This window comes from Arachis hypogaea, chromosome 6 (genome assembly GCF_003086295.3).
Source record: "Arachis hypogaea cultivar Tifrunner chromosome 6, arahy.Tifrunner.gnm2.J5K5, whole genome shotgun sequence".
NCBI lineage: Eukaryota > Viridiplantae > Streptophyta > Magnoliopsida > Fabales > Fabaceae > Arachis > Arachis hypogaea.
This window is the reverse complement of record NC_092041.1, coordinates 115544393-115666939: the sequence shown is the minus strand read 5'-3', so window position 1 is coordinate 115666939 and position 122547 is coordinate 115544393. Positions and strand designations below refer to the sequence as shown.

Below are 122547 nucleotides of genomic sequence, written 5' to 3'. Positions count from 1 at the left end.
AATTATCGTTTAGTGTTCAAGTTTTAAAATTCAAACTAAGATATGGTTATATATTATAATTTTTGTATTTGAACATTGATTTATTATAATTCTTATTGTTTAATTAACGTGCATGTAAAACTTAAATCTTGAGGTTGGCACAATGAAATTGTATTATATGATCTCATCTTTTTAATCCATAAATTGCATTCTTCGGTAATCTTTTATAAATATTATTTTTATACTTAACATGGTGAAAGAAAGGTATATTTTTATATAAAGTATTTGTTGCAGATATAACTGAAACAATTTATTATCTTGGTGATTATTAGATGTGATAGATATTGGTGACCCAGAATTTTTTTGTCGGCATTGCGACGCCATGATGTGGTATGAGGAGAGATCAGAGAAGTCCAAAACAGGATCCAATTTTGAGTTCTCAATATGTTGTATGCGAGGGAAGGTACAACTGCCGTTTTGAAGCACTTGATCGGACGCTCAGGGATCTTATGTCAGTTACCGATCAACATAAGACACATCAACCATTTGGTGGTAAGGTTGTTGTTCTAGGAGGTTATTTCAGACAGATACTTCCGGTGATTCCGAAAGGAAGTAGACACGATATATTGGCATCCGCTATTAACTCATCCCATCTGTGGTCATTTTGTAAGGTTCTGAAACTACATATGAATATAAGGCTTATAATGTCTTCTTCGGATCAAGATGAAGGTGAAATGAAGAGATTTGCTAATTGGATACTTGATGTTGGAAATAGAAATATTGGTTCTGTTGTTGGTGTTGAATCAGAAGTTGAAATTTCAGATGATCTATTGATTACAACTACTGATGACCCTTTCTCTCATTTGGTAGACTTTGCATATCCAAATTTGTTGCAAAACATGTCAGATTACAGGTATTTTCAGAGTTGGGCAATTCTTGCACCCACGCTTGAGAGTGTTGAGAAGGTAAATAATTTTGTCTTGACAATCTTTCCAGGGATGGAAAGGGAGTATTTGAGCTCTGACACAACATGTCAAACTGATGAGAATGAAGATGTACAACAAGAGTGGTTCACACCAGAGTTCCTAAATGACATCAAATATTCGGGACTACCCAATCACAAGTTGACTTTAAAGCCAGGAGTCGCTGTAATGCTACTATGAAACATAGACCAGACTTTAGGTTTATGCAACGGGACAAGATTAATAGTTAACGAACTTGGCAGCAACGTAATTGGAGCGACGGTAGTGACCGGTAGAAATATTAGAGATAAAGTGTACATTCCAAGAATGAACTTGATCCCTTCAGATTCAGGATTGCCATTTAAGTTCCAACGGAGACAATTTTCATTAACAGTATGCTTTGCAATGACCATTAACATGAGTCAGGGTCAATCATTATCACATGTACAACTTTATTTGCCAAAATTAGTGTTCACCCATGGACAACTTTATGTTGCTTTGTCAAGAGTTAAGAGTCGCAGTGGCCTCAGGGTTTTAATTCTAGACGAAGACGGCAATCCAAAGTCATCAACAACAAATGTTGTGTTCAAAGAGGTTTTTAATAATATTTAGGTAAGAATAATATTATTTTAATTTTAATAGCATGTTATGATTTACACTTTTGTACAAATATTTACTATAGATATAACTAAGGGTTAAGTACTGTTTTCGTCCCTAAGGTCTGGGGCAAAAATCAAATTCGTCCCCGACCTATTTTTGTTATTAAAATCATCCTCAATGTTGCAAAACGTTATAAAATCGTCCTTTAATACTTCAATTTTATTATTTTGACAAAATTACCCTTTATAATTAATAAAAATAATATTAAAAAAAAAACAAAACAACACCCTCCCCCCCGGAACCCAAATCCTGCATCTCTTCAGTTTCTTCCCTCTCAGCCCCTCATCCCCTTCTTCTTACCCTTCCTCCTACCCATTTTTTCGAATCCCCCTCCCAACCACAACCTCAATTATTCTTCTCTCTCTTTCCGCCACCGTACCATCTCCGTCCCCACCTTCTTTTCTACCTTCTTCTCGCCGATGAGGTCTACAACCTCGCCGCCCAGTCCCACATCGCCGTCTTCATCGACAGCAAAATGTACCAAACCAGCGAATCCAATCCTGTGAGCATTGCAAGAGGTCACTGCCATGGACAGTGAAGAAGTCGGTGACTCTGTCCCTGCGATTGGCTTGCAAGGCGTGAACGACGAAGAAGCGGAGAAGAGAAGTTGATGATCTTATCGACTTGGAAGTCCTTTCCAAGATCGGTTCGGAGCTCAGAGTCGTAGGATTGGAGAATGTTGGTGAAGCCTCGGAAGACGTAATGCATGTTCTCCATTAGCAGAGAGAGCGTGGGTTGGTGGTGTTTGGCTATTTTAGGGGGTTTTGGATTCATCTTCGTTCCTCATTTTCTTTGTTCTTCCTTTTTTTTTGAAGAACATAAACATTTTTTTTAATTCTTTTTAATTTTTGTGTTGCTGATTTTGGATTTGAAGTGCAATTGATGATTGTTGAATTGTTGTCAAATATAAATTTTAGTGATTTATTTTGTGGTAGTTGTTGCTGCTGAATTTGTTATTGTTGAATTTGCTGGATTTGTTGTTGTTGCTGGTGAAAAAGAGAAGAAGAATTGTTGTTGCTAGATTTAGTTGTTGCTGTTGCTAAAAGAGAGAAGAAGAATTGGAGTTTTTTGGGTGGGGGAGGGGGAGGGGGAGGAAGAGAGAGTCCGAAAAGAGCAGAAGGAAGCTGAATTTGTTATTGTTGAATTTGCTGGATTTGTTGTTGTTGCTGGTGAAGAAGATAAGAAGAATTGTTGTTGTTAGATTTAGTTGTTGCTGTTGTTGAAGAAGAGAAGAAGAATTAGAGTTTTTTAGGTGGAAGAGGAGGAGGAAGGGGGAATCCAAAAAAAAAAAAAAACAGAAGGAAGGGGATGGGAAAGGAAGAAACATCGGGGATGGGGATGGGGATGGAAATGGAGATGGGGTGGGAGTGGGGTGGGGGGAGGGTTTTTTGTTTTTGTTTTTTTAATATTATTTTTATTAATTATAAAGGGTAATTTGGTCAAGATAATAAAATTAAAGTAGTAAATGACGATTTTATAACGTTTTGTAACATTGGGGATGATTTTAATAACAAAAAAAAGGTCGGGGACGAATTTGATTTTCGCCCCAGATCTTAGGGATGAAAACAGTACTTAACCCTATAACTAATTTATCTATAACTCTTTTTTCAAATTTGAAATGAAATGTGTAACAAGGAGCACAACATCCTATGCCAATTGCTTTTCTAATGAAGTTAGTAAGATACTAGGTTGTCGATAAATTTTTATTAGCTTTTTGATATAAAATTTAGGGTAAAATTAACATGCTATTATTACAGTTATATATGTTCTTATTTTTTTATGTCTCCTTCCTTATGGTTCAAGAATATTATAAACTTCAAACTCTTCTATTTATATTTACTTTGAATAAAGATAAAACAACATATTTAACACGTTTATTATATAACGACAATGATAATGTTATACTAAATTTAAAAAATATATGGTTATAAAATATTATTTTAATTTAACTTATCAAATTTAAATATAAGTCCGTGCATCGCACGGGTTTAACACTAGTAGAAAAATTATAACAAATTGAACATATTATAAGAATAATTATAAATATAATAATATTATAACACATTGTGCGGTTTGGATTGGATTGGATCGGTTATGAAAAGTAGATCCGAAATCCGATCCGATCCAGCGGTTTGCAAAAATAGAATCCAATCAAATCCGAATTAGTGCGGTTTTAATCGGTTTTCGATTTGGATCGGATTGGATGAGCGGTTTAATTTGAATCGGTTTGGATTTGAACAACCCTAAACTATACTATGGACGGGGAAGTTCCTGATGATGATGCTAATGACAATGAAAAAGAGAGAAGTGAAGTGGCTATTTGCGAGTGTGGCTTTTGGATTTATGGTGGGATTTTGGGGATTTGTGGGTCCACTGTTCATATTCAAATCATGGAGGTATGCCATTACCGTTTCCTTCACGATGTGTGGTACAAACTTCAATCATGTATGTGACTTTATGATGTTTTTCTGGTGCTTGGTTTTTCTTTTGTGTGCATGTGATGAGTTTGTAATGTTTTCTTTTCTTTTCTTTTTTTTGTAATAGTGGAAATAAAAATAATATGCACTTGTCCTGATTAGCTTGTTTAAATGTAATCCAGTTAGTATTGTTGTCCCTATAATAATAACACTTAATGCGAGTCAGATTTGGAAAAATCCAAGTACCATCTGGAAAGATGCACTTACGATCAAGGCACTTTGAATCCCTCTTTGTCTGAATCTCTGAGTTATAGAAAATATTTTAGTTTTTTTTAACAGAAAAAAAGAGAACTCAACCATTTAAGCCAAAATCAGTACAATGGTTGCGGAGATGAATAAGTTGAGACTTCGAGGTAAGGTCGTCTCTGTAGGAGAGGCGAAATACAGAAGGACGGAAACTGTAGATAGAGATGAGCGGTGCCAAGGAGAGGATAAGCAGAACCCATTACCTCAGAAGGAACCGAGGTAAGTAGGGGACGGTCACACTCTATCAACTGCTCATGGATTAGGGACAAAGGAAATCTTACAACCCATGATTGGGAGTGCGAATGTAAAGAAGGTGGAAGCTGCAGTAGCAGAGGAAAATTTGGAATGGGTGCGGAGGAGTTTGGTAGGAGTTACGACGAAGCCTATTGACTTCACATCACTGAGGGAAATGGCAGCGAAGAATTTGCCTTATGTTGTCAAAATTCAGGAAATGGGAGCTTGTAAAGCTCTGTTAATGTTTGATAGTGCCCTCCATGCAGAAGAGACGTACATGTTCAGGTTGAATTGTCTGTTACAAACTTTTCACAGGGTATGGAAGTGTAAGGAGTCGGAGCGTAGTGGATCCCGGAGGGTTTGGCTCGAATGCTTTGGAGTTCCATTATGCGTGTGGTCTGCAGACACCTTCAAGAAGATCGGAGGCCAGTGGGGAGCAGTAGTTGACTGTGCAAAGGAGATGGAATTGGATAGCGCATTCACGGTAGGTCGAGTACAGATTGATACGTGTGTTATGGACGTCATACAAGAGAGGATTCATGTCTTTGTTGGGTCTAGGGGATACGAAGTGCTGGTGAAGGAGAGTGGACCTGCAATGTGGAACATGCAGTACGAAGGAGTTTCGAAGATTGGTTGGATAATAGAACTACCAATTCGGGGGCCGTGAGTCACGAAGTGGCAACTATGTATGATGGAAGAAATAAACCAGGTCCATCTAAGAAGACCGATCATGACGAAGGTATGCTGATGATGGTGGATAGACGGGATGAGGAAGATAAGGGCAGATTAGTAACTTCAAACGATTTTTTGAATGAATGGGTTAATTGCAGTGTCGATCACAGTTGCGGAAAAATAGTAACGTATCAAGTTGTTAATGGCGTGAATCAGGGAGTTTCGGATCTTGAGGATGATAACGGAGATAGTTATGATGATGAATCGGATAGGACTGTTACTTGTGTATGCAGTTCAAGGCATCCTGGGCTGGATAGGGTTGGAAAAAAGGAAAAACAAAAGAAAAAAAAAACAAAGCAGCTCCAACGGTTGGGCCAAGACAAAAAGCAAGGGTTTAACTCATAGATCTAACGAATTGGGCCTAGCCCATTTGGCCATTGGGCATGACCCAGCTTGGCAAGAGGAATTGGGGATGGAGAGCAAGTCTCGCCCAGACGCACAACAACACATCGAGCTCAGTGGAGGGAGCTTCGTGGGAGGAGATGGTCGAATCCGAGAAGGGGAAGGAACCATTGGAAACAGACGGCCAGGTTCTTCGGGGAGCTGCTCGATTCGCGGCGAGGATGACTGCACCAGGACAGCTCGGGTAGCTGGTGCGGTTGATGACGACGGGACTGGAACCGTCGGTGGCGCAGCGCTCCCGCCAGGTTGGGTTGTCGATGAGGACAAGAGGGGCGGGCCAAAACGAAGGGCGGGGGAATAAGCGAGGCTGAGGGTAGCACTGGTGCGATCAGGGAGGGTGGTATGAACGCGATCGAAGGTCTGGTTCGGGAGGTGGTTGAATCTGTACGGTGCAGGGAGCCAGGCATGATCCACGGTCAACAGGTACCGGACCAGGCAATCATTCGGGAACAACGAAGAGGTACTTCGAATGTTGGGCAAGCTGGTGAAGACGTTCCATGTACTGGGTCTGGGCAAGAGGACTACAAGAAGGCGGAAGGGGAGGGGACACTCGGGGACTAGAGGAACAGATATTGGAGAACAAACTGACTTTGGCACTGGCAATGGAATCAGGGGCAGTGTTGTATGATGAGGAGGAAGACATAATGGCCATTCTTCAGGCGCAGAATGAGAAAATTGCACAAAAGAAAAGGCTGGATAAACAGAAGGAAAAGATGAGACGGTGCAGGTAGGGGTGGCAAGTGGGGAAGCCCGCCCCGCCCCCCCAGAAGCCCGCCCTTTGGCGGGCTGGCCCGCCCCGCCCCACCTAGTGAGGCGGTCCCAGAATCCCAGCCCGCCCCTCCTAACGGCCCGCCGGCCAAATATCCTCTTTTTTTATACTTTTAACTATTAAATAATATACATAAAGATATAAAAAAATCTCTTTTGTTTTTTATTTTAACTATTATAATTTCTAAAAGTATAAACAAATTATAATTTTTATATTCACAAACATTAAAGTCTTTGTAATTATAAATATCTAATAAACATAATTATAAATATTGTTCCCAAAGCAAAATAAACATAATCCAAAACATAATTAATAATATTGTCTCTAAAACAAAACAAACATAATCTAAAACACTCAATTTTCATCTTCATTCTCTTGTAAGTTGGGTTGGGGCTTGGGGGAAGTTGGGTTTTGGTAAAAAAAAAAAATGTAAAAGTACCCCTTGCAAAAAAAAAAAAAAAAAACTAAGTCCGGCGGGGAAGCCCGCCCGCCCCGCCAAAACCCGCGATTTAAGCGGTGCGGGTTAAGCGGGCTTTTGCTATTTGGCGGTCCTAATTTTCCAGCCCAGCTCGCCTTTTTTGGCGGTTACACGGGCTGGCCCAGCGGGTTTAGGCCCGTTTGCCACCTCTAGGTGCAGGCCTAAAAATAAAAACTAAGTGTGTGATAATAGTTCTAAATGATTTTCAGTTCTTGGAATGTTAGGGGTTTACGAGGTGATGGGAAGATGAGAATGGTGAAGGATTTAAAGAATACAAGGTATTTCTACAGTATGGCGTCGGCAAGGAGAAAAAATAACAGGATTGATTCTTTGGTCATTAATGGTAGATTGGTAAGGAACCAAGCTAGAATTAAAATAGCTATTAGAGAGTTTTACAAAGAGCTTTATCATCAGGAAGATTCTCCGGTGTTGGGATTCAGAGATGGTCTGGTGTAGGGGTGTTCATGGATCGGATCCGATCCGCATATCCGCGGTATTTATCCGAATCCGATCCGAAAATTGCGGATATGGATCCGATCCGCAAGGCTTTTGGATCGGATCCGCACACTAATCGGATCGGATTGCGGATTTTGCGTTGGTATCCGCATATCCGCGTATCTGCAAAAATAAATAAATTAATTAATAAATATTCTTTTTATGTTTTATTTCAACTAATAATTATCATATATATTGTATTATTTTAATTTATTATTTAAAAAAAGTATGTTTAATATTATTTTAAGAGTAAACATATTTAAAAGAATAGAAAAAATGAATTTTATTGATATTTTTTTAATAAAAATAAGCTTTTAAAAATATTTTTGTGTTTTGCGGATATATCCGATATCCGATCCGATCCGATCCGCAAATGTGCGGATCGGATCGGATCGGATCCAACCTTAAAAACTGCGGATATTGGATCCGATCCGATCCGATGATTTTAGTGCGGATCGGATCGAAATTTTGGCCATATCCGATCCGATCCGATCCGCGTGCAGCCCTAGTCTGGTGGAGGGGATAGAGGAGGTCGACTCCATAACCTTGGAGACATTGCCTTCGACTGAAGAGATTAGAGAGGCGGTATGGGATTGTGAGTCTTCTAAGGTGCCAGGTTGTGATGGATACAATATGAATTTCATAAAGAGATGTTGGAAAGAGATTGGGTCTGACTTCACAACAGCGGTAATGGGATTCTTTCAGACTTCTAGGTTGCCGGCGGAGTCAAATATCTCTTTCGCGAGTTATGAAGGACCATTTTCTAAGTTGGACAGAAGAGCCGTGTAGGAAGGAGGACCAAAAGCAGCGGTTAAAGTGCTTTTCTGCGATCATTTAGAATATTTGGATGGAAAGGAATAGGAGGATATTTCAGAATAAAAATAGAGGTGTTGAGGAAATAATCAGTATGTCCATGTTTAACTGCGACGAATGGAAGAGTGCACTCTCTTCATGTTGTTGATGGCTAGATCGGAGATAACAGGGGGAGTACTTTATTTTGTGTTACTTTCTAGATTTGCTTGTCTGTTTTAGATATCTTTTATGTTTGTTCCACTCTACTGTGTTGAGCTTTTATTTTCAAAAAAAAAATCAGCACAATGGGTAGCATCTAAAGAAAGAAAAATGACATTAACCTCATAAGGATCTGTATATAAATCATATCTTTTAGCTTGAACTATTGAAATGACTGGTATTATGTAACTGTATGAACCAGCAATAACTGTTGGCAATCTGGTTCCAAACAAAGATTGAAGAATGGTGCTTAGCCCTGCAACAAAGAGAAGGGTCTGAATCACCCTCACCTTCTCAGCCTACATTAGATCAAAGAACTTAGTATCATTAAATTTCAGTGAGTTTAGAAACAAAAGAATGAATCAAAGAAAGATTGAGAAAGTGATTACATCTCCTCCACCCATTTGAGGAACAATTATGGTTGGAATCAGGACACTCATGCCAAGAGTCAAAATGTAATGCTGGAACCCCAACAAAAATACTTCAGCTGCATTGTCATCAAATTTCAGCTAAAATTTTGAATGCATGCAAACCTAAATTCATTCGATTGGGAACATAATGTTTTCTTCCAAGGACTGATGGCTATAAGCATTTTCTGCATGCACTTTTCCACAGCCTAGATTCTTTGTATTGGATTTTTTTTTTATCTTTCATTTTGGATAATATATTATATTTTGATGAATATTAGAGGATCATTAAAATTTTTATTATTATATTATTTAATTGTTCAAAAATACCCTTACTTCTCTTTCATTCATACATATTTTTTAAGCTCATTATCATTAATATTTTCAAAAAAAAAATTTGTATACCATAAAATATTTTGAAAAAAATTAAAGAATATATAAACATGTATTATGTATGAATAAATGGACATGTATTATGTATGAACAAATGAAACATGTATTATTATGAATAAAGCTTTTAGCCAAATTTCCATAGCCGTTGCTATAAAAATGCAGCAACATTAGAATGACAAGCAAATAAAAAAAAAATAGAAACACCATAAAAGCAGATCCTAGACCCCTCCTAGTTAATCATTATAGAAGTATCTGTTGTTGTTCTCAATTGACCATTTGCATCTTTATAAACACAATTGCATTTCCTTAAACATTAGTTAAAGAGTAAACTATGCTCTCTAATCAATTATCATAGCCTAATATGCATAACAATTGGCATGGTCTTGGTAACAGATATCAAATATTCTCTCTTTTTAACATTGGTTTTACAATGCTGAATGTGAATGATATTGTTGAGATTTAAAAAACATAAACAAATTTCAATGTTCAATGCCTCCTAAGATTTTACCTTTTTCTTTTGCAATTTAATCTTCTTGAAATCTTAATAAGTAATAACAAATATTATTGTGAATGACAACTTGTCAATAAAATTTTGATGGATTTTATTAATACTTTAATTGAATTCATATTAAACCGGTTCAATTGTTATACTAATACCAAATTGGTTTAATGTCAAATCTAATTTTCATCAAGTTATGATAATATAAATGTAGTTTGTTATGAATCTTACTAATAGCATTGCATTCCTTAGTATTTCAAATGATTATTAAATTTTTTTATACATTTAATGTATTAGAAATATCCTACTAATATATGTTTTAAGGTCTAAGTATATATTTTAAAAGCATTATTTGACTAAATTTTTTATATTTTCTAAAACATTGAATAAATTAACGTCTTTAATTTATAAAATTATGAATAATCCAATTCAATCTACACACTTCTATTTAAGGTTATTATTAAGTAAATTTTTTTAAAAGAAACATATAATAAATACATTAAATATTTTACAATTTGTATTTTTATACACATTTTCTCAAATAATAAATTTAACAGTGACTTTATTTATTCGAAACCATTGTGAAAATCAAGAATCCAGGCCAAGAAGGAACAAGTGTAAGTGTAATTTTAACAAATTTCAAGGGATGTGAAGAATTTTTTATTTTCTTTTTAACCCATTCCTAGAAGTTTTACTTACAAGGAAGGCATCTTTCAGTTCCTCCTTTTCAATAGTGAGGAAGAAAAAACACACACACTAATACACAAACACAAATGCAACTTCAGATTCAACTCAATTTTCAAACCTGCTGTTAAAGCACACAAAAAAAATGGAGGAAAAGAAGAGACGTCCTTCTCTTCCTGCCAACTACGTCACTCTGGCTCAGCTGCAACAATCCTGGCTCCAACAACAAAAGCAGCAACAACAACAACCACCACCACATGAACAGCAACACGAAGACAAAATTGGACTTGAACAGTTACAGGGAGAGTCTCACCAAAGGCATGCAACCGCTTCTAGGTCTTTCGCTGGGAAAGAGAATCCAAATAACCGTAATCAACAGAAAAATCGTGATGATTCAGAAGGCATAGACAGAGACAGAGACGGAGACGTCAGTCTAGAAGGAGAAGGTAGCATGCAATGGAAGGAGAAAGTGAAATCGAAGACGAAACAAGCTAGGGTTGAAGAAAGAGGAACAAAATTCGAAGAGAATGAAGAGAAGGAGAAAGAGGAAGTGAAACAGGGATCGCGCCCGGAATATTTTTACCAGCAACACCGCCATGGAGCCGCTGTTAGGGTTTTTGCCAGAAAACAAAGTCACTTCAATCGGGCGAATCATTGGAAAGTTCGTGGTGACTCGGGAACTAATGCCGAGAAACAACGCAATGAAGCTGATACAGGAATTAGAGGCGCCGATGCGAAAAGTAAAGGCAACTACGAACCGAAGAAGAACAAGGAAGCGAAGCCAAAACCTAATGTTTATGAAGGTGGAATCAAAACCGAAGAGAAGAAAGAGAAAGAGAAACAGGATGAGGATGAGGAAGTGAAACAAGAGCAACGCCGTGGAACAGCTTCTAGGTCTTTTGTCGGAAAACACGATCGCAATGGTCGCTTGAATCGCGGAAAAATTCGTGCCGATTTTGGAACCAATGCTGAGAAACAATGCCATGACGTAGGAATAGGAGACGGTGAATCGAAGATGAATGCCACAAAGCCAAAATCTCTGATTGTGAAAAAGAAAACAGAAATGGGAGGAGAGAATGGAAAGAAACAGAGGGAGGAAGTAAGTAATGCTGAAGAGGAGAAAGCCAAAATCATGGAAAGCCAATCCAACGAGGAGAGTGCTGGTGGTGGTGGTGGTGTGCCGATGGAGGAGGTTGAGCAGAGATTTAGGGGTTTAGAGTTTAGAAGAATGGGTGATGGTCTCAATTACGCTCAACCTAGTTCTTATGGTGGTAGCATTTATGGTTACATTAACAGAAAGGGTTATAGAAGCGGTCATGGTAATGACTATGGCTATGGCAACAGGGATTTTGAAAGGGGCAAAAGAGGTGAGAAGATGGTTTGGATTAGGAAAGTTGACAATATTGGTGAAACTGAAAACTAGTTTAAATGTTCTTGCTTTATTCTGTATTAAATATTAGGTTGATTTGGATTTAGGGATTATCAAATATGATAGTTTTCTGTTCATATGGTTATAGGAATGATTTTAACCATGGAAGAGTACAGTTCTGGTGAATTATTCCGCCGAATGTGATTAATTTTCAATTTGCACATTTTGATATCCTAGTTCTAATTCATAGTGTTTAGTTTGAAATCAGAATTTGAGTTAAATTATGAATTAAAACTGTTTAGCTCTCTGTACTAAATCATTGTTTCCAAAGACACCTCAGTTAGAATTGAGAAGAGATCATTTTTCCTCATTTACCTTAGTTATAAAGTAAAGAACTACTAGTAGTCTACTACTACTACTATGTTAGTATTGAATTATTTATGTGTAGTTGTCAACAAAGAGTATTAGTCTACTATTACTATGTTAGCATTGAATTATTCAGGTGTAGTTGTCAACAAAGAGTATTACTGCTAGAAGTTATGCAAGAAAGGAATACTGTGGAATTAACATGACATGAGATTAAAATGATTGGAGGTTTGGAACTTGGAAAATACATACTTGTCTAATTTGCCATGATCATCATCATTATAATAAAATAGCTTCATCATGTTGAAGTCTTTGATGGATCTAATGCACTAAAGAAACTCATGGTTGTGGCTGTTGCTTCTTTTAGTGATTCTTTGTAGACAGCTATTTGAATTTAACCTTATGTAGACTGTGGGTCAATACATTGATTTCTTATGTCCTAACTTTGGCCAATCATAATTCACACAGATAGCAACGGCTCAAATAGATTCGATAGATCATAGATGTATATTAAAATTGGGGTTTAATTTGTACGCTTATTAAATTAAAGAATGAAAAATATGATAGAATTAAAAGTACATAAGAATTACATTTAAATTAAGTGTATGTAAAAGTAAAATATTTATTCAAGTGTACAAATAATAGTTTTTGTTTTTAGGTGGAGAAGAAGGGATTAAGGGATCAATCCCCAAGGAAACAAGAAAAAAAAAAAAAAAGTTTTAGTAAGACCCTTCTGACCCCTCGTGAAGGAGGTTTTACAAGAATCCGCAAATAGATCAAGGTTGATGGAATTTTACAGTGAGGCAAGTTATGATAGTTTGCTTCTCTAAGGGTATAGTTGAAAAAGAATCAGAATCAATATTTATTAGCAAAATGAATTATTATTATGATTTTAATGGCTTTTAATTAAATATTCTTTAAGGTTTTAAAACGAAATTTAACTTTTATAATTAAATGTGAATATCATAACTTTTTCAAATATAAATATATTATATTGAAAAATAAACATTAAGTTGATGAATTTATTAGACCGTTTTAGGTGATTAATAAGAATTGTGATTTTCAATTCCAATTTTTGTAACCGATAAAACCATCAATTTTCTTAATAATTGTAATTAAACTCATTTAAACTCAATTTTTGAATAATATAGCAACTAATGTCAACTTCCTCTTGCCTACAAATAAGATTTAACAGTAATTTGCACTAATCATTTTCTTCCCTCCATAGTTGTGTTTGTGGTGAATGGCTCAAAATAATGGTGGAGAAGATTGCAGCAAAGGTTGCAAGAAATGTTGCAAAAAGATAGTAGAGGTGCAGGTTCAGCCACACCCAGTAAAAGATCAATTGCCCGGAGTTCAATATTGCATCAACAGTCCTCCTCCATGGCGTAATTACACTCTTCTTTACTTAAGTTTTTTTTTTTTTTTTTTTTCATTGATGCTTGCTGTTTGTCATGGTGGCTATGTTCAACATTTGTGTATCAAATTCTCCTACTATGTGATTTGTAGACACAAACTTTACCACTCTTGACTCTAGCATGATTGTCATACTAATGTTGCAGCATTTTTATAGCAACGGCGGTGAAATTTTGGCTAAAAGCTTTATTCATACATAATACCTGTTTCCTTTGTTCATACATAATACATGTTCATTTATTCATACATATACATGTTCATATATTCTTTAATTTTTTTTCTAAATATTTTATGGTATACAATTTTCTTTTTGAAAATATTAATGATAATGAGCTTAAAAAATATTTTAAGAGAAGCAAGGGTATTTTTGAACAATTAAATAATATGACAATAGACCGTGACAAACTGACAATAGCTTCTCCCAAGCTTTAGGAAGAAAATAAATATAATATATTATCCAAAATAAAAGAAAAAAAAATAATCCAATACAAAGAATCTGGCATAGGCTTTGGAAAAGTGCATGGAGAAAAAGCTTATAGCCAATTAGTCTTAGGAAGAAAACATTATGTTCCCAATTGAAGGAATTTATGTTTGCATGCATTCAAAATTTTGGCTATGTAATCAAATTTTGTGAGCAGTAAAATTTTAGCTGAAATTTGATGACAATGCAGCTGAAGCATTTTTGTTGGGGTTCCAGCATTACATTTTGACTCTTGGCATGATTGTCCTGATTCCAACCATAATTGTTCCTCAAATGGGTGGAGGAGATGTAATCACTTTCTCAATCTTTCTTTGATTCATTCTTTTGTTTCTAAACACTCTGAAATTTAATGATACCAAGTTCTTTGATCTAATGTAGGCTGAGAAGGTGAGGGTGATTCAGACCCTTCTCTTTGTTGCAGGGTTAAGCACCATTCTTCAATCTTTGTTTGGAACCAGATTGCCAACAGTTATTGCTGGTTCATACAGTTACATAATACCAGTCATTTCAATAGTTCAAGCTAAAAGATATGATTTATATACAGATCCTTATGAGGTTAATGTCATTTTTCTTTCTTTAGATGCTACCCATTGTGTTGATTTTGACTTAAATGGTTGACTTTTCTTTTTTTCTCTTAAAAACTAAAATATTTTCTATAACTCAGAGATTCACTCAGACAATGAGAGGGATTCAAGGTGCCTTGATCTTAAGTGCATGTTTCCAGATGGTACTCGGATTTTTCGGCTTTTGGAGGAATGCTGTCAGGTAGTGAATTCGACTTTCTCGACTCAGTGACTGGCGAAAAGTGATACAAATATCATTTCTCTTTGTTGATTGGGTTTTCATTTTAATTGTTGTCAGGTTTCTTAGTCCACTTTCTGTAGTCCCATATGTAACTTTCACTGGACTTACTCTCTATCATCTTGGATTCCCAATGGTAAAGAATTCCAAGTTTTCTCCCACTTTTTCATTCAATTAGTTTGTGATCTTTATCTTTTAAGTTCTATTCAGCAATTTCTTTCTAAATCTTGTCCAAATGAATGTCACAGCTTGCAAAATGTGTCGAATATGGGCTTCCAACACTAATTCTCTTGGTGTTCATCTCACAGGCAAGTTCTTAGTCTTCTCTGTTTATAAATATTCCTATTAACTATTTGTTATCTTATTGCAAAGTTTTGAAAAGGTGAATTTAGAAAATGTAAAATAGGAATGGATTATGGATATGGAGAAGTTTGAATCAGTTTACAACTTTTTTCTTCTGCAGTATCTACATAGATATATTGCAACAAAGAAGCCTATACATGACCGATTCGCAGTGCTGTCCACGGTTGTGATTTCATGGCTATTTGCACAGCTTCTCACTTCATGCACTGCATATAACAACAGGCCAGAAACTACACAGACTAGCTGCCGAACTGATCGAGCCGGACTTGTGAGCGCCGCCTCATGGTAAGATTGAGTAACCTCAATTATGCTTTCACTCAAAGAAGATTTATCACTGCTAAAATTCATTGTTTGGAGAACACAAACTTATGTTCTAACTTCTAAGTAAGTAAGTTGGAGATACTTATATAGATAGACATGAGATTCCATGTGTGGATTTGTTTAATCAAGTTATTATTATTACTTATTACTTAACATCAAACAGAACAAGATGTAAATTTAGCAGTGCATAAATAGTTGTAATTTAAGCTTCTTTTTTCATGCAGGGTATATTTTCCTTACCCCTTCCAATGGGGAAGTCCTACTTTCAATGCTGGAGAAGCTTTTGCTATGATGGCTGCTTCTTTTGTTTCTCTATTTGAGGTATGCACAATGCAACCATATTAGTTACTAGTTTTTGATAATATAAACCTTGAAAATTAGGCAAAATACACTTTTGATTTTCCCTTTTTTGTATTTTTCTTACTCATATGCAGTCTACCGGAACATTCTATGCTTCGGCAAGATTTGGAAGCGCAACGCCGGTGCCACCATCTATTATCAGCCGTGGAGCTGGCTGGATTGTAAGATACCATGATTCATTACAATTTGCCATTCTTTCTTGGCCCATATTATAAATGAAACATATGATAAAAGTTAAAATTTATGTGACTCTATTGTGATTTTAGGGAGTAGCTACAATGCTGAATAGCATGTTTGGTTCTGTCACTGGAAGCACAGCATCAGTGTAAGTCTTTTAATCAAATTATAAGAGTCTTGTATCTCAATAAATCAAGGAACTTATGAATTTTATTATTAAAAGAGATCTTACTCTTGTGAATGTTTTAATGGAACTTTAGACTCTTATCAAGTTTTTCCTTATTTTTATGGATTGCATCATTTTCAGGGAGAATGCTGGTTTGTTAGCATTAACAAGAGTTGGAAGCCGAAGAGTCATTCAAATATCAGCAGGCTTTATGATTTTATTCTCTGTATTTGGTAATATTGAACCAATAAAACTTGTTACATTCTAGAACTTCACCATGTTGAGATTCATGAACTAATGGTATATTATATGTTAAATAATTCCAGGGAAATTCGGCGCGCTTTTCACCTCTATACCTTTGCCAATCTTCGCAGCCTTATACTGTGTGGTCTTCGGCTATGTCTGTAAGATTCTCTTATTCAATTCTTACCTAGTCTTAAGTTTCTGTCTCATTCTCTGCATGTTAGAGCTTTAAACAATTTTGGTTTGTAATTTTGTGATAATATGTAGCTTCTTCTGGCCTTGGATTTCTCCAATTCTGTAACCTCAACAGCTTCAGAACCTTGTTTATTTTGGGATTCACATTCTTCATTGGCTTCTCAATTCCACAATATTTCTCAGAATATTATCATGTGAAGCATGAATCAGCTGGTGCAAGATGGGTGAGATAACTTGACCAAAAAGCAATCAAAATTTTATTTTGTTAGGACCTTAGTATATAACATACAAAATTGGTAACAAAAAATAAAATTTTTAACATATACATTTATTTTGGCAGTTCAATGACATTGTGACAGTCATGTTCATGTCACATACAATGGTTGCTGCCTTGGTTGCATTCATTCTGGACATCACACTGTTGCGCGAAAACGATGATGATCGAAAAGACAGTGGAATGCAATGGTGGGAGAGGTTCACCATGTATAACAAGGATGTTAGGAACAATGAATTCTATTCTTTACCATGCAGGCTTGATGAGTTATTTCCAGCACTTTAAGAATGCAATGTGTGTTCTGTTCTGTTTTTTGAGAAAGGTTTCTTGTATTAGTTTCTCTCATTACATGGTTTCATTGAACTTTTTAGGGAACTTGAAGTAATAGTGCCATTTTTCTTAATGTTAGCACATTATAATAAAACATATTTTTACATGGGCAATCTTTTTCATGCTTATACACAAAGCAATGACAAGGATGGAGATATTGGTGTTTAATTATTGTATCATATCTGTCTGTTCTTGTTTGGGATCATTAGGGTAGCAAAATTGAATGCAACATGCGATTTTAATGCTCACTACTTCTCTTCTCATTTTTTTTTTAATTTATGTAAATGCTTATATGAATAGGACAAAAAAAATGTCTTTATTGTGCAAACATTTACAAGGAAAGTTTTCAAGTATACCGGTACACCAGTATTTCAGTGATTTTTTAACCATTAATCTTAAATATATGTATTATATATTTTTTTATAATTAAGATCAACGGTTAAAAATCACTGAAACACTCTAGTACACTTGAAAATTTTTCTATACTATATGAATTGGAACAACCAACAACTCTTTAATTTTAATATGTACATCCCTTAATGTATTAAAGAGTGGTCATTCATCCCAATTATTTAATTTCTTTTATTGTTCTAAAGAAAAGAAAAGAAGGGTAACTAAGTTTTAGTTGAAGTCCAATGTATTATATAACTATTATTCAGATTGATTGATGGTAATTTTGACTGCCTTAATATTAGGCTTGAAGATTTTTAGGGTGACATGTGAAGTCTTCGGCTATGAATATTGAATGCTTAATGCATGAGTCTCTATGGGGCCATGTTTGGTCATCGATATGAAATATAAATAAAAAAATAGAGTGGGAACAAATTTGGTATAAATTTTGATACATGGTATATTTTATTAAATATATTACAAAAGTTAAATTAAAATATATTTTTTATATATTTAATTGATTGATTTGATTTAAGCAATTTAATTAGTGATGCATCAATTGAACCAATAATTTAATATTTTGTCCGATTTGATTATTAAATTGAATTTAATAAGTATGTCCAAAAACCCTAATATCTCTGCTACTACATACCCACCCTCTACCAGATACCCTGATCTCTAGCACCTTATTTTCTTCATAAGTCTAGGATGGATTCATTCCTGTCCTGGCTATGATGTTAACCTTATTGTCACTTGTATTTAAATATTACATGCCTCTAGGAGCACAACAAAAGTACATCCAAAGTACATGCCTCTAAATTATTACACAATTACAGAAATTATTAATTCTACTAGTTTATTTAAATATGTGTAGTTACAGCGAATATGAGATTAGTTAAGATGGTATATCAACCATCTTACACACTGAAAATTTTTCTAGGGTCAAATTCTAAAATAACAGAAAACATCTATGCAAAAAATAATAATTTGAAAAAAAAAATTATACCAAATTCATCCAAATTTCCATTTTTTATTGTATAGAAATATAGATGAGAACTTTTTATATTTCTAATGCTAGAGTAATAGGTTAATCTCAACTAGGGACGGATCTATTTAATATGGTGTAGGGGCACACTGAAATTGTTAAAAAGTATTAGAAAAAAAAAAAAAAAATATATATATATATATATATATATATATATATATATATATATTCTCTCATTATAAAATTATATTTAACTTCATATTAAAATAAAAATTATGCTAAATTTTTTTGTCAAAAAATTTATCTTATTAAATTTAAATCTCGTACAATAATAAAAATCTTCTTATTAAATTTTATCTAAAATACAATATATATATATATATATATATATATATATATATTAAATCAACTTAACAAAAATAGAATATTGTGATACTATTCAATTAAAAAATTTATGTAGTTAAAATTATATTCTTGAAGTTTTCTACTCAATTTTAATATTTATTAGTAAATTAATTTTTTTTTTGTATTACATCTATATTTTGATAATCAAAAATGTTATTTATACACCAAAATCAACTACTAAAATTAACCACCATGTATATATATATATATATATATATATATATATATATTGTTTAGCTTATTTTTAATATATATTTTATATTTTAACATGTATTTTATACTAGTGATTGATTTTGGTAGCTAATTTTAGGTTTTGTTTGGTAAAATTTTTATTTTTAAAAATAACTTATAAAAATTAGTTTTTAAAAGATAACTTTTTAAAAGTTATAACATCTATATTTAGTAAATTAAATAAAAAATAACTTTCAATAAGTACAAAAAATAACAAGTGTGTCTAATAAAATAGCTTTTAAAATATAACAAATATTGCAGTAGACATTAATAAAAGAATTAAATTTAAAAATAAATTAATATATGAGATCATATTAGACTTTTTAATTTCAATAAGCACAAACTATCTTTAATAAGTTTTATCTTAGATATTTTCAAAATCGCTCTTATCTTTTTAAAGTTGCAAACACAAACACATATATACATAAAACTACACCGTAATTTAAACATACATGTGTATATATAAAAATACATTCTAATATAAAATTTAAATTCATGTATAAGAGGAATACATGTTTAAATAGCAGCTGAAGAACGAAAAAATAAAATATGTATTTTAATATGTCTATATTACAATAATTATGATGTTTTAAAATATACTATTAAAATTAAAATAATATTTTTTATTATTTAATAATACATTTTAAAAAATATTATTAAAAATATAATTTTAATTTTAACATACTTAAAATAACTGCAGTAAGCAAGCATAAAGATACTAGGATTCAGCAAAATAAAATTATGTTCATATAAAATATCTCACGGGTATCAAGTATGAGTAGTAATAAGGGTAATTTACGCATCTAAATTGTTTGACCTCAATATTACGCAAACACATTGTTTCCAAATTTAATACGCAAATGCATTGTTTCACTATTTTATGTAAACCGCTACTGGCAGTAGCGGTTTACAGGTGTGCATAAACCGCTACAACCAGCCGCGGTTTATGTGTGTGAGTGTGTGAGTGTAAACCGCTGCTGCCAGCAGCGGTTTACGTGCGTGTGTGAGTGTAAACCGCTACTGGCAGTAGCGGTTTACGTGCATGTGTGTGTGAGTATAAACCGCTACTGCCAGTAGCGGTTTACGTGTATGTGTGTATACTATTTAAATAATATTATAAATAAAAAATTTAATTTATCATTTCACAATATAATTTAAAAAATATAAATATGCATGTAATAAATTTTTTATTTGTATTTATTATTAAAATGAGATTAAATAGCAAATCAAAGAGTGAGTACTCACAGAGTACTAAAATATATAAACTAAGACTAATTTTTTTTTAATCTTCATCCCTTTTAAAACTCATGAATGATAAAATAATTTATTTTTAGTAAAAAATTCACTAAAGCATACACTTTTTCTTTAAAAATTACTTCATTTTTTTATCCATATAAATCATATGATTGCAAAAAATATATACTCCGTTTTCTTTCCCTCAATTTTTTTGTAACTTAATTTAGCGGTTTCTGTGTTCCTCACGTTGATTAGAAAAAATGTTTGTTTATGCTAAATTAAGTTACAAAAAAATTGAGAGAAAGAAAATGGAGTATATATTTTTTGCAATCATATGATTTATATGGATAAAAAATGAAGTAATTTTTAAAGAAAAAGTGTATGATTTAGTGAATTTTTTACTAAAAATAAATTATTTTATCATTCATGAGTTTTAGAAGGGATGAAGATAAAAAAAAAAATTAGTCTTAGTTTATATATTTTAGTACTCTCTGAGTACTCACTCTTTGATTTGCTATTTAATCTCATTTTAATAATAAATATAAATAAAAAATTATTACATGCATATTTATATTTTTTATTTTATTCATCAAAATTATGATGCTATCACTATTATTTATCTAATTAATCAACTGTAAAATACAAATAATTTTTATTTTTTGGTATAAGACAACAAAGTTGCACAAATAAAAAAAATCATTTAGCTAGAACCTCAAATGCAAATCAGCAGCAAAGAACACAACCCATTTTCCAAACTCTCCAATCTCCTTTGTATGGTTGATATAAATAAAAGAGAATGAAGTGATTTTTAAAGAGTAAAATATATAATTTAGTAAACTTTTGGCTAAAAATAAATTATTTTATTATTTATAAATTTTAAAAGAGATGAGAATAAAAAAAATTAGTCTTGCTTTATATAATTCAATACTTTGAAGACTGTATTTTTTTATTTGTAATTTGGTCTCTCATTTTAATAATAAATACAAATAAAAAATTTATTACATGCATATTTATATTTTTTAAATTATATTGTGAAATGATAAATTAAATTTTTTATTTATAATATTATTTAAATAGTATACACACACATACACGTAAACCGCTACTGGCAGTAGCGGTTTACACTCACACACACGCACGTAAACCGCTAGTTTACACTCACATACACACGCACGTAAACCGCTGCTAGCAGCAGCAGTTTACACTCACACACTCACACATAAACTGCGGCTGGTTGTAGCGGTTTATGCACATCTGTAAACCGCTACTGCCAGTAGCGGTTTACATAAAATAGTGAAACAATGCATTTGCGTATTAAATTTGGAAACAATGTATTTGTGTAATATTGGGGGTCAAACAATTTAGATGCGTAAATTGCCCTAGTAATAATGATAGGAAATGGTTGAATTTGTATAAAAAATTAAAGTTTTAAAGATATAAATAAATGTGAGACACAAAATGAAATTGTTGGGGGCCGTACAATAGAATAGAAGTACGGAAAATAGAAAAAGGAAAAGTGGTAAGAATGGAGAATGAATCCAAAGGAGGGTGGAGTGGAATGGGAAGAATGGTGAGAGGAGGAGAAAGAAAGAAAGAAGTAGTGATGATGGGAGAGGTAGGTGTCTCATCAGCGTATCATAACTGGGGAATACCCATCAGATACGCTCACATGCTTCTTTCTCTCTCTGTGACTCTCAGGGATTATTGGGATTTTTATTTTGTTTCTGTTCAAAACAGCATCTTCCAAGAACCTAATAATAATGATAATAAGAATAAGGCATGTATGTATATATCATTCCGGAAAACATGGTCAGTGGTAGCGGGATCGCCGCTTTCTCATACGATCAGCAATTCAGCATGCATATGGATTGTTAGCTCCTATTTCTTTTTTTGCTTTTCTCTCTCTTCTCACAGCTGGCCTTTTGTCCAAACCATGATTGCATTGTTAGCATGCTTAATAGCTGCAAAAATCAATTTTCTTTCTCTCTTATCAGACTCCTTAACAATAATTTGTAAATTTTTTTAATTATTCTAAGAGTTTAATTTTAATATATATCATCAAATTATATTCATCTACGTTATTTTAGTCCTAATTTAGACTAATAATTATATTTATATGGTAACAATTTTTTTTTTGAGATTTAGTAGAGTTTTATATAATTTTCGTCCTTAAAAAGATCATTTTTTTTGTTGTTTTGATTTGGTCACTACTACAATTTTTTAGATTATTACTGATAGATTTTTAATAACGATTTGCTTTTAGTTTAGTAATGGACATTAATATTAGTAACAAAAATAGTGACGGATGAAATTTGTCACTAAAAATAGAATCAATAAAAATTACCATCAAATTTCAAAATTTATCATTAATTTGACTAAAAAAAAACAACAAATCTAATTCATCTGCAATGAATAAATATTTTTCAACTAAAAATAGATTATTTCTGTCGGTAATAATTCTTTAATAACAAAATTATTTTTGCGACGGATAAAATCCATTGGTAATGACAACCAAAGAAATTCATTTTTAATTTTTTTTTTTACAGAAATTTGATCCACCGGGTAGTAGAGAGTCAAATTTTGGCATTTAGCTTTTCACATGAATATTTAACCTATAACATCAATACTTAATAAAAAAATAATGACATGTCTAAAATAATTAAAGATATTTTAAATTTTACTAGATTAAAACAAAATATATCATGATCAATCCAAAATACGTATATTTTAAAATACCTAAGTTTTATTCAAACCAAAATTATTTAATATAACCTAAACAAATAAAAGAGAATTATGAATTTTTCTAAACTTGAAGAAAAATAAGTGTAATTGATCTTGTTTTATGTTATTGTATGCATGCATGTGGGTTACTGCTCAAGTTTTGTATCAACTTCATTGGGGACTACTTACTACCTGTCTTGTAACAAGTGGGTGTAGTTGCATCCTAATACTAAAAGGCCATGTTTAATTATATTGTCATGTCTTAGTCTAGTAGTATCTTCATTGGGACTAGCATTTTGTGTTACACATTAAAAGGGACTTGATAAGGGACATACAAGTTTTTTTCCTGTAAAACATTGTATATATCATTTTTGTTGATGTGCTTGCAATATTAAAAATTATCTAATATATATATATATATATATAGTCATACTTGAAAGTATTTGCCCCCATGCATGCCAAATTTTGAAAAACTTTTCTTTTAGAAAAGTAGATATTATACACTCGAATTATCTTATTAAATTTTACTTCATGTTAATATGATAAAATTATATGAAATTTCTTGCTGTTGATCATATGTTCGCATGCATATATTATATTATCAAAAAATATATGAAATTATACAGATCTTAAAAATATATTATAAAAAATATATAAAATTATACATGTATTATCTTATTAAATTTTACTTTATGTTAACATGATAAAATTATATTGTTAGAAATAAGAGACTAAATTGGAGAAATGATGGTATATTATTGAGTGTATTCAAGTTGTCTATGCAAGTTGTCTAGAATAATACAATATAAAAGGGTATTTATAGGTACTAAGAGAATCGTAATAATAAAAACGTAATTTTCTATAATAAATATTCAGATATACTAAATAATACTAATTGATTCTAATTATATTCTAACATCCCCTCACTTGAATTTGAAACTTATTTAAAACAACGAAATAAAGAGAAAAAAAAACTGCATAAACCGATAAAACGGGTTCAGACAGAACTGTCGGAAGGAAGTGCAGATGGAACTGCCACTTGTCTGAATGAAGCGCAGATGGAACTGCCGCTTGTCTAAAGGAAGTGCATATGGAACTACTGTTAGTCTTAAGGAAGCGCAGACGGAACTGCCGCTTGTCTGAAGGAAGCGCAGACGGAACTGCTGCTTGTCTGAAAGAAGCACAGACGGAATTGCCGCTTGTTTGAAGGAAGCGCAGATCGAACTGCCGAGGAAGTGCAGATGGAACTGCCGGAAAGAAATGCAGATGGAACTGCCACAAGGAAACACAGACGAAATGCAAACAGAACTGCCACGCGAAGATGCAGACGAAACTGCCAAGAGAGAACATAAACGGAACTGCCACGAGAGAACCACTACAACGATATAGATTATTTTTTAGGGTTATAATGTGTAAAAGAAAATTAAAATTTGTCAAAAAAATAAATTTTGACACTATTTTAACTATGAAAATATGTTAATAAAAATTTTGTCAAAAATAGTATTTTTAACATATAAGTGATTGTGAAAAAAATTTAAATCTTATTTTGATAAATATTGGCTGTCAAAAATAATTTGTTAGAAAATTTTGAGAACATATTTTCTGTGATACTTATTAATTGTCAAAAATACTATTTATTTTGACACTTATTGACTATAAAATATTTTCAACAAAAAATTTTAACAAAGAATGAAATGAGATCTTGAAACTAAAGAATAAATTGAGATTTTGAAGATAAAGAATGAGTAGTATAATCCTAAACTGAGAGCAGTGTGATGTCAAAATTAACAGAGCCCAAAGAAGAAGAAAAATAGTAGAGTAAATTGAAAACAAATGAGTATCAAAATTGAGGAGTAATTTTCTACGGTCAAATTATTCATCAAAAAAACATAAAAAATTTGACATTTGTGATATTTGTCAAAAATATATATTAGTTTTGACATTTAATTATGGTGTTAAAAAATAAAGTGTTAAAATAACTCTATTTTCTTGTAGTGTAACGCAGATGGAATTGCCACGAAAGAACGCAGACGGAACTGCCACACACGAGAGAACGCCGACGGAACTGTCAAAAGAGAGCGAAAACTATATGATTTCTTCATGAGAATAGGTAAGCAGCGGATGACAATGGTGTTTGATCATTCAACTCAAAATAGGCTAGTCGGTGAGGTGAAAAAGTATCAAAGGAGTGACAAAAGGGAAAGAAAAATGACAGAAAAAAAATACAAAAAACTACGGCGATTTCATCGCAAGGAAAACAACCTATCATCTTCAAGGAGGATATCATGACTCTGATACTATGTTAGAAAAGGGAGAGGGAGTAATAGGAAAAAGGTTTGTAAGTATTCAAGTTGTCTACTCAAGTTGTCTAGAATGATACAATATAGAACAGTATTTATAGGTACTAAGAGAATTGTAATAATTAAAAAACTACGGCGATTTCATCGCAAAAAAAACAACCTATTCTCTTCAAGGAGGATATCATGACTCTGATATCATGTTAGAAATAAGAGACTAAACTGGAGAAATGATGGTATATTATTAAGTGTATTTAAGTTGTCTATGCAAATTGTCTGGAATAATACAATATAAAAAGATACTTATAGATACTAAAAAAATCATAATAATAAAGACGTAATCTCTTATAATAAATATTCAAATATACTAAATAATACTAATTGTACCTAATTGATCCTAATTATATTCTAACATATATTAAATTTAATTTCTTGCTATTGATCATATGTTCGCATGCATATATTATAAAATTATATGAAAAATTCATATTGATTATGTTCGTCTTTTTTTTATCAAATTTATCTTCATTTACGTTAAAATTGAAATCTTTATTTATTTTTTATAAGAAATGAAATCTCTTTTAACATTTTTCGCACTACTAACATATCACACCCAGTAATCTTATTGCTTTATCCCTTGAGATGATGATAGATGAAGTAACTTGACTAAGGGTATGTTTGGATGGGTTTATAAGTAACTTTTTTTAACTTTTAACTTATGAAAAGATGTAATATTAATGTCTGGTACAATTTTCAAAATAAAATTGCAACTTTCTAAAAAGCTATTTTGGTACTTAAAAAAAGATTAAAAAAAATGACTTCTCTCAGAATAAAAAGCTTTTTATCACATTTCTCTTAAAATAAGTATTTTTAGAACTAAAAAACTAAACACAAAATAATTTATTTATAAACTACTTTTAATATAAATATTTATTGTTTAAGCTATTTTCTCAAAAGTAACTTAATTAAGTTGTTTACCGAAACTTACATTTTGCTTGAGGAATAAGTATATATTTCATGGGCAACAATTAAAAAGTTAAAACATAAACTTTTGTGAATACTCAAAGTTGTTTTAGGAAAATGATGAAAAACTAAATTAATTCGATTATAGGCAAAATTTGATAAAATTTAAGCTAGAAAATCAGTTATTATAAGCATACGCAATATTTTAAAACTTATAAGTAGAAGTTGATTATTATATTGAAACGGTAATAATAATTGTATCAAATTGACCATAAATATCAAATACTATATAAGGGTTAACTACGAATTTGATATATCGAAAGATTTAACTACTGATAAAAAATCTTTTAAAATATGTTATTGATAAAATAATTTTTGAATTATTTAAAAATATAATAAAAAAATTAATAAATATTATATTTTTTAGTAAGTAATAAAAAATTTTTATATTTAGCAAATAACTTATTTATTTAATCTAAATTTTTTTGACAATATTTGAATAAATATTTAGAAGATGCACAAAATGTTCAGAGCACAATTTGATTTCTAGATTTTTTTTATTTAAAAAAATGTGGTCATTCACAATATTTTTTTTTAAATTACTTGACAAAAAATTACTAAATTTTAAGGATAAAAATATCTTTTTTTAATAATAATTACAAAAATGTGCATCAAAATTTGATATCTAAAGTCATTGTTTATAATATATATATATTTAGCTCTTTTTGTCGCATTTTTAAATCTTTCAAAAATTTATATGTCATTAGCAATATGAACTAGGGATGTCAATGGGGCAGGGCGGGGGCGGGGGATGCCTCCCTGCTCCCCATCCCCGCCCTCAGATTTGTTCCCCATCCCCGCCCCATTCCCCGCCGTGGGGGAATATTGATCCCCATCCCCATTCCCCACGGGGCCCCATTCCCCGCGGGGACCCCATTCCCCATCTACATAATAATTCTAACTAATTATTAATTTTCATATGAATAGAGTTGCAAGTATCTATCTTATACAAAAACTGCAAGATTTTATACAAAAAGTCTAAATGATACGATGGTGACTTCTCTCGAAATAACGCAATAGGGGGACGCAACGACGAGTCAAAGGACAAAACAGTAGACGAGGTAAGAGACGTGGCAACAGAGAGGAGAATGGACACGACGGCAGAGTTATGAAAAAGAATGCCGCAAATAGAAATTACGACGCGATAAGGGTGATGGCACAGTGAGGTGTGACGATTCGGTGAGAAGGATGACGAGGGGGTGACTGCAGAGAGGTTAGATGGAGTATGGACAGCCTTAGGGATCTTTGAATTGAAGAAGGGTTATGCAAATAAAGATTATGAGTTTTGGGTTTCTATATATGTGTGTGTGAGAAATGACTAAAAAACATATATGAGAAATAAACTATTAAGGAAAATTTAAGGAATTCATAAATTTCGGGGAATAGCGGGGACGGGGTGGGGATCCCCGCTCGGGTCCCCACGCCTGCTTCGGGGGAATTTTGTCCCCCATCCCCATCCCCGTGGGGAAAATTCCCCACAATCGGATCCCCATTCGGGGCAGTCCCCGCAGGGATCCCCACGTCTCGGGGAATTTTGCCATCCCTAATATGAACTTTCGAATATCATTTTGATAATTTACTAAACTATTTAAAATAAAAAGAAAAAAACTTTATACCTTATCTTAGTAATTCATCATAGAATCTTGTTTTTCATACCATAGGCTGGATTTAGTTATGAAAATAGAATAAGATAAGACACTGAGAATAAGACACAAAGTACAGAAATATAAAAATTAGTATTTTTATATTTCGTTTGGTGATAAACTAGAATAAATTATAAAAGTTCAATTTATTCTCATTTAAAAAATTTAGAAAGAAAAATATAATTATGAAAAATTAACAAGAATAATAAAAGATAAAATAGAAAATAAATTATATCTCTTATCAGTGTCTCTGTGTCCGTCCTTTCTGTATGGATACAAAATACATTAATTCAATATCTCTGGATACAATGTCTCTATCCGTGTTTCATCTATCAAACACAATTTTATGTCTTTGTGTCCATATCTCAGTGTCATGTGCCTGTAAAAAAACACAATTATATATATAAATAAGGAGAGAAGCAATTTGGATTCGTGCAATGGTGATTTCACCCGTCTAATTAAACAAATATCAAAGATTTGAATCTCATTTTATATATGCAGCAATTCATTAATTGATAATAAATTTTTAAATAAAACTTAGTAAATTTTTAAATAAAACTCAGATCCGTGACAGATTAATCCTTAAAATGGGAATACCGTAATACAAAAATATATATACAAATAAAGAGATTATTTGGGTACCCATCTCTCTTATTAGTTTCTGTTCTACTGTCCCAAAATAATGTGTAACATGAGAAGACCTTAATATATTAATGACTGAAAGCTATATATGCTATGCATTATAGTGAAATGACAACTTAGTAAAGCAGCAATAATGCAAAAATAATTGTCAGGGAAAGTCTCCTAATCATGACAAGATTAAAAGGAATAATAATTTCACATCACTATTAAAATTGGAGTAAGTGGTGATTACTAATTATCACTCAAGGACAGGTAATTTCCTTAATTAAAAGAAAAGACAATTCAGACTTACCTTTCTAGATGTTAAATACTAAATAGTACAATAATGATAAAGTTAAAAGAAGTTAAATAACAAATTATAATTCTGCACATTTTATAAATGCTTTTAAATTATTTGTCTCAATAGGTTGGTCTCTGAAATCATGGACCAGACAAAAAAAGCACGTGCAAATTTCACTGCTCTAGGTTTTGGTGGCATTATTATCATTATTATTATTATTGTTTCACCATGGTCACTGTGAAGCTTCAGAGATATGTCATTTGTAGCTTCAGAATTTGAGATTGACTTAACACTCTTTGTTTCAGGGGAAAAAAAAAGATCCAAGAACAAAGTGTAGTGTGAGTTTTCAATTATGTCTCTCATCTCACTATTTCAATGTAATAGGTATTTAATTCTTTCTGTACACACTACTATCACTTCTGAACATTAGATTCTCATGATTCACATATAATGTATTTTTCTCATTAAATAAATAAATTAATTAATAATTGAAGATATATATATACAGAGGAAGTATAGAGAGTCAATGAAATATCTGTACAATATGTATAATGGAGTTTATGGATGTCCGATTCAGTATTAGAGATATAACCATTAGTATTACCTTTTCCTATCAACTTAAGCTTTTGGAATGAGTGGTTTCATGATATGGTATCAGAGTTTTAGATCCGAAAGGTCAAGAATTCGATCCTTGGTGAACCCTAAAATCAGCTTAAGCTTTTGGGATGAGTGGTTTCATGACATGAGATGTTTATTATCCCTGGTACTCGAATGGTTATTCTGGATAATATGAGTGATGTTCATTTTTTAACTCATAGCTCATTGTATATATTGTACAAATATTCCATTGGCTCTCAAGCAGGATTCATATATATATATATATATATATAATCCTAGTATCCTACACTTAGTTTTTGTTAAAGCCATGTTTACATTAAATGTAGTCATGTACAATTCATTTTCATCCTCCATCAGCATACCCCCTAATATGTCCCTTATCTTCTAGATAGGTAGAAAACTGAAGCATAAAGATTTGACTTTAACCAATGTGACATGGACTTGATTATTTGTCCTGGGTGTGAAAGTGAAAGAAAGTTGATGGTATAGGATAGGATATATATCCATATATATAAAGCTAAGTGCCAAAAATAAATATATATTTGTATGTTATTAAAATATAAATAAGGTATATATAATTTTAAAACTACTAATTTTTTAATTATTTTTATATAATTTAAAGATATTTTACATAAATAAAATAATTAATTATGAATATTTAGAATTTAATTTTGGAAGATTGAAGTATTTTTCGTCGGTGGTTAGGCACTGTATGGTATAAGCAATGTTTGACCTTGGTTGCCATGAAAAGGGGACCATAGTAGGAATGCTCTTGTGCCATACTTGTACAGTGCTACACTCTTAACTCTTAGCATATAATAACAAATGAAAAAGGGCCTAAGGGCTAAGGTGATAGTATCCCAATTCTTATATATATCTGTTTCATTAGTGTCTTTTTCTTTCTTTTCAATTGGTGAATAGAAGAAACTGTTGAAGTAATTAACATATGTGTCATGACCCATGATTTGAACTGCTCATCTACATGCATGGGCTTCACACATAGCTTGTGCCTTTCTTTCCTCTCATCCTATACCATTAATTATTGTATTGTTGTTTTCAAATTAAACATAAAGTGAGGCTTTTTCTTAAATAAGTAGTTTTTTTATAACCCATCTTTGAATATTCTTTATTAGGTAGTAAAGAATATTACACCTTTTTTTTTTAAATACAGGGAGACTCGAATCTGCGACCTCTAGGTGAGTATGGAGAGACTATGTCATTTAAGTTATAGCTCATTGGCAAATATTATACTTTTTTGTTAATTAAACAAATATTATATTTTATACCAATAATTTAAAGTTACAATTTAAAATTTAAGATTTATTGTGTTTTATAATTTATTTCTCCTTAAATTTTTTATTTATATTTAATAATAAGTTGATTTTCATTGAACGTTAAACTCCTTATTTTTTTTTTCGAAATACATTACCATTTTCATTATATAATAATTGACTTAAATTTGGAGGGTTGAGAAACTAATCATCTTAAACGAAATGTAATAAAAAGATATAACCTATATTCTTGAGTTAGTTATACGAATGAACATGTAATTATACATAGTAGTGTATCAATAGATACTATTATATTTATACTAATGTATTTAATAAAAATTGAACTAGTTGAGATGACAAATGATTTATAATTTAACTAAAACATTTTGGATTCAAAAATTTGGAGAAATCTTTTTTTTATGAATTATATATAACGAAAGTATTTTAGAAGAAAAATTGGACACTAATCTTCTTTGTATTCCTATTATATATACTAGTTTATTAATAGACACTAATGTTCTTGTTAATTTACTTTTGTATATTAAATATGTGCTAAAATAATAAAAAGAGAATCAAGTGAGATAGTGAGTTATTTTTAAATTAGTTAATAAGAAGTCTTAGGTTCAAGTTATGAAAATAACAAAATAATTTTTTATAAATTATATATAATAAAAAGTATTTTAAAAAAGAAAGTTGGACACCAATTCTTTTATATATATATATATATATATATATATATATATATATATATATATATATATATATATATATATATATATGAAGTAGTTGTATTTCTACTAATGATTTAAATGTACTATGACCTATTTATGATTGGAAAAAGAACATGACATGCACCAATCTAAAATCGGTGGGTTATTAGGATTATTTAGGATAAGAAGTTTTTTGTTCCCATATGATGAACCATGGAAGCCTAAGTTCCATGATAGATTGATTTCCATAATAGAATAGAATTATTGATTATTATTTAATATGATTTAAGCTTTAGAGAGTTCTACAGGTAGAAATGATTGAGATTGATAACCCAAGTGCTTAACAGAGCAGTAAGCATCAAACATATGCAAATGGACACATTCTATTAAAATGGGCGGGACCAATTGGAGTCAGACCAGAATCATATAGTGGCCCTATGATCTATACATAAAGTCACATTTCATTGTCAATTGACACTACCCAATAACCCTAAATTATTATATATTAAAAAAAAGTAAAGCATATTAAATAGTTTGATTTGTATTAATTAATTAATTAATTTACAAACAATTCAAGAATTTATTTATTGCCATTTTGGTTTGAAAATATTTAGAAGTAAACAAATGAAAACAAGTATTACTGATCGACTCTTTGAATGCCAGCTGTAAAGTCGACTCTTAAAATTTAATTTCCGACTCAAGAAAATAAAGAAAGTATTCAATTCGAAAAAAGGAATTAAAATAATAATAAGAGGAAGTAATGAATAGAGGTTGGGTTCATTATTGATTGAGTGACTTGTTGAAATGAGAGTAGGGTCAAGTGACCAGCAATTAACTCAACACTTTCTAAATAGTAAATAGGCATGAAACCAATCTAGGAATGGAAGATTTAATGGCATTACCATGTTTACCATGTCAAGTGTGATGGAATTGTTTTTACTGTTCAATAGGTTCAATGCATTGATATTGGCATAGTACAAAATAAATATATATATAATATGGCCCTAGAGATAGATACCAGATTTCAAGCCTAATGTCACTACAATTTTCACAGGTACATATTCACAGATATAGAAAGGAAGGGCAATGCTTCCAAGATTAATGGGGCCATAGTACTGTATGGATTTTGCTACCATTTGGCTTAGATAAGTTTTTTGTCACCAGGGAGAGTATTGAACTTATGTGGCATTTCTGAAAATCTTATATGTCTTCTAGTCATGTGTTCATGCTGTATCTTTTGTACTATGTTCTTTCTCTCTAAATGCTTTTCACTGCTGCATCTAACTTTCAATATATCAATTCCAAATTATGTATTCATTCTTTCTCATTCAAATCTTCTTTTAAAAAAAGTAATAATTATTTACATTATTTTCTTACTAATAAAAGATTATAATTTCCTTTGTATCCTTTGGTTCTAAGTTTTCTCTAGGCTCATTTTTTTGGATATACAAATTTTATGTGTATTGTGCATAGGTATGGAGGTGGGTGATGTTAGACATGAATGTGGGATAATTTTTTTTGAACCATAAAGTGAAGAAATCGGATTGTCCGATTTCTTTGTTAAAAAAATTATGAACACAAATCGGATGGTCCGATTTGTGTGGGAGAGAAAATTGGAGGGTCCGATTTGTACTTTTACAATTTTTTTATTTTGAAAACAAAAATCAGATGGTCCGATTTTATTATTAATTTTTTTTAATTGTTTAAAATACAAATCGGACGGTCCGATTTGTGTGATGCAATTTTTTTTAATTTTTTAGTCCGATTTTCTCTTGATACCACAACTGCGTAAAACACTCGTACACTCCATAACTATGTCCTACACCATTCCTCCTTCCATATCTAAATTAAAAAGTGTTCTCTCTAGTCTCTTCTCACCAACCATTTTGCATATGAATTTAAAGGGAAGTGAAATGAAAAATAAGAAGCAGGAAGAAACTACTGAAGGAAAATAAAGGAGCAGTCTTTTCACCGCAATACAGTTGCTTCTTATTCGCATAACATTTTGAAATCTTGGCCTCACCACTGCTTTCTTTCAATATAACGTGCCTTTGTCTACCTCAATTAGGACACTTTGCATTTATAATACAAACACTTTTTAGTACTCAAAATACATAGTAATTTTATTTGTTTCTAATCAAAATCAACTATTGTAATTAAATAAAACAATCACTTTATTAATTGGTGTAACCAACATTATTTTTGTGGATTGCTTTATGACCCCCAATTTCAACTTTAAAAAAGGAGAAGAAATTTCCAAATTAGAAAAACTTTTGACCCTTTTTTTGTTTAAAACTAAGTGGTAAATATTGATTTGTGAATTGTGATAGAGTTAGTTGTTAAGCACAATTTAAAAGAATCTATAATACTCAATTCATTCACAACTTAAAGAACCTTGTTTTGTTGGTGGTTGCAAAACAGACATAAATGTATGAAGAGAGAGGGAGGGGAAATAAAAGGAGAGATATTTGTAACATTTATCTTATTGTACTTTTTTTGGAATTTAGCATCATTTTATTATTATAAGATAAATCTGTACCACAATTTAAATTGAGTCATGTTTAATCTTCTTACAATGATAAATTTTAAATACATATACAGAAAATTGGAATTTAGTGTTAGTTTATTATTATAAGATGAATTTGAAGGATAATTTGAATAGAGTCACATTCTATATTTATCTTGAGAGAATAAATTTTAAAAAAATATATAAAAAATAAACTAGGTAACAAAAAAAAAAAAAAAAAAAGCAAAAACCATATGAGAAGGGAGCATACAGCATTTATTGTGAGGTCAACTATCAAAACCCCCTATAACCATTAATAGAAACAAAAGGGCTAATCATTAAAGCATCATTAGTTGTGAATTGGCCAAATTAAGATTAACTTTTGTCCTGAAAGGACAGCACTATCCTCCTATGAGAGGAGCATGGTAATGCAATGCTGCCATAATGGAAAAATAACTCCATATATATATTTCAAAATTCATTTATTATAGTGGGCCGGAAACACCAGTATTCCAGTTGTTTTAACTGTTGATTTGAATTATAAAAAATATATATAATATATATTAATTAAAATCAACGGTTAACATAACTGGAACACCAGTGTTTACCGCCGGTACACTTAAAATTTTTTCAATACATTATAAGTATCACTAAAATTCAAAGTCACACTTCATTGCATAGTAACAAAACAAAGTATCAGCCAAGAAGCAATAGCTCAAATGGCATAGTCTCCCCATACTCAATTAAGAGGTTGCGGATTCGAGTTTCCATATCTTCGGTAAAAAAAAAAAAAACAAAACAAAGTATCATTTTTTTTACAAAACTAAAATTTCATTCATTAAAAATATCAAACTACACTTTTAAATTACAAAAATATATTAGATCCAAATATTTAAAAAAAAATTATCTCTATCAAAATTTATTTAAGAATTTATAACTAGTAAATGGATATTCATATATACTAAGCAAAAATCAAATATTTAATACTTATTTAAATAGACGAGTGAATTAATGGGATGAATCCTTTGATACTGAGCTATTGCATCTCCCCTTATCTCTCTCACTCCCTCTTTGCTAGAAGACACTGCCGTACACATACACACACGCACATAAGGCCAACTGGCATATTGATTCATTCACATAAAGATAAAATAAGAAGGTGAAAGGATTGTGCTAAAGGACACATAATAGTTTAGAATTATAGTGCATTTTTTTATTATTATTTTTTTTTCTCTCTCTCTCCTTTTTGTTTGTTAATGAATTATTAGTCTTTCTTTTTCTTTTTCTTTTTCTCCTCTTCTTATACTTATGATGAGAGTAAGAGAGTGTGGAAAACAGCTACCCTTTAGGATCTTATACAAGTTCCTTTGATCACAGAATCTATATATATAAGAGCATCAAATTAGTTCTTTCTTATTAGAAAGAGGAAAAAAAAAAAGAGATGGATATATCAGCTTCACAATACAATAGTGCTAGTGAATCAGGTTGGACACATTATTTGGACCAATCTTCTTCACTTGTTTCTGAGAGTTATTTCCAAAGAATAGATGAATTTGAAGGGAAAGGAGCAGGAAGAATAATGGAAGAGGAGGAGTTTGAAGAAGATTTGTCAATGGTTTCTGATGCTTCATCAGGTCCTCCACATTATGATGATGCATCATCATGGTATTGTGAGAATAATTGGTATGCTAATAACAATAATAATACCAAAGAATCACAGAAGAAGAAGAAGAAGATGATGGTAAAAGAATATGGAAGAAGTCAACAACAACAACAATCTTCATATCTTGATGACACTGCTAGCTCACCAATCTTCAACTTTCCAAAGGAGAGTCACAAGGTTAATAAATTCATTAATTTCTCATGACATAATAATAATAATAATACTAATTAACATGATTTTCATATAGTTTAATTTCTTGTTAGTAATTTATTAATTAAATGAATTCTTTTGTTTATTGAACAGAAGAGTTTCTCAGGGAATGGAGCAGTGGAAGATGCATTGGATTTTTCTCAGTGTTTATCAGTAACAAGAATAAAGGTATATAATATATAGTTTGGTTTGTGGTTGATTAAATTGTTTTAGTTATGATCAATACTTTATGAATATCAATTATTTGCACATTTTGTTATACAGAGAAAGCCTAAATTCCAGAACCTATTCAGAGGAAAACAAGCTTCAGAGGAACAAGGTAATGAATCATGATCCATTCTCTTCAAATTACTCCCTCTGATTCAAAATAACTGTTAATTTAAACAAACTCATACATTGAAAAACCAATGTATCAGATGTTTAAATACATTGATTTTTTAAAAATATATTAAACCTTTTTTTTTCCTCCTCATTAGGTGGGTTTGATGAAGAAGGAAGAAAATGAAATGAAAATCATTTTGCTGTGGCTGCTGTCACTTCTGCTGCATTGCTATGGAAAGAGAGACCAAAAGGGGGATATTGTCAAAAAAGAAAGAAAGAAAAAATATTCAAATTTCAATGTCTGTTTAAAGGGGAAAAAAAATTCCTTTAATTTCCTCCTTTTATTTAATTTTTTTCTTCTTTTTCAACATGTTAAATTGTTAACAAGGAAAAAAGCAACCTTTGTTGTAGCTTTCACTCTTTTATTTGAATATGCTTCTGTACTACACTGCCAATGCAGTTGGGGAACAACCTAAGAGAATATAAGAAACTGGGTAAGGTTTCTGTCTTCCATTTTTTTTTTTAAATTTCTTTCTTCTTTTTTGTTGTTGTCATCAGTAGCAAGCATGATGCAAAAACTTTGCATATGCTAAGTTTTATTACAAGTTCACAACATAGCCAATCCTAATTCAAATAAAAGAAAAGGAAATTGTGTTGTTATGAAAATGTAAAATTAAAATCATGCAGAATCTTTATGTCATGAATCAGAGTGACAAGCATGATGCATCTCTGGGACCTCCCAAATGTGTTCAGTAAAAAAATGTGATACCAATCAGAAACTCTTCTAAGATTGGTGCTCAACCTTTTTTCATTCTCTAGTTAACTAATTTACTACTAAAAAATAAAAGATATAGTAAATTTAGAAGGGAGAATGTTAATACTAACATGGAATTGGTCCAATAGTAGACAAGTTTGTTTCATTTTCAGTGATTTCATCAAACATTAAAACTTAGGAGCATTTTCAAAATTTCTGGAGTGGAATTCTTAATAATAGAATATCTTTTCTAGTGATCTTGAATTCAGAAAATTCCTTTTGTGTGAAACAATTACAACTCAAATTAAATGAACAGGTCAAATAAAGTACCAAAAAAAGAAAAGATAAAAAGAAGTAACCACTGATAAGAGAGGAAAGAGGGGTCACAATTTCACTTGAGCCATTATTCACCACCATGAATCCATATATCAATCAAATCCAAAGGCCTTAGTTATGAGTAGTGGGGCCCACTTGATTAAGTTCAGCTACTGCCAGCCTTGCTCACAACTACTTTGGGTGGGTAAATATGGTAAGAGAAATGGGCTTGGCACCAAAAATAGACAAAGTATCCAAATGAAACCAAAAGCCAAGTTTCATTTTCAGCCTAAAGGGGCAACCCCACAACCCCTTTTGATAGCTACTCACTTTGAATTGTGATCCATTCACAACACTTAGTACAATTATTGAATATATTATGTTTTGGTAGGATATCCAACAAAATCTTCCATTCAAAAGGTGTTTATATCCTCAGACTTGAACTAACCGCATGGATACATTTCAAAGCAACTTAGATATTTAGAAAAGGACAAACACCTCACCTTTCACTAATCATTTCTAATTCCATGGGCATTTTGTGGTTCACCTTTGTCATTAGAGACCTTTTAGGTGTTAGCAAGATGGAGTTAAGGTTTAGGGCACATGCTCCATATCATGGATACACAGTTTTACTAGTATGCATTGCCTTTATTGGAGGGTACATGTTACATATCATGTTAACATGCATTGATGAGTACAGCACACTAATAATATCTTTTCACTATATTAGGTTTAAAAAGAATCCAATCTAATTAAAACATTTAAATTTTACAACTATAGGGTTAAATATTATCCAATCTAATTCAAAATTTTATATAGGCATCCTTCATTCATGAAAAAGGTACTAAACTATTTTACTCTCGTATGAGTAAATAACTAGTCGCAATATAAGTATATACTCCAATTATTCCAATTCTATTTGCCAATATTTATAATTCTCTTTCAAGGATATACTATTTTAGAGATGTTAATTAAGACAAAAAAAAAGGGAATTTTGATAAGTTGGTCTCGATTTAAAAATAAGTAAATAAAACAATAAATTTATACTAGAGTTTGATGAATCAAAAAATTGTTGAACTTAGTTTTCCCTCTGGATTGATACACTTTGAATATCAACATTCAACACAAGAATATTCCTACTTTTTCCCTCTGGATTGATACACTTTGAATATCAACATTCAACACAAGAATATTCCTACTTTCAAGGGTAGTTTCATTTACGTCTTAATCAACTCATGCATAAGCGTCATGAAAAGATTCTATATGTCACAAGCAAGAGAAACAGGCCCAAGGAGAGATGGTGTAGTAGTACAATACGAGTTATAAAGCCTAAAACTATGAAGTAAAAAAGCTATCATCACCAATGGAACAAAATTGATTATGAAAACACAATACATGACAACGGATCCCAGCCATGGAGAGACAAAATAAGAAAAAGGAGTAAAAAACAACATTGAAAGGGACCCTCTTTCTATATCCCCCCTTATAAAGATGCATCATCAACACCATTATCATCATCATCATGTCACCCCCTAAAGCTGAGAACAACCCTTTCTTCTCCCTATTTTGTTTTGAAAACTTAGGTGCCAAAAATATGTTTATGAACTGGTGGGGCTTCTAGTCTTTTAACCACTTCCAGCCATGGCTTTTCTACCATAAAGAAGGAATTTTTTGAGACATGAGCTAAAAATAAAACTGGGTTATCTAATGAAAATACGTCAAAGTTTCTCCTAAATTTTGTCCTCTTCTTAACATTAGTAAAGTTTTGTTGCAAGTTCTTGGCCAATGATTCTTGAGCATTTAGCATATCGCTTTCGTCTTGCTCCACCGGTAATCCAAAATCAATCAAGCACATTGCCCTGAATGCACAAAAATTTCCAAACATGAGAAATAATCAACAAGCAAAAGATGTATAAAGATCACAAGGTTAATGTATAAGTTCATATATTAATGTGAAGCAACATATGCAGATACCATTTTTTGATTGTGCAAGTATAGAGCATTGTAAGGCTTGGTTTGGTAAAACTTTTACTTTTTGAAAGTAGCTTATGAAAACTGTCTTTTAAAAGACAGCTTTTTAAAAGCTGCAGCACTTGCCTTTGGTAAAATTAAATTAAAAATGACTTTTAATAAGTACAAACACCACAATTGTATTTAGTAAAACAGCTTTTAAAACTTAAAAAAATTATAATAAACATGTTTATAATTATATATCTATAATTATATATTTATATACATATTATAATTTTGACTAATATTCATGCAAGAAAAATTTTATGATTAGTTTTCATAAACCAAGTCAACCTCTTCACATTTCAAAAAACAGATAAAAAACAAACAAACATCATAGATCCACGGAAAAAATACAAAAACAACGCAGAAAAAAATAATATAAATAGATAGAAGTTCATACTTAATATGTGATAGAGATGTATTTGTGTTGAAATTTGTGAAGATTAGGTTGAAAAATAAAAAATATATGAAGACTGTGTTAGAATTTGTGAAGGCTAGGATGAGAAGTTAGAAATATATGAGGATTTCAATGGCAATATAATGGCGGGAAATATGTGAGAGAAAATAAATAAAATTTGATAAGCACAAGCCAACTTTCAAAAGCACCCCTAACTTTTAAAAGCCGCAAGCACAAGTACTTCGACTTTTTAATTTACCAAACGCAAAATAAGGTGCTTGTGCTTTTTCTTGAAAAAGCTTTACCAAACCAAGCCTAAGTGTAACAGTGCCAGAACAATAAACAAAACAACTATATTAAAAAGTTTGTGGCATATGCCATTTAATTTGTTAATTTCAGTTTTTTTAATCATTTCGTATTAATGCAAAATTTAGCTGCCACCCTTTTAGTTAAAAATAAATGGATATGGATCCTCTCATGACTTGTATCCAAAATAAACATCACAAAATCATTTCTTTATATAGGTTAATTGAATCAACTATATAAATATGAACATGAAAACACAATGAAAGATAATTAAAATATTACCTGGAGCTATAAATAACAACTGATGATGAAGTTGATGAGGGAGGAAATGAAAGCCCAATGACTTCGCCGGGAAACTCCTGGAATCTCCGGGGAAGAACATATGTATTCCTCATCGACCATTCTCCCAATTGCTTGGCCTCCACGTCAAATGCATACACTTGATTCGAAGAAGTTGTAACTATCATTACATTGTTGTTCTGGGGAGGAAACCCACCAGCCGTGACAGAGGCACCATCTAATCTTGAGATGAACCAGTGCTGCCTGTGGCACAAAGGCATATTATTATGTAAAAATTTTGAATTTTTACTTTTCACATTCATTAAAAAATGGATTATGGGTTTCCTACAGACAGCAAAGTAAAATAATAGTAATCTCGAATCACAATTAAAAGCAAATTAGTGGCAACCTTAGTGTCTCCAAGTTAAACACATATATATCGCCAAAGCAGTTAACAGCTGCCAGCCACTGCCTGTCGGAACTGGTAAATAATCTAGTAATGGGAGGTTCCTTCGGAGGCAATTTCTCGTCATCCAGCTCCCGACAGGGTGTAAAAGCATGCACTAGTTCCGATGTGCTGACATCCACAACCTATAGCATTCAAATGCAAGGAGTATCAATAAAACAAACTATACAAAGCCCTAACCAAATAGCATAATGCTAACTAGATTCTTGGACATCGTAGGGCAAGCATGCTTGACAGAAACCCATAATTAAATGCCTACAATAAACAGTTCTAGCCATAATAGGAAAGAAATATTGCTAGCTTACATATATCCTCCTATCATGGCCAGCTAGTATCAACCAGGATGACTCATGGGTGAAAATCATTGAATGGGCAAAGGGTAACCTCGGGGGAAGCTTCTTTCTACTCACGCTCCATGTAATCTTTCCAACTCCACTCCTCTTTAACTCAAACAGACTAGGCCTTGCATTATCAGAGTATGCAAAATGCTCCCCAGAATTAGCAATTGTGCTGCAAGCAATCTTCCGAGATTCCTTAGTCTTCACTCGTGCAAGGATTTCAGTCTTAGTAAAGCATCCAGCTGTACGAACATTTCCAAGATGTAGTAAATGTACATCTAACCATTGCCTAGACTGGACTAAAAGCATTGATGATTGATTGAAGGCAGTATTAAGCACTAGTTGAACTGGGGTTCTCTGAGGCGCAGGACAAATATCATGAGGAGAAAACTTAGTGAATTCCTTTACCGGGTATGCAAATAGTTTTGTGTCATCTCCTGCTGAGATAAGCATGGGAACCCCAAATTGGGACCATTTATGATAATTTAAATCAACAGGCTTTCCTTCAAGCCGACGTCTTTTATTCCTCTCTTCTGGCAGAGAATCTGCTAAACAAAGAGTTCATAGCTAATCAGCAGAAATAGTAGATTCTAAGTTAGCACACTAAAGATCTCAGTTTACATGAGATATAAAACTAACAAGATAAGCTCTCTCTTTTTTTAATTAAAAGGGGGGGGGGGGTTGGGGTAGATAAACATTTATTTCATTGGAAAGCAATTTTGGGTCTTTCAAACAGACCTTCTTGAGATATCGGCACAGCAACAGTCAAGGCCTTGACATCATGTGTATGAGACCTAACATAGTGAACATAGATCCATTTCTTTGTCATCACAGTGGGGTTGACACTGTCGGAAGATGCTGACTGGCTAGACAGCTTATAGAGAATAACCTTCAAATAGTATGAACTAAACCAACGTTAGTATTATGCACTTGGTCATGAGTATATTATCTTGTACATAACACACTGCATTACATTTTTGTTGATAATATACAAAAGAGTGAGAATATACAACACATGAACTTTGGCTTCCAGATTACAGAACAATATACACTTCTTGTTTTCACTATCTAACTTGGTCATATTGAATTTTGAGATGAAAACAGAAGATAAAATGGAACATAGAAATCCATGAAATATTATAACTTAGCGAAGTGATAAATACACATTAAATGGGTCAGAAGAAGCGAGAATTAAGGAGCATATAATGATAACCAAGCCACAATTAACAATTAATCACCTCATGGTAGAAATTTACTTAGAAGCTTCTAAACATACAATAACATGAATCAAAACATCCTGATGATTTATGATTATAATGTCTCCTGCAACTCTTGGAGAAAAGTTGTTGGATTTGGAATCCCTCACATGAATCTCACATAAAAAATGCATACATGAAAATCTCCACCCCACTTTTACCCACAAGACCAAACATATTCTGAATATTAAGAATTCAACAAATTGTGCAACTCCGTACCTGGCCATCAGAACCAGCCGAGAACACCCTATCATGACTTGGGGATGCAGCCAAAGCATTTACATCACCCTTGTGCAATGAATGTGCTTGCAAGAGAGTTCCATGTTTACTATCCCAAAATTGGACACTGCCACTGCTGTCTGCACTAACAAGCGTCCCAGACCTAAATAATAACCAAAGGAGGATCAGTGACAAAGGTTTTCGAAATGCAGAAGGTACTCTTGTATCAAAACCATAAATGTGTGGTATATATGTAATGCAAGTGTGTTCATATTAGTTAATTTAAAAAGCAATGATTCGATGCTACCTTAAAGACAGTAACGACCATATGCAAAGTTCATGTCCGCCACCCAAACCTCCAAGCCCAGCCGTAATCCTATAAACTTCATGACTAGACGTAGCATCCCAGCATCGTATTAACCTGTGAAAAGAAGAGGAGAAAAGCTGAAGCATATTTAACCAAATAGTGAAACATGGAAATAGAGATATAAAAATGTACAAAAATGCTATTCGTACACCAAAATCAGCCACTAAAGTATTTATATATAACTACATGTGTGGTTTAATTTATTTTTAATATGAATTTATATTCCAACATGTATTTTATACTGGTGGCTGATTTTGATATACACATAGCATAGTCCAAAAATGTGAGTGGATTATGGTGCTATATGTGCTTGATTTATGTCAAAGTCAAGCAATGTTCATATGAGCTTGAATGCTAGCAAAAAAAAGTAGGTGACAATTTCCCTCTTACTTCAAAGTTGCATAAGACAATAGTTGAAAATTGCCATTTAATGAATAAAACAAGAAGGCGTACCCATCACTACTTCCGGAGTATATGTAGTTAGCATCAGTGCTCCAAGTCACACTTAAAACTCGTCCTGTACGCAATCCCATAAAGCATTGTCTTATCAGAATCGAGCCCAAAACTGCCGCAAGCACCAAATAATGCAGGGGCGAAATGAAACTAACCTTTGACCCGAGGCAATGATTTTACATATAGGAATTCATCTTCATCAGATACGGCATAAATCCTCACACTTCCATCATCATAACCAATTGCTACACGTGGAGACTCAAGAACAGATTGCTTGCCAGCATCAGGTGAGTCATTATCTTCGTCACTATCGCTGCTCTCTTGTTCATCAGATTCTTGAATTTTACTGGCATAACCATTCCCCATAACATCACCATTAGGCACATTATTAACTAAATCAACCTTAGGGAACGTAACAGCCATTTGCCAAATGCAAACACCATCTGAATCAAGCACAGTCTGTAATAGCACATCAAATTCAGCCAAACAAATTTTACACATCAGCCAACAACTCTTCAAGAACACTCATTCCAAAATAATAAGAAGCACTCCAGTGGCAACCATATTAAAATAAATAAATAAATAACAAATATTACAATAGCACTAACAAGCACAACTACATTAAACCTAACTATGCTAACATCTCTGTAAAAGTTGGGGGGAAAGCCACAATACCGTTTGCTTCAGGTGGAAAAGATCCCACTTGGAAACTGAACCATCAATGTTAGACGAAAATAAACGACCGCACGGCATGCCATTGGAGCCGCCAGGGCACCAAAGAAGCGAAGATACTCTTGTAGTAGGGTCACCATGAATCGTCTAAACAAAAAGTAAATAAATAAATAAAATTCCATAAATAAAAAAGTAAAAAAGAAATAAGAAGAATCTTGCTTACAAGTTGACAGTGCCAGCCAATGGAGCCGGGAGATACGAGCCAGAGTTCAAGGGAACCGTCTTGGCGAGCTGCGGCTACACGGAGGCCGTCGACGCTGGTGGCAAGAGCGATTACCGGAGAGGGTTTCCAATTTATTGAGTTGATTTTGTAGATTTCGCCCATCCTATTATGGAAGGACGAAGAAGACGAAGCGTTTCAGAAGAGAGAGTGAAAGAAGAAGAAGCCGTGGAGGAAGAATAAGAAGAAGAAGAAGAAAGTAGGGTAAGCAGGCGGCCAGGTTTTAGTTTCGGTGGTGTTTTTCAAGCTCTCTCTATCATTCTTATTTGGGTCTGAGCCCGTTTATACCAACAGTGTAGGTGATCATACAGGCCCAACGGATTTACGTAATTAATGGCACTAGTAGTGACATCTAAATGTGTTATTACTAAGTACCAAAAAAAAAAAAAGTGTTATTATCCTATCACCTATGTGATTCATATTTTTTCTCAAATTAAATATTATATTATATTTTTATCTAAAAATAGAAAGATGAATGTCATTATCTAAGCTATGAAGTGTTATTAATTTACTGGTATATATTATAGGAAACATTTCAGGTGCACCAGGAGTATCAGTGCTCCAGTTGTTTTAACCGTTGATCTGAATTATAAAAAATATATATAATATATATTAATTGAAATCAACGGTTAAAACAATTAGTACACCGGTACTCCCCGGTGCACTTGAAATGTTTCCTATATTATATACTATGTTATGTATTAGTGATTAAATTAAAGAAAAATTTAAGTACATTTAATTTTATTTATAAAGTTATTTTTCCTCAAATTAAATATTATATTTTTTGAAAAAAGAACTTAAAATATAACTACTTTTATTAATTTCAGCTTATAAATAAATTATTTTGTATTTGGATTTTTAGTTATAAAAGTACTTATTTTAAAGTTGTAGTGTTTGGATAAATAACTCAAAAAATAAAATTTTTTTTACAAAAGAGAATGAATATTAAAATAACAATGATAACAAATACTTTCCAATATTGAATGTTGATTTTACATAACCTAATCACTAATATTGTGTATGATATGGTAGGTGAAAATAAAAAATAAATATAAAATGTGTGTCAATGTATATTTTATTGCTGTTTTTTATTATTTTTTTTACTCTTATTAGAACTCCCTTCTCCTTTATTGAGGTCAATAACTTGCTATAATTAATTATGAAAATAATAGCAAGTTATAAAATTACATGTGAAAAAAATAAAATTAAAACTGAAATTTCATACCACAGTTAAATATAAATTTAATAATAAAAAATACAGTGATAAAATGATTAAAAAAAATACTTAGAAGGAATATATGCAGTAGTTGTTCAGATGCAATATTGTCTAAAAATGAAAATGGTGGTGGAGGATCAATACTTCCATCACATGAATCATTACCTGAAAATAGTAAGGTTTGGAACATTGCGTGAGAATGATGGTGGAATGATGGTGGAAGGCCGGTGCTTCTAGCAGACCTTGCGTGAAAATGGTGGTGAAGGATCAATATTTTTTTTACAGAGTTAAGAAGGAAGTGATTTTTTTTGTTTTGAAATTAATTTTTTTAAAAAAGTGATAGAATGACTGATCGAGAAGCAGAGAAGTCATATATTTCTACTTCTTCAAAAAGTTATAAATTAACTTTTCAAAAAATTAAAAGCTTTTTTTAAAATGGTGCCAAACACACAGATTCTGACTTTTTATAATCCAAAAGTAAAAGAAAATAGCTTCTGCTACTTCCCAAACGGGCTCTAAACAGGCGGCCAGGTTTTAGTTTCGGTAGTGTTTTTCGAGCTATCTCTATCATTCTTATTTGGGCCTCAGCCCGTTTATACCAAAAGTGTAGGTGATCATACAGGCCCAACGGTTTTACGTAATTAATGGCACTAGCAGTGACATTTAAATGTGTTATTACTTATTAGTGTCCTATGTGATTCATATTTTTTCTCAAATTAAATATTATATTTTTATCTAAAAATAGAAAGATGAATGTCATTATCTAAGCTATGAAGTGTTATTAATTTACTGGTATATATTATATACTATGTTATGTATTAGTGATTAAATTAAAGAAAAATTTAAGTACATTTAATTTTATTTATAAAGTTATTTTTCCTCAAATTAAGTATTATATTTTTTGCTTCTTTTTATTCGTCTTTTTTTTTTACGTATAAAATTTCTATGCTTTTATTTATAAAGTTATTCGTTTTTTCTTCAAAATTTTTTGTGTTTATTGTCAAAAAAAATAAACCAAAAAATAAAATAAAAGGTTACATAATTTCTTCTTCTTTTTTGTTTGAATTTTTTTTTACTTTTTTTTTATTTTTCAAAAAAAAAGGAATTATATGAGTGTGAAACAAAAAAAAAAAAAACTATGAAAACAAAAGGAAGGAGGAGGAGGAATTGTTTAGGAAAAATATAAAACAGAAAAATTACACACCAAAATTTTTTAATGATATCACAGAAATTTTCTTACCTTAGACATTGATATTTTTTAACACAAATTTTTAACCAGAATTTTTCAAAATTCTGGACTTAATGCAGTAATTTCTTAACAAGAACTTCTTTAGTTTTTTTATTATTATTTTTCTTTTTTCATTTTTGTTGCTCTTACTTTTTTATTTTGATTATGCATTTTTTGTTTTTTTTCTTGTTTCTTTTTTAAGAGAGAGAAATAAAAAAATAAAACAAAGAGAGAAAAACATAAAAAGAGAGGAGAGGATGATAATGATGATGTGGAAGAAGAAAAAGGAGAGAGAGAAAAAGACATAGAAGAAGGAGCAGAAGAAAGAGAAGAAATTGCAGTACATCAAATTCAGTTATATGTATTTTTATTTCTGCTAAAATAAAAGTAGCACGGAAATCTAAAATGTATTACTTCAACTTAGTTAAACTTAGTTAAGTAAAAAATTTGAATGCTTAGCTTTTCTATTAGAAAATATATTTGGCTCATTCAACCAACTTATAAATGTTATTCAGCTATTAGTCCTTACCCTTATTTGGTCACTTCATGACATATAAACCCACTTGAATAACATTCAAAGAGTTCGAACTGCTCACACTCAAGTACATGCACGAAGTCAAGACAAATGATCGTGAATTAATCTAGTTTCACTAGAGTTTGCTATATCAACTAAGTCTAAAACTTCCATCTAATTTGAACTTGGAATCTTGCATTCCATCTACCACTTATATTAGAATTGCAATAAAAAATTTTGTAAGAACTATACATGTGAATATCATAAATATCATTATGAATCCACAATTAGACCGTCGACAGAAGGAGCAGCACTATCCGCAACTTTGTCCATTTCCATCTTCGTGGCCTCTTCATTTTTCTTCTCGTCCTCTTGTTTTTCAACCTTCAATCTCTGATGCAGAAGGGTAAGAACTTCAGTTACAAACAGTGTTTATGGGGGTGTTTAGTAATGACAAATAACAAGGTAAAGAAAACCAAGAAATTATATACAAGTCCTTAAATGAGAACTAGACAATGTTAAAAAATACTTTATCCATGGTCCTCATCTGGGCTACAGCCTAAACTAGTAGATTCATGCTTCAATTGTTAGTTCTTTTTCTAAAATGGTATTTGTTGATTACTTCAATCTTAGATGTGAATATGTGATGTGCTCAAGTTTCCTCCAACCATTCAGCAAGTGGGATTTCAGGCAATACAAGCTCCAAATTTCAAAAACAAGAAAAAATGAGTAACAAAGTTCAAACACTAATCACCTTTGTTGCCACAGATGAGTCCTTTTCTTTATGCGCAAACATATTTTCATAGAGCTTAGCATATTTCTTATCATTCTCAGCCTGAAGTTGCTTTAATTTCTTCTTCATTACCATTACCTCCCTGGAAAATGAAAAAAACATGCTCCCATTATGAACCTTTCATTCCAATCAAGCGGTAATTTACTCCAATCAACACTTATATAAGTACCTATTTTGTGGGTCCACCTCAAGAGCTTTCTTGATGTCTACATCTGCCAACAGAAAATCTCCAGTCTCTATATATGCTTGCGCTCGTCTGTATAAAGCTTTTACGTTGCAAATCTCAACATCAAGCACCTGATAAAAAGTAAGAAACTTAAGACATTAACTTCTATAACTAAGGCTCGTGATAAGCTGAATGGGGAAGGATATTAATCGATCCTTCTCCTTATTTGAACTCAGAGGTATGCGAGGGTCAGTGAAGTTTTATCATGAAATTTTATTTACTGATTAACAATTTTATACAGAGTTCAGCATTCATTATGTGCCAATCCAACAATTCTTAATGCTCATCTTGTGGCAGTCATTTATGTTTAAGCACTAGAAGTTAAGAAAGTGGTGTATTCCTTTCCAAAATTCACACGAGTTTCCAGCAGACAATACAACAGTTGGAAGAGAATTTGCAAAGAAAGTTTACTTCAAGTAACTAAATTCAATTCACAGAACCTGTCTACTAAATAGCACACTGGGACTCTAACTGGAACTATTTTTGTTGCCAGTACCTCTATTAGCTTTACCAGAAGCATACAACTTGTCATCACTTCTCTCCCCCACATTTTATCCTATTCACTATTCAAATAGCAATCTGCTCACTGAATAACAAAGCTTTAAATCTTATTCCTACACATGACTTTAATTGGCTGTTTACCTGTGAACATAACTTGATTGCTCCAGGAAAGTCGTTAAGTTTAAGGCAACAAGCTGCACCATTCAACCAGCATGACACTCTTAGTGCTTTAGCTTGTTTTTCCTCATCATCCCCAAACGATCCATCTTCACTAACATAATCAGCAGCCTGAGAGAAACAAGGTATCATTGATTAGCCAGGAAGGTAAAAGGAGGTTACTAAACCTTGAAAACTCAATGCCAACACAATTCAAGCTACCTTATCATACTTCTTGGCTGCCCGCTCATACTTGCAACATTTAAATAGCATATTGCCTTCTTCTTTCTTCCTTTTAGCTGTATCAATTTTCTCGTTACTTTTCAATTCCCATGGTGCTTTCTCCTGTCAAGCAAATAGAATCTAAGAGAGTTGAAAAGAACTAATATGGGCAGACAAACATATTTATGTAAATGATAAGCTGCACGCAGCATCCAGCATCCAAAACTAAAGTTACTGCAGGTTTCTTTGTTTTTTTTTTTTTTCATTTTATGGCGCATGGTACTAGTTTGCATCATAATCCACAGAAAAAACATCAAGATATTTAACTCCTTAATGGACAAACGCAGACCCACACCAACCCCTTTTTTTTTCCATTACCTTAATGAAATTTTTCATTTCAACATCATAGACTACACGTGAGCTTGGTGGAACCATGGCGAAGTCCCGTTTTACTTCAACATCTCCAAATGCATAATCAGGATGTATGCTAATTATGGCTCTCTCACCCTTCTTCATAGTTACCACTGCTCGATCTAGACCAACAATCACTTGTTCTGCACTAGCAATTTATAAACACTAGCGTCATCACTCAAAAAATGCCATAAACAATAGGTCATGTACTCATGTAAAAGAGTTTAATTGGCCATGTCAAAGAGTTTAACCAAGACGTAACAAGAATACACTCACCTTCATCAGTTATAAATTCCAAAGGAGGAGTTTCATCGATTCCTCTTTTCTCAAATACAGTTCCATCTTCTAGCTTTGCTGTGTAACTGACTGCCACAGATATTATCAAAAGAAATGAGTTTAGCAAATCCCCTACTTCAGAATCTGATTCTACATTCATTTGTGCAATAAATGACATTACAGGTACAACAATTTCTTAATTTGAAAGAAAAAACGAAGTTTATGGATGTAGGTAGAAATGTGTTCTTAGAAAGCCAACTAGAAAAAATACTAGGTTTAGGTAACAATTAACATGTCATTGATCACAACTACAATCATTGCATCCACGTTTTTATTTGAATATGACTATGCTGTTATTCTAATCCTGTTTAGATGCAAAAGTTAATACATTTCCCTTGATACTGTTTTGTTTGCAGTAATTAGACATTAAAGTAAATCTGAAACTGAATTGGCAGATAATATGGGGAAAAAGTTTGTGCTCTTTGTCTCCTATAATTCAAGGCGACACTGCATTCAGGAATGGTCAACATGAAACTAGCCACACTTTTTAGCATTGAAGATATATGAACTGAACTAGTTGCTAATTATTTTGCAATCATAATTTATGATATTCAAACTTCTATTATGCTAAGATTTCAACATAGAGAGATGCCAACGATCATCATTTGAAAGCTCAGGGGGATCAATAGTCTGAGAATATTTGATATGAAACATCAGATCTTGGCTATAGGTTTAAAATTTCTTGTCGCATCATATGAAGATAAACCTTACTATTATAAATATGTTATCATTAAACTCAGTTGCGCCACTACAGGTTTAAAATTTCCTGTAACATAGTATTAAGATAAACCTTATTAGTATAAATACGTCATAACCAAGCTCAGTTGCACCACTAGCAACCCTCCAATACAAATGGTTGTACTAGCTGAGATTAAATATGAAATGCATGTTCTTTTCTTACCTGTAACATTTGCACCCTCATTTGCTGTGGAAGCACCCTCTCCTTCTTTCAAAATTTTCTTAAGCACCTTGGAGTCACCAGTAACATCTATGACAGGCTTGAAAGAAACCAATTCAATATTAACATGCAGCACTGAATTTGGTGGAACAGAATGTACTCCATTGCTAGCTTCACTCCCCTTCTCTCCAAAAGCATCTGCAGGCACCATATGAAATACAATTCCAATTCCCAACTAACTATATCATATATTGATCAGGAAGTTACCTAAAACTAAGAAGAAAAATGAAATTCCAGCTTGACATCCACAGAAGAATGAATAGTTAATAACGAAGTAGATTTTGTAAGGTGCAACAAAGATTAGTTATTGTGATTCAGACAGAATCCAACTTTACAGAACAAAGATATGTACACTTAATGAGGGATTAATAGTTGCAACTTGCAAACATAAGGTGCAACAAGCAGCCTGGGTTAACTGCAATATCTTTTGTCTTCTGAAAGCGATGTTTATTTGCATTCGTTTAATCAAAAGAAAAACAAAATGCTTTAACTTTCAGTTGACCTTCATGATTGATGCATAAACATTAATTTGTTGCAGAACATGAACCAAAATATCTATTAAGGCAAATATGTTATAGTAGCCCGAAGTGCCTAGGGAAACATAAATTAACTACAACTATGCTGTTTATGCAGAAACATCCCAATGGATAATGAAGATTGCTACAACATTTTCATTTCAGTCAAAGTAAGTTGAGTCCAAAGATTCATGTAACTTGACTCGATGACAGAATATAAGGAAATGTGATACACCTCATTTTGATACTAGAAAGATTGTGAAAAAGGATATAGAAGGTGGATTATAAGACCAGGAGACATACAGTGGGGTTGAACAATTAATTGAGCCTTCTCTCCCTTTGTCATAGTCATGATTACTCTTGGCAATCCCGGAAGAAGATGACCTTAGGGTTCACCAAGAACAATAATTGGTCACTCACACTATAAGATGAAAAAATGGAACTATACCACAGTTTATTCTGAATAATTCGATAAATATACCATCCTTAACATGAAATTCAACTCCTCCTTCTGGTGTTTCAGCAACAATAGTATCATCAGCTAGTGCCATCCGATACTTCACTACAGTAATAAAAGAATGAGGAAACATGTGAGTCAACAAAATCTTCATTTCTGAAGCAGGCCATAAGACCAAAAGAGATATGCAGCAGCAACAGAAAATGCAAAATGTACGTAGGTCTCAACTTGTCAACATGTTCAACTGACAGTAAGAAAAAAATATGCATAAGCAGCTGTAAGAATACCAAGGACTTCATCTGGATCACGGGGTCGCTCATCCCCAACCCCCTTCTCCATAATTTTCTTGATAATCCCACCATCTCTGCAAACATCCACCACTTTGATCCACGAAATGAGCTCCACCTCAAACTGCTTGGAGTTGGCCGATGAAACACCCGACTCATCAGGTATTGTGAACAAAGCTACCTCCCCCTTCTTCATGGTGATTATTCCATGATCCAATCCAGCAGCCAGTTCACCTATCAAACCCCATCAACATGAGAAACTAGTTATTTTTTAATCTTACATTCCTTAACATCTAATCCAAACAGCCTACACCAAAATTTGATATTTTTTTAATTTTTTTAAATTAAAACAAGTTTTTACTCTCAATCTTTTTCACTGAATGTACCTATTAAAAACTGTAAACTAAAATTCGAACTTAAATTGCATCCTCATATGACAAACTGAGCTTCTTTACCATCAGACAAAAATTTATTTACTCATGTATTGATTGTTCAAGAAAAACAAGGCATCAAAAAACAAGCAGTACTTGCTTTAATAAATACCTTGACCAAGAGTGAACTTTATAGGTTGATCTTTATCCCTACTGGAATCAAACTTGGTTCCATCTTCCAAAGTCCCAACATAGTGCACTGCATTCTCGAGATGAAATAAATAATCAAACATTAAGCATTTTTTATTATTAACAACAACTACTGCCACTAAGAGTGTTCTTGTTTCAGCTTATTTTGCCAGAAAAATCTGATTTTCAAAAACAATCCTAATTAAAAAAACAATAAATCTGATTTTCAGCTTCATACATTCTCAACTTCTTCAATTATATGTAAAATCACCTTTCTCTTTTTTTTCTTTTTCAAAAGCTGAAACAAACTCACCCTACATTACATCGTTCTCCATCCATAACAACATAAGAAAGAAAATACAGAGAGATTTTTCTGAGCATGCGTTTTAGCTGGAAGGGTGGAAATGTAATTATACACGTACCAGTGACTTCATCGTTGAGCTCAGGAGTTTCCCAACCGATTCCGCGCTTGATGAGCTTCTTCTTCAGTCCATAGTTACCGAGTTCCCTCTCTTCGCCGACCTTCTGCGGCGGCGCCGATTCGATCACCTCGCCGGGCTCCTCGTCCAGCTCTTTCTCCTCGTCGCCGTCGTTTATCTCCGATAATACCGCCATCGCTCCGCTGCCGGAAACCGCCTCAGGTTATTTTATTTATTTTAATTTAATTTGTTTATTTTATGGTATGTTTGTAGTGGAGACAGTGTTGTGTGTGAGTGTTTCTGGAAGGATAGTTTTGAAGAAGAAGAAGAATACGATAAGGGTAATTCCGTAATTTTAATGTCAGAGAGTGAAACAAGGCGAGTGTGTTATGGTAATATGTGGTATTCTTGTTACGGGTGGAAAAAGGCTAAGCCAGGACCTGCAGTTTGGCCTGTTATAAAATAGGCACAGATTTAAATTGTTATAAAAGTTTTATTATATTAATAGATTAGATCTAAGTTTATTAATTAGTTTGGTCTGATCTATTAGATTTGTTTAAACCTTTTAATATATAATTATATATAAATAATTTTTTTATTATTAACAAAATTATGAGATATTTTAAATTTATTATATTTAATTATAAATAATTTTGTATATTTTAAATACTTTAAAGTTTAAAAATTTTTATAAATATTAAATATGATATTTTACATATGTTTATTAAAAAATATTTTTTTAAATAATACTTTTATTTTTATAAAAAAAATTAACAGGCCTTTTAACAGATTTCAGGTCAGACCAAGTTGAATAACAGATCAGGTTTAATACTTTAAAAAAATTCTATAATACTAATAGTAGGTTGCAGACCAGACTCAGGTCAATTAACTATATGTGTTGTTAATGTTTTCTAGAGAACTTTGTCCTATTTTTATAACATCTTATTTAAATCATAATTACATTAAAAAAAATAGCCAATGAATAATAGTTCAAATGGTATAGTCTCCCAATACTCAATTAAGAGAGGTTGCGGGTTCGAGTCTCCTATCTTTGGTAAAAAAAAAAAAAAAACTACATTAAAAAATAATATTTAAAAGGACTTAAATTTTGGTCTGATTTTATGTATATTGATTATTGAACATCTAATTGGATTAGGGTCCACCCAAAATCAACTAGTTTGACTTCTAATAGTAAATAATGTTGTTTGATCATAGTTTAATTTATTTATTTAAATTTTTCAATAACAATATTTATACACTAAATACTTTTGACATTTTTTTAATTAAAAAAACACATTAATTATTAAAAAAATATTGATGTTAAAATAATATATAAATTTATTTGTTTTATTTTATTTTATTGCATAAGTTGCAATGAGGTTTAAACTTAAGATCCCGTGAAACTATCTGCAATTCATGCACAATACTAATTTGGCTACCATTTTTCATTGAAATCAAAATATAAAAAAATGAATTAAACTAATGAGTATTAACTGTCATTTTCCATAGAGGAGCATCAGCACATGTTGAATAATATGAACATAGCCAATTCACACAAAATTTTAATGAACTTGCCAATACAGGATTACAATGAGGAATTCATCCGTAAATCAAATAATAATACAACAATAACAATAATAATAATACAAAATTGCTGCCACAAAAGAAGAAACTTTCATCTAAAAGACCTTTGGATTTCTTTTAAGAGTTTTTCCCTTTATCTCAGGGACCCAAATGGAAACAAATACTACTGTGAAAGCACATAGTACTACATATGTGGTGAAGGTTCCCGAGAAGAATAGAGGTAGCAAGTGATTAATAATCAATAACAAAAGGGTTCAATTATTCTCTATAATCTCATTTCAATATTTATGATATATTTGAACATATATATATATATATAGACACCTATATATATAATATACTTAAATATATACTTTATTATTATTATTATTGTAAGGATCTAATTTACAGTTTCACATCATATCTAAACTCTTCATTTATTAAAAAAATATGAATTGAAACATAGAATAAATAGAGTAAAGACTCAATTCGGTCTTTGTCCATTTTCACGAAGGACAAAGTAATCTCTGTCCAAAAAAAAAAGGGACACTTTGACCCTCAACCTTTTTATTTTGGGACAATACGGTCCCTTTGTTTAAAAAATCATTAAATAATAATAAAAATTAGTTTTGTGGGGGTTTTATTTGTATTTTGTGGGGTTTTAAACTCCCACACAAATCTTTTCAATAATATAACCAATTACTACCACTACTACTATTATCTTTTTCATCCTCATTATTTTCACTCCTACCTCTATTATTTTTATTGTGTAACCATACTTTATCATCATCATTATCTCCTCTATCATCATCATCATCAATACCAATATTGTCAACATTAAAGTTCTCTTATTTCATTTCTTATTCGATGTTATTTTTTCCTTTACAAGATATTGTACTATAATTACTTTTTTTTTGTGGCATCATTTTTATCAATGGTTTTTCTTCACTTAACCACCATTGATGAAGGAATTTTTGAAAAACAAAGTTATTAATAGTTTTTGGAGGTTTAAAACCCCCACAAAATACAAATAAAACCCCAGAAAACTAATTTTATTATTATTTAATAAATTTTTTAACAGAGGAACCGTATTGTCCCAAAATAAAAAGGTTAAGGGTCGAAGTGTCTCTTTTTTTAGACAGGAATCGCTTTGTCCTTCGTGAAAACGGACAAAAATCAAATTGGATGTTTACTCAATAAATATATAATAAGTGTCAGTCTTTCTCCCATTTTCTAAAATTATTTTACACAGACTGCTCAATAAGTTTCAATGAAACTCATTTTTTCTAATAATTTTTATAAATTACAAAAAGTTATATTTTGGTTAATTGATTAAGTTATTATAACTTAAATTAAATTAATAGTTACAGTTAATCATGACCATTCTATCCAATAATCATTAGACATAGCATAAGAGATAATTTACCTTTTATTTTAAAAAAAGTTGGATAAAATTTACCATAATTTGGATATGATATAAAACTTGTAAAAATTACATCACATCAACAATAATAATAATCGAGTATATATGTAAGTATATGATACAATATTGTGTATATCAAAAGATAGAAAGAATATGATAAAAATCATGAATAGAGATCCTTAGAATTAGGGTAAAGAGGAATATTAGCGTTTTAAATTATATTATGTATATTCATATTATTATATTATATTCATATTTATAGCATAATTCTCTAAGTGAGCTATAAGTCTAATACTAATCTTAATATTATATATATAGGTATTGGTACATGTTTACAAATTAAATTTTCATTTAAAAAAAATACTAAACTCTTTCCATTTAATGGATTTATTTAATTTAAAAATTTAAAAATATTTATTCATTTTAAATATTAAAATAAAATTAATTATTTTTTATAAAATTATGCTAGATGTATATTAAAATTAACTACTAAAATATAAAAGAAAAAAACTCTACATCCATGTAATTTTTTCATCCAAGCTATTCAAGTAACTTCAATCAGATGCACCTCCCCAACCTCCTTCTTCTTCTCTATTCGCGTTTTTCTTCTTTTTCTTCAACCTAATAAAATTCGTCATTCTCCTCTATTCGCTTTTTTCTTCTCTGCTCGCATTCTTCATTATTGATTTGCATTGAATTCAACATAATAAGCTCCGTCATTCTTCTTCTTTTTCGTTTTCTTCTTCAATCTACATTTCTGAATAGAAACAATGAATGATTCAACTTCAAATCAGTTGAATGAGGTTATTACGTTGAGACAGCTAGGAAATGATTGCTGCATGCTATCACAATAATCTTAAACACTGAACAAAGTAAAAGGAGGCCACCGAACCGAAAATATTTATGTGGTGAATAAATGGTGATCAACTTTCAATCAACAAGAATAGTACTTCTCCTCCTCCTCCTTCTTTCAAATTCGCGCACGTAGGTTCTTCTTCTTCGCGCACACAGATTATTCTTTCGTTATAATCACCAACAACACCAACATTTTGCTCGATTAAGTGGAGTTGCTCATTTTGATTCACTTGACTGTTAATGTGTTCAGTTGAGTTCTTGTGCATGCATAAATGTTTTTCTTACTGATTGAATGCTTATCACGTTTTATTCAGCACATGATTGGTGTTTGGTTAAGTGGTGTTGACCATTTCGATTCACCTGATTGTTATGTGTTTAGTTAACTTCTTTTGCATGGAAAAATGTTATTCTTGATGATTGAATGTTTACGACGTTTTATTCAGCACATGAATGTTGCTCACTTCAGTGGAGTTGCTCATTTTGATTTACTTGATTGTTAGTGTGTTCAATTGAGTCCTTGTACATGTAGAAATATTTTTCTTGATGATTAAATGTTTATGACGTTTTATTCAGCACATGAATGATGTTCGGTTCAGTGGAGTTGGCCAGTTCGGTTCATTTCTATTCTGCACAATTCAAAACTCTTCCTCTTCACCTTCTACGGCTTCTTCACCAAGGAGAGAAATAAGAAAAGACAAAAAAATATAGCAGCAATAATAACAAAAGAATGAAAATAAGGAGAAAACACGCGAAGAAAATGAATGCGAAAAAGAAGGAGGAGAATGAGGAGGAGGAGGAAGGTGAATCTCTGTTGCTGTTTTCGTTTGTTTCTAGTTGTTCCTTGCCAAATCTTCTCGCGATTCTTCTCCAGTAGTGGTTTTCGCAGAGAACATGACTGAAGTTTGAGTGATTTTGAGAGAGATTCGAAGAGAATGAGCGATTTCGTGTTGAGAAAGAAGTAACATTTTTTCATAATAAACGCGAAGTAACAAAAGGTTTTTGGGCGCGTGTTTTCACTCGTCATTAATGCGCGTGAGTCTATTTAGGTTTGAGCCAACTTGGTTACATAAATGTGTAGCACATCTTATTATAAAATATACATTAAAATATAAATACGTATTAAAATGAGTTAAATTATATATACATATTTACACAAATAGATGATAGCTGATTTGATTATTAATTTTTAGTCGCACATAATATTTTTTATGCGAAATAAAGTGTCAGTAGAGTTTTTTTTTTAGTAGAAAATCTTTTATGCATTTTACCTTTATTTTAGTATGAAAAACTTGTGAAACAATTATAAAAGAAGAAGACAAAAGATAATTTTAGTCACGATCCATCTGATGAAATTATACTCATCTTCCTACTTTACTGGTCTTCTCCTCATCCAAATTCACGCTCTCTCTCTCTCTCTCCCTCTCTATCTCTCTCAAACCCTAATTTCTCAAAGCTATCTCTCTCGCTCCCAGACGCTCTCTCTTCAACACCGTTTTCCTCAACCCTCAGGTGGAAACCCTAACCTACCCGATCTAAGCGGATTCTTCGTCTGAGAGCACAATCACGGCGATGGCGCTGGTTAGTTTCAGCCGGTGAGATGCTGCCGATGCTGCGCGAGTGCGATCTCTGTTTCAGGCTGCTTCACGCTCACTTGAACTTCAACAGCCTTGGTGAGACATTCTGGGTCGAGATCTCTATTTCATATGTGTTTTGTTTGCCTTTGATTTGGGGTTTTCGTATGTGTTTTCTTTGCCGAGGGTTTGAGTTGTTTTTGAATGTTTATTTTGATCAAGGTGAAAGTAGTTTGGTTTCGGTGTGTGCTTTCGCCGGAGAAGATCCTCGGCCATTATGATCCTTGGAAGAAACCCCCACCACGCTGGTCGTTGGTGTAGATTATGTGCGGCGTCGTGTCTCCTCCTTGAATCTTCCCCTTTATCTCCTTCGGATTGAAAGTGGGTTAAGTTTTTTTTTTTTTTTTTTTTTTTCCTGAAATTAATTTTTTTTATCATCATCGTGTTTTCTAGGTTTCATTGTGTTTCACACTTTCACATAATTATGAATTCACTGTTTTTGATTCTAAGGTTTCTTTGAATGTGTTTCAAATTTTACTGTCTTTTCTCGGATTATTATTATTATTATTATTATTTTTGCAAAATGCTACATTTTGATGTGAATAGATTTTTGTGTTGAAGTCATGTATGTGATTACGATACTGTTATCCTTCACTGTTGGTGACCTCTGCCCATTGCTTGATTCAGATTTATTTTTGGATTGTGCTATCTCTTTTTTCTTATTTATTTATTTGTTTTATTTTCGCTGTTAAGATCTATGATAAGAATCAAACTAGGATGTGAATGTTTCTGCAATTGAAATACCTGCAAAGTACGTGGTTATTGGGAGCTCTACTACCTTTAAAAGCTAGGAATTGGGACTGAAGTTTTATTCCTTTTTCTTGGATTATTGCTTTTGGTGGCTGATAATATAGCTCAACTTTATAACATTTTGTTATTTGAAATCTAAATGTTTAAAACTTTTTGTTCCTGTGCCTAATGATTTGGTTCTGTTTAAGATTGTTCTGAAAACCGAACCGGACCGGCTGGGTTAACCGGGAACCGGTCAGCTAGCCGGTCCGGGTAAGCCTAGAAATCGTATGGCAAAAAACCGGTGAAAAAACCGGTCGAATCGGCGTTTAACCGATAAACCGGTAGAACCGTCCGGTTTTTTAGAGGGTTTTCGGTTCGGAAATATACCCTCTAAAACGTTGCCGTTTTGTGTGGGAATAAAAAAAAAAAAAGGAAAGGCAAGTGCTGAAGCTGAACCCTAAATCACCAAACACCAATTGAAGCCACTCATCTCTCCTCTCTTCTCTGAGAAGTGAGCAGCCCTTGCAACCCACAATCCTGTCCTCTCTTCGAATTCCAACGACAGCCACCACCCACCATCCCACTTCAGAGCTCGAACTCATCGCCGAACCCTTCTCTCCTTTCTCTATCTGTCGCCCTCTCTGTCCGAGCTCGCTTTGTCGCTGTGGGTCGCGCCGCTTCGCTGCTCCTCGTGGTGGGTCATTGACGCTTCGCTGTTCCTCGCCGTGGGTCGTCGCCGCTTCTCGGATCCTTGCCGTGGGTCCTCGCCGCTTCTCTCCTCCTCGTCGTTTCTCCTTCTCCCCTCCTCGCTGGCGTCGTTTCTGCTTCTATGCTCCGCACCGTGTCTCACCGTCATTGCTTATCCGTCGTGGCTTCTCTTCTTCGCGTGGAGTCTCGCAGTCGAAGCGGCTAACTTTTGTCGTGTCTCAAGTCTCTAGTCTCTAGTCTCTGCTTCAACCATCGCAGGTCTCAGATCTCAAGTTTCAAGTCTCTTCTTCTCTGCTTCAAGCCTTCAACCCTCTCAGGTCTCAAGTCTCAGTCTCTAACACTCCCTGTTTCTATTTCCCTGACTCTATTCCTCTGAAATTTCAAATTTATTCTGAACATGCATATGATGTATTATTGATGATTCTGCTGAATTTTGAGATAATGTTTTGAATTTTTATTTCAATTCAGTCTTATCATATTGAATTAATTCTACTGAAGATTGAGTTATAAATTCAATTGTTTAATTTATTAATTTGACTGAGATTGATGTTTAGATCCAACCTGTTGTATTTGTTTTGGTGAATTGTTGTTTTGCTGCTATTGATTCAAAATAAAAATATTGCCACAATTCTGGATTGAATTTACTATATGGCTTCATATCATTTGGTTGAATTCTGCTTCATTTTTTTCTTTTGTTAATTTCTATGAATTTGAGTTTCTGTATTTTAATGATTCAAATCTATGTTTGCTTCATTTTATGGTTGCTTATTTTATTAATTTTATTGAGTTACTGAAATCTGATTCTTGGTTGCTGTTTCTTTTTCTGTTTGTTGTGTTCTGAGTTGGGGTGAGTTGTTTTTCTCTATTTGTTGTGTTTTGACTTCTGAGTTAGTGTTGGTGGTATGATGGCCGAATTTGAATTAATTGGGTAATTTTTATTTCTGGATTCTCTGATTTTTTCTATGTTTGAATTATAAAAAATTATTTTGAAAGATTTTCTTGTTTTATACCTTTGTTGCTGATTGATGAGGATTGCTGATTACTTGCGAGAACTTAGGGGAGAATAGTGTTGTTGGCTTGTTGCTGCCTCTGTGTTAACTGTTAAGTGTGTTAAGTTTTTGGTTTTTATAATTTTTATGAAATTGGAATAATTGTTGATGGTTGATTTCAGGAAATCTGGCATAATTTTGTTATGGTGTTTTACTGCTCTCTTGAATTTTGATAAATTTTGATGATAGTATGTTAAATTTTTTAAAATAATTTTATTGATGATTGATGATATTTTTTTTCAATATTTGAAATTATATATTTAAATTTTAATAATTTTATTTAATATTTAATTAAACCGGTCGAATCATCGAACCAGTGAACCAGTCACTCTACCGGTTCATTGACTGGTCCGGTTCTTGCAATCTTTAGTTAAGTAAAAAATTTAAGGAGCTTAATCAGGTTCCGTTTAAGTCTGCATTGAATCTTTCCCCTATATCTCCTTCGGATTCAAAGGTGTGTTATGGATTTCTGTTTTTTTTCCTGAAACTATTTTTTTTTAAATGATCATCCTGTTTTCTAGGTTTCTTTCTGTATCAAATAATTATAAATTTCCTGTTTTCTAGGTTTCTTTCTGTCTTTAAATTTTTCAGTTCCAATGTCTGCAAACAAACGCTACCACATTCAAAGTTTCCGAATTTACTTGAAGGTCAGAACGGAAGAAGCCTGAATCTATCACTTCGGACTCCGCATCACGGCATCACGGGCATCCGGCATTGTTCCGTATCACAGGCAGCATATCAGGTTGTGGGATGTCGCGAAGTCGCGAAATAACGAACCGGACTTGCGCCCCAGTCGTATGGTGGAAGATAACGTACCATGAGTTGTTTCCATCGTGGGACCAAACGAACATTTCTCGCCGTGGTCCTTTCATTCTGATGGAGAGAGAACGAGAAGAAATGCCAGGCAGAGCACTGGGAAGGGAGAGAGTGACGAGAGAGAATGAGAATTTAGGGCATCAGAGACCAGGTGGAAGGGGGTTCTTGGAATTAAAACGGAAAATCATAATGTGATGGAGAGAAAACGAAATGAACTTACCTAAATAAATGCGGAGCATAGAAGAAACCCGAGTAGAGCACTCGGAAGGGAGAGAATCACAAAGAACAGTGCTCTACTCGCGGTTCTTCTCTGCTCCGCATTTATTTAGGTAAGTTCATTTCGTTCTCTTTCCATCACATTATGATTTTCCGTTTTCATTCCAAGAACCCCCTTCCCGCTGGTCTCTGATGTCCTAAATTCTTATTCTCTCTCGTCACTCTCTCCCTTCCCAGTGCTCTGCCTCGCGTTTCTTCTCGTTCTCTCTCTATCAGAATGGAAGGACCACGGCGAGAAATGTTCGTTTGGTCTCACGATGAAAACAACTCATAGTACGTTATTTTCTACCATACAACTGGTGCGCAGGTCCGGTTTGCTATTTCGCGACTTCCTACAACTGATATGCTATTTCGCGACATCCTACAACTGATATGCTGCCCGTGATCCGGAACGCCGCTGGAGTATTTCTTTTTGTTGCAGCAGATACCATCACTTGTGGCATGATGTTGGCATAGGGAGTGGATTATACTTCAATCATCCTCAAATTTAAAGACGGAGACAGAAATTTTAATTATATTTTGTACCTAAATTACCCTATCCGAAATTTATAATTTCAAAATTACCCTCAATGTAAATCAGGGCTTCTTGATCAACCCTCGTGACTCATCTTCTCATTCTTCTTCGGAACAGCCACCGCAGCCACTCGAGCATTCTTCTTCAAGAACAGCCACCGCGTCGCCGTTGGCCTCGCCACCACTAGGTAAGTGATTTGCCGCTTGCGAGTTCATCTTCGTATTCCCCATCTTCTCATCTCCTCTTTTTCTCCTTCACAGGAAAATCGAAGAATGAAGCTGCCGCCTCTCCCCAATTGCTGTCCACCTCAACCATCAACTCCTCCTCCGAACTGCTCTGACCCAGGTTAGTTTTATACAAATGTTGTTTAGTTTACTGATTCCTTTCATCTTTTCCGTCGTGCCCTAATCTTTAATTTGGATTTGTTCGTGACCTAGCATCGGGACTTTTCTCTTCTTGTGATAATCAATTTGATCTGTGGATTTAACCATTATTTTTGTAATGCTTAAATCAAATTTGTTTGTATTTGAAAGGTGTATTTGTACTCAGAACCTCTTTGCTTGATTTGTAATTATTTTTGTTAATGGTGTGAAGTAGTAGCATTGAAGTTAAAGAAGTTCTTTGCCTAGTGTGAATTTGTTCGTGACCTAACATAACCCATTTATTTCAGCTTTATAATTAATGAGTTTATGATGTTTACTTCGTTTTAAGTGCCACTAATTGGATCATTACTCAATTCATTAGCCTAACTACATTTATTTGTTGATTTCATTCTGGATTATACTTTTTTTTCCCATTTTTTCATGTTTGCGACTACTATTGTTCCATGTCTGCACAGAGCTCTCATTAGCCTAACTCAATTGGACCTGTAATGTAAGATTGAATATGTAGTACAAACTTGCAAGCAAACTGTTATTAGTTACCTTGGTTTATTCTATTACACTGCACTTGTGAAAATTTTCATGGATAAAGCTGATTCGTTTCTAGACCTTATTAAGGTTTCTCATAGTTTGCGAATCATAGTCTGATAAAGCAATTGCTGCTTTTTTATGTAAAAATGGTCTAACTAAATTCATGTATATATATTTTTATAAAACATAAGTTGTACTTGATAGAGTGCTTAATCAGCTTTAAAGAAGAGGGGGAATCAGTATATAACTGAGCGTGATTCATACGCGTTACATATCCTAGACATAAGATTTGCGGTGTTCATTTTGAATGTGTAATTCTGGATACAGTCACCTAAAAATAGGAAAACGTTCTTTTACAACAAGCTTGTTTTTAAAGCAAGGGGGAAAATGTATATTTACTATTTCTTTAAAATCTTTTATGCGAGTGTTTACTACTAAGACGTAAAGATAAAATGTCATTTGCTAATCTAGAAGTGTGTATAAGGTTGTAAATTGTAATTCTCTCCAAGTAAGAATATGTACTAGTTAACATATAAACCAAGATTGGTATTTTACCTTTTCACAATTAACATATAAACCAAGATTCCCAGTACATGGGTAATATTTGCTATATGGCAATTGAAGTTTCTAATCATATAAACAGTAGGAGAATCATAGTCTCACAAAATTTGAATATATTCTTAACAAATAAACTTGTTTTTTCATTATTTGGAAAAGAGTGTATAATAATCCTCTTTCATATATGTATGAACTTTACATTGAAATGTTTAATCTATCTCTTTTTCTCTTAAAATAGTGGAAACAAGTTTATCAATTTAAACAATAAGATTATTTTATGACATGATTAGGAATTTAAAATATATGAAAATGCTAGAAAATGAAATGGGATATAGTAATTTGCGCACAGGATCAAATGCTTTAAAGTTGGGAAAGGAATTAAACGAAGATACTAAAACTCCATTGCAAATAGAGTTAAAGGACCCAAATTGTTTATGTGCTTCATGTTCTTCTCAATTTAAACTAGGGGTGGACATGGTATGGATTTTTATAAATCCAAGTTAGATCCATTTCAGAACCAGTTTTATGATTCATGAAACCAAACCAGAATTAGATTGAAAAAGAAACCGATTTTAAACCAATTTGAAAAAATAAAAATCGATTTTAAATCGGTTTTAGAATTTAATCCGGTTTTACTTATAAACTGGTTTTAAATCTGGTTTTATTTACAAATCGGTTTTAAATTTGGTTTTTTTAATCCAAATCTAAAATCCAGTTTTAAAATCAGTTTTTTCAAACAAAAATTCAGTTTTAAAACTAGTTTTTTAAAATTCAATTTTCAAACCAAATTTTTTAACAAAAAATCTACTTTTAAAACCAGTTTTTAAAATTCAATTTTCAAACCATATTTTAATAAGTTGTTTGTCTTTCTTTCCGCTGTGTATATAATGTGAACTTTTTCATCGATTATACAATATACAAAAATAACACCATAAATAACTTATATTTAGTAGAGAAAAAAATTGTGTATTTAAATTTGTATAAAATAATACAATATACAAAAATATTTATAAGTATTAAAATAATTGAAATAATAAAAATATAATATCCTATATATACATATACATGGATTACACGTTAAATAATTCTAATAAATACTAATTGGTTCTCGTATATTATAATAATAAGAATAAAAAAAAATTCTCATAACAAAAATCATTTTTCAAAAACAAAAAAACAGTTGAAAAAGGACGATTTTCACAATAATAATAATAATAATAATAATAATAATAATGGTCACAATTTGAATTAGCAAATAGAAGTATATGAATAATTATATTTAATCATAATAAAACAGTTAAAATTAAAATTCAAGAGATTAAACTTACAGAAATAATAAGAAATCTATATACATAACCCGGAGAATCCCAACTTTTCAGTTATGTGGGTATGAATTAAAAAAAAACCTTACAAATACGGTTAAGGATTCCTTGCTCCTACATTTTTGTAGGTTTATCATTAACCATCATAAAAATAATTACAAAATGTATCTCGTTTTTTTTTTTTGAAAAATTTATTAAATAGATTTTGATCCCTTTAACTTTTGTTATTTACACTTTTTCTCTTTATCTTTTAGTTTTAGATTCAAAGAAGAAGAAAGGTCTGCTAACGTTTATAGAATCAATTTCTATCAACGCCATTTTCTCATCTTCTTCCTATGCTCTATCTCTGGTTCGCCTACTCTCGCCGCCACAACACGCATCAGACGCCGCCGCTCCCTGCGTCCGCCGCCGCTCCTCACATTCTCGGAGGAACGAACTATCAGTATCACCACCCTGTTAAATTTCGCAGAGAAAGAACGAGAACCAGAGCGACCCTTGATGACACTGAAATAGGACAACTTTCCTCAACCACACTTCTTGTTGAGGACGACAAACCCAGCAAGGTATACTTTTTCCTCTGCCTTCTTTTCAGTTCGGTTTGATTCTTTTAGAATAGTCAAGATGATGAATTTTGAATCCTTAGGGTAGCTTTTCAGGCAATGATTTTTGCCCTGCTTCGAGTTTCCTTGGTGTTTTGATTTGAATTTGATATGCTTTATTTATTTATTTTCATGTCTGCTTAGAAAGTAGAGGAAAGTGTAAAAGTGCTAAAAGATGCAGCTAAGACGAGAAAGGTAGCAGCAGAGAAGGTTCTGTCTGCACTTTCTGTCATTGAGAAAGCGAAAATTGATCCTTCTGGCTTTCTTGAAACCCTCGGTGGCAATGAATCCCCTGGGAGGACATGAATGCTAATTTTCACCGCTGAGGTGAACATATTTGTATTACTTTTTTGTTTGCTCGTTCTTTGGCTATAATCTGTTTCTCCCTTTGCATGCTTATACTTGGCAATTTATACTTACCATGCTTAGACCTGCCATTTATATGTACTATGTTCTAAATTTTAAACATATGCTTTTGGTATGGAGGTCCTTGCAAATTTCCTTTCCAATCCGTTGGCTTCAGGAGGAGACAGTGATGCTGCAGGATGGCCTTATTTGGCTTTTGATCTTGACCCCGCACTAGTAAATGTCAGTGTACTTAAGCTTTCTGCTTAGTTGTTACCTACTAGAAATATGCATACGACTTATTCTTTTCTGAAGAGTTCTTGAACTTCATGAGTAGAACGCTGAACGCATGCTCTCTATGTAATTGTGTGTAGCATGAGATGGCAGCAGAATAAGTGTTAATTTGAAGTCAAACATATTTCTCTTCATATCTCAATGTTTTATCCACTTCATTTTTTTTTTGGTCGATATCCACTTCATTTTAACATGTACTTTTACTGTTAAATTGCTAGGCAGGCTGCTAAAAAAGCCGGCTTTCCAATTCACTATGGGGATGGATCACATCCTGCTGTTCTTCAGTCGGTCGGTATCTCTTCTCCAAAAGCTATTATGGTTATGTTCACCGGAAAGGAAAAGACAGCGGAAACTGTTCAGAGGCTACGGTTTACTTACCCTGCAGTAATATTCATTTTCCCTCCCTTTACACTTTCTTGCTTACCAATTTGACATATGATAACTAAATATATTTTTTGTTTCTAAACCGATCCATTTATCTATCTTAGGAAGATCCAAGAATTTCATTTTACGTTCAACTTAGGGTATATATTGTTAGGTCCAATAATAGGGAGTTTGGCTGATAAAGTTCTTAACTATTTGATTTGCCTTTTCTTGTTCCCTTAGTTTGCTTTATCCTATCTGGATTGCTTACTTTATGATGAAAATCCGCAGATCCCAATCTATGCCAGAGCTAAAGATCTTGAGCATCTTTTAGATCTGAAGAAAGCAGGTGCAACAGATGCCGTTTTGGAAAATGCAGAGGTATTGATTCGCTTTTTCTTGCTTGTCATTTTGTCCTACTCGATGGAGCTTGCAACTGCCATTGCTCAATAGTTATGCAGAAACTACATCTAAGTCTTTTGTTTTTTGTTTTCTTTTTTTAACAATCACTCAGATTAGCTTACAGCTGGGTTCTAAGCTTATGAAAGGTTTCGGAGTGATGTCGGATGACCTAGCATAACAAGGAGAGAAATACAAGCAAAAAGTTCTATTTGAATAATGTGTCAGGAACCAACTTTTTTCAGTTAACTTTTTTAAAATTATTTTGTTTATCTTAAATTCTGTATCTTAAATTAACTCTTAATCCTAAAGTCGGTTAATGTTGGCTAATTTAAAATTGGTTCCCTATACTTTTGCATCTAATTTTGAATACATACATTCATACCATTTGAGTATGGTTATATGCAAATACACCAATCAGGCCAAAATTTCAAATGAGGGAAGGGAATATATAAAAAAAGCTCATTTGTTAAAGATTCAATGTTCTTATATACAAATGCTGATTACCAAGATGTGTAGTATGAATGAGGAAAATCTGAATATCATACTACGATTTCACTCGGTAGAACACAAATCATGATCACCTTTTTGGATATTCTAATGATTACGAAATCTTGGCAAGAGCCGTTTTCCATTATATCCTAAACAAGTAGTAAATTTTCAAAAGATGTAGAACTGAAGAAACGTGACTGGATTTGCCAAAAGTGGGTCATATTAGCTGATGCAGACATATCTTCAGTGAATTTATAGGTTTTCTCCATTTTCACATGAAATTTGGAAGACATTCTTAATTGTTAATATGCAAGCAGAACTAATTCTTTGTCCATAAGCACTTAGTGATCGATCTCCTATTTTTCATATATTAAAACAATGTCATCTCTTTTGAAAATCTATTGTCAGATGATTACCTATTTCACCTGTCTAATTAGGTTTCTCTCAAGCAAATTGCTTTAAGAGATGGTGCTCATTCTGAAGAAACAGAAGTAGTTTAGGCCTGTAGATACTTGTGACTTGTCTATACCCTTGTTAATTATGCATTTATGTAGCATGAATATATATATATATATAAAGAGCTTTCAAAATCTTCTTGGTGCATATTTCCATGACTTTTGACGTCTACAATTTACATATTGGCCGCTTAAAATTCATTTGTAAAAGTTGATTCTCTCATTTTTGTATGCTTCCACGTTTCCTGCAGATGAAATTTTATGAACTTGTCTAAGAATACACAATGCTTAAATTGTAATGAAGATAAGTCAAAGGACGTTGATCTGCCTACTAATCAAATAAGTAAAGGAGATTGGATATGTCCGGGGTAAGTCCTTCAGCTGTTTTACTTGCTTACTAGCTTTTTTTCGATTTCCATTTGTTTGTAAAGGTTCCTTTTGAAAGCACTATAAGTTTGGTCCATATCAATAGAATTATGTGAATTACACTGTTCTATGATTTTTGTTCTCTTACTTTCGTAGTTGACCATATGCAATTATGCATGGCAAACTGTCCCACTTGCTCCTTATGATCTGCTGACATATTCTCGTTGGTTTTGCCGCAGATGCAGTGTTATGAATTTTTCCAAAAATATTCAGTGTCTAAAATGTAAGACAGCAGGGCCGAAGAGGATCAATCCAGATGAAGTTGAAATGAAAAAAGGAGATTTACTATTTTTCATATTGTTTTACTATTTTTGTTAACTGTTACATTTCTAGGGAATTTTTATAGCTTAGGGCTCTTTTGTGATAGAAAATGAATTTTTATCTCATTCCTGGATCCAAGGCGAATAAATTATATTGACCCCAACCATATAACTTATGCACATTGATAACTTCCCACTCATTAACCGTTTTGATGATAATTTCTTCTCCTGAGCATGTTTAAGTTTTCCACTTTTGCATAGGCCATCAATAAGTATGTTGTATGAGTGTATATTTGGTTAATGCCAATCTCTTCCATTTTACTGAATAACACAAGTGCCTTGTCAAGTTGTCGGTTTTTGCACAAAGCATCTATCAAGAAATTGTAAGTGAATATAGAAGATGGTTGACCTTTATCATGCATCTCAATTAAAAGCTCTAAAGCACGAGAGATTCTCTTTGATTTGCCCAAGTCATCAATAAGAATGTTGTAAGTTACCGTGCTAGGAACTAAATTCTTGCGACACAAGTTTAGATGTCCAAAACTACAAGCTAAAATCAAGGCAAGAGAAATATTGATGCAGAAAAATATCTGCTTTGAAATACCTAGGTGGCCAAACCACACTCATTTAAGCAGGTCAAAATCCAGTGTAAAGCAAATATTGCCAATCTCCATAGAGAAGTCATTGATCAACAAGCAAACTAACAATAAAATTTGAAGTTGGGAAACCATAACCGAATTATTAACAAACTCATTTTAGAATCACATTTTTCATAATAATGTAATTTTCCTTATACAGAATGCAATGGATTTGCAAATGTTTATAGCACTCTTTTTTGTTTTTCTTAGTTTGTAGCATGATAATAGTTAAGATATATGATCTCATAGGATAACAGTAAAGAACTATTAATTAATATAAAGAGATCTTAAACACTAAACCTGTAAGCTACAACTAGGAATATCCTCTAAAGAATCAATAAAGCATAGTGGAATTAAAAAGGATGATAGCAATTACAAAAATTGAAAGTTCAAAATTAATTGAATAAAAATGAGATAGTCAAGACATCAATGGTATTGATGTTATGGCATTGCCAAAGTTCTGTGACCCAACAGATATAGAATTTACAGAAATATGATACATATTCTGCAACAATAGAGAGGTGATTTCAATTTGAGTTGATGTATTTTACCTTCATTCATCCGTTCAATAAGCCTCTAGCAATCATTTCCCGAAGAAGTTTCTCTGCCATGTCATTCTCACCTTTTTCAAACAAAGCACGAATAACAATTTCAAAAGTCACAGCATTTGGTAAGCAACCATTGTCTTCCATTTTTGACATCAGGGCCAATGCTTCTTCAAATAAGCCCTCTTTGCAGAGCCCGTCGATCTATATTCGGGTCAATGCCACTCTTTTTCATTTGATTAAATAACACAAATGCCTTGTCAACTTGTTTGATATTGAACATCCCATCCAACAAGGAAGTGTAAGTGATTATATTAGCAGGTTGACCTTTATAATGCATCACAAGAAGAAGCTTTGAAGCACAAGTGATTATTTCTATTTTTTCATTGAAAAATTGAAACTTTGAGAAGAAAGAAACTAAATTGAGAGAGATACCTGAATTGAACTACCGAACTAAAGCAGAGAGTCGGAGTGAGTCCAGACAAGAGAAGAAATGTTGCTTCGACTTCGAGCAGACACGGAAGCAAGACACGGCGAGACCACCCACCAACGACCGCGAGACACGGGGAGGAGCAGAGCAGTAGCGACAACGCACGGTGAGGAGCAGAGAACCAACGATGGTGTACGATGATCAGAACGAGGGACCACAGAGGGAGAGGAATAGTGAACGAGCGACCGCAGAGGGAGAGGAATAGAGAACGAGCGACGATGGTGAAGGAGGCAATAACCCTAGCAGAGGCAAATGTCTCGTCTCTTTTGAAACTATGATTAAAAGAAAAACGAAGAATGTGTAAAAAGAAAAAATACAGGGGTAAATGTTTAATTATAAATTCTTCCAAAAATCAAAAAACAGGGTGCTATTTATAAATATTTTTAGAATGGTTAATGTTACTCCCACATAAAAGTAGGAGTAACATATCCGTAGCCTACAAATACAATACATGAATCCTGCTCATACATGATTGTACCAAAGGAATCAAAATCTTTCTTCAATCAAATCAATTTATTTTTCCAACAATATCACAATATTATTTTTGGAACACACACCAAATTGGCCGATTGGGGACGTAATAAAAAGAATTATATTATTTAGCAAAAACGTTACCTTCATTATGTGTCAGTGTGACAGTGTCACACCATCATCTATCTCAAGAAAAATTTTGTACGAGAGATTGGTTCCGAATCAGCATTGTAATTATGTGAGTATAAGATTTGATCATTCAAATCCAGAATTTCTTTTTTCTCTTTGGATCCTAATTTGGATTTGGATCCAAATCTGGATTAAAGTTGGTTAAATGGTTTGGATTAAAAAACCAAACCATAAAATTAATGCAATGTGATTTGGATTGAGTTTAAAATTCAAGATTTAGATTTTTTTGTCCAGCCCTAATTTAAACCCAAATTGTTTATGTACTTTTTATCTCCTCTTTTTTCTCCTTCTTTTTTGTCTTTTGGAAGAGTTTGATGTGTTTAAAGTACCCGAAAATGTCACTTTCAGTATATGAAATGAGAGAGGAAAATCGATATTATCATTTTTATTATGTTTCTATTGTATTTCCTATTTAGAGAAGTAAATAGAGTTACATGTCTTTTGATTCCAGTTTCTTATTCTTATTTTTGGTTCTAAGAAGATATAGCAGATTTTGCATGAAGAAGTGTCAGATTTATTTGAATGTTTATGCGTTTTTTAATGTAATGACTTTGTTAGGAAGAAATGGAGCGGTCGGAAGTTTGCTGAGAGTCCAAATGTGTATGCACACTTCTGGGGCTTGTTAGATTCACAGAAAATTGTCATTGTGCATTTCATTATCTGAAGTTGACTGTTGATCGACACTTGCTATATGGATTTGGCTTAGGATATTAAGTTTTTCACTATAGGGATAGCTTATTTTGTGAGATGGTAATATTTTACATGGTTTAACGTACAAAGCTTATATTTGGTATACATTTGGCTGGATATTTTGGTATTTGCCTTTATCTTAGTCTGTATTGAATATGTTTTGTTGGCTTAGTACAATATTTTTAGTAGTGTGGTATTGCCTTTATTTTGGTCTGTATTGAGTAGGTTTTGTTGGCTTAGTACAATATTTTTGGTATTCTAACTCCCATAATCTGTATTTTTGGTGTCATAACTCCTATGGTCATCTAACTAACTTCTCAGAAATGATTTAAGTAAACTAGATTAACTATTTCAGCTATCACAACTAACTTCTGTAGAATCTTCAGCAACGGGTCTTTGATTCATTCTAAGTTTAGGTCTCCTAATATGGAGAAAACACTTGGTCTTATTACGATCTATAACCCAATTAATTGGACATAGTGCTGAGTAAGAAAGGGAAAGCAAAACAATTGAATGCCAAAGCATGAATAGTAGATAAATTGAGATAGGGGTGCACATGGGCCGGGTGAAGTCAGGTTTGATGTGGCTCAGACCCGACCCGAAATATACACCGGGTCTATTTATTAGACCCGAACCCGACCCTAGACCCGATGAAACCAATACACTTTCGGGCCACAATTATACCGGGTGAAAACCGGGTAAAAATCGGGCCGTTAACATTACATTACGTTGATACCTTCTTGTAAGCTAGCACGCAAAAATATCCAAATTTCCAAAACTCCAACCATTATTTAACATGGTAAAATTCACTTAGAAAAATATAACAAGTACCAACCCTTCTTTAAAATTAAAGCATAACCACAATCAATACTAAAGCAAAACCACAATCAATACTAATATTGTCTAATAATAGCAAATATTTAAATCAATACAAATAACACAATATTATACATTAGTCTAAAGTCTTATGCGTTCTAAACATAAAACATTAACTTATAGTCTTATAATGACTAATAACACAAAATATTAAGGTTTACAATACTTAAATTCCACATAAGAATAGTTAGGGGTGTACATGGGCCGGGCCACACCGGGTTTGGCTTAACCCAGACCCGGCCCGAAATATAGACCGGGTCTAATTTTTGGACCCTAACCCGATAAAACCTACACACCTTCGGGTCGGGTGAAAACAGGGTAAAAACCGGGTCTTTAGCATGTAAAAATCGCCTAATCTCCAACCTTTATTTCACAATTCATATAGTAAAATTCACTTAAAAAAATATAACAAGAACCAACCCTTCTCTAAAATTATAGCGTAACCATAATCAATACTAATATTGTCTAACACCAAATATTTAAATCAATACAAATAACACAATATTATGCATTTGTCTAAAGTCTTATGCATTTTAAACATAAAACATTAACTTATAATCTTATAAATAACTAATAACACAAAATATTAAGGTTTACAATATTTAAATTCTATATAAGAATAGCCATCATCCATTACTAATAACACAAAATATTAATTGTGTATGATGATCGGGCCACCGGGTCGAGTTCGGGTGACCCGAGCTATGGCCCGAACTCGACCCGGAATAATGACCGGGTCTATCTTTGAGACCCTTACCCGGCCCTAGACCCGATGAAATCACACTAAATTAGCCCCTAAAGTGTTCGGGGCCGGGCCGGGTCTTCAGGCCGGGCCGGGCCATGTACACCCCTAAGAATAGTCATGATCCATCACTAATAACAATATTAATTGTGTATGATGACCGGGTCACCGGGCCGATTTCGGGTGACCCGAGCTATGGCCCGGACCCGACCCGAAATAATGACCGGGTCTAATTTTGAGACCCTTACCTGGCCCTAAACCCGATAAAATCACACCAAATTAGCCCCTAAAGTGTTCAGGGCCGGGCCGGGTCTGTGCACCCCTAAATTGAGAATACATTCAAATTTTGAAAGAATATATACTAAGTTACAAATTGAGAAGAATGACATATACCCAACCCATTTATGCTTAAATCTCTTTTGATCCCTTTCGAGTAAATAACTTAAATTAAGTGACTCACATGTTGCAATATTATCACAACATAAAACAACTTTCTTCAGCAATAAAATGCATCATACATGCAAATTTGACTAAAAATAAATGTATACACATATTGAAACATATACTTATTTTATATTTAACAAAAATTTACACACTTTGTCGCATGCCTATTTCAATTCAAAGGTCACACTACAACTTAAATTGCTGAGTTATCACATCTTTACATTCGAACATCTTACAATTACAATAGTTACACAGTAATTACATGGAAAAATATTTGAAAAGGGTGACTTCATCTAATAATATCATTAAATCTGATTTGATACAAAGGTGAGGCCATCAGTACCCTCGTCTTCAGCAACAGAGTATCAAACGTGGATGCTACCAATTTTTTCCTCTTCAAGGAACAATGTGGATGTTCAAAGATAATACACATATATGGGATATACAACTGTTTGAGCACAATATTACTAATACTATAAAATGGATCAGAAACTAGGCTTTATATGAAGTGTCTTCAAGCAATGGCCTCCTTTTCTCTCTTCTTATTGAAGATTGATCATCAACAGGTTCGTTGAAAAGATCAACGCTTCTCAAAAAGATCCCTGTAGCATTAATTACCATTAACTATAGTCAAGCAAATACTTAGAACATTCTTCAAGGAATTAGTAGTAGTATCCATGATGATGTTAATTAATATATTATTATCTGGTGGAATTAGGAGGTTGGTGTGGTTAACAATAATAAAAAAAACTTGCACCTTTGATCTCTATAGCGATAACATGCACATCAAGTTTAGGAGAACAATTTAACACCTCAGGTCAAGTAACAAAGAGTAACTGCAATTTGGTAACTTCTTTTTTTTTTCATGATTTATGGTTTCCCAAATGGAAATGAGGGATTCACAAATCAGAAATTAGGGATTCACAAATCAGAAAATTAGGGATTCAAAAATGCTATACGAAATTATCAATTTTGAACTTCATAAAATTAACAAGTAAATAAGATAAATTGACAAAAGATACCATGTCCGCTGAGAGAGAAAGAACGGAGACCAGAGAAACAGCTCCGAAACGGTGGTGACGGTGGCGACGCAAACCACAGGCGCGCAAATGGCAGCAAGGTCACAAACCTTGGGGGACAGCTAGCGCCACGAACCTGAACTGATGGAGATGCGTCGTCGTCGTTCGGACCCTTAGAGGTGATACCGGCGGTAGAGGATTCGTTCATCGGAAAAGATAGGAGAAAGGGCAGAGGAGAGGATAAAGGGGGTTATGGTTGCTTGCTGACAAAAATGAAATTGGAATTGGGGGTTAGGGCCCTTAATTAAAATAAAGGGCATTTTTGTAATTTTAAAATTTAGTCTCTATTTTTATTTCAAACCAAATAGGATAGTGAGACATAAATCAGTCTTGTACAATTCTACACCAAACACAATACTGAATTGGATTTCTATCTCTGTCTCTTGGTCTCTGTCTCGCAAACAAACGCTACCTCAGTGTGGCCTTCTGGGGAGACAAAGCTGATTTTCCAACAAAATATTTTGCAATTTGTAGCAAGAAGATAAAATATTAAAATTAGAGACACAGAGAGAGAATGAATATGGTCTTTAATTTGATTTTGATTTTGATTTTTTTCATTTTACAAAAATCTAACTAAATTTAGAAATATTAGTAAGAACCAAAAATATATGGAAAGGGTAAAAAATTTGAGTGAGGAATTCGACAAGGTCGTGGTGCAGCATGTTCCAAGAGAAAGGAACACACGAGCCGACCTCCTGTCAAAGCTGGCAAGCACGAAGCCTGAGTTAGGAAACCGATCCCTGATCCAAGGATTGGTAAAGGAATCGACGGTTACCTTGTGCGTAACCCAAGCAGCCGACATCCCCTCATGGATGGATCTGATTACCAACTTCTTGGAAAACGGTAAGCTCCCTGACGATGAAAGGGCGGCGAAAGTGACAAGAAGGGAAGCGGCCAAATTACGCGATAGTACAGGGCCAACTGTTCAAAAGAGGACTGAGTCAGCCCCTGCTGAAGTGCCTGTGCCCCGATCAGACAGACTATGTCTTGAGCGAGGTCCATGAGGAATGTTGCGGCCACCATATTGGCGGAAAGGCCTTAGCTTGGAAGCTCGTTAGGGCCGGCTACTTCTGGCCCTCGATGATGTCGGACTCCCAGGAATTCGTGAAGAGATGCAAGAAGTGTCAAGAAAACGGCAATTTTTATAGGACCCCAGCAGCCGAGTTAAGTTTACTGATAGCCTCCCGACCTTTCAGCCAGTGGGGGGTTGACCTTTTGGGGCCCTTCCTGATAGGTCCCGGGCAGGTGAAATACCTGATCATGGTCATTGACTACTACACTAAGTGGGTCGAGGCGGAACTGCTGGCCAGCATATCGTCAGCCAACTGCAGAAAATTCACGTGGAGTTAAGTGATCTCCAGATTTAAAATTTCGGAGGTCGTAATATCAGACAATGGGACACAGTTTGCCGATAAGAGGTTCGGTGAATTCTTTACTGGCCTAGGGATAAAACAGAGGTTCTCGTCAGTAGAGCACCCACAGACTAATGGCCAAGTTGAAGCCGTAAACAAAGTCATCCTCCAACGCCTTAAGAAACGGGTTGACCAGAAGAAGGGAGGATGGGAAGACGAACTTGCATCAATTTTATGGTTTTACAGAACAACACCACAATCCTCCACCGGGAAGATGCCCTTCTGACTTACCTATGGGGTCGATGTAGTGACTCTCGTGGAAGTGGGGGAGCCAAGCCCACGGTTACTCCTTGGTGGAGTCGAGGAAGTAGTTGAGAAAGATCTGGTCGATGAGACCAGGGAGATGACTCACCTGTCAGAAACGGCGTTGAAACAGAGAATAGCCCTACGATACAACGCCAAAGTGCTAAAGAGGAGTTTTGAACCAAATGACCTAGTTCTACGGCGCAACGACGTGGGCCTACCGACCCCTGGGGAAGGGAAACTGGCTGCTGACTGGGAAGGCTCATACAGGGTAAGAGAGGTCGTCGGAAACGGGGCATACAAGCTAGAACGACTGGACGGAAGAGAGGTACCCAGGACGAGGAATGCGGGAAACCTAAAGAGGTTCTACTCTTAAAACTTTGCAACAGGCCCCACGACCATTTTTAGGCTGCCACTAAGTATGCTCTAATCGTGTTTCGTTTAAATTTTCTTTCTTATTTTCGATTTGCCGTTTTTAATGCATTATTCAATTGTTTTACCTTATGGATCATAAAATTTGTTATCGCAATGGTACCCCAAGACTGATCACCCCGGGAGCCGATAAGATCGCGCCTACTATTTGACGGCTATCGAAGTAACGGCTACGCAATTTAAGCAGATAATAACAGCCACAAGTCGGCTTTAAAGTTAACCGTTGATAACGGCCACGAGTCGGCCTTAAAATTAATCAACTACCAAAACGGTAAACAGTTCGGGTATAAAACCCCATATCCAAAGTATACAAAAGACCACAACGGCCGAAAATACTACAAGCATCTACAAGTCACTTCTTTGGGATGTCAACAATCTGACCATCCCTGATAGTCTTGAAAGCACCAATTGCGGAGGTGTCAAAATTAGGAGAAAGCAATTTAACCTGGGCCTTGATCGCTTCCTCGGTCCCAGAAATCACCTCGCGAGCATTCTTGACTGTCTCTTTGTTCTTCTTCTTCAAACCGACGACCTCCCTCTTCAGTCCCACAACCTCTGTCTTGGCTTCCCTCACCGACTTGACGGCCTCCTCCAACTTGGCTTCCAGGCCAGAAACTTTGGCCTCTACTGCAGAAGTCTGACCATGGGAAGAGGCGAGCTGGCTCTCCAGGGTCATCTCCCGCTAGGTAAGGCGGGCCACGGTCGCGTTGGAAGTTTTCAACTTCTCCTCAGTGTCAGCCAATTTTCCCTTTAAAGTCTCCACTTTGACTTTCAGGCTTGCGACCTCCTGCAGCAACGAGCGGTACTTCCCGTCTAGAACCCGAGCCTGGGCCAAGACGGGCTCCGCCCGCCTCGCGTTGGTCGTGGCCCTGAGCATGCACTGGAGGAGGAGGAGCTGACTGAACCTCAGGTGTAGGTGAAGACGGCGCCTTAGCAGTAGGGGTGGTAGAACTGTCGTCGCTATGACCTGGAAGAAAATGGACCATCAAATCCTCAAGTCCGGTCGTCTCGGCAGCTATGGACACTAAAACGAGGAAACACATAAGAGTTCGTTAAGCAAGATACCAAATAAGCAAATAAGTCAAGCATAAGAAACAAGGAAGCTATGGCCAGCCGACCACCCACTTATGTAACTCCTACCTATCTCGCGATCACCCATCAAGAGGTGAGGGTTAACATTATTTTTACCAAAAATGGCCAACAGAACGTCGATAACGTCCTTATTCTGCTGGATCAAGCCTTTGTAAGTCACCTTCGTCAAGGCGTTGGCCCCAGCGCCAAAACTCCAATAGGTTAGGATAAGGCGCTCTCCCTTCAAGGTTAGCCAGAATGGGTGCTAGCCGTCGCAGGACGTACCTTGAAATAATTCCCTTTAAAGTCATGAAAAGAATCTTCGAACAAGCCAAAGTTCCTCCTATCTTGGGCTGCCCGGAAAGACATGTACCTTTTTTTGGCTTTCCCTTCTTTGGAAGGGTTCGTCAAGACAAAAAGCTACAGAAAGACCTCTACCGATACTGGCAGCTACAAGTACTCGCATACCATCTCGAAGCATTAGATGGAGGCCCAGCTATTCGGGTGCAACTGCGATGGCGCCATGTCACACCGGTTTAGTAGCGCCATTTGAAAGGAAGAGAAGGGGATATGAACCCCAGGCTGGTGAACATCACCTTGTACATCCAGATCCAGTCAACGACTTGGGGGTGTTTAAGTTAAGGTGACATATCCGTTCCCGGTCCGTAGGAACGAACACATCATAACAATCTTCCTCGGGACCTCCCCCTCAAAGTTGGTCAGTCTGACGAAACTCTGTGAGCTCCTCAAGAGTTATTCGCGAAGGGGTATCCTTCACGTCTGACGTGACCCAGGCATATCGATCTACGGGAGCTCTCGCAAGAGGACGCTGTGCCATACCTACAGTGGGGGCACCACTTAGTTAATAACTTCGGGAGGTCGAAAAAAATGGAAAAGCCGGAACTAACTCTATGTGTTACAGTAGATTCATCTACGGTTCATCTACAGTTAAGCAAAGGCTAGATAACTACAAATCTAATTGTAACCCCCCCCAAAACCTAACTAACGGTGGCATGCCATAAGCAAAAGGGCATGGACAACCTAAGGGAACATAAAACATGAAACAGTAGCAAAGCAAGCAGTAATAACAGTAGCAAGGTAACATTCATCCGTTTGTGATACCAAGAAAGGATGCTTACCAGGAAAATTGCAATCAGGAAATGGCAATCTCCGAAGGAACGTAGCGAAATTGGAGCGGATTGAGGAGATCAGAAAGAAAAATGCAAGAGAGAGAGCAGAAGGGATTCAGAAGGATGTAGGAATGGTCTGAAGCAGTAAGAAGATGAAACACAAATAATGAAAACTGAAGAATAACTGACACGGAGAAGTGCGAAAGGCAGGGGCAGAATGGAATTTTCACCTAGGTTTTCAAATCAGTCATAATGGCATTAAATGTCATGCGCGAAGAATGAGGCGACAATTGACGTTCCCTCGGAACTGACGAAACCCGCACACACGTAGGGGGCACACCCCTATCACGAGCGGCCGACTACGTGGGAACCCAACCAAGGAGAAAGTAGAATGGAACGCGCCAGCAACGGCGCTAGCGACCATAGCTGGCGCGTTGGGGGCACTGTTCCGGCCCAACCCACCTGGCCTAATGCCCGTATCCGAGTGGCCGGCCGACCCGACGGCCTCACATGATCAGAACCAGGAGGCGACCCGAATGTCACCTCCCCTTTCACGAGGCATCTAACAGCTAGGAAGGAAGCTTCCTAGAAGGTGGGTCTGCTCATGTGGGACCTGGCCTGGTACATACTATATATGAGGAGGGCTCTACCCCTCCCCCAGGTACGTCACCTACTCTTTACCTTAATTGCCTTCTTTGTACGGACACTGACTTGGGTGTCGGAATCCTTTTGTAGGTGGCCCCCTCCACACCAAATCACAACACAGCGGGACCTCGCTCCCCGACCTCATCCTCTTCACGATTGGCGTGGGAGACCTTGATGCGCAAAGGCGAACCGAACCCAGCATCCTCACCATCTTTGAGCATCAAGTACACCTGACCCGTTCCAAGACTGAGCAACTGAACAGAAAATAAATTTAATTGTTAGTGTCAAATTTTTTATATTGATGTTCAATTGATTATTTTATCGACAAAAAGAAAAATTGATTATTTTTTTTTGTCGAGATTAATGAAATTGCACCTATATAACTTTTTCGACATTTAATGAAATTTATTATACTCTAACCTATTATAATCTACTTTGTAGTTGACGAATCCTTTTAAATTTTAAGAGTAATGGCATGGCATAAATACATGATGAATATTTTTGGTGATCACATGAATGGAGTGCTGTTGCCAATGATTTAATTAAGTCCGTTGCCATAAGAAAAAGTATAGGTAGACGATAAAAATACTAAACAATGTGAACAATGAATATATTAGATGTTTAATTCATTAGGTGTGCGGATGGTTATCCTAATATTAAAATTTAGATGGGTAATTTAGAGGTATAATGTATTTTTACTTTATTGGGCCAATTTTAGAATCCATTGTTCACATTATTTTCAAAAACTATTATGTACCTAACAAAGTCTTTACCATAATTATATGATAATGCAAAATGACTTAGTGATAATGTATAAATAGATGTATAAAACCAATGTCAATTTTACTCTCTTTAATATCGTTGTGCGTTGTTTAATGTAACAAAATCTTATGCTAATTTAAAAAGTTAGTTACAAATGAGTGATCTACAAAATAGATTTTCTGGAGGCATATTTGATTTTGAAAAATATTCATAATTATTTTACTGTTTGGAATAAGGTCATTGTTTTCAAGTTTCATGATCTTTTATCTAGGAATTGAGATGTGCAATTTAAATTTGTGAGAAGGGATGCAAATTCTCGATAATGAAAGTTGGGACTAGAAGCAATAGTTGGCTTGTTTTCAGTAGCTTGTTGACGGCTCTGTAATCAGCTTCGGTCCTGCCATCGTCCTCATCTGGGACATTGGTTCCATCCTTGCTCCACTATCGATAACCACAAAATTGGTCATCTCCACTAATGGTCTCTAATTCCGACTAGGATCTATCGCTCGCACGGCCTCGTTGCATATTCAGTTTTTCAATTCCATTGATTTCTTTGTGTTTCAATTTGTGTATTGGGTAATGGTTAATTGAACTCCATGTGTGAAAGTGCAGATCTAGACGAAAAAAGAAGAGGATCTGAAGAATGAGATAGGGAGGACGAAGAGAAGAAGGCCCGACGGTAGTGGTGGAGGAAGCAAGAGAAAAGAGCATTAGTAGCAGAGGGAAGAGGGAGAAGGGAGGAGGGATGAGGGAGAACAGAAAGTAAAAGGGTTAAAAAGTCAAATTTTGTATCACATTTATTGTGTCTCCGTGTCTTAACTTTAAGGAGGAACACGAAATACATAAATTTTGTGTATATATGTGTATCACCATGTTAAAAATCTGTATCTCAACAAACAAATAGTGAACATATATCACTGTATCTATGTATTAGTGTTTATGTTTCAACAAACAAATGCAAGTCATATTCCACAAAGGCCCATACATGAATTTTAGTATGGAAAATTTTTATTTTGAATGTCTTTAAAAATGATTAAAAAAAATTAAGTTAGGTTGATTTAGTGGTTAACTCACTTGTCTGTTTAAATAAATGTCGGGGATTCGAATCTCGTCTTGTGCATGCAACAACTCATTGGCCAACGACAAACCCTTAAATAGAGCTCTAATCCGCGACGGATTAGACCTTAACTGTCGGACCGTGAGATATTGTAAAAAAACAACAAAAATAATCATAATAAAAAAAACAACTCTTGCAAAAAAAAAAAAAAACACTGAATTGTTTTTAAAATTGATCAAAAGATTAAGAAACAGGATTATTTTATAAACACAAGTTTAATTATTTATATTTAAATATATTAAAAGTGAGTCTTAAATACTTAGATAAGTTTACGTATTATATATTTATCAATTTTTTTAATAAAAAATTTCTATGTATACTAAAAATCATTATATTATCTTATACCACATAATATTTTGGTGCTAAAAATATTAATGTGGTACATTCCGATAATAGTATGTATATTTTTCTCTTTTTAAAATATTTTAGAAAAATATATTCTTTTGAATTATACGAAAATTGATATTCAATAACTAAAATTTTACAAATTACTAATTATTTTAAAAAATCTAATATATATTTCTTTTATTATGTATCAACCTTAATTAATATAGTTTACAAATAAAAATATACATCTTTTTGTTTGAATTAATTAGTTAAATATTCATTAATGAATAATAAAACCTACAAATAATGTCATTGTATTGTATTATCATATAAGGGGTATATCTCCACTACAAAAAAAAAGTTATAATATAAAAATTTGTTAATGGAGGTTTTAAAAAACTCTTGCAAATTTAAATTTAAAAATAAAATATTTTTTTATTTTATTAAAAAATTTATTAACAGGAGTTTTAATTTTAAATAACAGGATTTTTAACAATCCCCTTCAATTAAAAAAGACTCGCTAACATAATTTGGGAGGCGCAAAATCCTCTTCCCGCAAAATCCAATTCCCCTTATCCGACCGTTTTTGCTCCAACTCTTCTAATATTGTAATTGCTTCGTTCTTCACATTTCTTCATTGATTGCTGTTGTTCGTGCCTCTGCTACTCGCGTTTGTTTTGTTCTGCTGTTTGCGTTCGCGTGTTGTTGCTGCTGGTAGCGCTCCATTGTTGTAGCTGTTTGCATTTATAGTGGCAGCTGTGTTTCTATGCAAAGGTAACACTTTGATAGCATATACATATGAAAATTATTAGGATTTATATACTGATTTTTGAATTGCATGTGTAGTAGAAAACGAAAGAGGGATTTGTTGTGATGGTTATACAGAGTTTTGTTTATTTATGTTAATGTGTCCTCTATTTAAATGAATTGTTGTTTGAGTCTTTCTTCAATGTTGACTCTGATCCAGTGTTCTGTTTTTTCATTTTTTATAAATCAATACTTTCTAAATTTTTAAATTTATTGAGTACTATATACATACTCTTATTAGTTTTATCGACAATAGTTTGAAACATGTACTCAATTAAGGTTGGTCTTAATGACAAAGCAGCACAAAGAGCTCTATTAAATAGAACTAAAAATGATAAGTTGATAACATGCATGGTTAAGATAAAGTGATAAATAACTTAATAATAGTGATAAAAGATTTGTAAAATGATAAGACATAAAAACTTAAACGAGTTATATATTAATATTCAGGAGATTATTTTAAACTCCCAATTATTATTGAATGTCTAATTGTTTATCCTCCGAAATCTTAGGGATAGTTGGAATTCTATACTGTGATTAGTAATAGATATTGGTGCTATAATAATTGGGCATAGCTTTAAAAGAAACTTAGTAAAATATAATCAAACATATATGGCTTTTATTTTATTGTTTTCTTTGCATCTACTTCACTGTTATTTGGCTAATTGAAGTTGATAAGAGTGGTTGGAGGGTCTTGATAACTTAGTTAGTTCAATCTGTTTGAAATTGAAGTATTTGAAAGCACTCTATATATATATTTTTTATTTTTTATAAATTTCATATTAAGTCGATAGAAATTTTTTAATACTTTTTAAATTTTCAAATTTATTGAGTACTATATACATACTCTTATTAGTTCTACTGACATTGGTTTGAGTTACAAAATGAACATCCTCCAAAAACTTAAAAAAACTTAAACTAATTTTGGAGTTCACCAAGGATTGAACTCTTAACCTTTCAGATTTAGTGCTCTAATACTATGTCATGATACCACTCATCCCAAAAGCTTCAACTAATGGAAAAAGGTAACACTAATGATTATATCTCTAATACTCCCTAAACTTTCATTGTACACATTGTATAAATATTCTATTGACTCCTCATACTTTTCCATTGAATTAAGGTTGGTCTTAATGGCAAGGCAGCACAAAGAGGTTCATTAAATATAATTAAAAAATGATAAGTTGATAACACGCATGGTAAATGTAAGGTGATAAATAACTTAGTAATAGTGATAAAAGATTTGTAGAATGATAAGACATAAAAATTCAAATGAGTTATATATTAATATTCAGGAGACTATTTTAAACTCCCAATTATTATTGAATGTCTAATTGTTTATCCTTCAAAACCTTAGGGAAAGTTGGAATTCTTAAACTATGATTAGTAATGAATATTGGTGCTATAATAATTGGACATAGCTTTATTTTCTTGTTTTCTTTGTATCCACTTCTCTGGTATTTGGCTAATTGAACTTGATAAGAGTGGTTGGAGGGTCTTGATAACTTAGTTAGTTCAATCCGTTTGAAATTGAAGTATTTGAAAGCACTCTATATAGCATCATTGATTAGTTTCATGCATGATGTAATACCCTAATTACCCTAAGCCTTACCTCGTGTCGTAAAGTAAAGGTCAATCAAAGGTTACGACAGTTCTAAACTTATACATATAATATATAGGAAGAATTAATATAGTCTAGAAGTCTGATGAAGGATATAACTCAAAAACAGGATTTGAAAAGCGCAAAACATACTCACGAAGCTACAAAATTAACGCACAAGATATATATAATATAACAAAACATAAGACTATAATAATATAAGGATCTAGCTACGACTCGCGGAGTTTAAGCCGGCTAGCTATATACAGACAATACAGAAATCTGAAGTTTAAAACAGCTTATACAAATTTTTCTCTCAAAGTAAGCCTCTAGGTAAAAGTAAATACAAAAGATGAGATATAAACAAAATAAAAAAAAAGACTCCAAAATATATCCAGGATCCTCCGCTCTATCACCATCGAAACAACTCACCGAGATGGGTTGCGACCTGCATCTAAAAAACAACAACAGAATATGGTATGAGAACCGGAGATTCTCAGTATGGTAATAGTGTCCAGTGATGAAAGATATAAGACTCTGGGACGCCAGAGGCAATCCTAGAACTTCATATCCATCACAAGATTCATCGTAAAATATAACTAAAACAGTAAAGCATAACTTAAAACCTTAACATAATAAAAGGGGTAATCTAACTTAAAGGATTTTCTAATCTAACAGTTCTCTGCTGTCCCACAGCCTTCACCAACCTATCTTCCATGCGATCCCATCGTCACCACCTTCCGAACCTCCTCAATCCCAGTAGAAAACACAATTAATTACAATGCAAGTAAAACACAAGTATAAGCATATATATCAAGTAATTCAAATAGGCAATTAGGCATGTTATACAATTAGCAAGCAATTTCAAGTCGGCAAAGCATACAAACAGATAGAAGATGCATATGATGAATGCCTGTCCTATTGGCTGTGATATCACATTGTCGGTTCAACTGCCAACCCGACACATCTCCATGGAGATGTCGCCCTTCGGAATCATAATTGGGAACCCCCGAGATATGGTGCTCGGAACACCATCCAGGATTTTGTGCCTGCAGACTCTAGTGAACCGAAGGGATGCGAGAGGGATACTCTTGCCACGGACCTCACATCTCAACGCAAGCGGGACAAACCACCACCCTTACGCCGCCACTGCTACCTCGACAGGCGGGATTCAACCACCGTCCCTGCCGAGCGCATAGCGTCTCAACAATATCAATATAAAACAGTGATACAGTGGTTTTCAGAAAACATTTTCAGTATATCAATGATTCATCATTGTAATTCCGAGTCCTCGACTCATCTCAACCACTGCCAATTCAATATTTCCATTCCGAACTCATTAGTTCATCAGTTTCTCAATTCATATACCATTCTTCCTTCTCACTCCACCACAGCCATCCTCAGTACACCAGAAACCTAAGCCTCCATTCTCTAACTTTTCAAAGTAATACCAATTTAAATTTTCTTGGACCTTTCCCATGTTTTGATACCCGAAAATAAGTCAAAGAGTCTTAAAATAGTGTCACGGAAGGTTACAAGCTTGTTGAAAAGTTGAAATAGTTTAAAACAAGAATTTAGTTGAAAAACAGGGCATGTGTGTACGCACAGGGTTATGTGTGCGCACGCCCAAGGAGATTTTCAAAAAGTGTGCGTACGCATAGAGGTGTGCGTACGCACAGGTGTAAAATTTTCCAATTCTGTTTGCTCGCACAAGGCGTGTGAACGCCCTCAACAGAATACACCTTCCAACGGTGCGTGCGCACAAGGTGTGCTAGCGCTCCCATCAGTAAGCCTTCCTCTGTGTGTGCGTACGCACAAGGCTGTGCGTGCGCACAGGTTCAAAAACTTACAGGGGTGTGCATGCGCACACAAACCAAAAATCACAAAATTCTGCAACATTGCAGAATTCAGGTTTTGACACCAAACTTTGAATGATTATAACTTCTTTTACAAAAATCCAAATTTTACAAACTTTATATCAATTTGAAGATCTTTCAATGGACTTTAATTCTAAATAAATTTCAACAAATTTTGAAAATTGAGGCACAAGTTATGACCCATCAAAGTTCACAAAAAAACCAGTTTTTACCAAAATTCACAAGATTCTCAATTTTCCAATTTTCACAACCAAGACCAACCAAAACCACATTAACTCCATCCCACCTCAAATTTTACCATTTTTCATACCTCACTTTACCACTCCACCTTATGCAATCATCAATTCCCATTATCAAATACATAATAATACATTCATATTTCAACCAACATATTAATCAAATATCATTCCACCATTACCAACAATCGTCATAATCAATTTCAACCTCAACCTTCAATACCATACTATCAACATCAACATTTCAATTCATCAACAACCCAAATAATCAAATTATCATACATCATCATACAACAATTCCAACAACCAATTTAATTCAATCATATCCTATGGGTCACTAGCCTAAGCGTCAAGAAATATTATATATTACATAGAGGAAACCAAAATCATACCTTGGCCGATTCCCAATATATACCAAAACCCCAATTGAGCACGATTCAAGCTTCTAACCACAATCCAAGCCACCAATCAACTCCAACAAGCATCAACAATTACTCCAAAACTCCAATTAAGTGCCAACAGTCACAATCTCAATCTATATACACATAATTTACAACAATTCAACCTAGGATTCATCAAATCCACCAAACCACAAGAGAGTTGAAGTGCTCACCTTACCCAATGATGATTGGAGTAAAACCCAATAGAAATCAAGTGCTAGAGTGTACCTAAACACCCAAAATCACAAAATTTTACTCAACACAAAGCCCTAAATTTCGAAATTTTGGAAGGAAGAACTGAGAGAAATTTTGTGATTTTCTTACCATTTTCTTGGGTGAATTTTGTAGAGCTCTTCACGAAGATCGCGTGGCCGCAAACGGTGCTGCGATCGGAGCTCTGTAACTCAAGTTATGAGCTTGGGAAGTTGATGATGAATAGTGTTAATGGGGTTTCTCTCCTTCTTCCGCTTTTCAACTAGTGTGTGTGTTTGAGAGTGAAAGGGTTCATTAATTGAGTTATATATGTTGGGCTTGGGCCCAATTTGGGTTCGGTCCAACCCGTTAGAATTTTTAGCTCGTTTGGCCCATCTTTGATTGTTTTTAATTTTTCTTGCACAGTACCGGACAGACTTAAACCGGTTCGACTGGTTCGGCTGCCGGTTCGCGGTTATTCTTGGTTTTTCGCTGAAAATACATTTTCTGACTCAGAAAAATCTACTGAGTCTAAAAATCTTATTTAAATCCTCCAATTCTCATTCTAAATTTTTGGATCCTATTTTGGGCAATATTAATTATTTAATTAGACGATTAATTAGTCTCGGTTCTTACACATGACTCTTGATATTGTACTGATTAGTTTCGTGTTGCTACTTCTGTTCGCATTCGTGTTCAGGTTCGGGTTCGTGTTGCTACTGTTGTTCGCGTTCTATTGCTGCTGCTATTCGCGTTGATAGTTGCAATTGTACTTCTATGCAAAGGTAACAATTTGATAGCATATAATTGAGCGTATTAATTTGTTAGGTGTTATTGAATTTTCCGAACTTGATATTTAGCTTGTTAAAAGGTGAAATGATATTTAGCGATTCCAAACTCATTTGAAACAGAGAATGCTTCATGTTTCATTAACTTGGACCTTCTTCAGTTTCCAATTAATAAAATCTGGTGAGAAAATTTGAAGTAAATCTAATCTTGAAAAATTTAAAGTTTTCAATTTTTATAAATTACCTTTTTTTTTCTTTTTTCCTCCTCTAGACCTATCATGATGTTTTAGACTAGTAGAAATTATTTTTCTTACTATTCTTATACCAACAGATGAATTTTTTTGTGACCTGAGGTAGAATTCGGTATTGCAGATTTGATTTGTGGGAATTGATTAGAAAAAATTAAGTGCTAAATTCGTAAATACAATAAGAAAATCTAGATGGTTAAATTATGAATATAAAAAAAATAGAGATAGTCAGTTTTAGATTATTTTGACAAGTTCATATAATAGAACTCTTCTTAAAAGCTCCATAGAATACCTTGTCATCTATATGCCACAACCACTCACAATTATTGTTATTAATGGTATGAATCATATTATCATGTACTACTAATTAATAACAAAAGCTTAGTTACATGTACTACTAATCATATTTTGCATAGTTTTTAGAAATTGGACAAAAAATTAGCCGTATTATCATGTACTACTAATCCTATTTTGTATAGTTTTTAGAAACTGGATGAAAAATTAGCTGTGGAAAAATGTACATAGAAACTCATAAGAAAAAAGATGGGTCGTTTGTGACTGATGAAGCAAGAAATATAGCGGTAAGTTGTACTTTTTGGTCTATTTTAGTAAAAAGTGTAACTTCAAAAACTGCCAAACCTTAATGTTATTTTATTAAATTTTTGTTATTTAAATCTCAACTGTAGAAACAAATTGAAGTACTTATTGCTCAAAATGAGAAAAATGAATCTGGACCATCCACAAATGATGCTATTGGCAAAGTGTTTAGAGAGGAGCATTCTGGTAGGGTGCGATGCATGGGAATGGGAGCAACACCTACTAATACTTTCAGAAATGCCAATCATCCTAGCCAGTTAGCTAATTCTTCAACTTCAATGTCATCTACTGCCAATTACTTCCAAGCTGATTTTAAACGTTTGGAGTCTAAATTTGATGGGACATTGACTACATTCAAGGCTTATTTTCTTGCTAAAGAAGGAAGAATTCCTGTTGAACTTACTAGTATATTTGACCATGGAGCTCAGGTAAATTGCCTTCTCTTGTCGATTTTATGTTGCACTAATAATTTTGAAATTATGATAAATGATAACTGTTATATTATGCTAATGTTCTAGCATGGTATTAGTCTCGTATATTCTAACCTTACATTCTACTCTTACTAATTTGTTGTTCAAGTTTTTGACACAAGGAAATGTTAATGCCTTTTTAAATTATTTTTTATTTGAATTGTCGTTATAGTGTCATAGATGTGACAATTTTTATGTTGATATTTCTGTTTTTAATTTATTTTAGGCTAATGATGTTGAGAACAAAATTATTACACCGACAAAGGAAGAACATCATCAGACGGAAGCAATGAAAATCGTGAAGACATTGTTTAGTATTGTTTTAAAGATTGATTAGTTGTTTATTGTTGCACATTTGTTAGGGTATTATGTTGCATTTTTTTACTAAACAAACTTATTCAAGTAGTGAACTTATTAGTGGAAGTTATGAGTTTATATTATTTTAGCTTGTTTAATATTAAGGATTAGACATATAAAGACAGTGAGGATTCAGATATTATGTATTTTATTATAATATAAAAAACTTATTATTTATTTTAATGGGTTATATTTTAGATTTATACTTTAAAGAATTTTACTTTTATTAAATTTTGCATTCTAATTAATATTTTATAAAATAAGAAAAAACTATATATATCATAGTAAATCTTATTTTGGCGTTACATTATAAATTGCGGGAGTTCACAACTCCAACAAAATAAAAAGTTGTTTTAAGTATAATACATTTGCGGGGGTTTAAAACCCCCACAACCTGAATCAAAACTGCTGTAACATAGAACCATTGGAGGTCTTTAGAAACTGATGCAATTTAGTTGAAACTGCCGCAAACAGCGGAGGGCAAAAAACCACCGCAACTCTGAGTTCAAAATAGCGTGGGTTCCAAAAAAACTCCCATAACTTATTGTAGGACACCTAACTGCGTCATTTTACTAAACCGCCGTTACGCAACTTGCGGGAGTTAAAAACCCCCGCAGAACAAAAAAAAAAAAAACTCCCGCAAATTAGCGCCTTTTGTAGTGATTCTGGCACCACAAATGCTAAATTGGCGCATTTTGATGCAAGTATGCATATTTCTCACTTCTCGTAATATTTTAAGAAAATATTTTTTTAAAATTATATGAAATGGACATTTAGTGATTAAAATTCTACTAATTATCAATCATTTTAATAAATAATTATGTCTTTCTTTTATTGTATATTAACCTTAATTAATATGATTTGCAAATTATGTATATACTATATATCATTATTTGAATTAATTAGTCAAATATCTATAAAGGAATAAAACTTACAAACAACATTATTACATTGTCGTTATATTATCTTATAACACGTAATATTCTAGCATCCAAAATGCTAATGTAACACATTTTGGTGTTAGTATACATATTTGATATTTCTCTTTTCATATAATATTTTAGGAAAGTATTTTTTTAAAATTATACAAACATTAATATTTAATGACTAAAATTTTAGTGATTGTCAATTATTTTAATAAATTTAATTTATATATTTCTTTTATTGGATATCAACTTTGATTAATATGATTTGCAAATAAAATATACCGACATTATTATTTGATTAATTAATTAAATATCTATTAAAAATAAAATCTATAAATAATATCATTTTAGAAGAATAGAGAATGTAAGTAATGATCAAAAAATCTAATTTATCCTCCGATTATTTTCTAATACTTAAATGAGTAAAAGTTTAAATATATACACATATTTTAAAGCATTATTATAAAGATAAAAGATACCAAACTTTTTTTATTTAACAATTAGTAGATTAGTTAGAAAGATGAGTTAGAAGTTTTAATAATTTTTATATAAATTAAATAATAAAAAATAGAATTAAAAAATGCTACTAAACAAACGTACAAATTAAATAAATATTTTTTGTATATCATATGGGTACATAGTTAGTTAACTGCTAAATCAACATAATTATGTCTTTGTATATATTTATATGAATCAATTCACATTTTTTTAACTAAATAATTAGTTATTATAATAATTAAATTTGTTATAATAGAATAATCAAATTTATAATAAATAAATAATACAATTTTGTTAAACATATATTTTTATATACAGTAGCTAATTAATAAATAATGATTTATTTTTTATGTATATATAGTAAGCTAGTTATTTTATATCTAATCTAATTATGAATAAATAGACTTGTGTTTGTCCATTTTTAATTCGGATATATCTCTCATTTTTTCAAAGGCTTATCCTTGTTAAGTTTTTGAGATAGACCAAGTAACAAAGAATTTACCAGATATAACTGCAGCAAGCTAACTAAGAAATTAAAAGTAACGCACGATTATTTTACCGACTTATTTAAATGATGTGGAATTGGATAATTTTATTAAATTATAAATATTAGTTAACTAATAATTAATTATGAAGATATTCACGGTGGTAGTAAACTGTAAAATCAGTGATTTACTTGAAGCGTTGAAAGTAGCGCAAATAATGAGTCATAATCCTAATCTATTTCTTTGGGATAATAGAATAGACATTAGAATAATATCTTCATAGTCATAGTCATCAATTACTATTTATTAATCAACATAAATAAAATATTGAAGTTTCAAATCAAACCCACAAAATGGTTCTAATGGAGATAAACTGCTTCCAAACTATTAGTTGAAAAATAAACTTTTGTCTGCTCTGTTTGATTCTAGATTTCTAGTTTACACATACGCACTCCAGATCTATTATTTGTTTCCTCTGTTTTTTTTTTCTAAATGATAAAATTAAAAGGCAATTAATAATTTTTTATGTTATACTATCTCTGTTTTTCAGATTGATGAGTAATGTCTTCTTTAGCTTCTTAACTTACCCAGCATTTCTTTAGATCATAATAAATTCAGACAATTAACTTCTTAACATTTTTTTGAAGGATGGAAGTTTAAGATGGTAATCTAATCTCACTCTCCAAAAAGCATAAAAAACCACCCAAAAAAGAAAATTTTTCTAATGAACAAATCTGATCAATATAATGATCAAAACACCACCAAAAGAAAAAAAGAGAGAATGAAAAATTTTGCAAATTGTCCAATCAAAACATGAGAAAGAAACAGATACAATCAAATAAAGAATACAAAATCTCTACACAAATTCTCTCTTCATCTCAATTTTCCTAACTCACTACATCATTTAATTTCCCCATGTCTGAACCTCATCTTCAAATCATGGTATAAAAAAAGGAAAAAAAGAGAAAAAGAAAGAGGGTAATTGTTGATTTCGTAAGTTTTCAGAAAGCAACAACATTATGAGTCTTAGACACAGCATAACTCTTACTTCTTGGATACAATTCAGGCACACCAAAACCGCCACCAACACCACCGCCACCAACACTACCTTCTGCATAATCATTCTCCTCATCAATTCTAGCCATACCAACACTGCTAGATTTTGGTAACCCTTTTGAATTATGATGAACATGCTGATGCTGCTGTTTTAGGACATAATCCACGTCAATTCTATTAGCCAAAGTTCTAGCAGAAGCAGCCCTCATGAGCTCAGCAAAATCCTCATCATTAACTTCAGATCTTCTTGATGTTGCAGCACTATGGCTTCTAGACAAAGCTGAGAATCTGTTTGCAGCATCCATGGGGTTACTATAGTTCATGCTGTCCCCACATTTTGTTATGCTCCTCACATACATGTCCCTTGCTTTTCCAAGTGCCCTAATTGGCGATACCATGATCCTAACAAAAATGTTCTGACTCTGTCCCTTGCCTTTCATGACGACGATCTTCAAGATTCAAAATTCGATCAAAAGGGTCTCTGAAAGTCGAAATCTTTTTGTCAATTGGTAACTTTAATCGCTCAAAGATAAGATGACCAATTCAATGGCTAATGAGCCAAAGTGTGTGCCTTATGGTTTATATAGAAAAATAGAGAATTTTTCGGAATAAAAAGGGATAAGATTTTGTTCAAAAAAAGAAAGAAAGATAAGATTAATATTAAGAGAGAGAGTGGATTCTTGGGTAGAAAGTTTAGGGAGAGATTTTACTTTTGTAGGTGTGGGTATGGAAAAGAAAGTAGGAAACCATGTGAGCACCTTGTTGTATATATGGACTTTTTCAAAATTTTCCTCATAGCACACCGGATTCGGAATTTAAAACTATTCAAGATAAGATCAAAAACGTGTTCGTATTTTAATAATTAAATTATTTTTGTATGAATTCATGGTGTGGGTTTTCTGGTACAAGTAGTCAAAAATTGAATAGAAGCTAAAAGTTGCAAGGTCTTTGTACTTATGAGTAGTTACATGGCTTACAATAGTAGACTACATTTTTGGTATTATCTGTTCAACTTTTTGTTTATAGTAATGAATATAGTCAAAGGAATTATATTTATATTAGTAATTAATTAATTATATTCATAAGATGGAAGCAATAAATGGTTATAGTGAAGAATTTTAGGTTAGGCGCGTTATTAGACTATAGTAATCTAATTAGTATAAAAATACGAAAATATGTTTTGTTACAAATTTTTTTCTTTTATGAAAAAAATTAATCAGTATTCAATATTGGGGCCTAAATTCATTATTTCTTCTCCTTTGCTTTTCTTCCAAAGTACTATTTAAGTATTAATAATAACCCCCACCTTACCGGAATTAAAATTAATCGCTCTTCAAAGTTTATAAGATAAGATTTTTTTTCTTTCAAAGTTTATAAGCTAAGTTTTTTTTTTTTTTTTTGTGACATAAGATATTTTGATTAGACTTATTGTTTCAAACTTTCAATCAATGACAGTAATCAATGTCGAATGTCATGCCGAGATGCCTACCACTAACCACTATGAATGGGAAAAAATTAAAAGACAAAAAAGGCATATATATCATTAAAAAGAAAATCCTCCATCATAATTAATGTCAAAATTTATTTTATATATAAAAAAAATAATGATATTTTCTTCAAATATTGGTGTTTGGGATATTTTTTAGGGTTGTGAAGCCCTCAAAAACACTGGCCAACACGCAAGTTTTGTGTTGCTCAACACACAGCTTCCGTGCTGACGTATCGGCCATACAAGAGGCAAGAGGCAAGAGGCAACTATACATACTCAGCTCAACCTTCTCTATGCAAGAGACAACTATACATAGTCAGCTCATCAAGTGAAAGTACCTTTAACCAAGCAGCAAGTAGGCCACGTGTCTCCATCCAAACAGCAAGTAGGCTGCGAGTTAACCACGCTACGCCACGTGTCGGCCATCCAGACAGCACGCAGGGTGCATGTTAGTGCGCTCCGCCATGTGTCCACCATGCAGCAGCACACGAGTTATGTGTTGGTCTTGCTTCGCCATTTGTCAAGCATGGCATGTAGGCTGCGTGTTACCCCGTGTCTGCATGCAAGATGCAGGCCCCCATCCAAAAACAAGCGTCATTTATGGTCGGAGGTTGGGGGTTGATAGTGCCCGTGTATAATAAAAGTGGTGGGGCTGGGTTGATTGCTCATTATATTGTTGAGAGGTGGTGGGATTGGAGGTTCGTTGCCTTCCATTGTTGAGGGTGATTAGGCTTGGGTTTTCACTCCTTAGGGCTTAGGGTTTTGAATTAGTTTTAAGGTTGAGAGTGAGATTAGAATATTTAAAATAGTACGTACTTATATGTCTCCTGAAGATCATGTGATCAATTATTTAGGACATCCTAATTATGTAAGTTTATTATTTTTGTTTAATTTATTAGCATTTACTTTATTAACATTAATTTAGTAGTTTGCTATTATTTATTTGAATATTATTATTCTAAGTGTAATGTTAAATATTAATATAAATTATAATTAATGTTAATTTTTTCGAAATTAATATATATTTTTTATTATTTATTAGAATATGATATTTTATATTTTTAATAATTATTAAAATTAATGAATATTATTCTTTTTATTCTTTATTAGAATATGATATTTTTGTTAATTTTTAAATTAAATTAATAGGACATATTTTTTTTAAAAGTTTCTGGTATAATACTGTGGTTATTGTTATGTTATGTAAATTTTGATGATTAAATTAAAAAATAATAAAAATATTTATACATAAAAATTTGAATTTTATGTGATTTTTTATAAGAAATTCGAATTTTTGTAATTATTATTATTTTATTTTCTGTTAAAAGAAGTTATCAATTTATTCATATTGATATTTATTAAATTAATTCCTTTTGTGGTTGAACTTTACCAAGCTAATAGAAATCTTTTGCCCTGTAAGCTTGACCAACCAAAGACATGGCATTCGGTCCGGATTCTGGAGGTTGAGCAAGCCTTACGGACCATCGGATTCTACTGTGATTATGACTCTGATTTTCGTAAAGACGATATACCTGGGGACCACGCATTTCCTGTGAATCCATTTCATTCAGATAGCGAGTCAATTTAGGACGACTTTTTGACTTTTGTCGCAAGGCCGGATTCGCGACCATCGTTGCTCCCTGTAATCAGGCCATGTTTTCGTGTCGCCCAACGAGACAAACTCCACTCTGTAGACCTTTCGAATCTCTGACATCTTGTATACATTGCTGACATATACCTGCCAATCCAGTCGCTGGTTAGCACAGCACACAATAACATGGCGACATGGAAGTCGCTCCACCTGAAAATGCCCACAGTCACACCTCTGTCGCACAAGATCAACAACTAACACTTTTTCACTAGGCATTTCATGCACCTCAAACGCCTCATTTCTTCTATCAAACCGGTTCACAACGATGTTACCTATGTGCTGCATGTTTGCCTCTATCCGCTGAGTGGCAAACTGAGAGAAAGTAAATACAGCACGCTTGCGCTGGTAAGCCTCAGTACTCTTCTGCGTAAACAACTCGTTCAACCGATAATATGTTGCTCAAACTAGCACTAATATAGGAAGATTTCGAGCACCCTTCAACACCGAATTAATGCAGTCGACAAGGTTCGTCGTCATGTGACCCCATCGATGTCCCTCGTCAAATGCCAACACCTACTGGGGACGATCGATGTTGTCGCACCAACGAACATATGCCTCGCCTCGTTCTTGCAACCTCCTATAGTTGGCGTTGTACTCCTCCACTGTCCTTGAATACCCAATGTTGACCACAAGCTTTTGCAAGTACAGAACCTTGAATTCCCTCAAGAAGTTGCTGCCAATGTGCCGAATACAAAACATCCATCATGCTCTTGGAGGTTTCCAATCACCTCTGCTACGATTTACTGCGGCCCGAATTGACTCATAACGATCGGAGATTATCCCCACGCCGTCTTTTTTTACAACATGTATTCTTAAATTACTGAGAAAAAAGTGCCACGCATCAGCAGTCTCACCCTCTACGTAAAAGCAATCGGTATAATGTTTTGATTCCCATCTTGCGCAACTGCAACCAAAAGGCAACCTTTATATTTTTCGTATAGGTGGGTTCCGTCAACCTGAACTAGTGGCTTGCAATATTTGAAAGCTCTTATACATGGATAGAAACTCCAGAATACCCAATGAAGTATTCTAACACCGTCCACCTATTGACTCCCGTTATACAGGAGTCGGGTTTCTATTTGGACTTGTGAACCAGGAATCTTTTGAACCATCACCAAGAACCACAACGACAAAGCTTGGTAAGATTCTTTCCATCCACCGAAAACCTTGGCTATCGACTTCTACTTTACCAGCCAAGCCTTCCGGTAACTAATAGTGTAGTAGAATCTTGCCTAGACCTCCGCAATTATAGATTTGACCTTTATGGATGGGTCGGATTCAACCAATGGCTTCATAGCCTCAGCAATCATGTCCGAGTCTAACTTGGAGTGATCCTGTGAGATCATTCTCATGGAACACGTGTGCCTTCTGTTGTATTTCTGAATCTCCCAACAGGTTTTCTTCTGTATCAAGCTGGCTCGGATAAGCCAGTCGCACCCACATCCGTAAATCTTGCATTTGCATTGAATGTTTGTGGCTCGGATTCATAAACAACGTAATCGACTCCTCAGGAGATAGTGAAACTCCTAATTGCCGCAATGACTGATTTTTTTGAACCGTATTCCATTCCGATCCTAAATTCCCCATCCTCAAGATCAGCAACACCAATAAGAAAACAAATTTGTCGTTCATTGATCTGCTAAAACAAAATCAAGTAAACATACTATCCACTGCTCACGTACCTATGTTTGCATATTTGGGAAACTCCGGTACATGTATGACGTCAAGATCCAAGCTACACATAAAGGGTGGAACGTCCATTGGTTGACTAACTGGGCTGGAACCACTAAAGTTTCCCCCACTGCCTCACCTCCCCCATCGCCGTCCTCGTCCTCATCACCAGCTTTGTACGTAGCTTCGAATTCCTCATCGCTATCATCGTTCATTCCTAAGTACACCTCAACTCTGTCATCTTACACATCTGGGTCATGTTGAACCTCATCTACAACAGTATGCTCAAACTCAACGTACAACTCAATCCTCGGGTGTTGCACCTGAGTTTGCTAGTGAATACGAAACATCCGTTGAATACTTGTTTTGTCGACTATTGGCATAACCTCAAACTGTATCAGGCAGCCAAAAACGACAACCGGACTCCTGTAGAGAATGTTTGTCACCCTCTTTACAATATCAGCCTCTATGCTTTGACAGAGCCTGTACTGTAGTTCCGCAAACGTTATAGTGTACGGAACGACAAACGAAAACATATTCTCACATGCAAAACTCACACCTTCATACGTATTTTGCACGACCTCACCGTTGTGGTAAACCACTATATTTGTAGTGCCCTCCATTGTATCGACCCTGGAGGAAAACACTTCTCTCAGAATGAAGCAAAATAGTTACGAGCTTTGCTTTTTATAAGCAGAAGACTCACTTTGCAGGCTACATGTTGCTAAACCATCCAACTAACGTCCGCCATGTGTGGAACACGCAACCTGCGTGTTGCTTGTCACGTAGGAATCACACGTCATGCGTGTTGATGGATGAGCGCTACGTGTTAATACAGAACTTGCGTATTGCTTCAGATTTGAACACGTGTCTTACATGTGGGCTGCGTGCTGAGTTAGCATATTATTTACATATTGTGTCTACATCTCTACAACGTCCACCTGTCTATATATATATATATATATATATATAAATGTTCATTTCTAAAAAAAGCACACAACTTTACCCATATTTAAATTCTGACTAATTAATATTAGGGAGAAAAACAGGAGTTGAAGCACAAACAGACGATAGGCTTAGCTTAGAAATTTTAATATTGGTTTTCTTATATCATTATGTTTTTTGTAGAATGAAAATTAAGAGAATAAATTGATAAAGTTTGTATATGGAATTGAAAAGAAATCATTTTTGCAAACATTTGGAACGTGTGCATTTTAAAATTCTATTACAAATAGTATATTTAAAATTTTGGAGTGCAATTTTTTGTAATAAAAAATAAATAAAATTAGCTAAAAGTTAATTAGTTCCCTTTTCTAAGAAAAATTTTGAGGTACGGATGTAAGACCTTAAAAAATCAAAATCCAAGACATATTATTTTGAGATATATTACTAATATTGATAAGATAAAAAAAATCTAAAGTATTTAATTGGAAATCCATTAAGTTGCTTTACGAATTTCGTAACCATATGACTCAAGACTCGTACATAAAATTTTCACTCTGTTTCATCTCATTCAGGTTCACAATCTCATAAGAAAAAAGGGAAAAAAAACATTAGCAATTCTTTTTCTGGAAATATCCCAATATTATCGAATTAATATTTCTATTTCTAAGAGGATCTCGTGTGATCAGTACTTTATTTCTTCGCATCCAACACTGGTCCTATATATACCATAAATACTTATTTTTTAATTAGTTTCACCATCTATTTTTATTTTTTACTATTTGACTAGAAAATTATGGATCTTAGTCCTTTTTAATAGAAATGATTATATTTTGGAAAAATAAATTTTATCTATATACATTTTTTAATGATATAAAAAAATTTGTGTATTACTTTTTTATTAATTATTTTTAATGTAAAAATAAAAATATAAAAGATATGTATATAACTTTTTTTATTTATTGCTTTTGTAGTTAAAGGTACTTTTCTCTCAATAGGTAATAAATATTGTTCTATGGTGACGTGTGATTTGCAAATTATGAAGTGTGAACCATCAATGATCAATCTGGAGGCGCCACTTGTATGTTGTATCCTTAGTCAGAACTCAGAAGGGATTATAGAAAATTACACTTTTAATGATATAATATTAATTTGTTCTATTAATAATTATCGTTCGATAATCAATTTGATTATTAACTCTTAAAATAATTATTTTAGTATTTGAACTTTTAATCATAAATTAAGTTAATCTTTTCATATAACAAGGGAACTACTAATCTACTATTGTAAACGGTTATATTTGTCAAGTTTCTTTCCTATATGTCCTGTAACATTGAATTTTTCACTATATAAACTATGTATAGTAAATTAATTTGCATAAACTATTAAAAAGGAAATCGATACTTCATTGCCTCATTTTATTTTAATGTATACTTTTTTTCATAGAACAAATAAGTATTAATTATTAGAACACCCAATTGTTAATATTTAATTTGTCTAAAATTTGATATACATAAAAATAAGACAATATTACATTTTAACTCTATTAAATTAATGAAGTTCAATGCTTATTTCTTGTTTTTGAAAAATAAAATCCTTTATAAAAAAAATTATGGTAAGTGTAACAAAAAAACAGACACTAATAATTCGTCATCGCGTATAAAAATACTCAGTGCAATTATGTATCTTTTAAAAATTATCCATCATTTAACTTTCTATAAAAAACAAATAACTTTTAAAAAAGGTGAGTATTTAAATTAATTAAATAATATTATTTAAATTAAAAGATAGACTAAAAACTAAAAATTTAAAAGATCAGTAGCATTTTTCAAAAACACTCCGTTGACATCTTATAAAAAAATCATTATAATCATATAGACAAATTTGATTATTTATTTATTATATATTGATTATTCTATTATGATAAATGTAATTATTTTAGTAGTTAATTATTTAATTAAAAATGATATAAAATTAATAATAATAATTTAATAATTTATTTTAATATGTAAGTAGTATTTTTACTAACAAAACCTACCCAAACCCAATCCCCTTACGATAGAACCATTAGGAGGAAGAGTCCCAATAAACCCTGGAGGAACAAATAAGTCTTCACTCTTTAGTTATTTATGTTATTTTATTAATGAAAATATTTTATTAAACTATTATTGAAAATCTTATAAATATAAATATTTAATTAAATAATGATATAATAGTTGTTAATACTATAAATACATAATACATAAACCCTGAATTTCAATTATTGGTAACATTTTGCAATGTTCTAGTTACTTAACAAATAAACAACATCACGGCTCTGAGTGAAGAAAGTTAAACGAAGGTCTTCTTAACCTTCTAGAAGAAATCAAAGCATTAATTTCCCATGGTAGCAACTCATGATAGTAACATTTTGTTTTGTTATTAATATTAAAATTCTATTAGTTTGAATTGTTATTGACCTATTTTGTCATCACGTTTCAACCAACAACTAAAGTCACCTACTGAATCCTGATTATTATATACTCATCAATCTAGAACAATTCAGCTGAATTTGTTATACTGTCATATTCCATAAGAAAATTCATGTCATAATTATTTGCATATATATGCACCCCCTTAAAACACTTATTGAGGGTTAATACTTAAATTAACCGCATACTAGATTCTGAATGAATATAGGCGCCATTGAATTTGATATTAAGCACTAAAATTAAACTAGATAAGTGTATAATATTTTGAGAACAACTCAAGTCTTGTTATATTATAAATCTCGAGTTCAAGTCATGTAATATATGGGGAAAAAAATAGTTGTAAAGAAAAAAGGAGCACAATGAAGTTTGTTTATATAAGTCAAACAAAATTGATTGCATATGCAAAACAATGCTTTTTATTTTTAATATGGAAGAGAGTGTGAGGGTGATATAATGTTATGGAGAATAGGAATGCTTTTTATTTTTCTTGCATGTAGTGTCAGGGGGCTGAAATCGAACCGAGAGATTTGGAGCAAGGAATTCGGACGGTCCGATTAGAGAATATCTACAAAGAAAATTATTTTTTAATAAAACTCAAAGGGTCCGTTTTGATTTTAGAAAAGAAAAAAGAAACAAAAAGTCCAAACGGAGGGTCAGTTTTGATTTTAAGAAAAAAAAAAAAAACTAATCGGACGGTCCGATTAATTATTCCTGAAGTTCAAATTTCCCATCCCTCACAACTCGGACCATCCGATTTGGTTACCTAATTTTTTTTTGCACAAAACTCAGATGGTCCAATTTCTTTCACCAGGTCTCACCGTTTCAGCCAAAAGATGCCCCACATCTATGTATAGCGCCCCTATAATCTATATCAATGCATAACACACATATGGCTGGCATATCTAAATTAATGAGTCTGGAAAAGAAGTGTGTAATCCTGCGTTTTATTTTATTACTTTATTTGTTAGTTTAGCCATCACCATAAGTCACTAAAGCAATTGTTTATTGTCTATTTATACTTTTCTATTGTTCATATATATATTATTTAAAAAATTTTGCATTGGACATTTTTATTTCTAAAAAAATTTTATTACGTTGAAGTTCTGAATTTTATAAAAATAAAATGTATAAGTCTTTAGGTCACACTTTTAAAAATTTATTTATTCAGATAAAAATAACAATTTTAACTAAGATAGATATTTATGTCTTACTTTTGTAAAACTCAAAGACCTCAATATAATAAAAAAAAAAATTGAAGACAAATATGTGAAATACAAAATTTTTCAGAGATATATATATACCATTTATGGAAATTAAGGAAGAAATCAATATATTTGACATAATAAAATTTCAATTTATTTCAGTTATTTGAGTCCTAACTTTGTCTTTTTCTGGGATGATTTCAGACACTTTTGTTGATCCAACTGAGCTCCCATCTTCTCACGGCAATTTTTTTAATATATTAAAAGAAAACTATAGTTTAGTAAATACTATCCAAGATTAGACGATTCTAACCGATTTTCCTTCGTCAAGTGATTTTGAATTATATGTCGATTCAATTATTTTTTTCTGGATAGAGAATTATTCAATAAGAGGATGCATCATGTGTAGGAATACAATTCAACAAAAGTTTTTTGATCTCGTGAATAAAGCATACCAATGAAGTTGTAGTAGATATTTTTTCACTACATGAAAATTAAATTGGTTTTTACGAAGTTTTATTTAATTGATGTACATAATTAAACAATTTGAAGCCACAATGAGACACTGCAGTTAGCCTACTCAATCAAATAAATTAGTAAATTACCACTTCCAGCAATGTATCCCTCAGGATGACATATATGGATCAAGAATGGGGCTCATGATTCAGAGCTTTATTCTTCTGTTTGGACAGCAAAGTATTGTACATATCTGAAGACTCAAACATCAACTGCCATTTAATCATGTAATAGTCGAATCACTCGTAGTTTAAGCTTGAGTTTCCTTGCTTCATTTGTATACCCTATACTACAAAGACCATCAATAACAGCTCTCTGGGTAGCCCTTAAGATCCGAAACCCAGAATTTAGACACAAAACCATGATCTTGGAGGCACAAAGGAACCTTCTAGCCCTACAAAGGTTGTGCACTATGATGGTATACGTGAAAGAGTCTTTAACTTCCATCGATTCGAACCATTTCATTGCATGATCAATATGACCTGCTTTACCCAATCCATGAAGAATACAGTTATGCGCAACCAAATTGTAACCAAACTCCAGTGAGTTCATATAAATCAAATGCTGTTTTGCACCTAAAAAGTTGCCTGCCTTGCACAATCCATTAATTATAATCGTGTGTGTATATTGATCGCATTCCAGACCTTCTTTCTCTATCTCGCCTACTAACTTCATGGCATCATCTAATCTTCCTTGTCTGCAGTAAAGATTTATCAATGTATTATAAGACACTAAATCTGGTTGAATACCACTATGCTGCATCAGCCTGACGATTTCATCTGCTTCTTCAATCCGCCCGATCTTTATCAGTGCAGCAATCACTGTGCAGTATGCATAGCCATCGAAAGTGTACCCTTTACTCCTCATCTCATGCAAGATCTCTAACGCTTCGTCAAACTGCCTACACTGGAAGCAACACTTCATAACCGTTGTGTAGGTAATACAGTTAGGTTCATAACCTGCTTCCTTAAACTCCCTAAGAATCCTCCTAGCTGTCCCCGTTCGTCGAGCCTTGCTTAGTCCATTAATAAGTGTGTTGTACGTCAACACCTCAGGAATGAATCCATGGCGTTGCAAGTTCCTGAACAACATAATAGCATTGTTAACATATCCATTCTTACACAGCCCATTAATCATGATGTTATATGTAGCCGAACAAGGATGCAGCTCACTAAGCGCCATCTCCATAAAAACACGATTCGCCTCATCTGGTTTCCCAAGCTTGAACATACAATTAATCAAAATGTTATAGCTCCAAGCATCAGGGTGTATACCTGCTCGAAGCATTTCGTCGAACAGGTCCAAGGCACTCGACAACAAGCATTTCTTGGCAGCCCCAGAGATCAAAGAATTGTAAGAAATAACATCAGGGGGTATCCCTGCCTCCCTCATTCGACTTAGAACAGAATAGCCTGTGTCGACGCAATCCAAACGACAATACGCATCTATTAGAGTGTTGTATGTGACCACATCAGGGAGCACGCCCAATCTTATGCCGTCGATTATCACAGCTTCAGCTTTCCCTACTTGCTTGGCTTTGCACATTGATGCTATGCAAATGTTCAATACCTTAGTTGATAACCTCGCAACCATAATTCACCAGCACCCAAAAAGGGGCATCATTTTATCATAATAAGCTTCCCATTTGCAATACGAGAATTGAGAGACCAAGATTTCATCCACAGGAGCGCCAAATACGGATTCGTGTACACTGGAAAATTTACATCTGCAGTGCAGAAGTAATATGATAGAATAGATCAATGAACAAAGAAATTAAACAAATTGAACTCGTTACACTAATATGTTAGCACATCAAAGTCATCAATATTCAATAATCCGAAAAAAGAGAGAGGCAAGGAATTTGATTGAAGACAACAATACGCTACCTGCATGACTACGGGCACAGCGACGACGGAGCCAGAAGTGGCCGCCATGTCGGTTTCTGAGAGAGAGGGCCGAAGAGGAGAGGGGGGGGGGAGGCGGGAGAGAGAATCGAGGGAGGCTAATTGCCACTGGAGAACAGGTTGAATATTTTGATTATTTTCCTTCTCGGGTTTTACCCGGTTTAATTTCAACCGGACTGATTCTAAGCCTAAATCACCAGATCCCGGCTAGTAGAGCTGAAAGTGAGCCGAGTTAGACCAAACTCAAACTCGACTCACGAAAATTAAGCTTGGCTCACGACTTGACTCATTAAGCTCTATTTCGTAAGCTCAAACTCGACTCAACGAAAGTTCAAATAATAGGAACATAATTTATAATTCTATATCAATAAATTATAATCTATATACTAAATAAAATAATTATTTTATTTAGTATAACCGTTATTTAATTAAAATAATTATTTTACAACAAAAAAATAAAATATAAATAAATATACTAAAATATAATTATAATCTAACATAAATCTTAAAATATTATTCAAATTTAAAATAATATAACAACCAAAGTCTAATGATGTTAATAAAATTTAAACCAAGGTTGCGAGAACCGGACCGGTCAATAAACCGGTGAGGTCACTGGTTCAATGGTTCGCTGGTTCGACCGGAGTTCAACCGGGATTCAACCGGTTTAATTAAATATTAAATAAAATTATTAAAAAACCTAGGAAGCGGTTAATGTGATATAAATAATTTGGTCAAAGAAAAATTGTTAGCAAGAAAATTTTAGAAGAATGAGCATGGTGCAAGAGGATTATAAAGGATAAAAGAAAACAAATGTAGATTTATTTGAATAATGATATTATACTGTATTTTACCATTCACCAACCTGCCTATAGAATGATATAAAGTACTTGGCAAGCTCAATAGCAAAGTTCTCAACAGAAAGTAGTTCAGAGCACTCCTTGGCTTTTGCATATACCTAGCAATATTTTCATAAAAAATATCAAAATTGAACAGATATGATGATGGAAGATGAAAGACAAATAGCATATGCAAGCAAATTCCTTGTTCTTTAAGTTTGTAGACAGTAATATATACCCAACCTATAGCATGAATTCAGGGTTGTAAACATTTTATGTGATCTGAGTTTAAATACTGGTATTATATTATAAGCATCTAAGATAGAAATACTTGCAGTTCTTGTATTTCCTAGAAGTGTAAGCAGAAAATATTGGTCTCTAATCAATATCTCTTTGTATTTCTGTCTATTTCTTTCTAGAGACAGGATCAAATCAAAACAAACCTAACATCATATCTATTTAGCCACTTCTTGAAAAAATACAATTGAAACCAACAGAAGGTACAAAGCAGCATATGAGATTCAGACATAATTGTTTTGTTAAAATGAGTAGATCAGACGACAACAACAGTTTATAACATTTACAATAGATCTTTTAATAGACTAAAATATTAAACTAGTAAAGTTCAGAAAAGCAAATAATTGATTTTAAATCCCATCAGAAAGCAAACAGATTCGCACTCCAAATATCAACATACAAACAGATAGATATCAGAGCTTAAAATGTTAACTTTGGATAGTGGTACAAATCACGCAGAAAATTACTAACACAGAAGAAGAGAGGAAGAAGAAGGTTACAGTGTTCTTCATGGTGTCAGTGGCAACGATATCGGAGTTATCATCACGGAGATAAGAGTTGACACAATCAGAGAGGAGGCTGATGCTGACTCGCCACTCCACAACGTAGTGTTTTCCTTCCTTCGTCTTCCACACGCGAGCCACCCTTACCCTCTTTTTCACATGCCTTTGCTCGAAGTTGAATCCCTCTACTCTTTCTGCCATGGGAAACAAAATCATGAACAGATAACAAATAAATCAAAATCGCAAACAAATAAATCATATAATCAAGCACAGAAAATCAGAAGGCAGCGAGGAGGACTAAGTGAATAACCGAACAAGAACAGAGTCTTACCGGCGGCGAGTAACGGCGGAGGAAGAGGAGGCGAGCTCGGCGATGACGAAGGAGGAGGCGAGCTCGGCTACGAAACAGGACACGGTGGTGGTTGCGGCTTTCAACGCCGTCGCTGCTGTCGCTGCGGGATGCGGTGGCGATGGCGGTGCTGAACTGCTGATCCCAGATCCCTCTTCTGGCTTGTGGAGTTGTGGGTGATTTCTGCTGAAAGGATTAGGGCTTCGTTAGGCAATTAGGCGTTTAGCCTTTCTTTTTTTTTTTTTATTTTAAAAGGAAAAACGACGCCGTTAGATCTTTTTCTTTCTTAACCAAAACCCGTTAAAAAATCGGACGGTTCACCCGGTTCACCGGTTAACCGCCGATTTAACCGGTTTTTTGTTAAACGGTTTCTAACTTTATCCAGACCGGCTAAATGACCGGTTTCCAGTTAATCCGGTTGAATCGGTCAGTCCAGTTCGGTTTTCAGAACCATGATTTAAACTCAAAATCCAAATAACAAATAAAAATATCCAAATATGAAATGTTTAAGTAAAAATTTCTCATCAATAATCAAAATCAAAAAAACTTACTATAGATTTACTACATTGTAAATTCACCGCATTAAAATCATCTTCACTTTTATTTATACCATCTTCAACAGAAGAATAAAAAAATGCACAAATGAATATTTTTTATTAATCCTATCATTCATAATTAAAAAAAATATTAAATTAACTTAATTAAATTTATACTTTTCTTTATTGAATTAACCATTTTTAACAAGGTTTAACATAAATTAACAAAATTTTCCAATTTTAACAAACTCAGTACAATAATTAACAAAAGAAAAAAAAAACTCGAGGCATTACTTTCGACAAGGGCAGTGAACAGAGGCTTGAGGGAGAGTGACGAACGACGGAAAGCTGACGACAAACATTGGCGAGCTAGCGACGCACACGACGGCAGACAACAGACAAGAGCTACAGTGCAGGACTGGGAGATGCTCACGTTGGCGAACTAGGAGAGGGTCATCGAGCATGACGAACCAAGAGGATTAGCAAACGAGCACGGTGAGACAGGAAGGCGGCGCGGCGAGCAGCTAGAATGAGACGAACGACAGCGCGATGAGGCTAGGGTTATTTTAGATAAACCGGCGGGGTCCTGATTCAGTTCAACCGACCGTGAACCGATCGATTCATCGGTTTCAGAATGATTTTTTACTAACTGGTCCAATTCGATTTTTAGAACTATGTGTAGAACCCTAAATTGCTTTGGACGAATGAAATATTCTGTCAAAAAATGTTATATGTACAAATTCTTTTTAATTTTTATGAATTAAATCTAATCAAGTTGAACAATAAAATTTAGGTGAATAATGAGTAAAAATAATGAGAATATTTTTTGTTAATATTAGACTAACTTAATTAAACTTAATTTACAAAAACTTGTACGTGCAGCATTATTTCATTTTCGTCAATCAATATATGATCTATTTTTGCCCAAAACACTAATTTTAACGAAACAATTACTTGGAAAAATATTTTATATGTTAAATAGCATGATAAATTCTTAAGAGTTCAAGAAAAAGAGTTTAGTAACCAATGGTTTTAAGGTGAACGAATATGTGATCTTAAAATTGTATTTATTTTTTTATACGAAAATTCATTTCTATATTTTATATCCCTAACAATATTATTACACTTCAGAATATTTTGCTCGAAATATAAAAAGCACAAATGTGTCTTTATTATTATAATTATTTTAAAAATTTGTTTATATATGAATTGTTTTAATTCGTAATATATATTTTTAAAAACCTTGTTAATTATACACCAAAATCAACTACACTATAAAATATACATTAAAATATAAAATATATACTAAAACTAAATTAAACTACATATATATTTTTACACAAATATATAATGACTAATTGATTTTAGTACTCAAATAACATTATTGTTTTAAGAATATATGTCATTGATATTTTCAGAATACTCCTGATATTTATTATTACCAAGGGTGAAATTTTAGAATTTTTTATTTTTAATATTGGAGTGGTAGTGGTGTTTTTTTAAAATGTGGATTGTTGGGATGTCGTTTAGTTAGAGAAGCAGAAATCGGACCGTCCGATTTGTGTACTTCCAGAATTTTGAAAAACACCAAAAATGACAATGTTAAGGTATATCACCACTTCTACTTCCATAACCAAAAAAATTAGCCGAAATTTTACCCACCTAAAAACAGATCCGACAAAATTAACTACAGAGTTCCTCTCTTCATACTTTTAGAATTTGAGAACATATTTTTAATAATATTTTAAGCATGTTAGATAATTACCCATAGAACATACTAAATAGGGGATAACCCACAAACTTATCAAGAAGGAAATTATATAGTACGCAAACAGGTTCAGCTCAAAAATAGGATCCAATGTTCGTAAGCACATTTTAAGAACCATGAACTAAAGAAACTAACAAAAATTTCATCCAACAAAACTGTAACAAGATGAAAATTGCTGCCAAGGTATTAAGCTACTTAATATATTAAGCAAAATCACAATTTCACTGAATATAAAAGATCCTTCAAAACACACGGTAGGATTTTCCCATGGTACTCTTCAGATACAAGCACCTAACCTGAAATCAGTAATGGTTAAAGTTAGATGATTAGCTAGATCAAACCCGAACCAAATATTCCAGGAACATAAGGAGAGAAGAAAATAATTTCACATGCAGCACCTTCAAAGGACAATAATAGTAGAATAATAAAAATATAAAAATTGAAAAGAACTCATTGTACTTTTGTAGCATATTGTTAAATATATATTTAACAAAGATGCAAATTGAGTCAACATTTAACTAACGTTCCATTTACTCATTTTCTGACCCATCACTTCATTTTGATCAGGCACACTATCTTATGGTAATGAAGTAACGAGGTAATAAGTCTCAGAATGAATATAAGGAAAATCAGCCATCCAAATATTACCCGCAATGAAAATGCAGATTTTTTTTCCTTAAAAGTTGAGTGCTGAATTACAATAAACCCATCATACATTATAGCAACAAGACAAGTTGTAAATTTCAAAGGGGTGAAAAAAAAGCCAACATAAAAGGTAATACAACAATGACAATATACTATGTTGTGCATGATACTCACATTCTGCCAGTTCTTTTTCAACAAGGACACAAGGAAGTTAACGCTCAGTTGTACGTTTTGGAAGATTTGCTTTTCCTCCATGCTTACATTGCCTACAGCTACTCCCATGCAGAGCACCTTCTTAAGCTGAAATTTCACCATAGCCTTGGTCTCATTGACTTTAGACTCGAGGGATTCTTGGTGGGTAACAAGTGTGGGGAACTTTCCTGCAAAGTCATGGGAATTAACAAGAATTAGTGAAGATAATGACTGAGATTCAAAGAGCATACAACATAGCAATTCCTTAAAACAGACTATAAAACTACATATTGTGCAAAAAGATTTTATCTTTCGAGGAGAGGGGAGGGGAGGTGAGGTGGATGAATAAACGAGATAATAATTTAGTTTTAACAGTTAACACATGTAACAAATTAATGCCAAGAGAATATATAAAAGAAGGCTAAAATGCCACACATAAAATGGTCTAGAATCAATTCCTAATCATTCTCAAAAGGACATGTTTTCTAAATCAAAAGTACATGCCTGCCTTGTTGAGACCAGGACCCAAGAGACGAGGAATCTGCTTAATGACTGCTTCAGAAGCCAAGAAAGCATGATATTTCTTCGCAAGTTTCTTCACCAATTTCTTATTTTTGTTAAGCTTCTTCAATGCTTCAACATCCATCCAATCCAATCCTATTTTCTCTGCCTGCAAATTATAAGTTCAATCAACATAACGAACATGGAAACAATTACACACAAGCAACACCCTAAAAACACAACCAAAATATTGCTTCCATCAAATCATAAAATGTCATTGCTCTCTTTAATTGCAATCATGTAACGAAGCATTGTGTCATTTCAAGATACTACTTTCATACAACAAAATGGATACCACAGCGTTTGAAAAGTCATTCAAGTCGAGCAACTCATTTACACACTTCAAATCCCAGATTGTTAAAAACGTTAATCTTAAGCCAATAACCTCAAATTAGTTAGATCATTTTCGCAAAAAATATATATATATAATTTCTATGAATCAACAGATTCTTTCATAGTTCAATACACATCAAGGGTCATGTATGACAATAATCAATTTACAAAGATGAAAGTAGCTACGATTTTTTTAGAATTAATAAGTGTTGATTACAGCAACAGAAAATTAATTGGAAGATAAGCTTACCTCTTCAACATGCTGAGCATCACCAAGCATGCAGATTTTCATCTTGGGCCTCGGGATGTGTGGCAACTTTACAGAACCGCTGAAACGCTTATCCTTTTGTGGGTCATAGTTTTTGAGTCCAATTTGGAGCTCAATGGTCTCAACAAACTTCCTATTCTTCTCTTTGGAATCAGCCACTATCCCAGTGATTGCTTCTCTCAGTGCATCACTCTGAAGCTTACTACTCAGTTCACAAACAAACGCATGGAATCAATACTCAAATAATCAATTAATTTAACAAATACAAATACCAAAAAGTTAGTCAAACATTTCATCATTCCATCTCGAAATACGCAAGTAAAGGTGGAAGCTGAATTTACCTCATGGTTGAAGCTAGGGTTTTGTGGGATCAAGAGCTAAAACTGCGAACAAAAAGGAAATGGAAAAAAGAACAGTCAGTATTACAAAGAATAAGTAATCCAAATCAAAATCAAGATCCAAAAATGAATATTTCTGAAAAAGGTGAATTCTCTGGTGCTTAAGGAAGTTAATTTCCGAGTGTGCCGAAATCAATGTGGAGTTATGTAAAATTATTCTTTTGTCCTTATTTTAATTCCGTTCCTAAAAGCTTCGCCATACTCGTTCCAACGACACCAGAGAATTCACCATTGTAGCATTTGTGTGGAGAAAGAAAGAAAGAACAAACCTGGCAGAGGCGGAATCGCAGAGGAAGACTAGGGTTTCTGGATATATATGGACTTTTTTGGGTTTTGTTTGGGCCAGTTACACTTTTTCTTGGGTCACGCCCGTTAAGACACGCTTTGTTTTTCCCCTTTTTTATTTTTCGTCCACTTTTAAGCTCTACTTGGTAAAAAAATCAAAACAAAACAAAAACCTATTAGTTTTTTTTTTCAAATATTAAAAAAATACAGTTAAATTAACAAAAAAATTGCCCAAAAAAAAGTTATATCAAATTCCAAAAAACTTCTTTTATTAAATCAAGAATCTTAATTTCTAAAATACCTCCAATAATAATAAAAGCAAGAATTCTTTGACAAGAAATTTAATAACTAAAGAATACAAATCATATAATAATAATTTTATATACTCCTTTTTATTCTCTTGACAAGCGAATACTAAATATCCATCTTTTGGAATGAGAATAAAAATTTTCAATTTTGACAATAAATTTTTCATGAGAACAATTTATTCCTAAAAAATATATTTTAAAATCTCAAACAAACTTAGGAATAATATACTTCTATTAAAGTTCCTTAAAAACATTACTAAAAAATAAAATTAGTTCAACAAAACTGCCAAACAAACCACCTATTAGTCACAAACGTATCCACTTATTTAGCTCACGATCATGAGGATCCATTAACTAAGTGCTTTATGAGACCTGACCGTCTCTCAAAATCAATTTTACCCTTCTAAAATACAAAACTCAAGACAATCAATTAAGGTGAATAAGCATCAACTAGTCCAACATATCATGATCGGTATTCAGACCACTCACTTTTAACTACATTTAAAGCTACATAGCAACATTTCTAAAACACCTAAGAACTATTCATGTCAATCTCAACTCTAAGTGGAGAACATTCCAAAGGGCAGAAGCAAATCAATGTGGCGAAATGTATAACAAGTTGAGTAGATGATATACAAGACACTAAGATAGCGAAGTCCTACATAAGTTACAACATCCTCTAATCTTGACAATCAACAGACTTAGGCACTGAGCTTAAAGTTTGGGCTCTTAATTTCTCAATCTGAGTCTTAAATTCACTATGGAAGGAAATGAGTGATTTCTGACGACAAGCAAAAGCTGAAGTAAACTGCTTAAGATCCCCTTCTAGATTATTCCTTCTCTGTACTTCAGTATTTAAATCTTTCAAAGCATTTTCCTTTTGGCTTGAAACCATTGCAAGTTTCTGGGATGATTCAGAGAACATCTGGAGCAAAGAGTCTCTTTCATCCTTCAAGAGTAGAAACTCCTTTTCCAGGCTTTCATATCTTTCATTTAAAAGCTCCTTTGAATAAGCAGTTTCTCCTCCCAAATCAGAGACCTTTATAAAAAAAAGTTTGATTTAGGATAATAATGAACAGCATACTATGCTTTTGCCTCAAATTTAACTCTATAATGCAGTTTAGTCTATCACTAATGATGTTCTTCCGTGCTATTTCATGTTATAATAAGCTAAATAGGAATATAACTCTAACAAGGGATTTCCCATGTTTATTCCTACACAATATAACTTTCTCAGAGCTCTCCCTCAATAAGTTCATTTTAGATGATTGAAGTTATGACAAGCTACCACAATATGTAAAACAAGTAGAATCATGAAAGCAATTGAAGCCATATGAACAGGAAATGCCATTTAAAATTCCTTTAACAGATGGTTTTAAGGTGGGGAAAAATAATTCTATACATAAATCAGCCACAACATAAATGTACTATTTGCTACAAGAAGAAGGAGACCATGAGAGACATCTGATTAACTATGATATTTTATTTCTTACAAATCGGAACTGTACAGTGTACATCCTCAAGGAAAGAGGGGGGGGGGGGGGGCATGAGTTAACAATTATCTTTTCTGTTTTATATTGGGGATGAATACATGGAAAGAAACATGTCTATAATTTCTTAGTTATTTGCTCAACTTCTGGCATAATATAATAAATGCCAGTCCAAAGTTCAGCTAGAGTGTGATATTAAATGGCAACAAAATTCGGAAAAAAGACACGAGATAACCAAAAATTAAGACACAGAATAAAACCATGACTGACGATTGATATCTGGATATTTGTGACCAGACAACTACCTTGTGTTCACAGGTGCACGAAGGGCTCCTCTCCTGCTCTTCTGTTGTTGAGCTTTCTGATGACTCCAATGATGTAATGATATTGTTCACCTTTTCTTGAAACATTCTTTGTTGTTCATGCATTGGAGCATAATTCCCATGGCACAACCTTTCACCATCCATCGTCACTTCAAAGGAAGCTTCCAAATTTGAAAATAGTTGTGCACTGATTTCACTCATGGTTGAAAGCATATTTGCAGTTGATAATTTGCCACTAGATGCACATTGCTGTTTAGAACACAGGAGAAAGTTAACTTCCAGCTTCTTAAACTGGTTAAGACAACAGAGGATGAAAGAAACCGATATGGTGCAAAGACTGAACCTGCATCACTGACAAAACTTGCTCATAGCTGTTTTTGAAGTTCTTCACAGATTCAGATAACCTCAGAGGCAATTCTTGAAGTAGTTGTGTTTCTTGTCGATATACCAGCGTCTCACCCATTAGTTGCTTGCTCAATGGTACTTCGTCAGAATGCTTTCTCTGGATCCATATGCATCAACATAGCCAAGCACCATAAACAGAACAATTTATAACGAGGTCAAAAGGAAAAAGATTGTAGATAACATCAAAGACATCAGAGTAATATAGAATTGAATCCTTTCGCATTCTTAGATGGAGCTAGTCTAAGTTACTACACAGATGGAGAAACTGAGGAGAAACCACCTGATATGCATAATTCCCATTATCATAATCATATTTGAATTTTAGCAGTTTACTATTGGACAAGATAAACCTTTGTATCAGGTAAAACAATTTTTTTTAAAAGATCTTTATAATCACAAGTCCATACATTCAAATTCCATTTTCATAAAGATATGAGACTACTGACCTCGAGTTCATTGATCTTTTCATTAGCAATTTCCAGTTGTCTCCTCAAATCTTGAACCTCACGATCATACTTTTCATTCTGACTTGTACAAACCTGAAAAACATAAGCCAAATGAATAACAAACAACAAGAAACATAGATTAATAAGAAGTGCATTAACATTTAAACTAGAATATATTTTCACAAATTCTAACTTTCATAACTTAAAAGGAGGCTACTCTATAATATAGTTACATAACTTTCATGAAAATAGTTACATAAACAAGAATAACTCGACAACAATGGAAATTATAAAAAATGGAGGACAAACTATGCTATGCCACCTTTGCCTTTTCTATTGATCTTTTGGGTTAGATGTGACTGAAATGGGAATTAAGATCCAAAAAATTAAAATTCAAGACATATAAGCAGATCCCCTTAAGGGGAATAAATAACAAATATAAACTCACAGGAGTTGTATCAGTTGATGGGAATGATTGAACTTTTCGAGTGGGAGTAGTTTGAAGTGAATCAAGGTCTGCAACATAACCATTGTTCATTTTCAGCCACAGGTCTTCATCAGCCACATTGCTGAAAGCATCTGGAAGAGGGCTGTAATCAGATAATGTACAATGCTTTGATCGCTTGGCGACAAAAGCACTGGGATTTGTCTTTAAACATGGAGATTTGAAGATATCTCCTTGAGAAGCACTATTGATATCATTGCATTCTTCAAATTTGTGCGTCAGAAATCCCTGTCCATATTTGTACATGCACGATCATTAGCACAACATAATGAAAGTACCAGAAAGACAAGAATGGGAAGAGAATCAAGTAATGAAGAAGCAATAGAAAGATAACAGAATTGTTCCAGATGAACAAAGATAGTCGTGCAGATCCAATGTTACATTATTTTAAACATAGCAGATAAATAACTGTCTTTGCACATGCTTATTCAACTAGTCGTATCACTTTTTTCCTTCTTGAGGTGTACCTGACTTCCATTCGTGTTACAGTCCGAGAAGGACCTAGTACTGGAATTTTCCATTTTCATCTGTTGTTGATCCCTAATCCATTGATTCCGTGACTTCCTCTCCTCTTCAAGTTCCATTTCAAGCTTCCCACGCTCCATCTCATACTAAATGGGAGAACATGAACAGATAATTAATATAAAAAGAAAGTTCATTTAATGCTTCAGCATCAGTATAATGCGAGTTAACACTGCAAACAAGCACAAAAGGTAAAACCTGCCTTGAGCAAATCGTTCCTGAGTTTAAGAATCTCTTGCTCGAGCACTTCTGCATGGGATCCCTAAATAGAAAATTTTATTAATATGATTCTATGATTTGAATGAAAATATTGTAATCAGAAGACAATTACCTGAAGTTTCTTACGTAGCTCCTCTATTTCTAGCTGTTGTCGCTTTAACAAGGCTGCATCTGTCAGGATCTGAAATAATGCCCACCGTCAAGAAATCAAGTTTGGCCAAGAAAAGTGCAGAAATCAAATAATACAGCCAAGAACAGACAACAGAGGCAAAAACATTTTTGCAAGGAAAATACTGAAGATTCAATAATGTTGCTATTTCCTGACCAAGTAATCTAGACAGATTAACGGGCCCGAGTAAACAATGTAAAATATTATCCTATTTCAAAAGTCGACTATCCTCTAATGTCTAGTAACATATTAATTTAAGCAATCACGGTGGCAGAACAGGGCAACTCTTACTAGTATGTACTAGCGGCATAACGCTTTTCTATTGTTTTATCGTTCTATGTCATACCTTTTTTTTTTCCGTATTAGTTATACAATAGAAGTTTTTATGATGGTATTTATTTTAGGAAGAAAATTGGGAATCATTCTCTTGTACATGAATTTGATGTGCATGAATTTCACAGACCTCATTCACTTGAACACAGTTGGTGATACGTTTGGCTCTACTAGCAAACTGAAGAGTCCCTCTTGTTTCTTCAATATGAATCTATACGGAATGGAAAAAATATTGCAATTAACATAATATACTAATGACCGAAATACAAAAGGAGTATAATAAAAATCCAAAACCACAGTATCTACCTCTTCTGGCGCTAAGGTACAAATAATGGAAGTTTTGGCGTTGCCACCAAGAGCAGGTTGTAGTATCCGAGTTAATTTACTGTCACGATACGGGATATGGCCCCTGCAGCAAATGAATGGAAAAAAAAAAAAAAAAAAAAACCCTAAAATAGCATTATTATCTTCTAAAGCTATTGAAACAGACCAACAGCATAGAAGATAAAGGGGAAAAAAATATACCGTTGCTTTGAACCGTCACTTAATTTGTTGATAACATTTCCCAAAACCATTAAGCTCTTGTTAATATATTTTCCTTCTTTCAAACGTACTCCACCAGCTCCAGTCTTAGCAATCCTTTCCGAGCCAGCTAAGTCGACTAAGTTCTGATTCCACAAACTGAACTATAAGCATGGAACTTCTTTGCAACGGAATTTTGAAAAGGACGTTGAAAAAATAAAATTGTATATGTATTACTAACCAAGACTGATACTCGAACAATGTCGTTAACTGATAAATCATCATAAGAGTTGAACTCCTTCCCTTTGCTTTCAATCACCTACATAGATTTGATAGGGAAAACATTATTATGTGATTCTAGATTGTTTTTATAAAGGTATTTTGTGGAAATGTAAGAAGAACATATAGGTTTATGGTATACCATTCTAAATATTGTATGCGATCTGCTACTCCTAGCGTTCATATTTGTTTCACCAAAGTGCCTGTTAACTGAGAAAATACAAAAGACCAAATTTTAACTTCAATTAAATATACTTCTACCATGCATATTCAAACATCAAACTTCAAAGAAAATCACCAAAAAAAATGTAGAACTAAAATTACAAACCTTCCCCTGAATTAATTAAATTTAATACTTGTTCGGCATTGTTTACAATCTCCTCCCGGAGCCCTGCAACAAATACTCCACGCTGGAAAAAAAAATTAAAAAAATATATAATCAGCTATTCTCATGCATGCATAAAAGTACACTAGACCACGATAAGCTCTCAAATCAAAGCTAACAAACCTCCAAACTCTCATGAATTTGCAATTTCTGATTTTCAACAACTAGAAGGTCATTAATTTCTTCATTATAGATCTCCATGTAGGACACTCGAATCAGAAACTCACGATCAGACATCTGAAAATAAATTGGTCAAACCAAACCAAACATCAAAATAATAACATGAACAACTACAAACACAAACTCTAAACAAGACTTTTAGCAGAACCTACCGTCTCAATTTTTGCAAATATATCTTTGACAGCCCGAGGAATTATTCCTGGGTCGTTTTCCGACCCATTCATGGTGAATGTCTTGCCACTGCTGGTCTGCCCATAAGCAAATGCAGTTCCTAACCATATATTCATCTCAATAATTAACCACATCTAAAATAAAAACTGCAAGCACTGATATCCAAATCCAAATGGCATGGCACGTTAGAATAGAAATAATTGTTGTTAGATAACATCTACTGGTTGCCAAATTCACACAATCAATTTTGGCTTAAACTCTCCATTACACTCAAATGATTAGTAATTAGCAATCAAGAGTAACGCGACTCAGTAAAGTAACTTTGAATACTGAACAATTTTTAGTTGTTAGTTAGTACACCAACTGAGCTAAGCTAGGCCTAAGCATTACTGATTAGTGTACTTCGATTGAAGTCTTAATTTCAAGTTTGCAACCACAGCAAGGTAGAGAGCTTCAAATTGTTTAAATATAAACTAATTCGAATATAGTAACTAAATTATGCAGTAAAAGGAACAAAAATTCCAACTATATAAGTTAGAAACATGCCATTGAAGCCATCGAGCGCAGCATGAATTATATCCTTGGTGAGCAGCTCGTAGACGCTGGCATTGGTGCTAGTTTCCTCGAACACGTGATCTGCAAGTAGCGTAGAAACGTGGAAAAAAAGGTAACGAAAATCAAATTGAAACTGCGAAAAGCTCGAAGTAACGTGAACAAATAGAGGAAGAAGAAAGAAGAATTAGAATATACCGAAAGCATAAGAAGTGTTAGAGAGCGGTGTGCCATGAATCCTGTGAAGCGAAACACGATTCTCTTCGAACTTCCAGAAGCTTCCATTAGAGGAGTCTTCGGAAACTGGAGGTCGAAGTCGAACGGCGACGCAGATCTTCTCCATTTTTGCTTCTTCTTCTTCGATCTGAATTGTGTTTTATCTCTTTTTTTTTTTTTTTCTTTTTCTCCTCTCTCGCTTAAGGGCGCGTAGCTGCAACGTTTTAATTAGATTTGAAAATTTTTTAAATTGACGGAAATGCCCTTTCTTTACTTATATTTCGACTGGACGAAAATACCCTTCAGTGGCTTTAGGTGTTGGGCTTTGAAGTTTGAAGTCATATGCTTATTTTTTACTTACAGGTGATGGAACAACTGATGGGCTCTTATAGCCTAAATGGACATTTACAAGGTTGATTCCTGCCCATTCCTGTCCAAACAAAATTTTGAACTAATGTGGTATATGTTCACTTGGGCCCCTTCAAAAACAAAATAAAAAAACAATAAAAAAGACAACAAACTAACCAAGTGTAAGTTGGTTGGTCTAATGGTTAGTTCAATAGTTTGCTTAAGTAAGTGTCAAAAAGTATAAATTCTTGTGCATAGAACAACATATTGACTAATGACAAACTCCTAAACAGAACTCAGATAATTATTTATGTGCTTCTTTTGAGCTAACTTTTTTATTTTTTGAGTTTTGTTAGATTGATTTGTAAATATTAAAACTACTATCTAGGTCTTATAACAAGTGTGTTTTTAGGGTTGCTATATGTCTATAGCAGAAGATTTGGTACAAGAATATGAGGTAGGATATTTCAGTACTTGGGTACTCGTTTAGACAGTATTTTTTCTGCAAACATGCTTGGTCTTTATAGTTGATTCATGGTGCATTGTTTTATTGCTAACTTTATTTTCTCTTGTATGTGTTTCCTTTATCAATGAAAATCATCTTGCTACTGTAAATTGAAAAAAAAATATATCTCAAATTTTATTTAATTATTTAACACTTTCATAAATTTTTATCCTATATAATATCTATTTTTGGTTTCTTTTGCCTCCTATAATATTTTTCTTAGTTTTGATCCAATTAAAGGTAAAAAGTATTTATTATAATTATTATTGTTTGTTCGTTATGTATGTTAAGTGTGCTCACATAGTAAATTAGATGTTGATAGGATAAGTTGAATACTAATATAGTAAAATATACGATACCACTTAACCTATTATATTAGTATTTAACAGGACAAACTAATAATAACAATTAAAATAGCAGTCTTAATTCAAATTTTATTTGATCAAATCTAAAAACCAAAAAACAAATATTTTTTAGACCATCTCCAATAGGGAACTCATCTCAATTCCTATTTATACCCCACTTGTCATGAAAAGTAACTCCACATCAGCTTTTGCGTCATAAACAGTAAATAGTAATTCAAAACATCTCTCTCTTCTCCATTAGGAGGAACTAGTTTTAGTCCCTATTATGGTCCCACTTAATTAATTAATTAAAATAATTAAAATTAATATAATTACTATTTCTTACAATAATATTTTTTAAATTTATAAATTCAAAAATAATTCACTATTAAAAAATATTAATATAAAAAAAATCATATAGAAAAATAATACACAATATATAATTCAAGATTACAATAATTTATAAACGACTAGTTTTACAACGGTTAACTTTAATAATGTGATTAGCATTTTAAATTTTAAAAATAAAAATAGCCAACCCAACTAAAAATTATTTTGTAAGGTATAAAAATAAAATTTATTTTTTAATATAAATAAATTTACTTAATTATAATTTAATATAATAATATAAATAATATTTAATATTAATTATGACTAAAATAATTAATATAAATTATTAATTAAATAAAAATTTAATTATTTAATCTAATTAATTATTATAATTATTAATAAATTAATTATAATTTAATTATTTAATTAATTATTATTTAAATAATTAATATAAATTATTAAATAAATAAAAATATAATTATTTAATATAATTAATTATTATACTTATTTAATTAATTAAAATTTTATATAATTATTTATTTTTATAATAACTTGTCAAGTGGCAAGTTATTATTGGACACTATAAATTCCTACTTAGAGGAACTCTCTCTTCTCAAAAATTGTGCAAAAATTCCCTCTCTCTTCTCTCTAACGCCAAGTTTCTCCTTCTGTCAGGAATAGGGCTTCAATATTTTCACCGGAGTTGCTCTTAGGAATCAAAACTTATTTAATTCTTAACATTTTATTTGATATGTATTAAAAATTTGGGTATTTAAGTTCTTTTTAAAAGAAAAAAAATGCATGTTGCTGACTCTGCGAGTGTTGCAAAACACCTTTATCATTGCATCTTTGTTATTAGTGGTCTAAAGTGTCACAGTCTTAGACACATTTTAACGTTACCGTATCGACACTTGAATTTACTCAATTTCTTGAGTTAATACCAAATCAGTCTAACCATCAATATTTAGTAAGAAAGATAAGAACACAAGAAAATATAAGAGAAGGAAAATTTGGTGATTAGAACACTTTATTACTCAAGTATTTGTTACAAATTACTCACTCGCACAAATTCTAACTCTCGCTCCTATTTATAGTCATCCACCTCCTCAATGGATGGTTATGATCAAATCTAATTAACAGTTTAAATTGAACATTTAAAACCATCACTACAAATATCTATCCTACCACATTTCTCTAAATACTTCTAGATTATTTCATACTACTCTTCATACTTCTATATACATTCACATTCTTTTAGAATACTTTATGACCATCCAGAGTCTTCTACAATCTTTTAGGGTATTCCAAAACCTTCTAGAAATAAAACTAAGAAAACTAAGACCCTAAAACCTAGAGAGAGGAGAAATAAAACTAAGACCCTAAAACCTAGAGAGATGAGAGAGCCTCTCTCTCTAGAAAACTATATCTAAATCTAACTAATGTGAATGAATGTGTGAATGATTGATTCCCCCTTCCAACTCCACTCTGCAGCCTCTAATCTTAATTTTCGGGCTTGAAACTGGCCAAAAACAGCCCAGAAATCGCCCCATCGAATTATGATATCTGCAGCACGTGACGCTTTGTCACGCATACGCGTCGTCCACGCGTACGCATCGCTTGAAGTATGGCGCGATCACGCTCCAAGCGCACGCGTCGGCATCAGCTTCTCAAATCTCCATTTTCTTGTGTTCCTTCCACTTTTGCATGTTTTCTTTCCATCCTCCAAGCCATTCCTGCCCTATAAACTTTGAAAATACTTAACACATATATCACGGCATCGAATAGTAATAAGAGAAGATTAAATATTAGTAATTTTAAGGCCAAAGAAGCATGTTTTCAATCATAGTACAAAATTAGGAAGGAAGATGTAAAACATGTGATTTATATGTATAAGTATGAGAATAATGGATAAAATCCACTCAATTCAATCTAAAATGTACCACAAAAT

General features: G+C 33.1%; 10 protein-coding genes and 1 long non-coding RNA gene across 28 annotated transcripts; 4 read left to right on the top strand and 7 right to left on the bottom strand.

Annotated features, from left to right (window-relative positions):
* The first annotated feature begins 13406 nt into the window (after nucleotides 1–13406).
* LOC112754236 (putative nucleobase-ascorbate transporter 10) lies at nucleotides 13407–17358 on the top strand. Its single transcript, XM_025801809.3, has 14 exons — nucleotides 13407–13551; nucleotides 14251–14348; nucleotides 14439–14615; nucleotides 14725–14825; nucleotides 14922–14997; nucleotides 15110–15169; nucleotides 15325–15509; nucleotides 15770–15866; nucleotides 15980–16066; nucleotides 16172–16230; nucleotides 16390–16481; nucleotides 16575–16652; nucleotides 16759–16910; nucleotides 17027–17358. The coding sequence occupies exons 1-14, from the start codon at nucleotides 13407–13409 to the stop codon at nucleotides 17243–17245; spliced, it is 1626 nt and encodes a 541-aa protein (XP_025657594.1). The 3' UTR covers nucleotides 17246–17358.
* Nucleotides 17359–35451: 18093 nt separating this feature from the next.
* Nucleotides 35452–36955, top strand: LOC112756029 (protein SOB FIVE-LIKE 5). The gene is made up of 4 exons (XM_025804435.3): nucleotides 35452–36088; nucleotides 36215–36289; nucleotides 36386–36440; nucleotides 36598–36955. Exons 1-4 carry the CDS (start codon nucleotides 35690–35692, stop codon nucleotides 36624–36626), a joined length of 558 nt encoding a protein of 185 aa, XP_025660220.1. The 5' UTR covers nucleotides 35452–35689; the 3' UTR covers nucleotides 36627–36955.
* A 1748-nt stretch (nucleotides 36956–38703) lies between these two features.
* Nucleotides 38704–44875, bottom strand: LOC112756028 (WD repeat-containing protein PCN). Of its 2 annotated transcripts, none has more exons than XM_025804433.3 (11): nucleotides 44501–44875; nucleotides 44281–44424; nucleotides 43761–44064; nucleotides 43606–43669; nucleotides 43093–43206; nucleotides 42786–42948; nucleotides 42049–42199; nucleotides 41278–41855; nucleotides 40916–41097; nucleotides 40510–40770; nucleotides 38704–39370 (listed from the first exon to the last, which is right to left on the bottom strand). In XM_025804433.3, exons 1-11 carry the CDS (start codon nucleotides 44660–44662, stop codon nucleotides 39091–39093), a joined length of 2403 nt encoding a protein of 800 aa, XP_025660218.1. In that variant the 5' UTR covers nucleotides 44663–44875; the 3' UTR covers nucleotides 38704–39090. The 2 variants fall into 2 exon arrangements, with proteins under 2 accessions (XP_025660218.1, XP_025660217.1); XM_025804432.3 differs by having other exon boundaries at nucleotides 41278–41858; nucleotides 44501–44818.
* A 2560-nt stretch (nucleotides 44876–47435) lies between these two features.
* Nucleotides 47436–53786, bottom strand: LOC112756027 (70 kDa peptidyl-prolyl isomerase). 2 transcript variants are annotated; one of them, XM_025804430.3, is made up of 13 exons: nucleotides 53360–53786; nucleotides 52921–53007; nucleotides 52378–52611; nucleotides 52115–52195; nucleotides 51937–52017; nucleotides 51062–51256; nucleotides 50101–50190; nucleotides 49792–49967; nucleotides 49414–49536; nucleotides 49177–49323; nucleotides 48478–48605; nucleotides 48270–48390; nucleotides 47436–47908 (listed from the first exon to the last, which is right to left on the bottom strand). In XM_025804430.3, exons 1-13 carry the CDS (start codon nucleotides 53550–53552, stop codon nucleotides 47789–47791), a joined length of 1776 nt encoding a protein of 591 aa, XP_025660215.1. In that variant the 5' UTR covers nucleotides 53553–53786; the 3' UTR covers nucleotides 47436–47788. The 2 variants fall into 2 exon arrangements, with proteins under 2 accessions (XP_025660215.1, XP_025660216.1); XM_025804431.3 differs by lacking the exons at nucleotides 51062–51256; nucleotides 51937–52017; nucleotides 52115–52195; ... (1 more) ...; nucleotides 52921–53007; nucleotides 53360–53786 and having other exon boundaries at nucleotides 49792–49972; nucleotides 50101–50194.
* A 4741-nt stretch (nucleotides 53787–58527) lies between these two features.
* Nucleotides 58528–69593, top strand: LOC112756025 (K(+) efflux antiporter 3, chloroplastic). Of its 10 annotated transcripts, none has more exons than XM_072197807.1 (10): nucleotides 58528–58867; nucleotides 58991–59149; nucleotides 62990–63110; nucleotides 63184–63268; nucleotides 65969–66277; nucleotides 66458–66640; nucleotides 66800–66901; nucleotides 67175–67336; nucleotides 67607–67696; nucleotides 67830–68051. In XM_072197807.1, exons 6-10 carry the CDS (start codon nucleotides 66620–66622, stop codon nucleotides 67893–67895), a joined length of 441 nt encoding a protein of 146 aa, XP_072053908.1. In that variant the 5' UTR covers nucleotides 58528–58867; nucleotides 58991–59149; nucleotides 62990–63110; nucleotides 63184–63268; nucleotides 65969–66277; nucleotides 66458–66619; the 3' UTR covers nucleotides 67896–68051. The 10 variants fall into 10 exon arrangements, 6 of the variants coding, with proteins under 6 accessions (XP_072053908.1, XP_029149788.1, XP_072053906.1 ...); XR_011862720.1 differs by lacking the exons at nucleotides 58528–58867; nucleotides 58991–59149 and adding exons at nucleotides 68913–69029; nucleotides 69267–69593 and having other exon boundaries at nucleotides 62717–63110; nucleotides 67830–67937; XM_029293955.2 differs by lacking the exon at nucleotides 66458–66640.
* Nucleotides 69594–70357: 764 nt separating this feature from the next.
* Nucleotides 70358–71367, bottom strand: LOC112756026 (uncharacterized). Its single transcript, XR_003179124.3, has 2 exons — nucleotides 70966–71367; nucleotides 70358–70857 (listed from the first exon to the last, which is right to left on the bottom strand). It is a non-coding gene; the product is annotated as an uncharacterized lncRNA (long non-coding RNA).
* An 11786-nt stretch (nucleotides 71368–83153) lies between these two features.
* LOC112754235 (uncharacterized) lies at nucleotides 83154–90445 on the top strand. Its single transcript, XM_025801808.3, has 5 exons — nucleotides 83154–83424; nucleotides 88503–88587; nucleotides 89318–89419; nucleotides 89525–89863; nucleotides 90132–90445. Exons 3-5 carry the CDS (start codon nucleotides 89354–89356, stop codon nucleotides 90240–90242), a joined length of 516 nt encoding a protein of 171 aa, XP_025657593.1. The 5' UTR covers nucleotides 83154–83424; nucleotides 88503–88587; nucleotides 89318–89353; the 3' UTR covers nucleotides 90243–90445.
* Nucleotides 90446–92953: 2508 nt separating this feature from the next.
* On the bottom strand, nucleotides 92954–94212 carry LOC112756024 (uncharacterized). Its single transcript, XM_025804414.3, has one exon. It carries the CDS (start codon nucleotides 93665–93667, stop codon nucleotides 93173–93175), a length of 495 nt encoding a protein of 164 aa, XP_025660199.1. The 5' UTR covers nucleotides 93668–94212; the 3' UTR covers nucleotides 92954–93172.
* An 8931-nt stretch (nucleotides 94213–103143) lies between these two features.
* On the bottom strand, nucleotides 103144–107285 carry LOC112756023 (uncharacterized). Of its 6 annotated transcripts, none has more exons than XM_072197797.1 (6): nucleotides 107044–107285; nucleotides 106710–106906; nucleotides 105939–106031; nucleotides 105056–105289; nucleotides 104444–104895; nucleotides 103144–104250 (listed from the first exon to the last, which is right to left on the bottom strand). In XM_072197797.1, exons 5-6 carry the CDS (start codon nucleotides 104491–104493, stop codon nucleotides 103389–103391), a joined length of 912 nt encoding a protein of 303 aa, XP_072053898.1. In that variant the 5' UTR covers nucleotides 104494–104895; nucleotides 105056–105289; nucleotides 105939–106031; nucleotides 106710–106906; nucleotides 107044–107285; the 3' UTR covers nucleotides 103144–103388. The 6 variants fall into 6 exon arrangements, with proteins under 6 accessions (XP_072053898.1, XP_072053900.1, XP_072053899.1 ...); XM_072197799.1 differs by having other exon boundaries at nucleotides 105056–105181; nucleotides 107044–107281; XM_072197798.1 differs by lacking the exon at nucleotides 105056–105289.
* Nucleotides 107286–109398: 2113 nt separating this feature from the next.
* On the bottom strand, nucleotides 109399–112106 carry LOC112756022 (large ribosomal subunit protein uL1). Of its 2 annotated transcripts, XM_072197803.1 has the most exons (6): nucleotides 112032–112106; nucleotides 111706–111747; nucleotides 111347–111566; nucleotides 110707–110872; nucleotides 110185–110390; nucleotides 109399–109661 (listed from the first exon to the last, which is right to left on the bottom strand). In XM_072197803.1, the coding sequence occupies exons 2-6, from the start codon at nucleotides 111708–111710 to the stop codon at nucleotides 109608–109610; spliced, it is 651 nt and encodes a 216-aa protein (XP_072053904.1). In that variant the 5' UTR covers nucleotides 111711–111747; nucleotides 112032–112106; the 3' UTR covers nucleotides 109399–109607. The 2 variants fall into 2 exon arrangements, with proteins under 2 accessions (XP_072053904.1, XP_025660195.1); XM_025804410.2 differs by lacking the exon at nucleotides 112032–112106 and having other exon boundaries at nucleotides 111706–112027.
* A 658-nt stretch (nucleotides 112107–112764) lies between these two features.
* On the bottom strand, nucleotides 112765–119270 carry LOC112756021 (kinesin-like protein KIN-7N). The gene is made up of 18 exons (XM_025804409.3): nucleotides 119055–119270; nucleotides 118851–118940; nucleotides 118286–118404; nucleotides 118077–118190; nucleotides 117897–117978; nucleotides 117711–117778; nucleotides 117531–117608; nucleotides 117293–117435; nucleotides 117074–117176; nucleotides 116898–116978; nucleotides 116378–116446; nucleotides 116249–116308; nucleotides 115992–116135; nucleotides 115468–115752; nucleotides 115020–115112; nucleotides 114512–114670; nucleotides 114151–114417; nucleotides 112765–113394 (listed from the first exon to the last, which is right to left on the bottom strand). Exons 1-18 carry the CDS (start codon nucleotides 119197–119199, stop codon nucleotides 113035–113037), a joined length of 2460 nt encoding a protein of 819 aa, XP_025660194.1. The 5' UTR covers nucleotides 119200–119270; the 3' UTR covers nucleotides 112765–113034.
* Nucleotides 119271–122547: the final 3277 nt, after the last annotated feature.

Bases quoted from the DNA above. Each gene is read 5' to 3' on its own strand.
- LOC112756025 (XM_029293955.2), top strand. From the start codon at position 66,050: ATGCTCTATCTCTGGTTCGCCTACTCTCGCCGCCACAACACGCATCAG. The intron at 66,278-66,799 runs GTATACTTTTTC...TTTGGTATGGAG, and splicing joins AGGACGACAAACCCAGCAAG to GTCCTTGCAAATTTCCTTTC. The intron at 66,902-67,174 runs GTCAGTGTACTT...ATTGCTAGGCAG, and splicing joins TTGACCCCGCACTAGTAAAT to GCTGCTAAAAAAGCCGGCTT.
- LOC112756023 (XM_025804413.3), bottom strand. From the start codon at position 104,762: ATGGTTGCGAGGTTATCAACTAAGGTATTGAACATTTGCATAGCATCA.
- LOC112756021 (XM_025804409.3), bottom strand. From the start codon at position 119,199: ATGGAGAAGATCTGCGTCGCCGTTCGACTTCGACCTCCAGTTTCCGAA. The intron at 117,609-117,710 runs GTATACCATAAA...AAATCTATGTAG, and splicing joins CGCATACAATATTTAGAATG to GTGATTGAAAGCAAAGGGAA. The intron at 117,436-117,530 runs GTTAGTAATACA...TTGTGGAATCAG, and splicing joins TTGTTCGAGTATCAGTCTTG to AACTTAGTCGACTTAGCTGG.
- LOC112754236 (XM_025801809.3), top strand. From the start codon at position 13,407: ATGGCTCAAAATAATGGTGGAGAAGATTGCAGCAAAGGTTGCAAGAAA. The intron at 14,616-14,724 runs GTTAATGTCATT...TCTATAACTCAG, and splicing joins TATATACAGATCCTTATGAG to AGATTCACTCAGACAATGAG. The intron at 15,867-15,979 runs GTATGCACAATG...ACTCATATGCAG, and splicing joins CTTTTGTTTCTCTATTTGAG to TCTACCGGAACATTCTATGC.
- LOC112756028 (XM_025804432.3), bottom strand. From the start codon at position 44,662: ATGGGCGAAATCTACAAAATCAACTCAATAAATTGGAAACCCTCTCCG. The intron at 43,207-43,605 runs GTACGCCTTCTT...TTCTTTTCACAG, and splicing joins TACTCCGGAAGTAGTGATGG to GTTAATACGATGCTGGGATG. The intron at 42,200-42,785 runs GTACGGAGTTGC...TACTATTTGAAG, and splicing joins CGGCTGGTTCTGATGGCCAG to GTTATTCTCTATAAGCTGTC.
- LOC112756022 (XM_072197803.1), bottom strand. The intron at 110,873-111,346 runs GTAAGCTTATCT...TATAATTTGCAG, and splicing joins ATGCTCAGCATGTTGAAGAG to GCAGAGAAAATAGGATTGGA. The intron at 109,662-110,184 runs GTGAGTATCATG...TACTGATTTCAG, and splicing joins TGAAAAAGAACTGGCAGAAT to GTTAGGTGCTTGTATCTGAA.
- LOC112756029 (XM_025804435.3), top strand. From the start codon at position 35,690: ATGGATATATCAGCTTCACAATACAATAGTGCTAGTGAATCAGGTTGG. The intron at 36,089-36,214 runs GTTAATAAATTC...TTTATTGAACAG, and splicing joins TTCCAAAGGAGAGTCACAAG to AAGAGTTTCTCAGGGAATGG. The intron at 36,290-36,385 runs GTATATAATATA...TTTGTTATACAG, and splicing joins TATCAGTAACAAGAATAAAG to AGAAAGCCTAAATTCCAGAA.
- LOC112756027 (XM_025804430.3), bottom strand. From the start codon at position 53,552: ATGGCGGTATTATCGGAGATAAACGACGGCGACGAGGAGAAAGAGCTG. The intron at 53,008-53,359 runs GTACGTGTATAA...TCGAGAATGCAG, and splicing joins GCTCAACGATGAAGTCACTG to TGCACTATGTTGGGACTTTG. The intron at 49,324-49,413 runs GTAGCTTGAATT...TGTTTCTCTCAG, and splicing joins CAGCCAAGAAGTATGATAAG to GCTGCTGATTATGTTAGTGA.
- LOC112756024 (XM_025804414.3), bottom strand. From the start codon at position 93,667: ATGAAAGGCAAGGGACAGAGTCAGAACATTTTTGTTAGGATCATGGTA.
- LOC112754235 (XM_025801808.3), top strand. From the start codon at position 89,354: ATGTACATAGAAACTCATAAGAAAAAAGATGGGTCGTTTGTGACTGAT. The intron at 89,420-89,524 runs GTAAGTTGTACT...TCTCAACTGTAG, and splicing joins ATGAAGCAAGAAATATAGCG to AAACAAATTGAAGTACTTAT. The intron at 89,864-90,131 runs GTAAATTGCCTT...AATTTATTTTAG, and splicing joins TATTTGACCATGGAGCTCAG to GCTAATGATGTTGAGAACAA.